General features: G+C 45.1%; 1 protein-coding gene across 2 annotated transcripts; it reads right to left on the bottom strand.

Moving 5' to 3' along the window:
• Nucleotides 1-58,082: 58,082 nt before the first annotated feature.
• On the bottom strand, nucleotides 58,083-124,904 carry ATF6B (activating transcription factor 6 beta). 2 transcript variants are annotated; one of them, XM_077483609.1, is made up of 17 exons: nucleotides 124,801-124,904; nucleotides 121,424-121,534; nucleotides 114,375-114,460; nucleotides 114,222-114,297; nucleotides 112,879-112,961; nucleotides 110,525-110,657; nucleotides 107,558-107,725; nucleotides 93,442-93,578; nucleotides 91,535-91,720; nucleotides 88,116-88,207; nucleotides 85,037-85,192; nucleotides 83,296-83,403; nucleotides 82,304-82,394; nucleotides 82,148-82,221; nucleotides 73,710-73,821; nucleotides 73,525-73,609; nucleotides 58,083-65,732 (listed from the first exon to the last, which is right to left on the bottom strand). In XM_077483609.1, the coding sequence occupies exons 2-17, from the start codon at nucleotides 121,497-121,499 to the stop codon at nucleotides 65,524-65,526; spliced, it is 1,872 nt and encodes a 623-aa protein (XP_077339735.1). In that variant the 5' UTR covers nucleotides 121,500-121,534; nucleotides 124,801-124,904; the 3' UTR covers nucleotides 58,083-65,523. The 2 variants fall into 2 exon arrangements, with proteins under 2 accessions (XP_077339735.1, XP_077339745.1); XM_077483619.1 differs by having other exon boundaries at nucleotides 93,442-93,575.
• Nucleotides 124,905-144,179: the final 19,275 nt, after the last annotated feature.

Here is a 144,179-nt window from a genome sequence, read left to right as displayed (position 1 = left end):
GTGCCAGAGATACATTCACTTGCCGCTGAACATGGCCATATAGCTCTGGGATGCCCTTCTCTGAGAAATACTTCCTTCCTGGGACCTTCCATTGTGGTGTTCCAATGGCCACAAATTTGCGAAAGGCCTCCGAGTCCACCAGTTTATATGGCAGTAGTTGGCGGGCTATGAGTTCTGACAAGCCAGCCGCCAACCGTTGGGCAAGAGGGTTATCCGGCGTCATCATTTTTTTACGCTCAAACATTAGGCCCACGGAAGCCTGCCTTTTTGCAGAAAAATGTGAGCTTGGCGTGATGGAAGGTGGAGTGGAGGACAATTGTGAGGAGAGAGGAGAAGGAGAAGTAGAAGACGAGGCTGGACGGTGAGAGCCTGCAGTGTGGCTTTGTGTGTTCCGTTGCTCCCACTGGGCTCGGTGATGGCTGCTCATGTGCCTTCTTAAGGCGGTCGTCCCTAGGTGAGTATTGGGCTTACCGCGACTAACGCGTTGACTGCAAAGATTGCAGATGGCAACGCTATTGTCAGCAGCGGACACGTTAAAAAAAGCCCACACTGCGGAGCCATGTGCCGGTGTCCTGGGAGCGCCAGATGTGACCGTACATGGTCGATGACTCGCTCCTGATACATTTGCAGTCTGCTTTGTCCCTGCTGTGCAATGTAAGTCATTGCTGCTTCTCCTCCCTATCTGCTGGTCCATATCTCCCTCTGAACTCCCCTCCTCTTCCTCTCTTGTGGGCACCCACGTGACATCACTAGACACGTCATCATCAACGTCACCTTCCCCACCGCTATAAGTAGAGTAGGCAGCAACACCGGGGACCAACCTCCTCCTTGGGCTGATCTGGGTACTGGCGTCAGACTGCTGAGTAGCGCTTGTTGCTACCTCCTCTTCCTGATCCAATACCAAGAGTGGCTGCGCATCAGAAATGTCCTCTTGATATGGATCGGAAAATAATTCCAGTGACTCAAGCGGAAGGTATGTGGTGGTGGTGGTGGTGGTCGTGTTGTTGGTGGTAGTGTCTTTGGGGGTGCACATAGCAGAGAGTGAAGAAGAGGGTGCAGATCGAGAGGATGAGGAGGGTGCAGAAGAGTAAGGCTGAGCGAGCCACTCAACCAAGTCTGGTGCATCCTTTAAAGTAATTGAACGCACCTTCTGCAACTTCCCACTTTGGCTCAAGCCTGTTGCTCCTGCCCTACCCCTACCACCCCTGCGGAAGGGCCTGCCTCTTCCTCTGCATGTCATTTTTTAAATGACCCTGTGACAAAACTCTTAGTCCCTATACCGCTGAAGGACTGCTGCAGTATAGGTGAGCGGTCAGCAGTGGTGCACGTCAACCCTATCTATTGTGGACCTATAGCGGTCCTTACAGAACAGCAGACTGTACCGCACTCAAGCCTATGTACCGTAGCACCCTATACCAAGTTACCAGTCCTTATAAGAACTTTTGTGGACCAAGCAGGTTGTGTATTAGTGTTTAGCAGACTGTACGTCAGTCCCTATACCGCTGAAGGACTGCTGCAGTATAGGGCAGCGGTCAGCAGTGGTGCACGTCAACCCTATCTATTGTGGACCGATAGCGGTCCTTACAGAACAGCAGACTGTACCGCACTCAAGCCTATGTACCGTAGCACCCTATACCAAGTTACCAGTCCTTATAAGAACTTTTGTGGACCAAGCAGGTTGTGTATTAGTGTTTAGCAGACTGTACGTCAGTCCCTATACCGCTGAAGGACTGCTGCAGTATAGGGCAGCGGTCAGCAGTGGTGCACGTCAACCCTATCTATTGTGGACCGATAGCGGTCCTTACAGAACAGCAGACTGTACCGCACTCAAGCCTATGTACCGTAGCACCCTATACCAAGTTACCAGTCCTTATAAGAACTTTTGTGGAACAAGCAGGTTGTGTGTTAGTGATTAGCAGACTGTACGTCAGTCCCTATACCGCTGAAGGACTGCTGCAGTATAGGTGAGCGGTCAGCAGTGGTGCACGTCAACCCTATCTATTGTGGACCGATAGCGGTCCTTACAGAACAGCAGACTGTACCGCACTCAAGCCTATGTACCGTAGCACCCTATACCAAGTTACCAGTCCTTATAAGAACTTTTGTGGACCAAGCAGGTTGTGTATTAGTGTTTAGCAGACTGTACGTCAGTCCCTATACCGCTGAAGGACTGCTGCAGTATAGGGCAGCGGTCAGCAGTGGTGCACGTCAACCCTATCTATTGTGGACCGATAGCGGTCCTTACAGAACAGCAGACTGTACCGCACTCAAGCCTATGTACCGTAGCACCCTATACCAAGTTACCAGTCCTTATAAGAACTTTTGTGGACCAAGCAGGTTGTGTATTAGTGTTTAGCAGACTGTACGTCAGTCCCTATACCGCTGAAGGACTGCTGCAGTATAGGGCAGCGGTCAGCAGTAGTGCACGGCAACCCTATGTATTGTGGACCGATAGCGGTCCTTACAGAACAGCAGACTGTAACGCACTCAGGCCTATGTACCGTAGCACCCTATACCAAGTTACCAGTCCTTATAAGAACTTTTGTGGACCAAGCAGGTTGTGTGTTAGTGATTAGCAGACTGTACGTCAGTCCCTATACCAATGAAGGACTGCTGCAGTATAGGGCAGCGGTCAGCAGTAGTGCACGGCAACCCTATGTATTGTGGACCGATAGCGGTCCTTACAGAACAGCAGACTGTAACGCACTCAGGCCTATGTACCGTAGCACCCTATACCAAGTTACCAGTCCTTATAAAAACTTTTGTGGACCAAGCAGGTTGTGTGTTAGTGTTTAGCAGACTGTGCGTCAGTCCCTATACCGCTGAAGGACTGCTGCAGTATAGGGCAGCGGTCAGCAGTAGTGCACGGCAACCCTATGTATTGTGGACCGATAGCGGTCCTTACAGAACAGCAGACTGTAACGCACTCAGGCCTATGTACCGTAGCACCCTATACCAAGTTACCAGTCCTTATAAGAACTTTTGTGGACCAAGCAGGTTGTGTGTTAGTGATTAGCAGACTGTACGTCAGTCCCTATACCAATGAAGGACTGCTGCAGTATAGGGCAGCGGTCAGCAGTAGTGCACGGCAACCCTATGTATTGTGGACCGATAGCGGTCCTTACAGAACAGCAGACTGTAACGCACTCAGGCCTATGTACCGTAGCACCCTATACCAAGTTACCAGTCCTTATAAGAACTTTTGTGGAACAAGCAGGTTGTGTGTTAGTGATTAGCAGACTGTACGTCAGTCCCTATACCAATGAAGGACTGCTGCAGTATAGGGCAGCGGTCAGCAGTAGTGCACGGCAACCCTATGTATTGTGGACCGATAGCGGTCCTTACAGAACAGCAGACTGTAACGCACTCAGGCCTATGTACCGTAGCACCCTATACCAAGTTACCAGTCCTTATAAGAACTTTTGTGGACCAAGCAGGTTGTGTGTTAGTGATTAGCAGACTGTACGTCAGTCCCTATACCAATGAAGGACTGCTGCAGTATAGGGCAGCGGTCAGCAGTAGTGCACGGCAACCCTATGTATTGTGGACCGATAGCGGTCCTTACAGAACAGCAGACTGTAACGCACTCAGGCCTATGTACCGTAGCACCCTATACCAAGTTACCAGTCCTTATAAGAACTTTTGTGGAACAAGCAGGTTGTGTGTTAGTGATTAGCAGACTGTACGTCAGTCCCTATACCAATGAAGGACTGCTGCAGTATAGGGCAGCGGTCAGCAGTAGTGCACGGCAACCCTATGTATTGTGGACCGATAGCGGTCCTTACAGAACAGCAGACTGTAACGCACTCAGGCCTATGTACCGTAGCACCCTATACCAAGTTACCAGTCCTTATAAGAACTTTTGTGGACCAAGCAGGTTGTGTGTTAGTGATTAGCAGACTGTACGTCAGTCCCTATACCAATGAAGGACTGCTGCAGTATAGGGCAGCGGTCAGCAGTAGTGCACGGCAACCCTATGTATTGTGGACCGATAGCGGTCCTTACAGAACAGCAGACTGTACTGCACTCAGGCCTATGTACCGTAGCACCCTATACCAAGTTACCAGTCCTTATAAAAACTTTTGTGGACCAAGCAGGTTGTGTGTTAGTGTTTAGCAGACTGTGCGTCAGTCCCTATACCGCTGAAGGACTGCTGCAGTATAGGGCAGCGGTCAGCAGTAGTGCACGGCAACCCTATGTATTGTGGACCGATAGCGGTCCTTACAGAACAGCAGACTGTAACGCACTCAGGCCTATGTACCGTAGCACCCTATACCAAGTTACCAGTCCTTATAAGAACTTTTGTGGACCAAGCAGGTTGTGTGTTAGTGATTAGCAGACTGTACGTCAGTCCCTATACCAATGAAGGACTGCTGCAGTATAGGGCAGCGGTCAGCAGTAGTGCACGGCAACCCTATGTATTGTGGACCGATAGCGGTCCTTACAGAACAGCAGACTGTACCGCACCCAAGCCTATGTACCGTAGCACCCTAGACAGACCAAGTTACCAGTCCTGATAAAGAGCTTTGTGGAACAAGTGAGTTGTGAATGATTAGCAGACTGCAGCAGAAGGGCAGCAGTCAAGTATAATATTCTTTCTATATTTGGAAGAAAGAATATTATACGTGTACAAGCCTATTACCGTACCACTGATACCAGTCCTGAAAAGAACCTTTGTGGAACTAATAGTAACAGCAAGTCTTTAAAATTATCCTCACTGCCTGACACACTGCTTCCTGCCTGTCCCTATACAAATTGGCAAAAAAGAGTAGGCTGGAACGATTAGCTGGAACAGCTCTTTTGTGGACCTGATAGTAACAGCTAATGATGATGATGATGATGATGATGAAGAAAGACTAATCTGGCTGAGCTGTCCCTAAAATAGCAGCATACAGCGCTCTGTCCCTTTATCTAAACTGACAAAAGAAACTCAGGCTGCTGACCTAACACCTATACCAGTCCTGAAAAGAACTTTTGTGTACCAAATAGCTAGCGTTTTCTCTGTCCCTACTCCACACAGGATCCTTTCCCTACAGTGACAGAAGAAAGAATGTAAAATGGCCACCGGATCGGGTGTATTTATAGGTTAGGGGGAATGTCCAAGTGTCCATGAGCTGTCATGTCTCAATTGGTTGTCCTGTAACACATGATAAACGTGTCACGAAAGGTTAAAGTTCTTGTATACATTAAACACGTAAGTCCGCCGGGGCGAACGACGGAAAAAGGCGTTCGAACCCGCGGACGGCGAAAGTCGGAAATTCGCCGCGAAACGACCGCCGGGCGAACCGTTCGGCCATCACTATGCACAAATATATTGCAAAATTCAAGACACGAGGCGCACTCCACGGGAGTCCCACTGGTACGTTTTTTGTTGTGTTTAACAGGCAATAGCGGGTGCCCGGCGGACATCGCGGCCGTTGGGCGCTCGCATTGGGTCCCGAGTGACGCGGCGGGGGGGCACACGCACGTGCCCCCCCAGACGTCCGGGAAGCCCAGGACATCATATGATGCCCGCACAAGATGGGAGATCCCTCCTGTGGACGTCATATGACTATATGTAGGATGTGAAGTGGTTAAGAACAAACCATGATTAAAAACACTTTGTACATAAATACATGATTAGTTATTTATAGCCGTGCATAATTGGTACAGGTGGTTCACAAAGAACAAGTAGACCCCACATGTGGGGAGCTGAGATGTACTGTATCTCACAAAAGTGAGTACACCCCTCACATTTTTGTAAATATTTTATTCTATCTTTTCATGTGACAACACTGAAGAAATTACACTTTGCTACAATGTAAAGTAGTGAGTGTGCAGCTTGTATAACAGTGTAAATTTTCTGTCCCCTCAAAATAACTCAACACACAGCCATTAATGTCTAAACCGCTGCCAACAAAAGTGAGTACATCCCTAAGTGAAAATGTCCAAATTGGGCCCAAAGTGTCAATATTTTGTGTGTCCACCATTATTTTACAGCACTGCCTTAAGAGCCCATTCACACACGGGCAACTCCTGATCCAACTTCAGGTCGCCCCAAGTCGCCTCAGGTCGCCTCAGGTCGGACAACATTTAAAAAGCAATGTAAGTGAATGAGAGCCGTCTTAATGCACACTACTGAAGTCACTCCGACTTCAGAAAAGGTTCCTGTACTACTTCTATCCGACTTGTAGGCGACTGGTACCCATTGATTTCAATGGAGATCGCCTCCAAGTCGGATCTCCGTTTATACGGAGGCGACTTTGACAGAATTATCAGCTCTCAAGAGGGAACTCCACGGCAAATTTCTGAAAAAAATTTGGCGTGGGTTCCCCCCTCCGAGAGCATACCAGACCCTTAGGTCTGGTATGGATTCCAAGGGGAACCCCCTACGCCGAAAAAACGGCGTGGGGGTCCCCCCCAGATCCACACCAGACCCTTATCCGAGCACGCTACCCGGCCGGCCAGGAAAGGGGGTGGGGACGAGCGGGCGGCCCCCCCCCCTCCTGAGCCGTACCAGGCCGCGTGCCCTCAACATGGGGGGGTGCCTTGGGGGAGGGGGGGCGTGCGGCCCCCCCACCCCAAAGCACCTTGTCCCCATGTCGATGAGGACAAGGGCCTCTTCCCGACAACCCTGGCCGTTGGTTGTCGGGGTCTGCGGGCGGGGGGCTTATCGGAATCCGGGAGCCCCCTTTAATAAGGGGGCCCCCGGATACCGGCCCCCCACCCTATGTGAATGAGTATGGGGTACAATGTACCCCTACCCATTCACCTGTGGAAAAAAAGTACAAAAAAAAAACACAACACAGGGAAAAAATATTTTATTGCACAGCTCCGGGGGTCTTCCGTCTTCGGGGGTCTTCTCGCCGGACTCCTCCGCTATCTTCTTGTAGCTCTTTCACTAGCGGAGGAGTCCGGCTTTCTTCCTCCCCGCCGCCGGCCTCTTCTCCCGACTTCGGGGGTCTTGTCCCCCTCTTCGGTTCTTCTGCCGGGCCACCGCGCCTTCTTATAGCTCTTTTACAGGCGGTGGCCCGGTCTTCTGTCGTCGCCGCCGCCGCCGCCTTCCGTTCTTCTTCTTCTTCTTCTCCAGGAGATGTTGACACGACGCTCTCTCCGGCCGGAATGCCAGAGCCGCCCTGCGCTGCCACTTATATAGGGACAATGGGGCGGTGTCACATGGGTTGATGTCACATGGGTTGGTCACATGGGTTGATGTCACATGGTAAGGGGCGGGGTCACCATGTGACATCAACCCATGTGACCAACCCATGTGACATCAACCCATGTGACACCGCCCCATTGTCCCTATATAAGTGGCAGCGCAGGGCGGCTCTGGCATTCCGGCCGGAGAGAGCGTCGTGTCAACATCTCCTGGAGAAGAAGAAGAAGAAGAACGGAAGGCGGCGGCGGCGGCGACGACAGAAGACCGGGCCACCGCCTGCAAAAGAGCTATAAGAAGGCGCGGTGGCCCGGCAGAAGAACCGAAGAGGGGGACAAGACCCCCGAAGTCGGGAGAAGAGGCCGGCGGCGGGGAGGAAGAAAGCCGGACTCCTCTGCTAGTAAAAGAGCTACAAGAAGATAGCGGAGGAGTCCGGCGAGAAGACCCCCGAAGACGGAAGACCCCCGGAGCTGTGCAATAAAATATTTTTTCCCTGTGTTGTGTTTTTTTTTTGTACTTTTTTTCCACAGGTGAATGGGTAGGGGTACATTGTACCCCATACTCATTCACATAGGGTGGGGGGCCGGTATCCGGGGGCCCCCTTATTAAAGGGGGCTCCCGGATTCCGATAAGCCCCCCGCCCGCAGACCCCGACAACCAACGGCCAGGGTTGTCGGGAAGAGGCCCTTGTCCTCATCGACATGGGGACAAGGTGCTTTGGGGTGGGGGGGCCGCACGCCCCCCCTCCCCCAAGGCACCCCCCCATGTTGAGGGCACGCGGCCTGGTACGGCTCAGGAGGGGGGGGGCGCCCGCTCGTCCCCACCCCCTTTCCTGGCCGGCCGGGTAGCGTGCTCGGATAAGGGTCTGGTGTGGATCTGGGGGGGACCCCCACGCCGTTTTTTCGGCGTAGGGGGTTCCCCTTGGAATCCATACCAGACCTAAGGGCCTGGTATGCTCTTGGAGGGGGAACCCACGCCAAATTTTTTTCAGAAATTTGCCGTGGAGTTCCCCCTTGAGCTCATTCTCTGCTTGGCCTCGGCAAAAGTCGCCTGGCCTGGGGCGACTTGTAAGTCGTCCCAAGTCGGGCTTGAAGTCATCACAAGTCGTTTTGAAGTCGTCCCAAGTCGCGCTGTGATCTTAACTCAAGTCGTGTCCAAGTTGCCTGACTCAAGTCGCCTACAAGTCGTGTTGCCCCTGTGTGAATGGGCTCTAACCCTCTTGGGCATGGAGTTCACCAGAGCTTCACAGGTTGAAACTGGAGTTCTCTTCCACTCCTCCATGACGACATCACAGAGCTGGTGGATGTTAGAGACCTTGCACTCCTCCACCTTCCATTTGAGGATCTCCCAGAGAGGTCATTAGGGTTTAGGTCTGGAGACATGCTTGGCCAGTCCATCACCTTTACCCTTAGCTTCTTTAGCAAGGCAGTGGTCGTCTTTGAGGTGTGTTTGGGGTCGTTATCATGTTGGAATACTGCCCTGCGGCCCAGTCTCAAAAGGGAGGGGATCATGCTCTCCTTCAGTATTTCACAGTACATGTTGGCATTCATGGTTCCCTCAATGAACTGTAGCTCCCCAGTGACGGCAGCACTCATGCAGCCCCAGACCATGACACTCCCACCACCATGCTTGACTGTAGGCAAGACATACTTGTACTCACCTGGTTGCCTCCACACACGCTTGACACCAACTGAACCAAATACGTTTATCTTGGTCTCAACAGACCACAGGACATGGTACCAGTAATCCATGCCCTTAGTCTGCTTGTCTTCAGCAAACTGTTTGTGGGCTTTCTTGTGCATCTTTTTAGAAGAGGCTTCCTTTTGGGACGACAGCCATGCAGACCAGTTTAATGCAGTGTGCAGCTAATGGTCTGAGTACTGACAGGCTGACCCCCCCCCCCCCACCCCATCAAACTCTGTAGTAATGCTGGCAGCACTCATACGTCTATTTCCCAAAGACAACCCCTGGATATGATGCCGACCAAGTGCACTCAACTTCTTTGGTCAACCATGGTGAGGCCTGTTCTGAGTGGAATCTGTCTTGTTAAACCGCTGTATGGTCTTGGCCAAGGTGCCGCAGCTCAGTTTCAGGGTCTTGCCAATCTTCTTATAGCCTAGGCCAGTGATGGCGAACCTTGGCACCCCAGATGTTTTGGAACTACATTTCCCATGATGCTTCAGTACACTGCAGAGTGCCAGAGCATCATGGGAAATGTAGTTCCAAAACATCTGGGGTGCCAAGGTTCGCCATCACTGGCCTAGGCCATCTTTATGTAGAGCAACAATTCTTTTTTTCAGATCCTCAGGGAGTTCTTTGCCATGAGGTGCCATGTTGAACTTACAGTGACTAGTATGGGAGAGTGAGAGCGATAACACCAAATTTAATGTCCCCATTCACACCTGAGACCTTGTAACACTAACAAGTCACATGACACCGGAGAGGGAAAATGGCTAATTGGGCTCAATTTGGACATTTTCACTTAGGGGTGTATTCACTTTTGTTGCCAGCGGTTTAGACATTAATGGCTGTGGGTTGAGTTATTTTGAGGGGACAGCAAATATACACTATTATACAAGCTGTACACTTACTACTTTACATTGTAGCAAAGTGTAATTTCTTCAGTGTTGTCACATGAAAAGATAGAATAAAATATTTACAAAAATGTGAAGGGTTTACTCACTTTTGTGAGTTACTGTATATCCTGACGTGATCCTCTACATGTTTCGCGGCTACAAACACTTCCTCAGGAGGAGTCGACCACAAACATCTACAAAAAAAAAATCATACAGTCTCATAGTTACATAATCACAAAAGTGTTGAACAAAGAATTAGAAAAACAAATTTAGTACAATAAATATAATGTTGATATTGGAGATTTACGTAGAGTCCTATGTTGTCTGTCTTTGTCCACAGAGTACTGTATATACCCATCACTAAAAGTATTGTATTTCTCAATTATAGCTATTGCACCATCAATTGTCTCCCATGTCCGCCGTGTGGGGACTACCCTTTTTGGGTGGCTTTGTGCTGTTTGGTGTTCCATCGGGCTCCCACTGGTAAGCTGTACTTGACTCTACATAAATCTCCAATATCAACAGTATATTTATTGTACTAAATTAGTTTTTCTAATTCTTTGTTCAACACTTTTGTGATTATGCAACTATGAGACTGTATTTATTTTGTAGATGTTTCTGGTTGACTCCTCCTGAGGAAGCGGTTGTAGCCGCGAAACATGTAGAGGATCACGTCAGGATATACAGTACATCTCAGCTCCCCGCATTACCTGTGGGGTACAACTTGTTATTTGTGAACCACCTGTACCAATTATGCACAGCTATAAACAGCTAATCATGTACTTATGTACAAAGAGTTTTTAATCATGTCTTGTTCTTAACAAATTGTTGTTTTATTCTTACTTTGGCCTAATCTTTGGGTACCTATATAGTTCTCAACTTCAATAGTGCATGATTGGAGTAGCCCAAAGCATCCCCAATATCCTACTACAAAGGATGATGGTACCGGTCTTTACTTCTAGATTAAACTAGACTGAGGCAATACTTTACATTTGACTATCTCCTATGATCACCAGCTCCATTTAGTGGCCGTGATATAGTATTTTAGGAAAATATGGCATTATGGCCATTAGATGGAGAAGACAATCACTGGAAATAACAAACAATAAGCAATAAAAAATATGGCAAACATTTGTGAAGCCCATGTAAATGTTTAAGGCACCCACACAGTGAATGTTTTAGACCCCTATAGTTTTTTTTTCTTCAGCTACTGTTGGGACACCTGTATTCTTCACACTCATTATACCTGGGGATATGATCACATACATTTTTAAGCATTCTTGCTGCCCACAATATGCTGATCCTGTAATCAGGGCCGTCTTTAAGGCAGGGCAAAAGGGGCAGCTGCCCTGGGCCCTGTTATTGTTGTGGGGCCCAAAGCAGCTGCTTCATACTTGCCAACTATCCTGGTTTAACCACTACAATACAGGGCACTTTCGCCCCCTTCCTTCCCAGCCCAATTTTCAGCTTTCATCGCTCTAGTGTTTTCAGTGACAATTGCGCAGTCATGCTACACTGTACCCAAATGAAATTTTTATCATTTTGTTCGCACAAATAGAGCTTTATTTTGGTGGTATTTATTCACGACTCCATTTTTTATTTTTTGCGATATAAGCGCAAAAAAAGCGGAAATTTGGAAAAAAAACAATATTTTCTTTTTTCTATTTTAAAAGAAATCCAATAAAATCAAATTTTGTCATAAATTTAAGCCAAAATGTATTCTGCTACATGTTTTTGGTAAAAAAAATTCCGTTAAGTGTATAATAATTGGTTTGTGTGATCATGGACATATGTACGCAAATGATCATGCACATATGTGTGCAGGTGATCACGTACATATGTGTGCAGATAATCATTGTGACATGTGAGTTTAGTGGGACATATGTGGGGGACATGTTTTTTTTATTAGGGACATGTGTATTTATTATTTGGGGACATGTATGTTTTGGGGACATGTGTGGGGACATTGTGTTTATACTGTGTGGTGTGTTGTGTGTTTACACTAGACTGGTGATCAGTGAGTAAAAAGCTGTAGAAAACAGCTCATACTCACTGATCATCAGCCGGCTGCAGCGATCTGCTCTCCTCTCCTCAGCGATGACTTCTGTGTGAGGAGAGGAGGAGCCGATTGCCTAGCAACCGGCTGTTTGTTTACATCACATGACGGCCGTGATTGGACACGGCTGTCATGTGATCAGGAGGGCCAATCACAGAGCCCTCCTGCCGATCTGAGATGCACTGTGTCTGGGTGACACGGGCGCATCGGGATCGCGCCGCTGTGCGGGCACGCGCGCGCGCGATCCCGCTCGTTCTGATGGACGTTCCTGAACGTCCTATCAGAAGTAGACGGCTCCCACCCGGCCGTATATGTGCATTGGCCGGGTGGGAAGTGCTTAAATTCCCTTGCCCTTTGAAGTTTTAGTCCTGTGCTGTGTCCCGATATCTCATTGTGAAGTGCTGGTAATAATGCTGCTCTGCCCTATTGTTGTGTACAGATGACTCACCTGCAGACCCTGTGTTTACATGCAAATAACTGGCATTCATAAGTAAATAGCTGCGGCCGGCAGTATTGATATGTAATAAAGGCAGCATTCATATGTAGATCATGCCCCCGATGCAGTGAGCAGTATTACTGTACAGTACTCTCTAGTAACCAATTAACAAGCATAAATCATTTGCTGTAACCTCTAGCAACTAATCAGTGAAATTTTTTGCCCACGGTCCAATCAATATTAAAGACGGCCCTGCCTGTAATGCTGATATACGTTGGTGTGCTGTGAGGGGCATAACACAGCAGACCTTTCTACTGCCTGTCACCTTATGCCTTGACATATGTTCAGTGGCTTTCTGACAAGTGCCTGGCTCTTCATCCTGGCTTTCCCAGTGAGTGACGGAGCAGAACATTTCTGGCCTCTGTCTGCATGTAAGCGTGACAATGTCCTTCCGTGTCGTGTTCACATCTGTTTTAACTCCCCGCTCAGGAAAACACTGTCACCCTCCCATGTTCTCGTGTCCCCAGGCAAAACTCTGCCAGGTCTGCTGCAAACCCCCTTGTCCTTGTGTCGCCACAGTGACCAACGTCCAAACCAGGATTAAAGGCTGCTGGTAATGAGGGCGACGAGGAATTTCCACTCAATGACATCTTGCTGTAAACTCTCAAGTGGGCAGGATGAGTGGTGAAGAACAATGCAGCTATAGCGTGACCATGTCCTTCCATGAGCCTTGGCTTCCAGTAAGGAGGCCTGTGCTTGTCAACTTATCCTTTCCCAACAACACCATAAAGGTGCCCTGCCGCAACCTAATTCTTCACTTCATTTTCCCACAATGCAAAGGGAGAAATGGATAGGCTGCTGTGGGCAACACAACCTGTCCAAGAGATTTTGATAAATGAGGCAAAGGGGGTCTTATTTAAAACAACATGAGTGCCTTAACCCTTTCCCTGCTGGGGACATTTTTGCACTCTTATAATATAATTTTTAGGCCTGAAGATTACTTAAACCCACCAAAACATTGTATATTTTCAGAAAGCAGACACCCCGGGGAATAAAATGGTGCTTATACTGCCAATTTGTATGTCACATGCAACAGTTTATTATCCCACAATTTCAGTAAAAAATACACAACCATTAAAGTGGTTCTAAAGGCTGAAGATGTTTTACCTTTATGCACTATTTGCATGAAGGAAATAAACCCTAAAAGTTCAGTGTGCAACTTCCCCCTTAGCCCCCCCCCCCCCCCACCCATACTCACCTTCTCCTGATCCAGTGATGTGCACAAGAGCAGAAGCTTTCCTAGGTCTCTGCCTCCTCATTGGCTGAGACACAGCAGTGGGAGCCATTTGCTCCCACTGCTGTCAATCAGAGCAAATCAGGAGGGAGCAGGGGTGGGGCTCAACCACGCTCTGGGTGTCTCATAGACACACACAGAAGTGACTCAGGAGCGAGCATGCATGAGTGCCCCAGAGCATGCAGCTTGCTATGGGAGCACTGAGCTGGGAGGAGGGGCCAGGAGCACCGGCGGGGGACTCAAGAAGTGGAGGATCAGGGCTGCTCTGTGCAAAACAATTACACAGAGCAGGTAAGTATGATGTGTTTTTAAAGATTCAGCTTTAAAAAATAAATAAATAAAATAACAAATGCTTTAATTTTAGAGTTACAAACTCAATATACAGTGCATCCAAAAAGTATGTTCAGCACTGGTGCAAGAATTTTTGACACCCTAGGCGAAACCTCATTTTGCCACTCCCCCCATTGGCTCCGCCCATGACTCCAACCCCTTTGCAATATGTGACCCACCTGACCATTACACACACACTGACCCACCTACCTGATCATTACACACACACTGACCCACCTACCTGACCATTACACATACACTGACCTACCGGACCATTACACACACACACTGACCCACTTACCTGACACACTACACTGACCCACCTACCTGACCATTACACATACACTGACCTACCTGACCATTACACACACACTGACCTACCTACCTGACACACACACTGATCTACCTATCTGACTCCTATTTCCTGCACTACTCACCCCCCCATCCCCCACACACAGCTCGCTGTAGATAGGGAGGATCCACCCTCCTCCTTACCTCTGCTTCATGGACCATCACATCCAGGTTCTCCTCAGCACTGGGCGGGCGATGTTGCTCTCTGGTGCCCCCGCTGGCCGGGAGGTCAGCTAACAGATGCTGTACCTCTCGATGCTCTGATCTCCACCAAGCCCCGCCCCTCCTCCACCGCACACACACACAGCGCCGCTCCAGAGGGACAGGCTGGAGCAAAGGAGTCCCGGAGTGGCGCTGTGAGCTTTTACTCTGAAGAGAGCGAAGGAACAGCGGGGCGCTCAGCAGGACACATCGCGGGGATTGGAGGCATGATACAGAGGCCGTGGCTGCGCCCTGAGGGGTAGTGCGCCCTAGGCGGCTGCCTACTCCGCCTAGTGGTAGCACCGGCCCTGGTTATGTTACAGCCTTATTCCAAAATGGATTAAATTCATAATTTAAAAAAGCACCTTTGGTACCAATTAGCCTCAAGTCTTTTTGAGTATGATGCTGCAAGCTTGGCACACCTGTTTTTGGAAAGTTTCTCCAATTTTTATTTGCAGGATTTCTTAAGCCCCATCAGGTTGGATGGGGAGCGTCGATGCACAGCCATTTTCAGATCTCTTCAGAGGTGTTTAATCGGGTTCAAGTCTGAGCTCTGGCTGGGCCACTCAAGGACATTCACAGAGTAGTCCCGTAGCCACTCCTTTGTTATCTTGGCTGTGTGCTTAGGGTTGTTGTCCTGTTGGAAGATGGACCTTCCCCCCAGTCTGAGGTCCAGAGCAGGTTTTCATCAAGGATGTCTCTGTACATTGCTGCATTTATCTTTCTCTCGCTCCTGACTAGTCTCCCAGTTCCTAATGCTGAAAAACATCCCCACAGCATGATGCTGCCACCACCATACTTCACTGTAGGGATTATACTGGCCAATCGATGAGCAGTGCCTGGTTTCCTCCAGTCATCAGACCAGAACATTTTGTTTCTCATGGTCTGAGAGTCATTCAGGTGCTTTTTGGCAAACTCCAGACGGGCTGTCATGTGCCTTTTACTGAGGAGTGGCTTTCATCTGGCCACTCTACCATAAAGGCTTGATTGGTGGAATGCTGGAGAGATGGTTGTTCTTCTGGAAGGTTCTCCTCTTTCCACAGAGAAATGGTGGAGATCTGTCAGAGTGACCATCAGGTTCTTGGTCACCTCCCTGACTAAGGCCCTTCTTCCCCGAAAACTCAGTTGGGCAGGGTGGCCCGCTCTAGGAAGAGTCCTGGTGGTTCCAAACTTCTTCCATTTTTGGATGATGGAGGTCACTGTGCTCATTGGGACCTTCAATGCTGCAGAAATGTTTCTGCACCCTTCCCCATATCTGTGCCTCCATACAATCCTGTCTTGGAGGTCTACAGACAATTCCTTGGACTTCATGGCCCACTTTGTGCTCAAGCACTGAACTGTGGGACTGTATATAGACAGGTGTGTGCCTTTCCAAATCATGTCCAATCAACTGAATTTACCACAGGTGGACTCCAATCAAGTTGTCCAAGGATGATCAGTGGAGACAGGAGGCACCTGAGCTCAATTTTGAGTGTCATGGCAAAGGCTGTGAATACTTATGTACATGTGATTTTTTTCTTTTTAATACATTTGCAAAAATTTCAAACAAACTTCTTTTACATTGTCATTATGGGGTATTGTTTGTAGAATTTTGAGGAAAATAATGATTTTAATCCATTTTGGTATGAGGCTGTAACATAACAAAATGTGGAAAAAGTGAAGTGCTGTGAATACTTTCCAGATGCACGGTATTGCCCAAGTATAAAAGATGAGGTCAATATGCACACACAGCACTTGAAAAATCCCAGGCGCCAGGTCGCCAAGTCGACTAGAAATTGTGTCCTGACACCGGGGCTTTTTTCAGCCCATTCACTTTTGCAGAGATTCACAATTTGTATCGCCTGACGCCCAGAACATGCAGTTCCAGGAGCTAGGCAGGTCGTTTTTCTCTACATTTAACCCTGCTGCGGGCAAGCAGCAGGGCTCATTTGACAGGTGGAAGCATTCGGGAGGCTCCGCTGCTGCCTGATTGCTTCCACGTGCGTGGTTAAAGTGCCCCACCACGGTAGAAGCCACCCTCTGTGTATGTGAAACTGTCAGCGGTGACCGGCATAGTGGACGCCGTAGGGTAGAGGTATCTTCAGGGCTCAAGTCCTGCGGGAACGCATGGGAACGGAGTTCCTGTACCTTTTCCACAACAAGAACTCAGTTCCTGTTAGAAGCCGTGTCCTGCAAGACTTTGAAAATCTGAGATGTATCTGAGATGTGTGGCAGGTGCTACACCAGCAGCTGCTGACACAGCTCGCAATAGTAAGTGCCACACACCAGACCATTCAGACATTGCCAGTAGGGGGCCCCATGACAGCTTCCGCTTCAATCTACCTGTCAATCACAGCTAGCTGACGGGTAGATCAGGTCACTGCTGCTAAGAGATTGTATTTAGTCAGACCTCTCGTGATGCGCACCTCCCCACCGGCCCCTCCCCCCCCCCCCCAGTGTCCTGCATACTTGCTCTGTGTGTCCCGCTGAATCCCCCCTCCTCTATCTTCAGTGCCATATGATGAGAGAACTCAGAGGAGGAGCACAGCTATTCTGCTCACAGGACATGCAGGGGGAGAGGTGAGCTGAGGGAGGAACATCAGTTTGGGGTGATAAGCTGAGCACAATACCTGGCAAAGTTTAATGCCAGGAGGGAAGTTTATGTGGAAATATGTGAAGGGTTGGAATAGCAGCGAGTGTGTGTTGGAGCCCTGCAGAGTTTGCAGCCCCCCAAGGTAACATACATCTCCTAAGCAGGAACACATCACTATCTCCCCAAGCATTCTGTCCAGATAATGTGCAGTTCATTTATGACCTTTCCAGTCCACCCTGTGTTATCCAAACTATTTTCAATGAAAAGTGTAAACTCCCCACATAAACACTCTATATACAAAATAAAATTCCCCAATAAAGATCAGAACATGATGTTTACATCTGCATGGAAGCACAATTGAATGAATGCTGATTATTCAGAGAATTACCGTATTTATGTTTATTGAGGATTGTTGTTTTTTTATGTACTAACAGTTAAGCTTCATACACACAATACGAAAATTGGATGAAAAATACCACTTTTGAAGCGTTCGTGCATATGAGCGTATCTTTTTTTTTTGGTGGGGAATGGATTTTGGGTGGGAGTTCCCACACTTTTTTTCCCCAGGACTTGACCCCTGGTCATCTTGTTCCTGACCCGCAAGCGACGTGTATAATGTATGCCGGTCCTGGGCCAGCAGATGGATAAGCAGAGCCTGGGACTAGCATAGCAGATGCTGCAGGGTAGAGTGGAAGGAGAGCAAACACACATATCCCAATATTGCCCCCGACCCAGAAGTGATGTGTAAGGCGTCACCTTTTTATTTTTATTTTTTTAGTTTATTTATTTTTTACTAGTACTACAGTATGTCAATGTTCTTAAATCACAAACATAATCTGTTCCTTTCCTTAGTGTCTTGGCAAATACATTTAGGAACAGCAGTGCCAGGCAATTAAGAGTTCTTCAGGATCTGATCGTTGAATTAAGAGTGTAACTAAGTAGCAAGCACTACACGCCTGGTTGTTTTGCAGAAATGTAGCTCCAAGGTAAGCCAACAAAACTGGAAGAAACACTGTTTGCACAGGTGCCTTACTATGGCAGCGGCAAGAATGACCACAGGTTTTCTTATGGAAGAACAAATCCAGTTAGGGTCCATCCACCACGAAGAGGGGTCTGCTGTCAAGCCGTGTGTTTAACACATCTGTGTTGTAAGGAAGCCCATTCGTTTAAAGCAGAAAGTAGCGCCAGAGCAAAACCAAATAAGAGTCCAAGATCATTTTAATTGTTGGTGAAAAAAAGCAAAAATCATATAAAAACAACCAATGCGTTTTGGGGGCAACACCACTCCCCCTTCACCAGGGCTCAACATATGATAAAACTTGGATGGACAGTGATTATTTTATCCAGTTTTGGTCCTCTTTTCTATATTTTTGTGGTTTCAGCTACTGCTGGGTGCCCATTGAGGAAAGTCTTTCTGTGTGGGAGCCACCTCGCCTGAGCTATTGAGCTTATTTGAAGTTTTCCTTCATCTGACTACGCTTTTAAGTCTAAACTATCCCATCATCTCTGAGTATATTGTTCTGGAATTAATTTTAATCGGCTGCCAAAGCACCACATTGAACCAAAAATTAGAGCTGCGCCAAGTTTGCTTAGCGCATCACAGCACAACACACAATAATGTGCTACCAAGAATGAAGCACTTCAGCACAGGTGCACCGGAATTGGTGCTTTGGGGGTGCCCTTCACAATGAAGTGCATAACCGCAGCAAAGCGTTGGGAATGGGCCCCAAGATTCTTCCTTTCCTCCTCTGGTACACACTCATTTTGAAAAGTACAGCCCAATACAAGAGAGTCCCGATTAGCCAGCGCTCTCCCTCTTCCAGGGTTTGGCTCTCATTCATCTCTCTTTAATGAACTCATTTCTCTCTCATGTCTTTCCAAACATCCTTCCCCACAAGAGAGGAATCTGTGTGATACAGCATAAGGAGACGAGGAGCCAGAACAATACTCTGCAACATCTGAAGAAAGATGAGGTTAAAGGAGCAATGCTCTGTGGGGCTCGTCTGCGAGGAGGGGTTAAAGAGGAGACTGTTAGCCTGGCCAGGAAAAAATGAGTGACGCTGCAGAAAATTTCTAACAAGGGTGGGAGTAGACAGAGCGATGCTCTGCAGGGCTTGGATGGTCATTAGGGGGGGGAAAAAAACGCAGTTAGGGATTAAAGGAAAATTACACTTCTAATCCCATTTTCCATCACGTCCTCTCCATGCTTTCTATAATCTCATTACTGTAGTGTGAGACTAAGCCCTTGTACACACGGTCGGACATTCCGATGGAAAATGTCAGATCGGACCGTGTTGTCGAATAATCCGACTGTGTGTGGGCTCCATCGGACTGTTTCCGTCAGAATATCCGATGGAAAAAGTTTTACAGCTGGGCTATAAAACTTTCCAACAACTTGATCCGATCGGACTTTGTCCGATTGTGTGTAGAGAATTCCGATCGGACAAAGTGCCACGCATGCTCAGATCAAATTCCTACACCAAAGCTATTGGCTAATAGCCTGAATGTAGTCCCATCGTAACGAAATAACGTCATCACATTACGTACGATCCGACAACTTTGTCCGACCGTGTGTATGCAACACCAGTTTCGGACAAAATCCAACGGATTTTGTTGTTGGAATGTCCGACCGTGTGTACAAGGGCAAAGAGTGCAATAGACCTGTAGACGATGGACAAACAGAAGGCAAGATCCCACTTTTTGGAGAAATATTTTTTGCCAGCTTTGAGTATAAAGGCGTGTTTGGGTCAACTGAGCATACCTGTTTGTACCTAGTGACCTCAAGATACATACAGCTGTGCAGTAACTGAACATCATCTGAAAATTCTCAGGTTACCGGGAAACCTTCATTTTGTGTCTCATGCAAAGACGATTGTGTGGTCTGTACAGGTAGAGTTGCCACCTAGCCAGCAAAAGTGTGACTCTGTGACAATGTTAATAATTGAAAAATACATACCAAGCCCTTTTTAAGATGTCTTCTGGTTGGTCTTGTGACATTTGGGATTCCCTTCCTCTTCTCTGGCCCTTGGTGGTCCTCTGTTGTTACAAAAAACAGTACTAAGGTGATGTCATTAGAACTTCACTGTTCTTGAATACACTATGAATGAAGGGTACTGTGGCCATTCCCCTTAGGAGTTGGAACCATGACCCTGCTTTCAGAGTATATTTTTAATAGTCATAAACTAAGTTTCGGGCTGAACCCTAAGCCCTTGTACACACGGTCGGAGAATCTGTCGGAATGAGTCTTATCGGACCGTGTCGTCAGATAATCCGACTGTGTGTGGTATGCATCGGACTGATTCCGTCCGAATCTCCGTCCGACCCAATTTTCCAACATGTTGGAAATATTTCCCGACCAACTGGGCCGATCGGACATACTCCGATCATGTGTAGAGCATTTTGATCGGACCAAGTGCCACGCATGCTCAGATCAAATTCCTACATCAAAGCTATTGGCTACTAGCCTGAATGTAGTCCCATCGTAACGAAATTACGTCATCACGTTCTGAAAGATCGGATTTTTCGCCAACTTGGCCCGACCGTGTGTATGCAACAGTTTCGGACACAATCCGTGGGACTAAATCCGACGGGCAAAATCCGACGGATTTGGTTGGCAAAATCTCCGACCGTGTGTACAGGGGCTTAGGCTCCATTCACACTTCTGAGACTTTTCATGCAACTTTGGACATCAATGTTGCATGACAAGTTGTTCCCCATGTTTTCCAATGATATGCATTCATATATGCATGACTTAAAGTTGCAGCAACTTCAAAGTAGTTCATGCACTACTTTGGTCTGACTTTCATGCAACTTGAGGGCCATAGAATTCAATGTTAACCCTCAAAAGTTGCATGAAAGTCATACCTGAATGTTATACAATGCAACTTGTGTGCAACAGTTGTCCATTATCACTGATCAAAGCCAAAGCCATATCCAAGTTGCACCCATACAAAGTTGCGTCAAAGTTGCACTCCAAAGTCGGTGCAACTTTGGGATCGTACAAGTGTGAATGAAGCCTTAGGTAGCAGTCACATTCTAGCAGACGGCTGGCTCAATCAGCTGTGGCCTGGAAATTCCCAGCCCTGCAGCTCCAAGTAACAAACAGATGTTGATGCTGGTGACATCACTGACCTAATATGATAATATTTGGTCAATGACATTGTCCAAATATGGCCATATTAAGTCAAAGATGTCACCAACAGCCCTACCCCACCTGCTATCATTTAACAGCTTCCCACAGCTGATATTTAACCTTGAAGACTGAGGACATCTTGTGGCAAAAATAAAGTACTGCAGCAGACAGCTGTGGTAGGCAGGTGAGCACTGCAGCCTCTGCTGCTATTTTTTTTTTGGGGGGGGGGGGGCAATTGCCTACAGGACAGTTTTGGAATAATAATAAAATTCCCTGAAATTGTGCTTTAAATTCCGCAATCCCCCTCCAAATTCCCAAATTTTCACCTTCCTTTTGCTCCTCCTTTCAGCTTTCTGGAGTGAAGAGAAATACCCAGTATTCCCAGGTATGGGGAGCATATCATTCTCTTACCTATCTCCTACACTGCAGTGCTGATAGGCCAATCACCAGGGCAGGGTCAGAGCCCTTAGCTCTGTTTAAACAGGAGTTTGAGCCAAGGTTTCAACATTTAAAATCCAGCAGCTACAAAAACTGTAGCTGCTGACAGCCACTCACCTGTCCAGGAGTCCAGCTTTGTCGTCACTCAAGCTAGTTCTTCACTGGTCTTCTGGTCCCCGGTGCCACCATATTAACTCTGGGCAGCCGGCTGTGACTTCTTGCGGCTTCACAGCTGGTTTCCCACTGCACATGTGCAGCTCACTTAGGGGTTGTTCTCCTGGCTCCCATGGGCAAAGGTAGGGTGCAAAGCAAAGGCTAGTATGAGTAGCTAGAGGAGAGGGGTTGGCAATTAAGTGAACCTTTTGCTCTACCCCAAATTAAAAAAATAAAATTTTCACTTTCAGGTCCACAATCGATTGCTTTAGTAACTGTCAATTGTGCACAGAATGAGTAAACCTGTATTGAGAAAATGTGGAGGTTCTTACCCATCCCCATGCTATTCAAAGCTAAAAAACAAAAAGTTTAGTCCATAGTTGTATTCATGGAAGAAAAAAAGGCGTCATCTATTTTAATTAATGCTCCATAATGATATTGTTGTGCGTCAGTCATCAATGGCAGTATTGTCATAAGCTGGGAAAGCTTAGCAATAAACGGTCTCTGGGATTTTAAAATGTGGTCTGCCATGCACAGTCCTCCGGTTCTGTAAACACAGAGCTGATGCGGCATTAATACAAGCCCATCATCTCCGGCACAAAGTCAGAAATACTAATCCATTCGCTTGCTAGAAGGGAAAATTAGCTAAGACTTGTATACAAATCTGGTCCAGGCATGCATGCCAAGGTTAAAACATATACAGCCAAATTCATTAAAGAGTGCAGGAGGGCAAAGTGCTGGTTCTAAGGGAGACACTGGTTTGGAATACAAATTCTAATGACTGTGTCCACTAAAAACCAGTACTGCAGCCAGTAAATCCAGAGCTAAAAGCACCTATAGGATCTTTAGATATCAAACCTTTTAGATGTATCAGATGCCGGTGTTCTGGCAGATAGTGTCCTGCCATCATATAGTGTCCGCCCCGTACTGCGCATGCAGAAGAAGCTTCGGAAAATCTCAGAAGATGAACGGCGCCTGCGCCGTGAGTGGAGGTGGTAGCCCCACCATCCAAGCGGACATAGGGTTGTGAAAATTAGAGGGCCCCTCGCGGGCGAGCTTCGCTATGCTTCGGGCTCGGCCCTGCTGCGCTCGGCTCTTTTATATTTCTACTCTATGTCCACTTGGATGGTGGGGATAGAACCTGGACTCACGACGCAGTCGCCGTTCATCCTCGGCTATTTTCGGAATCTGTGTGGGTGTGTACTGCGCATGCGCAGTATACAGCGGACACTATCCGGTGGGGGACCATATATGATAGGACACCGGCATCTCCATGTCACTCCATCAGAGCCGAATGGACATGATAGTGGTGTAGCTGCTGATTACTATGGGGGGCCATTACACTAAATGTTACATGATTGTGTCTGTGATACCGCATCAATTACGGAACTAAAGTCTGCAAAACATACCTCTCCTTCAATAGTCCGAGTTCCCTCACTGGCACGACAACATGCATAGAAGTTCAGTCAACCCAGCACACCGAAAAAGCCTGTGCTTGTAAGAACACTGGAAGAACCCTGGACACCCGAAACACATTGGCTACCACTTACCTGTCCTTGAGTCCATCGATGTCGGCACCGCAGCTGATGTTTGCATCAGCTGTCGGGTGCATGCCGCCTCCATTGCAAATAAGGGAATTCAGCAGTGAAGCCTTTCAGCTTCACGCCGGGAACCCTACTGTGCATGCGCGAGGCTCCGCTCCTCTCTCCTACTGGTCCAGCAGCCAGGGAAGAAGGATGGAGCCCGGGCGGTGATGTCAATACCCACGGCTGAGGCTCCCGGAAGTGGGAACAGGATACCTGTAAAAGACAGTTAGCCTGTCCCCCCCCCCCCCCTGAAAGGTGCCAGATGTGGCACTGGAGTGAAAGTTCCCCTTTTGGGTGGAACTTCGCTTTAAGCATTTGCAGATTTCTGTTTTAAAAGTGATAGCAAAGCACTTTAATGCATCAGAAACCTCATTATTTTAAAAACACAAAGCATGCCAACACTGAACATTTAGAAAGGAAATCTTAAGCCTTGTGATTTTGACAATTATTTTTTTGTTTTGTTTTTTTGTTTTGCCATGTGTGTCCTTTTTCCTGTATATTTCCAGTACTGTAGACACAAGAGAAAGTGAAAAGAAATCTCTCTAAAGTGAAGGAAATTCTTCTCTTATGCCCCGTACACGCGATCAGACTTTTCGCCAACAAAACCGTGGATTATTGTTTGAAGGATGTTGGCTCCAACTTGTCTTGAACACACACGGTCACACAAATGTTGGCCAACAATTATGAACGTGGGAACGTGGTGACGTACAAAACGCATGATGAGCCGAGAAAAAGGAAGTTCGATAGCCAGTGCGGCTCCTTCGGCTTGATTCCGAGCATCCATGAACTTTTGTGCATCGGACTTGTGTACACACGATTGGAAATTCCAACAACAAAGTTTTGTTGGCCGAAAAATTTGAGAGCCTGTTATCAAACATTTGTTGGCGGAAAGTCAGACAGCAAATGTTCGATGGAGCATACACACGGTCAGACTTTCCAACAACAAGCTTACATCCAACATTTCCTGTCGGAAAATCCGACCATGTGTACATGTGTACATAAGGGTGACCACCATATACAAGGACTATTTATAAAACAAAAATCCAACATAACCATCAGGAATAATCCCCATAATGTGTATTTCCTATGAATATCAGCTTAAACTAGTGACCATAATGAGGTATTTCTCCGATTGCGATATTTCAAGAAAATAGTGTATTAGGGCGTCTAGCTGGAGTACAAAATCTGGTGCAACTCCGCACAGAAACTTCCAGTTTTTTTTTTTTGTCAAAGCCTAATTAACCACTTGCCCACCATCATATGACGGAGGAACGGTGCGGCTCTTGTTATGGGAGGACGTTGCCCCAGAACGGCTGCTCTGACGTGCCTGCGGGGGTATGTAGCGCAGTGATCTCTGCAGCGCCGTGTTGCTAGGACACGGCGTGACCCCGATCTCTGTAAAGAGCCAATCACACAGTTCTTTAACCCCGTGATTGGCTGTGTCCAGTCACATGTCACTTCATAACGGAGTGTGTGACAAGGAGAGCCGATCAGCGCATCTCCTCGCAGGGAACACCCAGACATGTAATCAGGGCACTGATCATCAGTGCCCTGATTACAGTAAACCCCCCCAGTGCCACCAATCAGTGTCCATCAGTGCCACTAATCAGTGCCCATTACTGATGCTAGTCACTGCTGCCTTTCGGTGTCCATCAGTACTGCCCATCAATGCCTCCCATCAGTGGTGCTTATCTGTGCCCATTGGTACCACCTATCAGTGCCCACCTGTCAGTGCCCATCAGTGCCACCTATCAGTGCCTGCTCATCAGTACCAGCTAATCAGTGCCCATAAGTGCCACCTCATCAGTGCCCATCAGTGCCCACCAGTTCAGCCTCATCAACACCCATCAACGAAGAAGAAAAATTTACTGACAGAAACTAAGAATCTTTTTTTTTTTCCTATCAAAATTTTCGGTCTTTTTTTTCTTCTTTTTTTGTAGAAAATGAAAAACCCAGCAGCGAATATACCACCAAAAGAAAGCTCTATTTGTGTGAAGAAAATGATAAAAAATTCATATGGGTACAGTATTTCATGGCCACGCAATTGTCATTCAACGTGTGACAGAGCTGAATGCTGAAAAATTGGCTGGGGCAGGAAGGGGGTGAAATTGCCCAGTAGGCAAGTGGTTAAACAAGCTGAAGTTGGAAGCTGATTGGCTGCCAATCACAGCTGTACTAGATTGTGCACTCCCCAATTTTAGTAAATCAACCCCATTATGGGGGATTTACCACAACTGGTGCACACAGAATCTGGTGCAGCTGTGCATAGAAACCAATTGGCTTCTATCTTCAGCTTGTTCAAGTAGGCATTGACAACAAAAAAAACTGGAAGCTAATTGGTTACTATGCACAGCTGCACCTCATTCTGCGTGCATCAGTTTTATCAAATCTCCCCCATTATGGGAACAATTTGCACAGCAAATTTGTTAATAAATAGACCCCTGTAGACTCTAATTGTACATTCTCTTTTTGAGCTACCATCAGCTACATTATATTGCCAAAAGAATTGGGACGCCCTTCCAAATCACTGGATTCAGGTGTTCCAATCACCTCCATGGCCACAGGTGTATAAAATCAAGCATCTAGGCATGCAAACTGCTTCTACAAACATTTGTGAAAGAATGGGTTGCGCTTAGGAGCTCAGGGAATTCAAGCGTAGTCCTGTGATAGGTTGCCACCTGTGCAATAAGTCCATCCGTGACATTTTCTTGCTATTAAATATTCAACGGTCAACTGTTAGTGGCATTATCACAAACTGGAAGCAACAGGGAACAACAGCAACTCAGCCAAGTGGTGGGCCACATAAAATGACAGAGTGGTCAGCGCATGCTGAAGCTCACAGTGGGTAGAAGTCGCCAACTGTCTGCAGAGTCAATAGCTACAGACCTCCAAACTTTGTGTGGCCTTCAGATTAGCACAACAACAATGTGTAGAGATCTTCAAGGACATCACCAAGTGCAATGCAAAGAGTCAGATGCAGTTGTGTAAAGCAAGCCACCACTGGACTCTAGAGCAGTGTAGATGTGTTCTCTGGAGTGACAAATCACGCTTCTCTATCTGGCAATCTGATAGATGTGTCTGGGTTTGGTGGTTTCTAGGAGAATGGTACTTGCCTGACTGCATTGTGCAGAGTGTAAAGTTGGGTGGAGGGGGGATTATGGTGTGGAGTTGTTTTTCAGGGGTTGGACTTGGCCCCTTAGTTCCAGTGAAGGGAACTCTTAAGGCGTCAGCATACCAAGACATTTTGGACATTTTCATGCTCCCAACTTTGTGAAAACAGTTTGGGGATGGCCCCTTCTTATTCCTATTTCAACATGACTGTGCACCAGTGCACAAAGCAAGGTCCATAAAGACATATATGAGTGAGTTTGGGTTGGCCTCCACAGAGTCCTGACCTCAACCCAAAAGAGCACCTTTGGCATGAATTAGACTGGAGACTGCGAGCCAGGCCATCTCGTCCAACATCAGTGCCTGACCCCACAAGTACGCTTCTGGGAGAATTGTCAAACATTCTCATAGACACCCTCCTAAACCTTGTGGACGGCCTTCCCAGAAGAGTTGAAGTTGTTATAGCTGCAAAGGGTGGGCCAACTCAATATTGAACCCTACAGACTAAGCCCTTGTACACACGGTCGGACATTCCGACGGAAAATGTCTGATCGGGCCGCGTTGTCAGATAATCCGACCATGTGTGGGCTCCATCGGACTGTTTCCATCTGAATATCTGACCGACAAAGAGCCGGGCTATAAAAATTTCCGACAATGTGATCTGATCAGACTTTGTCCAATCGGACAAAGTGCCACGCATGCTCAGATCAAATTCCTAGACCAAAGCTATTGGCTACTAGCCTGAACGTAGTCCCGTCGTAACTAAATTACGTCATCACGTTACGAACGATCTGATTTTCCGACAACTTTGTCTGACCGTGTGCATGCAACACCAGTTTCGGACAAAATCCAACGGATTTTGCTGTCGGAATGTCCGACCGTGTGACCATTAAAGTTCATGTGTGTGTAAAGGCAGGTGTCCCAATACTTTTGGAAATATAGTGTAGTTCAAGGGTCCTCCTGATTTGATATGAGTTAAATGGATTGTTTAGGTGTGTCCTATTACATAGTTTATATAAATCTAAAGGAGATTGTATAATCACATTGTATTGTATATGCCTAGTTTTGAACAGCTGAATTGGGGACAAGCATCCCAATTGGAAGATTTCCCCCCTATTACTGTTCCGGTGGCAATATTTTGAATTATCCCTCCCTTTCATTGCTGGTGACAATATTTATCAGGACAAATAGAGAGCGTGAATCTTTTTAATGGGGACACATGGATTTATTTTTTTACATTTTGCGTATAGATATACTCTAAAATGAACTTTTCACTTTTATCGGATTCTGTAGTGTTAGTCTATGGCAAGGCATTAGAGGACCGTTATAGCTACAAAAGGGTTAATGATACAATGGCCTGCAGAGGCCTGGAAAGGGCAGAATGTTTGTAGGATTACACAGCACTCCTGGTTATAGGACCCATAATAGGGAATGACATGACGGCAGGGGAGAGGTTAATGATAACAGGTCAGGAGAAGTTCGGGGTGAGGTCAGCGGAAAGCCTGTGATGTCATACGGAGAAGCCAGCGCTCATGGCAACACAGTTGGCGTTTGGTAAACAGAGGAAATGGGGAAGGAGGGAGGGAAGGAGGAATGTGCGAGTGATGGGTGTTTATTGCATATTACATATAAACAGCACATAATCAGAATGTGGTGCCCGGTACTTCGCCCTGGCGCGTTGTAGCCTGTGAAGCCCCAGCACCACCGGCAGATCCTGTGCACGGCACAACTTGCAGCTTGCCAGATGGTGTGGGACTACACGTACCAGCATGGCTGGAGACACAACTTGCACTGAGGAAGCATGGAAGCCAACATTGCTGACCTCCCCTCCAGACAATACTTCATACTTACCCTTTAAATAATATGTTTTGCAAAACCAAGGGCTGCCCTAAATGAAGTGGGAATTTTAAGGTACGCTCCAGCCAGAACACAATTATGTAAACCGAAAAGCTATTTATCCATGTCATGATTTGGTTTTTGGGTTGTGTGGTTTGGAAGTAAAAAATGTTATAACCATTTTTTTGTACTTTTGTTTAGGTCCCTGCTAGATAGTTTGTTTCTTCTTCTCTTGTATATTTTTTTTTCTCTTGGTAACCTCTTTTGAATATGTGGTTATTTTATATAAATGTGCCCTTTTGGAACTCCATGTTTTATTATATTGGGGTGACATTTCAAGGACATGCAGGACCTGTTTTTTAAGCCTTAAAGGAGAAGTCCAGCCTGAGCTTGTTTTGCACTCCTGTGACCTGTTTTCAGCGGAGAGCGGTCTGAAGTCCACTCTCTGCTGACATCATGGATATGAGTCCAGGCACCGCATCATCTTGATAATGGGAATCTGGATCCACCAGGAGCCTGGACTGACAACCGGCTCAGCCTCTCAGCGAGCCGCTGAGAGCCTGAGACGGGCGTTCCACCCCTCTACAGCTCAGCATTTCAAAGAGCGAGGAGGGAGAAGAGCAGAGAATTATGACTGACGGTCTACAGCTCTCTACTCAGAACTGAGTGATCGGCGATATTCACTAGCTCAGTTCTCAGTGCAGAGTTGCCGGGGGACAGATCCAGCATCCACCAAGGTACGTATGATGGAGGAAAAAAAATGTAACCCATAATTCTCTTTTAAAGACCACTGAAAAATGACCACTCATTCACCTGCCCTTTCCTATTTCTAAGATAGTGGTAGTTTTTTTTTTTTTTTTTTTTTGTTTGTTATGAGGGTATTACCGTTTTTGACAGTTACCAGTTCTCAATTCTTGCCTAGAAAAGAATGATGAAAAACAAGCTCTGGACTGCCGCACTCTTCAGAAGACCACTTTCTTTTATTGGAAAATCACATCACAGCTCAACAAACACAGCGAACAAGGAAAAATTATTCATAGCTATGAATAAGCACTACAGCTAGTGCGAAACATCAGTAATTTTTGCTTGTTCGCTGTGTTTGTTGAGCTGTGATGTGATTTTCCAATAAAAGAAAGTGGTCTTCTGAAGAGTGCGGCAGTCCAGAGCTTGTTTTTCGTCTGTTGCTAGTGGTAATAGCCAGCATCTGTGGCTTCCCATCCGAAGAGACAGTTTACAGCCTGCATGTGTGCTCCTGGAGCGGTGAGATCCCTTCTCCTAGACAAGAATGATGTAGCTCGTTTCACCCCCTTAATGCCCAAAGCCTCCTGTGACATGTCACACAATCGATTCCATGCATGCACAGCAGGGAGCCAGTTGTGATGCCTCAGAAAGTCACAGCTGCCTCCCAAACCCAACATGGCAGAACCGGGGACCCACCGCAGTGTGAAGAATCAGATGCAGGAAGGCCGCACAGGACTCCATGCACTCGTAGGTGCCTGATTTTTAAAGGTCAGCAGCTATAAGTGTTTGCAGCTGCCCATTTATTTTTTGCAGGTAAAAATATTTTTAGTTTATTTTGCAGGAGCCTGGAAAGCATTGCACCCGCAATCAGCAGATCGCTGATGCCATCCAGGTCTCCTGCAGATCTGTCAGTGTAAGCTGTCTGCCCGTACATCATATGGGCAGGCAGTTTTACACTGACAGGAAGACTCAATGAACTACCAGAGTGCTCAACAGCACTGTTCTAGTTCATTGAGAACTACAAGCCAACATCTGCAAAGCAAAGGATGTTGGTAGTTGTAGTTCATTTATTCATGGAACTCTGTGAGCGAATGATGCAGCTGTGTGGGCGGGGCATAGTACATATCACAAGGGCATTGTTCTATATAAGGAGTTGCAGAGCAAGGAAAAGCTTTGAAACAGTTTTGTACAATAATATTGTGTGGGGGCTGTGTTTGCTGAAAGTGGACTAAAATTGCTGTAAGTGGGAAGAGATAGCTGGGGGAGGTCTGTAGGAGCAAGTTGTTTGGAAGTTCAGATCCTGGATCTAAAGAATCTAATGGTGACACCGCAGAGCATTAACACTTTGGAGAGGGGTTTGGACCTGGAGGAGGAAGGTACTGTAAGTAGGTTACAGTTAGAAGATTGGGTAGAGGGAAAAGTGTTAGGGAGGCTAGTTCTGAGTTGATACATCCCTGGTTGCATAATATGGGGGGTATCAGTTCAGGAGTAGCATTGCCGGAGTGGTATGTCTACTCTAGCATCCAGGGGAATGGGATGGATGGGAATAGACATTTAGGCAAAGAGGAAGATACTGATGTAGGAAACTCGATTAGAAGGACGGACAGGGTAATCTGTCCCCAAACCATTTGCAGTTTACCGAGTGCTCAGATTCGATTTATTGTGGATCAGGTGGACAGATTGCTGGGTGGGCTTGGGAAGACCCAGCTGTCATGGTACAAATGACAAAATTAGAAGATGAAGTGTCCTAAAAAAATAATTCAGACTTAGGTACCAAATTAGGGAAAAGTATCTCCAGGTAGTATTTTCAGAAATACCTCCTGTGCTATGAGCCACACAAGAGAGACAACGGGAGCTTAGGGAGTTGAACAAGTAGCTGTGGAACTGGTCTAAAGTGGAGGGTTTTGTGGTCCTGGAGAACTGGACTGACTATCAGTCAGTTACTGACTCTATTGCAGGGGTGGACTGCATTTAAATAGAAAAGGTGTAGTTCTGTTGCGGTAGAAAATGGTTAGAAGGTTGGGGAAGCTTTTAAACTAACATCTGGGTGTGAAGTACAGTGAATATAAAAAGTCTACACACCCCTATTAAAATGTCAGGTTTCTGTGTATGACAAAGATAATTAAGACAGAATAAATAAGACAATTTCTGAACTATTTCCACCTTTAATGTGACCTATAAACTGTACAACTCAGTTGAACAACAAAATATAATCTTTTAGGTGGAGAAAAATAAAAATGAATAACTTAAGTAATATGGTTGCATAAGTGTGCACACCCTTAAAGCGGAGGTCCACCCAAATAAAAAATAAAATAAAATAAAAACCAGCAGTTACACATACTGCAGCTGCTGGCTTTTAACAATAGGACACTTGTCCTGAAGTACAGTGATATCGGCACTGCAGCTGTTTCCATCAGCTGTCAGGTGCTGCTGCTGCCATTGCGGGTAAGGGTTCCCGGCAGTGTAGCCTTTCAGGTTCACGCCAGGAAAATTACTGCACATACGTGAGGCCCGCTCCCCTCTCCTACTGGCCCTGCGGCAGGGGAAGGAGGAGGGAGCCCCAGACATCAATAGCTGCGGCTGAGGCTCCCGGAAGTGGGAAAGGATACCTGTCGAAAGACTGGTATCCTGTAGTGGCAGGCTTTGCTTCCTTCCTCTCATCCCTATATAATAGACCGGCAGCCTTCGACCGAGACAGGGCTGAGAGATTCTTCCAATTGATTGACCTCCCTACATTGTCCTTGGCGGCACGAGATAATTTGAATGCTCCTATAAGGGAAATGGAGGTCGCCCAAGCCCTAAAGTCCCTTAAGCCTTCCAAGGCTCCGGGTCCGGACGGCTTCACCGGTCTATATTATAAGACATTTGCACCCCTGCTCACGCCCCATCTCACATCTTATTTCAACGCCTGGCGGGACGGCGCGAGACCTTCGCCGGACTCGCTGAAAGCCCATATCACTATGATACCTAAGTCGCCTGAGGAGGCCACGGACCCACAGTCCTTTCGTCCCATCTCCTTGTTGAATGTTGACCTGAAGGTACTGGGCAAGGTCCTAAGTGCGCGGGTCAACAGATATCTTCAGGCCCTCATTCACAGGGATCAGGTAGGCTTTGTACCCGGTCGCCAGGCGGGGGATAGTGTCCGCAAGGTGGTCCATCTCCTCCATATACTTAATCAGCGCAAAATTCCAGGACTCTTGCTTTCCCTAGACATATATAAAGCGTTCGATTCGCTCTCGTGGGATTACCTTTACTTTGTTCTAACCAAATGGGGATTTGGTCCACATTTCCTGCAATGGATCCAAGCCCTATATTCCGCATCGTCGGCATCAGTAAAATACGCAAGCTTCCTTTCGGACCCTTTCCCGATACTCCGGGGAACTAGACAGGGCTGCCCCCTGTCCCCGGCACTGTTTATCCTGGCCTTGGAGCCGCTGGCGGCGGCGATCAGGGCCAATAGTGATATCTCGGGAATTCCTTACGCGGGCACTCAATACAAAGTGAACCTGTTCGCGGACGACGCCCTCTTGACCATTTCAAACCCGCTCATCTCCCTGCCCAACCTGCAACTTGTATTAGATCAATTTTCAGCCTTCTCAGGTCTCCAAATTAACCACTCCAAAACCACAGCGCTGAATGTTAACCTCCCTTTGGAACTGGTACAGCGACTTCAAGACCATTTTCCTTATCGTTGGGCATCACACTCGATTGACTATTTAGGTGTCAAATTGACCCCAGCTTACTCCTCCCTATTCTCTGCCAATTATTATCCCCTGTTACGCATGGTGTCCACCCTTATGCAATCCTGGCAATTTCCCTCACTCTCCTGGGTGGGGAGGATCTCGGCGGCAAAGATGACGATACTTCCCAAAGTCCTTTATTATTTTCGCACTCTGCCTGTCCGGGTACCCGCTTTTTTCCTTCGACTCCTGCAGAATAGGATCCTCCAATTTATATGGGAGCGCAAACGCCCTAGGGTACCTAGAGCGACCCTTTATACCCACAGGCTCCGGGGAGGCCTGGGGGTCCCCAACATCTCTAAATACTACGTTGCAGCCCAGATCTCCCCATTGACCATGCTTCATGCAACCACGGATGTTCCTCTGTGGGTGCTCCTTGAGGTACCTGGTTCTGACCCGTGTTCACTTCAGGCACTCCTATGGCTCCCCAGGAATCTACGCCCTCCCTCTCTAAGCCCGATGCTGCTTCATGGTCTGCAGGTGTGGGACTCAGTTCGATCGGTTAACAATTTGATGTCCCCCTTCCTACCCCTACTCCCCATCACCCATAACCCTCTTTTCCTTCCCGGTCATGTGGAGCCCCAGGCATTCTCCTGGTGGTCTTCGCATGGCTACCCACAAGTTCAAAATTTTCTATCTTCACGTTCTTTCCCCTCCTGGGAGAGTATCAGGGAAGCGCAGGGGGCGCCGGTCACGGAGCATTATCACTTTATCCAATTAAAGCACTGGATTGGGGCATTGCGCCGCACGTCCACCTATCCCTTCCAAAAAACTTTTTTTGAACATACATGCCATCACTCCCCAGGGTTCCCGGGCCTCATCTCAGCCATTTATGCCTCCCTGAATGGTCACCCGCCATCAGCACCCCTCTCTTATATGACTCAATGGGAAAAGGACCTTCAGGCCCCAGTAGACCCTGAGGATTGGAACAGAGCCTGGCACACGGTCGCCAAATGCTCGTTCAACACAAATACCTTAGAGGCCGCATATAAAGTAATGTTCCGATGGTATTGGGTGCCTGCCCGCACGGCCCGGGCATTCCCTGGGAGTACTGACAGATGCTTCCGCAGCTGTGGTCAGCGAGGTGATGTCATGCACACCTGGTGGGCTTGCCCACGGTTGGTGGGGTTCTGGTCTAGGATCTTTGGTTTACTGCAGACACTCTTTCATCTAACGATTCGAAGGGACGCTAGGCTAGCTCTCCTACACTGCCCGGTTCCTGGCCTGCGTGGCCCTCAACAGAAGCTAGCTGCCTATCTATTTATAGCGGCCAAGCGGGCCATTGCCCAAGCCTGGAAGTCACAACGGGTAGATTTTCAAGGGGTTAAGACACGTATGACTGCTATGTTACTTCAAGAACGTATGTCCAGTATTGTCCATGACTCTCATGCTAAATTTCTGAAGATCTGGGAGCCGTGGATCTCTTATGAGTTCCCCACGCTCCAAGCGGCATGCCTGGGCTTGGTCTAAATTCCCCTGGCGGGGCGTCCGAGCCCGAGCTTTCCCCCCTTCCTTTTCTCCCCCCCCCCTTTTTTTTTTTTTCTTTTTCTCTCTTTCTTTTCTGTCTTCTCTTTCTCCCTACCCTTCTTTCTTCTGTTCTCTAGTTCTCTTCTCTCTCATTAGTAATCTCTCCCATTGCTAATTAAAAACTGCTACCTCCCATGGACGGGGGTGGCAGGAACAGGGCTTACTCGCAGAACATAATTAAGAGATGAGTTGTTTGACACTGAATAAGTCTAGATTCCATTTTTTACTCATCTCACTTTATTATCCTGAGTTTATTAGAAATATATTGTGATGGTTAGCCCTTTGGATTTATAATAGTGATTAGTGGCCCCTGCGAGGGCTCACAAGGAGATGATTATGCTCTTTTGTGGCACCGGAGAGGGGAGGAATCAGATGAGCGGAAGTTCCACTTTTGGGTGGAACTCCGCTTTAAACTAATACTTTGTTGAAGCACCTTTTGACTTTATTAAAGCATTTAGACTTTTGGGGTATGAGTCTATAAGCATGGCACATCCTGACTTAGCAATATTTGCCCACTCTTCTTTGCAAAAACACTCCAAATCTGTCATATTGCATCTCCTGTGCACAGCCCTCTTCAGGTCATCCCCCAGATTTTCAATCAGATTCAGGTCTGGGCTCTGGCTCGGCCATTCTAAAACTTTAATCTTTTTCTGGTGAAGCCATTCCTTTGTTGATTTGGATGTATGCTTTGGGTCATTGTCATGCTGAAAGAGGAAGTTCCTCTTCATGTTCAACTTTCTAGCAGAAGCCTGAAGGTTTTGTGCGATATTGACTGGTATTTGTAACGGTTCATATTTTCCTCTACCTTCACTGTGGGTATGGTGTTCTTTTGGTGATGTGCAGTTTTGTTTTTAAACATATCTTTTGGAATAATGGGCAAAAAGTTCAATCTTGGTTTCCTCAGACCATAACACATTTTCCCACATGCTTTTGGGAGACTTCAGATGTGCTTTTGCAAATTGAAGCTGGGCTTGGATGTTTTTCTTGGTAAGAAAAGACTTCCGTCTTGTCACTCTACCCTATAGCCAAGACATATGAAGAATATTGGAGATTGTTGTCATGTACCACACAGCCAGTACTTGCCAGATATTCCTGCAGCTCCTCTAATGTTGTTGTAGGGCTCTTGGCAGTCTCCTTGACCAGTTTTCTTCTCGTCTTTTTATCGATTTTGGAGGGACATCCAGTTCTTTGTAATGTCCCTGTTGTGCCATATTTTCTTCACTTGATGATGACTGTCTTCACTGTGTTCCATGGTATATCCAATGCCTTGGAAATTCTTTTGTACCCTCCTCCTGATACCTTTTAACAGTGAGATCCCTCTGATGCTTTGGAAGCTCTCTGCGGACCATGGCTTTTACTGTAGGATGCGACTAAGAAAATGTCAGGAAACACCTACTAGAACAGCTGAACTTTATTTGGGGTTAATCAGAGGCACTTTAAATGATGACAGGTGTCTACTGGCCCCTATTTAACATGAGTTTGAATGTGATTGTTTAATTCTGAACACTAAACTCCCCAGTTATAAGAGGGTGTGCACACTAATTTATGCAACCACATTATTTTTATTTTTTATTTTTACTTCCCCCTCTAAAAGATTTCTGTTTGTTTTTCAACTGAGTACAGTTTATAGGTCACATTAAAAGGTGGAAAAAGTTCTGAAATTATTTGTCTCATTTTTTTACATCACAGAAACCTGCCATTTTAACACGGGTGTGTAGACTTTTTTTATCCATTGTATATGCCATATGGAGGAAGGGTCTACAGGAAAACAGGATATAGTGGGAGAAGTAGGACACACACTAGAAGGTAGAGAAATTGCACCACCTTAGTCCAATACACAACGAAAAGTAGAATCAGGTTAAAGCTCAATAATGAGTAATAATAGAATATTAAAATATTAATAAAATATTAAAATGCATGTTTACGAATGCAAGAAGCCTGGCAAACAAAATAGATGAACTAGAACTTCCATTATTCGAGGAGCACTTTGTAGAAATATCGAAAACCTGGAAGAAAAAGTGGACGGGAATGCATGTACAGTATCTCACAAAAGTGAGTAAACCCCTCACGGTTTTGTAAATATTTTATAATATGTTTTTATGTGACAACACTGAAGAAATGAACAGCTTGTATAACAGTGTAAATTTGCTGCAAAAGTGAGCGCACCCCTAAGTGAAAATGTCCAAATTTGCTTGCAAACTGTCAATACTTTGTGTGGCCACCATTATTTTCTAGCACTGCCTTAACCCCCTTGGGCATGGAGTTCCCCAGAGCTTCACAGGTTGCCACTGTAGTCCTTTTCTACTCCTCCATGACAACATCACGGAGCTGGTGGATGTTAGAGACCTTGCGCTTCTCCAACTTCCGTTTGTGGATGCCCCACAGATGCTCAATAGGGTTTCGGTCTGGAGACATGCTTGGCTAGTCCATCATCTTTACCCTCAAATTCTTTAGTAAGGCAGTGGTCATCTTAGAGGTGTGTTTGGGGATGTTATGCTGGAATCCAGCCCTACGGCCCAGTCTCCGAAGGGAGGGGATCATGCTCAGCTTCAGTATGTCACAGTACATGTTGGCAATCATGGTTCCCTCAATGAACTGTAGCTCCCCAGTGCCAGCAGCACTCATGCAGACCCAGACCAGAACACTCCCACCACCATGTTTGACTATGGGCAAGACACACTTGTCTTTAGACTCCTCACCTGGTTGCCGCCACACACGCTTGACACCATCTGAACCAAATAAGTTTATCTTGGTCTCATCAGACCACATTACATAGTTCCAGTAATCCATGTCCTTAGTCTGCTTGTCTTCAGCAAACTGTTTGCGGGCTTCTAGTGCATCATCTTTAGAAGAGGCTTCCTTCTGGGACGACAGCTATGCAGACCAATTTGATACAGTGTGCAGCGTATGGTCTGAGCACTGACAGGCTGACCCCCCCCACCCCTTCAACCTTTGCAACAATGCTGGCAGCACTCATACGTCTATTTCCCAAAGACAACCTCTGGATATGATGCTGAGCATGTGCACTCAACTTCTTTGGTCGACCACGGCGAGGCATGTTCTGAGTGGAACATGTCTTGTTAAACCGCTGTATGGTCTTGGCCACCGTGCTGCAGCTCAGTTTCAGGGTCTTAGCAATCTTCTTATAGCTTAGGCCATTTTTATGTAGAGCAACAATTCTTTTTTTCAGATCCTCAGAGAGTTCTTTGCCATGAGGTGCCATGTTGAACTTCCAGTGACCAGTATGAGAGAGTGAGAGCGATAACACCATATTTAACACACCTGCTCCCTATTCACACCTGAGACCTTGTAACATTACCGAGTCACATGACACCGGGGAGGGAAAATTGGTCCAATTTAGACATTTTCAGTTAGAAATTTACTTTTTGTTGCCAGCGGTTTAGACATTAATGGCTGTGTGTTGAGTTATTTTGAGGGGACAGCAAATGTACACTGTTATACAAGCTGTACACTCACTACTTTACATTGTAGCAAAGTGTCATTTCTTCAGTGTTACATGAAAAGATATAATAAAATATTTACAAAAATGTGAGTGGAGTACTCACTTTTGTGAGATACTGTATGTTAGCAATAATCTGAAAGTTGATATCACTAACAAGAACTGTGATGGTGCAGAGTAATTATGGCTAGAGCTCTATAAAGGTGCAGCAAATAGTAATTTACTGGTGGCAGTATGTTATAGGCTCCCCTAACAAAGAGTCTCAGGCCCTTTCAAAGACTGAAATGTCTGGGAGGCAGCGGGATTTTATATTGGGTGATTTGAATTTGATTGGGAAATCAAACTGCACACTAGACAAAGGCTTACCTTTTCTTAAATGGATTGCGGGACAACTTCATGGATCAGATGGTGGAAGCCCCAGCAAGGAAGAATGCTCTGTTGGATCTATTAACTGCAAAAAACACCAAGCTCATTACAGATGTGCATGTTAGAGACAACTTGAGTAATAGTGATCATGGTGTAATCACATTTGCCATACATTATAGGAAAGAGAAGCAAATTGGTATGACAAGAAAATAAAAAAGTTCCTTGGTGCACAGCAGTCAATGGGACCAAATATCTGCAACAAAGAAAACACAAGGCAAGTGGGAGTGATTTAAACATGAAATAAACAAGTGCATTAGTCATTGTATTCCATTTGGTAACAAGCATAAAAGAACACAATTAAAACTGATGTGGCTAAATTCTGGTGTAAAAAACAAATGATAAAAAAGGACCTTCAAAATAAACAAAAGAAGCGACACCATTGTCATTCATAATTTACAAGGAATACATCAAACAATCCAAGGGAGCAATCAGGGTGGGTAAAACAGAATACAAGAAACACATTACTGCAGCAATTAAAAATAAATGTAAAAAAATGTTTGCTAATAAACAGTAAAAATGCCATGAAAGAACAGATAGGCCCCATAATAGACGAACACAGGCAGTTGATCATAAATGACAGAGAAAGGCCGGAAGTATTAAATCACTTATTTCTCTTCAGTTTTTACAGATGAAAAAAACGCATTTAATAGCCTTAACAGTAATACTACTGATGTTTCAGTGAGAGTACCTCTGTGGCTGACAAAAAAACAGATACAAAAGAGACTAGAGAAACCTAATTTGAACAAATCACCAAATGGGTTACATCCATAAGTCCTAAGAGAACTTAGCTCAGTTATAGCCAAGCCGTTATTTCACATTTTTAGACACCTTCCCTACTGGAATGGACCCAGTTGACAGCAAATACACTACTTGTTTAGAAAAATGGATTGAGATATATTCCAGGAAACTACAGACCAACCAGCCTAACTTCAATAGTATGTAAGGTTATTTGAGGGAATGGTAAGGGAGCCTATTCAGAAATGTATAAGTGAACACATTTATGTACCAGCCTAAAGACTAAAGCTGCAGACACAAAGTGAACAAATCACCTCCAAGTATATGTGTATAAGTGTTTCGCTAAGTAAAAAAATAAAAATCTGTATTATAAGCAATTAAATAAACACATAAATCATGTGAAACAGTGCATTAATGTAAATAATGTGAAACCTCACCACAAAGTTCAAATGCACATATTTATTTCAATCTGGGGACCAGACGGGTACTTGTGAATGTAGCCAGTTAGGATAACCTCTCAGTATGGTTTCACACGCAAAGATCAACAGCACGTATCCCTTTAGTCACAGGACCAAACACTGCAGGCTGATCAGAAGACCCAGCTACTCAGGAATGTGTCAAGCAGTTGGCCTCAAAGAAGACAGAAGAAACAGTGTTCACTGCAATAGATTTTGCCACGGACACCACCGTGACTTGGGCTTCTGGAGGGGCCTGGGGCCAGCCTCCTTCCCACCAACTATGGACCCAGGATTAAGGAGACGCCCTTCTTGGGGTTACAAAGGAACCTTTTCCCCCCAAGAGGGTCATATCACTTCCCTAGGTACCTGGCTGGCCGTGAATTATACCAGTTACCCTTTCCATGCAATTAGGGATGCATGGACTGTTTCTGGGACGCCTTGGCATACTGTGCACAGTGGAACTATTATTCTGGAATGATGTGTTAGGTGCAGGGGGTGAATTCCAGCACATGTGAGTTTAAGAAATTGTATTTTTTGCTACAGGTTTCTTGGTATCAGCTATTGTTTGCTGTATGGTAATTAGGGAGGTTTGGGCTGAAATTACTACATTCTGGTTTCAGAGTGGAGGAAGCTGTAGTTTGGCGGAGATACCCAGGAGGGGTGTCAGGCAGTCCATCAAACATTTATTGTTACAAACAAAAAATATTGCACCCACATGAAAACAAAGCAGAAATCGCTCCAGAGTACAGGGCATGAAGCAGAGCAGCACGGTCTGACTATATTCTTCTGTGTACTGCCAGTTTGTGACCAAACTTCTCCAGCCCACGAACATTCCAGGAACACTAGACACTCCTCAAAGTGTTTTGTCAATGCCGCTGCAATCAGGGGCACTGACAAAACACGCTGGACGGAGTCTAGTGACTGAAGGAGACTGCTTTTCAGAGAAGTGGCAAGGGCTACCACCAGTGTAAATGAGCCCTTATACACCAGGGTGGATTTTGTTCCTGGGGTAAACCAGGGAAAGTAGGCAATGGACTGTCTTATCAGTTATGCCGTGTACACATGACTGGACTTTGACGGACTCCATTCCATCGGACTTTTCTATGGACTTCCGTAGAATCAGACGCGTCTACATACAATCATACCAAAGTCCGACGGATTCGACCGTGATGACGTATGACCGGACTAGAATAAGGAAGTTCATAGCCAGTAGTCAAAAGCTGCCATAGCGACGGTTTTCATCCGTTGGACTAGCATACAGACGAACTGATTTTTCGACTGGACTCGAGTCCGTCAGAAAGATTTGAAACATGTTCTAAATCTAAAGTCTGTCTGATTTTTCGACAGCAAAGGTCCGATGAAGCCCACACACGGTCGAATTGTCCGACGGATTCGTTCAGTCGGACCTTTGATGTCGAAAAGTCCGGCCATATCAAAATAAGGAAGTCAGAGTCAGACACTTTACAACACAGCAACGGAACATTTTTACATTTTTTCACAAGCATCATGTAATGTAGGTCATACATTTAGATTGTATTTTATGTAAAGTTTGCTACAAAAAGCAGGTAGATATATTTGATAACAAAAGAAAAAATATATAGATGGGGCTGCACTCACCACATTCTAAAGACATCCAAACGATTATGGGACATAAATCCCTTAGGAAGGCTACTGGAAAAAGTAAAGCAAACTGAGCCCAGATGGATAAGTGCTGTAGGAAAAAAAGAGCGATTTGCATGGTAAATTTAACTAATGATCTTCAGTGGGCGAAGGCTGCACACGTGTGTAGTCGCTTAGAGGTGTAGGGTGCATGTGAGAAGACACTCAAACCATAAATGAGGTTACCACGAGCCATGCTTTAAGTGGAAAACTAGAACGACTGGTAATAATGAAGGGTGTAGACCGTCGGTGGTAGCCGACATTTTCCACAACATTAGAGATTTCTGTTATGGTCATTGAGAAGAGAAATGGTGCGTTCAAGATTTGCACAAATTAGTGGTATGAAGTGCTGAGCTCACTGTATAAAAGACTCATCATTATACAATACATAAGTCTTCCCATTAATCCACAACATAGTATAAGAATGCCTCCATCACCTCACAGCACAGTATACAAGTGTCAGTAACACCTCACAGTATACATGTGTCATTATCACATCACAATATACAAGTGTCATTATCATATTACAGCACAGTATACAAGTCTCTCCGTTATCTCTTACCATCACAACACAGCACATGAGTCCCACCACTACCTCATACTATACATGTCTTACCTCCAGGGCTGGACTGGGACAGAAATTTGGCCCTGGACTTTATCCAGACCGGCCCACTTACATCAGAGTGTCCCATCACCAGCCCCCTTATAACAGAGTGTCCCATCAGCACCCCTTACATCAGAGGGTCCCATTACCAGCCCCCTTACATCAGTGTCACATCAGCTCCCCCTTACATCAGAGTGTCCCATCAGCAACCCCTTACATCAGAGAGGCCCATCACCAGCCCCCTTACATCAGAGTGGCCCACTGAGCCATCGGCCCACCGGGAAACTCCCGCTAGTCCCAATGGCCAGTACATGCCTGCTTACCTCATTATGTGAATCTCTTCATCACCTCACAGCACAGTATATGACTGTCACCATCCCAACACAATATATAGCTCTGACCATCACATCACAGTATACAAGCCTCACCATCACCTCACAGCACCGTATATGAGTCTCTCCCATCACTGCACAGCACAGTATACAAGTCTCTCCCATCAGATCACAGCACAGTATACAAGTCTCTCCCATCACCTCACAGCACAGTATACGAATCTCTCCCATCACCTCACAGCACAGTATACGAATCTCTCCCATCACCTCACAGCACAGTATACAAATCTCTCCCATCACCTCACAGCACAGTATACAAGTCTCTCCCATCACCTCACAGCACAGTATACGAATCTCTCCCATCACCTCACAGCACAGTATACAAATCTCTCCCATCACCTCACAGCACAGTATACGAGTCTCTCCCATCACCTCACAGCACAGTATACGAGTCTCTCCCATCACCTCACAGCACAGTATACGAATCTCACCCATCACCTCACAGCACAGTATACGAATCTCTCCCATCACCTCACAGCACAGTATACAAGTCTCTCCCATCACCTCACAGCACAGTATACGAGTCTCTCCCATCACCTCACAGCACAGTATACAGTTAGGTCAAAATACAGTGCCTTGAAAAAGTTTTCACACCCCTTGAAATTTTCCAAATTTTGTCATGTTACAACTAAAAACGTAAATGTATTTTATTGGGATTTTATGTGATAGACCAACACAAAGTGGCACAGAATTGTGAAGTGGAAGGAAAATGATAAATGGTTTTAAACATTTTTTTTTACAAATAAATATCTGAAAAGTGTGGTGTGTATTTGTATTCAGCCTCCTTTACTCTGATACCCCTAACTAAAATCTAGTGCAACCAATTGCCTTTAGCAGTCGCCTAATTAGTAAATAGAGTCCGCCTGTGTGAAATTTACTCTCAATATAAATACAGCTGTTCTGTGAAGCCCTCAGAGGCTTCTTAGCCCCTGTACACACGGTCGGAGATTTCGACAACCAAATCCGTCGGATTTTGTCCGTCGGATCTTGTCCGAAACTGTTGCATACACACGGTCGGACTAATTTGTCGAAAAATCCAATCATTTAGAACGTGATGACGTAATTTCGTTACGATGGGACTACGTTCAGGCTAGTAGCCAATAGCTTTGATGTAGGAATTTGATCTAAGCATGCGTGGCACTTGGTCCGATCAAAATTCTCTACACATGATCGGAGTATGTCCGATCGAACCAGTTGGTCGGGAAATATTTCCAACAAGTTGGAAAATTGGGTCCGACAGATATTCCAACGGAATCAGTCCGATGCATACCACACACAGTCGGATTATCCGACAACACGGTCCGATAAGACACATTCCGACGGATTCTCCCACCGTGTGTACAAGGGCTTAGAGAACCTTAGTGAACAAAAAGCATCATGAAAGCCAAGGAACATGCCAGACAGGTCAGGGATAAAGTTGTGCAGAAGTTTAAAATAGGATTAGTTTATAAAAAAAATATCCCAAGCTTTGAACATCTCACAGAGCAATCCTTCATCTGAAAAATGGAAAGAGTTTGGCACAACTGAAAACCTACCAAGACATGGCCGTCCACCTAAACTGAGATGCCGGGGAAGGAGAACATTAATCAGACAAAGCAGCCAAGAGGCCCATGGTAACTCTGGAGGAGCTGCAGAGATCCACAGCTCAGGTGGGGGAATCTGTCCACAGGACAACTATTAGTTATGCACTCCACAAATCTGCCCTTTATGAAAGAGTGGCAAGAAGAAAGCCATTGTTGAAAGAAAGCCATAAGAAGTCCCGTTTGCAGTTTGCAAGAAGCCATGTGGAGGACACAGAAAATATGTGGAAGAAGGTGCTCTGGTCAGATGAGATCAAAATTTTACTTTTTGGCCTAAAAGCAAAAACGCTATGTGTGGCAGAAACTTTTACTGCATATGACCCTAAACACACCATCCCCACTGTGAAACATGGTGGTGGCAGCATCATGATGTGGGGATCCTTTTCTTCAGCAGGGACAGGGAAACTGGTCAGAGTTGATGGGAAGATGGATGGAGCCAAATACAGTGCCTTGCAAAAGTATTCACCCCCCTTGGAATTTTTCGTGTTACAGAACATGCCCACAACTTTGAAGATTTTTTTTTTATTGTGAAGCAAAAGTCAATATGCATAACTATTTACCCCCCTAAAGTCAATACTTTGTAGAGCCACATTTTGCAGCTATCACAGCTCCAAGTTGCTTTGGATAAGTCTCTATGAGCTATATATTACCACTGTGATTTTTGCCAATTCTTCTTTGTAAAACTGCTCCAGCTCCTTCAAGTTGGATGGTTTGCGCTTGTGAACAGCAATCTTTAAGTCTGACCACAGATTTTCTATTGGATTGAGGTCTGGGCTTTGACTAGGCCATTCCAACACATTTACATGTTTCCCCTCAAACCACTCAAGTGTTGATTTAGCAGTTTGTTTGGGGACATTGTCCTGCTGGAAGGTGAACCTCCGTCCTAGCCTCAAATCACACACAGAGTGGTACAGGTTTTGCTCAAGAATCTCCCTGTATTTAGCAACATCCAGCTTTCCCTCGACTCTGAACAGTTTCCCAGTCCTGACTGCTGAAAAATATCCCCACAGTATGATGCTGCCACCACCATGTTTCACTGTGGATGTGTCCTTTGGGTGATGTGATCAGGGCCGCTGATAGGGCAGTACAATCAGCCCTGTTGTACCGGGCCTGGCCAGCAGGGGGGGCCCGAGCAGCTTTTAAAGGTCTAGCTAAAAAAGAAAGCAAAAAAAAAAAAAGCTAAATAACTATATTAACCCGCACCCACTTGATTACTAAGGTATATAAGGAATATATATTCATTTCCTGGGCCCCATCAGGTTACCAGAGGGGCCCAGGAGGTGAAAGCAGAAGAGGGAAGTTTTTTTCCATTTTCGGGTGCAGGGATACAATTGCATGCTGTTCTCAGTATGCCTGCACAAACTAAAGTTCTTCCTGCTCACTGTATGCCTCTCTGGCGGATGGATATTACTTTTATACGGCTCCCTTTATTCAGTAAGTGCTGCAGCTTGAGGGACTTATCACTGAGGCGGCTGAGACAGACAGAGCAGCAGGAGTAATCTGGACAACGGCAGTGGTACACAGGCAAGCAGTCCCCTGCGCACACACACACACACACACACACACACACACACACACACATTGACAGGTCACACTATTGTATAATGTGCAGTCCCCAGGCTCTGTGTGCTCATGGTCATTATCATTATGATGATCAGGGCACATGACTGTGTGGTGCTGACTTTCCTGATATATGGCTGTACTGTGTGTTACAGACTATAACTCAGCACAGCCATAACAAAGTCAGCACCACACAGTCATGTTACACTGACAGAGCCATACATCATGAGCACATAGTGAGATGCTACTTTTACACATGTGATGGGGGGGAAGGGGCAGTAAAAACACACAGCCAAGCTGCATTTTTACCACCCCAAACCACTCCCCTTTGATAACCTTTCACCCAAGCTTTGCAATTAGGTCCTTTTTCATGCAGACCTGATTGAAAGCTCCATGTAGGTTTACAGGTATGAACTGACTTATGTGCATTTAGATCCACCTTCCTCCGTGTCCATTCAGGTAGGAAAAAAATAATAATTGGAAAATAATATCCTTTTCTATTTTTCCAGACCTAAATGTGACAGATCAGAGGTACCCTGATGTATATGGACACAAGTCGGTGGTGTATGAAGACACAAACTGAAAGGGCACAGATGTCAAAACACTGACATCTCTCCCATTCAGATGCAGTTATGAATGGTGGGGCGCTATAAATGTTACATGTTCCAGCTCCTGCCTCCAGACACCCCCCCCCCCCCACCCTGACAGCGTGCAGGCAGGGGCGGAACGAGTGGTGGGGTTGTGGGCGGGGCCAGGGTGGGGTCAAGGGGGCCCCGTCAGGTAGGCTGTATGGGGCCCCATGATTTCTAACAGCGGCCCTGGATGTGATGTATTGGGTTTGCGCCAGACATAGCGTTTTCTTTGATGGCCAAAAGGTTCAATTTTAGTCTATTCAGACCAGAGCCCCTTCCTCCATACATTTTGGGAGTCTCCCACATGCCTTTTCGCAAACTCAAAACGTGTCATTTTGTTTTTTGCTGAAAGTAATGGCTTTCTTTTGGCCACTCTGCAATAAAGCCCAATCCTATGTAGCGTACAGCTTATTGTCATCCTATGTACAGATACTCCAGTCTCTGCTGTGGAACTCTGCAGCTCCTCCAGGGTTACCTTAGGTCTCCTTGCTGCCTCTCTGATTGATGCCCTCCTTGTCTGGTCCGTGAGTTTTGGTGTGCGGCCGCCTCTTGGCAGGTTTGCTGTTGTGCCATGTTCTTTCCATTTGGTTATGATAGACTTGATGGAGCTCCTAGGGATCATAAAAGATTTGGATATTTTTTTTTTATAACCTAACCCTGACTTGTACTTCTCAACATTGCCCCTTACTTGTTTGGAGAGTTCCTTGGTTTTCCTGGCAGTGTTTGGTTAGTGGTGCCTCTTGCTTAGGTGTTGCAGCCTCTGGGGCCTTTCAAAAAGGTGTGTATATGTAATGACAGATCATGTGACACTTAAATATTGCAAGACACTGTACAGGGCAATCTTAAAAGAAAAGCTGTAAGAGTCTGCAAAAGACTTGAGACTGGGGCAGAGGTTCACCTTTCCGCAGGACAACGACCTAAAACATACAGAGCTACGAAGGAATAGTTTAGATCAAAGCACATTCATGTGTTAGAATGGCCCAGTCAAAGTCCAGATTAAATACAATTAAAAATCTGCAGTAAGACTTGATAATTGTTGTTCACAGACACTCTCCATCCAATCTGACAGAGCTTGAGCTACTTTGCAAAGAAGAATGGGCAAAAATGTCACTCCATGTGCAAAGCTGATAGAGACATCCCCAAAAAGACTTGCAGCTGTAATTGCAGTGAAAGGGGGTTCTACAAAGTATTGACTCAGGGGGGGCTCAATACAAATGCACGCCCCACTTTTCACATATTTATTTGTACAAAAAATTCTGAAAATCAATTATAATTTTCCTTCCACTTCACAATTATGTGCCACTTTGGTTTATCACATAAAATCCCAATAAAATACATTTTTGTTTTTGGTTGTAACATGACAAAATGTGGAAACTTTCAAGGGGTATGAATACTTTTTCAAGGCACTGTATATTTGGACACAGGCACAATTTCCATAGTTTTGGCTCTGTATGCCACCAGAATAAAATGAAAACAAAACAATCCAAATGCATTTGAAGCGCAGACTTTCTTGAATTCAGGGGGTTGAACATAAATATCAAGTACAAATTTTTTGAAACTGCAACCATTTTTATACACAGCCCCCCCTTTTGTAGGGGCTCAAATGTAATTGGACAAATTAACAACTCAAGCCCTGGATCATTTGGCTGCCTAAAGACCAGAGGACTTTTTAAAATTTGGCACTGGGCTGCATTAACTGGTAATTGCGCGGTCATGCAATGCTGTACCCAAACTAAATTTGCGTCCTTTTGTTCACACAAATAGAGCTTTCTTTTGATGGTATTTGATTGCCTCTGCCATTTTTATTTTTTGCGATATAACTGGAAAAATACAGAAAATTTTGAAAAAATAGGATTTTTTTTGTACTCACTGTAAAATCCTTTTCTCTGTAATTCACCAACCGACACAGCTCCTCTCTTAGCCATTGGTTTGTATACCTCACCTCTAGGAGAATACTAGGCAAAAAGTTGTAATACAAGACTCAGAACTCTCAGTTCGCCCAGGGGGCGGTCCCTTCGGTATCAATCCTCCTGTCTACCAGCAGACCTCACTATGTCAACAAGCAGTATAACGTAAAGATAAAAGGAGGGCGGGTGCTGTGTCGGTGAATTACAGAGAAAAGGATTTTACGGTGAGTACAAAAAAATCCTATTTTCTCTTATATTCACCGACCGACACAGCTCCTCTCTTAGCCATTGGGACGTCCCCAAGCAGTGCCAAACGAGGGGTGGGAAAACAGCATAAAACTTCATCCACCATGGCAAGTGGGAAACTAGTAAAACTTTACCCACAAAAAATAGTGCGTGGAAAAATCCACCTCAAAATCAGGGTACCCTCAACAGGAGTGACTACCCACAACTGCACAAAAAACCTGCAGAAGGTAATGCAACAATGCATTAACTTAAAGGTACTATGTATTTATCGAAAAAAACTGAAAAAAATTAAATTTAATTAAATTGCAACCATAAAGCTGCCTGCAAAACTTTGTGGCCAAAACAGGCATCAGCCGATGCACTGACATCTACTTTGTAGAACTTGGTAAACATGTGGACAGACGACCAGGTCACAAGCCTTACACACCTGAGCGACTGACGCTTGGTGTCGGAAGGCCCAAGACGTTCCGATTGCCCTTGTGGAGTGGGCCGTAACCGGAAAGAGGGGCACCTGCCCCATTAAGGCATAGGCTTGTACTACAATCTGTCTGATCCACCTAGAAATGGTGGCTGATGAGACCATCATGCCTTTCTTGGGGCCAGCTACCGAGACAAACAGCGCGTCTGACTTCCAAAAGGGAGCAATGGTAGACAAATACACTTTCAGAGCCTGAGCCACGTCCAGAGCGTGTTTCGGCCTAGGACAGAGATATGGTAACACAATGTCCTCATTAATGTGAAAAGCCGAGACCACCTTCGGTAGAAAGGACGGTTGCGAACGCAACACCCCTTATCCTAATGGATAACCAGATAAGGCGACTTGCAAGACAAGGCCGCCAGTTCCGAAACCCTCCTGGCCGATGTGATGGCCACTAGAAAGACCACTTTCTGGGAAAGAGTCAACAGGGGAAACTCCCCAATAGTTTCAAGCGGCGGTTTTTGAAGCGCCGATAACACCAGGTCCAATCCCCATGGGGGTAATGGTGGACGCACCGGAGGGACTACATGACGAACAAAGGTACTCACTAATGAGTGAGACTCCAGGGATCGATGAAAAGAGTCAGTCAAAGCTGAAATTTGCCCCTTAATAGTGCTTAACGCCAATTTCTGGTCTACTCCTTGCTGAAAAAACAGCAGGGTCCTGGATATGGAAAAAAAAAAAAAAAACACGGATGCCAACCTTCTCCTCACACATGGAGATGTAGGCCATCCAGGTACGATGATATATCTTCTGAGGAGAAGATTTCCATGCTTTCAACATAGTTGGGATCACTAAGTCCGACAGACCCCGGTTCCTCAACCCTTGGCTCTCGAAAGCCATGCTGTTAAAACCAGCGATGGTAAAGCCAGATAGAGAATCGGACCTTGAGACAGAAGGTCCTCTCGTAATGGCAGTCGTCAGGGTGCATCTGCCACCAGACGTACCAGGTCTGCGTACCAGGGACGCTGAGGCCAATCTGGGGCCACCAGTATTACTGGAATCCCCTCGGCTTCCACTCTGTGATCAGACGTAGTAACAACTTCAGTGGAAGAAAGGCATAGATCAGCTGGTACTGATCCCACAGAGCCATCAGCGCGTCTTATCCTGGACATGAACCTTGGCACTCTCCGATTGAGACGGGAGGCCAGAAGATCCACGTCTGGTGTACCCCACCTCAGGCACAGTAACCTGAATATCTCCAGATGCAACGCCCGTTCTCCTGGGTCCAGCATCTGGCGACTCAGATAGTCCGCCTGTCAGTTCTCCACTCCGGGAATGTAAATGGCCGATAAAACCGGTACATGTCGCTCTGCCCACCGAAGTATGTGAGTGACCTCCCGTGCCGCGGCTGAGCTTCTTGTCCCCCCCCTTGGTGATTGACATATGCCACTGCAGTGGCGTTGTCTGACTGGATCCTGATCGGACATCCTTGCAGTTTCATTGACCATGTGGAGAGGCACAGCCTGATCGCTCTCAGTTCGAGCAGATTGATTGGCAACTCGGATTCTTCCGTCGACGAGAGGCCCTGAGCCGACTGAACCCCCATCACTCCACCCCAGCCAAAAAGGCTGGCGTCCAGTGTGATCACTGTCCACTTTAGAAGTAGGAACGACTTTCCGGCCTGAAACACCAGGGACCTCAGCCACCAGATCAGTGATTCTCTGACTGACTGGCTCACCTGAATCTGACGATCCAGGGACAACTGAGATTTGTCCCATTTTGACAAGGTCTCCTTCTGCAGGACTCCAAGGAGGCCACCATGAGCACCAGGACTCGCATGCAAAAGCGAAGCGACGACCACCTGCGGTACATCAGCAGTTTTACTGCGGCTCTGAAAGTCTGCAGCTTGTCTGAAGGGAGAAAAAACGCTTGGTTCCATGGAGTCTAGCAGCAAGCCTAGGTACTCCAAACGCAGAGTCAGTACAATCACTGAGCAACGGTAGCAACGTCAAAACCGAAGCCAAAACCTTTCTAAAGACTCGGAGGGGGCTGATGCCAGACCAAAAGGGAGAGCCACAAACTGGTAGTGGGCTTCCCCGACTGCAAATCGCAGAAACTTCTGCCGCCACAAGCATATGGGTATGCGCAGGTACGCATCCTGGATGTCCAAGGACGCCAGGGAGTACCCTTGATAGAATGCAGCAACTACTGGGCGAACTGATTCCATTCTGAACCTCCACACTTTAACAAAGTGATAGAGGGCTTTTAGGTCCAAGATTGGACGTACCCCTTCCTTCTTGCGAACTACAAACATATTTGAGTAGAAACCCTGGAAACTTTCTGATTCCGGAACCGGTACAACCACCCTGCTACTCAGCAGGTCCCTTACTGCCCCTAAGAGGGCCTCCGGGCGAGCCGGGGATACGGGTATGCTGGAAGGGAAGAATCTGTTTGGTGACCAAGAGCACAACTCTATCTTGTAGTCTGAGGAAATCAGATCGCAGGTCCATTGGACGAAAACCGAGGGGACCACCGGGCTGCAAACCCCCAAAGGCGACCCCCCACCCGAGACATGGGTGGAGGGAACCTTTATGCGGTAGCACTTATACTCGCAAGCTTGTTAGGCTTGCGGTTCCAGGGATGTGTTTGTCTGTCTGTAGTCGTCCTGTCGGGCTGGGGGCGTTATACCGAAGCTCCAGGCAGACGGAAAAGCCATAAGTGAACGGAAAAAGAGGGCCCTTGCCTACGGCGTGGCTCCTTAGCCTTCTTGGCCTGTGGGAGTAATGCACTCTTACCACCAGTGGCATGTTTACTAATGCCATCCAAAGAGGCTCCAAAGAGCCGGTCGCCAAGGAAGGGAAGATCCGTCAGGGCTTTATTGGATGCCTGGTCAGCAGACCAGCATTTTAGTCAAAACAGGCGCCCTAGCACCACAGCTGACACTGAAGCCCTAAATACAGAGGGAGGTTATCCAGGGTTGCGTCACAAACATACTTAGGCCTTGCACTAGTTGGTCTGCTAGTTCCACGCAGACAGGAGAAGCCTGCTGCTCTCCCAATTTGCAGTGCAAAAGGTTTGCCCACTCAGTCAGTGTCTGCAACACAAGTGCGAATGCCAGTACTGGTCGAACAGCGGATCCCGCAACCGTAAACAAGGAACGAGCTACTGCCTCGGCCTTACTGTCCGTGGGATCCTTAAATGCAGGAGTCCCCACTACCGGGATCATGGTTACCTATTTAACCTGGATAATGGGGGTCCACGACCGGAGGAGCCGACCACTTCCTGAGAAGGCTTCCCTCAAAGGGGTAATGCACCGCCATGTATATGGGGACCGAAAAGGTCCGTTGCGTGTGACCCCATTCCCTGTAAGTGAACTTGTCAAAATAAGTCAGATACGGGAACACCTTAGGTGAACGTGCTGGCTTTTGGGACCCAAAAGGGACCGTTACATCAGCAGGGAGACCTGCTGGCTCCTGAATTTTCAGGGTATCACGCACAGCTGTGATAAGTGCTCCAACAAGAGCTTTTACGCACCCGGAACCGGACAGGGACTCATCCTCACTGTCCTGGTCAGCGTCATCTGACAAGACAGAAGAGGGGTCACGAGCCTCAGCAGGGCCCGAGTCTGCATCAGGGCTCTCCCCAGAGGAGGGGGGGGCAGGGTCCACCTTATTGCACCCATCTTCCCACGCACCGCCTCCATCTTAGCAACGAACGAATTGAGGACCGCCATCAGGGTGTCCATGGGCACAGCGCAGTCTGCAGGTGACCTGGTTGCAATTGCCTGGGTTTTTGGGGGAAGAAACACTAGTTTCTGAAGCCATGCTGACCCTACCCTGTCTGCCACCCAAAGGGGACTTAGGACAGTTACAGTCCCACCCTCCCTGCTGCCGCTGACTGAGGGGCTCATTCCCGCCGGACTCACCACCCTGAAGAGTTCTGCTCTGTCCACAAGTGGTGCCTGTAGTCCCTGAGTGCTCCCAAGTGCAGAGGAAACCAAAACTGTGTCGGTGGCAGCCACTGGAATGATCGGTAAACGATCTAGAAATATGCTTAGGATTCAATAAAATGGCCGCCCAGCATCCAGTACACAGACAGGAAACACAGGGAAAACGGCTGTGAGAGCATATGAGCTATGTTGCTGCTAGAGAACACTGACAACGTGTTCAGGCTTCCAGAAAATGGCCACCAGTGTCCTGAATAGGAAATCACTCTGAAAATGGCCACTGAAGTCCAGCAAGCCATGCTGCCCTGCCCACACCTAAAATGGCCGCCGGCCATGCCATGAGGTGAAAAATACGCAGCGCTGCCCCAGACCACAGCAGACCCTCAGAGGCACATCCAGATAACAGAAACACAGGACCCCCGCTATCCAGCCAGCCCCCCCATCCAGGTGAGAGCCCTCAGAGATCCCCTGTATGGGTACACACACACCGCTCAGCAGTCACATGCAGCATCCCCCCCCGGAGGGGGGAGGGAGGGAAGATAGGGACAGGGGAGGGAAGAGAGGGGGATGAGGGGGCCCCCGAATCAACCTCCCAGGGAATGCCCAGCTGCTCAGCCCCACCAAGGCAGGGCGAGCCGTACTTACCAGTCCTGAAGAGCTGGGAGACATTCCATGGCAGAACTACTCTCTGATCAGTACAGGGTAGACTGCTGGCCCGGCATACTGCGACACAGACATCAGTAGCCCGGTCATATGTATGCCCCGGAGCATAAAAGCTCACCGACCACCTCTGGAGCTGAGGTTTTGTCGTGGCTTGCCGAGCCGTAGCTGCGACCTGCACACACTCGATGGACGGACTGGGGAGACTACAAGGATAAGTGAACCAGCCTGTCACCCAGCCGGCTGTTGATAGAAGATCACAGGATCGCTCATCTTGAGCAAAAAGCAAAGCTTCTGCATAAAAAAAACAGGGACCTATGGGCCCGCAGGGTTCCAAGATCTTTCTCCTTCACTAGGCAAAATAAAACAGGTCTGCTGGCAGACAGGAGGGTTGATACCTAAGGGACCGCCCCCTGGGCTGAACTGAAAGTTCTGAGTGTTGTATTACAACTTTTTGCTTAGTATTCTCCTAGAGGTGAGGTATACAACCCATTGGCTAAGAGAGGAGCTGTGTCGGTCGGTGAATATAAGAGAAAAAAATATATTTTCTACTTTTTGTTATAAGAAAAATCCAATAAACTAAATTTTAGTCATACATTTAGGCCAAAATGTATTTAGCCATGTGTCTTTGGTAAAAAAAAAAAATGTCAATAAGCGTATATTTATTGGTTTGCGCAAAAGTTATAGCATCTACAAACTACGGTACATTTTCTGGAATTTACACAGCTTTTAGTTTATATGACTGCTTATCTAATTTCTAAGTTGCTAAAATGGCAGGGCAGTACAACCCCCCCCCCCCCCCCCCCGACAAAAAAATAATACATTGCTCACACATGCCATCATTATATGTGGAATTGCACCCCAAAATACATTTTGCTGCTTCTCCTGAGTACGAGGATACCACATGTGTGACTTTTTGGGAGCCTAGCCGTGTACGGGGCCCCAAAAACCAAGCACTGCCTTCAGGATTTCTAAGGGCGTAAATTTTTGATTTCACTCCGCACTACCTATCACGGTTTTGAAGGCCATAAAATGTCAAGATGGCACAAAACCCCCTCAAATGACCCCATTTTGGAAAGTAGACACCCAAAGCTATTTGTCGAGAGGCATGGCGAGTATTGTGCAGCTCTCATTTGTTTTTGAAAATTAAGACAGAAAAGAAAAAAAACATTTTTTTTCTTTTCAAATTTCAAAACTTCGTGACAAAAAACGAGGTCTGCAAAATACTCACTATACCTCTCAGCAAATAGCTTGGGGTGTCTACTTTCCAAAATGGGGTCATTTGGGGGAGTTTGTGCCATCTGGGCATTCCATGGCCTCTGAAACTGGATAGGCAGTGTGGAGTGAAATCAAAAAATTTACACCCTTATGCCTCGTACACACGATCAAACTATCCGGCGGAAAAGTCTGGCGGACTCGAGTCAATCCGCCCGTGTGTGGGCTCCGGCGGACTTTTTTTACCCAAAAGTCCAGCGGACTTAGAAAGTAGTTTTGACTCAAAAACTGTCCGCCGGACAATACGGCCGTGTGTGTGCTAGAGAGGGACAAGACCCCCGGGCGGCAGCGACGAAGAAGAAAGCCGGGCTCCTCCGCTAGTAAAAGAGCTAGCAAAAGAGCAGAAGATAGCGGACGAGTCCGGCGAGAAGACCCCCCAAGACAGAAGAAGACCCCCGGAGCTGTGCAATAAATTATTTTTAACCCTTGTGTGTTGTGTTTTATTTAATTTTTTTTCACAGGTGAATGGGTAGGGGTACATTGTACCCCATACTCATTCACATAGGGTGGGGGGCCGGTATTCCGATAAGCCCCCCGCCCGCAGAACCTGACAACCAATGGCCAGGGTTGTCGGGAAGAGGCCCTTGTCCTCATCAACATGGGGACAAGGTGCTTTGGGGTGGGGGGGCCAGCGACATGTCAATCTCGTCGCCAAAGGCGGCGACATTGACTTCCTTCGCTAGTCCCGGCTACCTGGAGCAGCGTTCAAAATGAACGGGCTTTGTGTGTGGGCAAGTCCGTTCATTTCAAAAGTACGGCGGATAGTCCGCTGGAAAAGTCCCGTGTGCGGGCAGGTCCGCTCGTTCGGAAATTTGGTGGACTTTCCGGCGGTTTGTCCGCCAGACTAAGTCCGCCAGATAATCTGATCGTGTGTATGCGGCATTAGAAAGCCTGAATGCGGTGCTTGGATTTTGGGGTCCCGTACGCGGCTAGGCTCCCAAAAAGTCTCACACGTGGTATCCCCGTACTCAGGAGAAGCAACAGCATGTATTTTGGGGTGTAATTTCAAATTTACCCATGGCATGTTTGAGCAATATATCATTTAGTGACAACTTTGTGCAAAAAAATAAAAATGTGTCTTTTTTTTCCCCCAAGCTTATGTCACACATCATATCATCAATATATTTTTTTTAAAGCAAAGGCCCTATAGATTAAAATGGTGGGTATTTCATTTTTTTTCCCCACACAGTATTTGCACAGCGATTTTTCAAACACATGTTTTTGTGTGGAAAAAACACACTTTAAATTTTAATGCACTAAAACACACTATATTGCCCAAATGTTTGATGAAATAAAAAAAGATGATCTTAGGCCGAGTACATGGATACCAAACACGACATGCTTTAAAATTGCGCAGAAACGTGCAGCGGCAACAAACTACATACATTTTTAAAAGCCTTTACAAGTTACCACTTTAGGTTTACAGAAGAGGTCTACTGCTAAAATTACTGCCCTCGATCTGACCTTCGCGTGATACCTCACATGCAGGGTGTAATTGCTGTTTACATATGACTCCATACCAACACTTGCGTTTGCCTTTGCGCGAGAGGGGGACAGTGGTGCTTTTTTTTAATAATTTATTTTGCTTTTTTATTTTATTTTTAAACTGTTCCTTTAATTTTAATTTTTTTATCATTTTTATTGTTATCTCAGGGAATGTAAATATTTTTTAATATTTTGTTGAGAATCCTTTACTGACAATGCCTGCCTGAAGTCTAGAACCCATGGACATTACCAAAGACTGGGCTTCCTCCTCTCTGATGCTTTGCCAGGCTCTAACTGCAGCTGTCTTCAGTTGTTCTTTGTGGGCCTTTCTGCCTTTAGTTTTGCCTTTTTTGCCAGTTGGGTTGCGATCAGGTGACTGACTAGGCCATTGCAGAATAGTCCACTTCTTTTCCTTCAACAGCTCCTGGGTTGCTTTTGCAGTGTGTTTTGGATCATTGTCCATCCGTACTGTGAACCGCCATCCAATCAACTTTGCTGCATTTGGCTGAATCTGGGCTGACCGTATAATTCTAAACACTGCAAAATTCATCCGGCTGCTTCTGTCACATCATCAATAAACATCAATGACCCAGTGGCACTGGAAGCCATGCATGCCCATGCCATCACACTGCAAGCTCCACCATGTGACTACAGAGAATGTTGTGTGCTTCGGATCATGAGCTGTTCAAAGCCTTCTCCACGCTTTTTCTATTCCTGCCATTCTGGTACAGATTAATCTTAGTTTCATCTGTCCAAAGAATGCATTTCCAGAACTGGTCTGGCTTATTTACATGTTATTTGGCAAAGTCTAATCTGGCTTTTCTATTCTTCAGGCTTATGAATAGTTGTGGTGAACCCTCTGTATTTGCTTTTATGAAGTCTTTTGATCGTAGACTTTGACAATGATACGCCCACCTCCTGGAGAGTGTCCTTCACGTGTCTGGATGTTGTGAATGGGCTTTTCTTTACCATAGAGAGGATCCTGCGATCATTCACCACTGTTGTCTTCTGTGGACGTCCAGGCCTTTTTATGTTGCCGAGCTTACCAGTGCGTTCGTCTTTCCTCAGAATGTACCAAACTGTTGATTTGGCCACTCCTAATGTTGCTGCTCTCTCCCTGATGGATTTGTTTTGTTTTTAAAGCCTTACAATGGCTGATTTCACTTGCATGGACATCTCCTTTGAATGCATGATATAGGTTCACAGCAATAGATTTCAAATGCAAATACCACACTTAGAATCAACTCCAGATTTTTTACCTGCTTCATTGATGAAGAAATAACGAAGGAGTAGACCATATCTGGCCATGAAACAGCTTTTGATTCAATTGTCCAATTACTTTTGGTGCCTTGAAAAAAAGGGGGGGGGGGTAGCTATTCTTAAGAGCTGCAATTCCTAAACACATTCTCTGGTTTGGATGTACATACCCTCAAATTAAACCCGAGAGTGTGCACTTTCAGCTTATATCCATTATACAACTATAGCTTGAATAAGTTTTAATAAATACCTGAAAAAAAAAATTGTGTCTGTGTCAAAATATATATAGACTTAAAAGGTATGAGTCTCTCCCATCATCTCACAACACAGCATGTCTCTCCCATCATCTCACAGCACAGTATAGGGTCTCACCATCAAAGCACAGCATACACAACTCTCCATTGCTTCACAGCACAATATACAAGTCTCTCCCATCACCTCACATGACAGTTATATGGGTCTCTCCCATCACCTTACATCACAGTATACGAGTCTCTCCCATCACCTCAGCACAGTATAGAGTCTCACCATCACTTCATGGCACAGTATAGAGTCTCTCCGTCAAACCACGGTATACACATCTCTCTCATCACCTCACAGTACAGTATACAAGTCTCTCCCATCACCTCACAGCACAGAATATGAGTATACAAGTCTCTCCGTTATCTCTTACCATCACAACACAGCACACTATACATGTCTTACCTCATTATCATAGAATTGTATATGAATCTCTTCATCACCTCACAGCACAGTATACAAGTCTCTCCCATCACCTCACAGCACAGTATACGAGTCTCTCCCATCACTTCACAGCACAGTATACAAATCTCTCCCATCCCCTCACAGCACAGTATACAAATCTCTCCCATCACCTCACAGCACAGAATACAAATCTCTCCCATCACCTTTACAGCACAGTTTACAAGTTTTGCCATCACCTCATGGCACAGTAAAGGGTCGCACCATCAAACCACAGTACACACATCTCGCCATCACTTCACAGCACAGTATATGAATCTCTCCATCGCCTCACAGCACAGCATAGAGTCTCACCATCAAATCACAGCACAGTGTACCACTCTTGCCGTCACCTCACAGTACACACCACACTTTTCGTCAGACATAATCTTTTGATCTTTGTCAAATAAATAAATGAGACCATTTTTTTTCTCTTTCTCAATATTTATTATAAAAATCAACTTAACAAAATACAAAGAAATGACAGCAACTAAAACAGAATCCTGTACCCTGTTATACTTTCTCTCACCCACACATACACAATTCTCACATTCATACAATAAACTAAAATAAAAAAAATCCCTAGAAAAGCACTTCAGTTCATATACCAATCTGCTGGTACATCTCATGTACAAATATACATAACCCTGTCAAAAAAAAGTATACAAACCATTTTGATTGCATGGAAAACAGTGGTGGTGAGAGGAAACCCGCAACTACCAATCAGGAATCAGATTGTAATGAAAACATGGAGGCTGCCTATTCCTGACCTCATCTTCTGAAAATGCTAGATGACTGGTTGTCACGCTGTCCCTCTGGCTTCAAGACGATCAATCATTGACCCTGAATATTATGCAAATAAGGACTTTTGAATTTATTTTGACTTACCAGATCTGCATACAAGTTCTGTGATTGGAGACTCAGGAAGTATGGAAGCCAGAAGGTAAGCATAACAGCCAGGCAACAATTTAGAAAAAAATAAAATAATTGTATCTGTAGCATTCTCTGACACTTTAAGTGATATTCCTTTCATAGAACATCTTAAGCCAGCCATACATGGACCGAAATTTAGCCAGTTCAGCAGGGACTGGACAAATTTTGGGCCACATATGGACACCTTGGTTGTACGCAAGTTGATCTACCATTCAATTTGTATACAACCAGCCTGTGGGGTTTTTGCCAATCAATCAGTGCCACCGGCTATAGCTGTCACCACTGATCATTGCATTTTGATGTCTGGAGGGCTCCCCAGCATCAGAACATAATAGCACAGCGGAAGAATTTCCCCGTCCACATCAAATATGTGAATGGGGGAATCATATGTTTTTTTTTCATTAAAAAAAAAAAATTTATGAGCTGCCTTATTCTCTAATGTTTCTTGGGGACAAAATCTGGGAAAATGCCCTTTTCACTTTGGAATTGGGAGCGTCTTGCCCCACTTAGGGCATTCCTTCTGTTGCATCCTTCATAAAATAAAATATACAAAAAGTTTAATAAGAAAAGCGGAGCCTTCATAAAAACTGTGCACAGGGCGGAATCCCCAAGAGATGCAGAAACCATTAGGAAACATTTTTGGACGGACTGTCTCTTTAACAATTAAAGAAGACTGGCTAATAAAATCTGCTTTCAGATTTATTGCTAGAGGTTACTGCACACCAACACTGTTTCCAATGAATACTAAAGAGGTTCTCCAGAAATTCTTTTTACCGACTCACAGTGAAGGGCTGTTCAGTGCTACACTGACTTCCATAGGAAAGCCGAGGACTGTACGAAATTTAGGCCTCGACCAAAAGCTAGGCATGTCAGGACAGACTAGCTGTTAAGGGAGCCGCTGCCTCTACCTATTCAATATTATTATATTATTATTATACATAATTTATTTAGTGCCAACAGCTTGTGCAGCACTTTACAATATAATGGGAGACAATACAGCAGCAATACAATTCAATACAAGATGGTTAGAAGGGTCCTGCTCCTGGGAGCTTACAATCTAATAGAGAGAAGTTTTCATTTTGGTAGTCCCTCCTCCGAAACTTCATTTATGTGAGAGTTATGTAAACTTTTTTTTTTTTTTAAATGTTCTAATAAAATTTGTTTGATAAAAGAAAAAAAAAAAGAAAAAAAACACGAATGATCTCAGATATGGCTCCACATTTTACACAGCCCTCTGTCCTGATGTCAATTAAAGTGGATTTCAATGCATTGTTTTTTAGGCTGTAGCAATCCTTATCTTTCAATTACTGCTCCGCAGCCATCATTCTTGCAAGACATTACATTTAATTACCAAGTTAGGTAACAGTTTCTATTGACTGTAATAGTGGTACTGAAATAAAAGAGCAGCCATCTGGACACCACAGCTAGGAGGGCACACTGAGAATGCACTCTTAAAGCAATAGTTTTCCCTACAGGTAAGCTTTTAATAAGTCATACCTGTAGGTACTTTGGAAACAGCATGGACTTGCACCATTAAGTAGATCTTCACATCAGCTCCAGTCAATGATGCCAATGGCACATGCACAGTACGTTTGGTATTCATGTCACACTGAGGCTGTAATCGCACTGTAACTGCAAGTGGACGGAGAGTTTTACTGCTCTGGCAACTCTCCACTGCCGGCTGCCATAGAGGGCAGTGTGGTGCGCGATTCAGTGCATCACGTGGCTCCCTTTTTGTACAAACTTTATGTGAAGTCTACAAAACGTACACTTCATTCATAGCGATGTACAGCCGCACAATGTGCTGCTGTGCATTGCCATGCAATCTGGCACAGTGCCTGCATTTTAGAGCAGCGCTAGGCTGCATTGCAGGGTGAATTGGAAAACAAAGGAAACAACTGTTTTCTGTGTGTCCTTGAGGTTACAGACCTTTTACAGTGCAGTAAAACATCTGTCACTGCAGTATGTGTGAATTCAGCCTGGGAGTGCTGTGACTGTAGAGCGCCATGCCGCGACGGTGACTCCTGTGCACATGCGTGGGAGAAACGTCAATGCAATTTGGCTATTCAAATGACCAGAGAGCGTGAAGCCAGAAGAAAGATCAGGTAAAGATGGAAGTGCTGGAAGGCTCTGTTTGAAAGCCAAGTCTGTCATAATGTGCCAATAAGCAGTGCACACTAGCACAACATGGCATAAACTTGCAGGGGGCCCATTTAATGGAAAAAATGTTTGCAGAGTTTAATACCACCTTGAATTACATCAGCAACCACCCCCCTCCCTCCACCAATACAAGCTGACTGACAGCACCAGCAGCACCTTATGTCACAAAGAGCAAATCTCCCAGCGTCAGGTGACTACATCCCGTTACCAATCAAAGCCTCTGCAATGACTCCTCCTAGGATCATGTGACCTGATTTTAGAAAACAATATCATACATTTATATCATTTTTATAAGTGAAGGTTTTTCATGCACATACCAGCGGTCCATAACCTGGCACCTTGACTTCCGCTTTAATACACAAGAAGTGTAAATCACTCAACAGCCCCTTCTGTAAATGGAAAGAATGGAGAGCCTCTTTACCATAGCACATTACACTACAGTTCCCTTTATGCCATCACAATAAGGCAATTGTTTTTTAATTTCCCTGTGTGATAGAATTTCCCTTTAGTGGAGCAACTTTTATTAAATATATAAACATACAGCCATATATATTCATATTTATATTCGCATGTATACATGTTCACATTTTATTTATATACACGCACCTTAATATAAATAAAACACACACATATATACAGAGTATAAATATTATATATAAGTAGATAAAGGTAAGGTAAGAGAAGGATGATGTCAAAAACAGACTTTACCTAAATAGGCTTAGAAGACGTCAGACATGTCTCACCGTAGTGGAGGCATAACGTTAGAGTTAATGGCTCCACGTAGACCGGCACATTAGGGACATACAACAAACTCAGGCTTTTTTTATGCACCATGGAAGCCTAGGTGCTGCATACAGTGGCCGATCGACAAGACATAGCACATGGACATATTCTACAAATGCAGAAAATCTGTGTATAAGGAATATGTCCGTACACTATACAGAGGTGTACGCAAGTACCGCAGTTTACCAGAGTACAGCCACTCAGGTCTATGGGTGGTGGCACACAACACCTGGGCTTCCCTGGTGTGTGATAAAGCCAGAATTGTATGTTGAGTGTCCCTAATGAGCCTGTGTACACGAGCCTTAGGTCCCTTTCATATGGAGCAGAACCCGCTCCAATCAGAAGGGGATCTGTGAGTAGAACAGCTGTGTGAAGGGGCCTTAAAAGGACAGAAGTTTACAGAAAGATAACAGAATTTCTACAATTCTATGTGCATACTAAAATGATAACTGGAAAGAGATAGTGGGGTTATATGGACAGAGCTATAATTTTTTCCCATAAAAAATAAAAAAATAAATACAAAAATGAAAATTTAAATATATAATAAATAGAATTCCGGGATGGGATCTTAAATTCCCATCCAGTGCCCATTTTCTTCCAGGTTAAATGATGCCTAGCGTCATTCAAATTGTTTCCTGTGAGTGCAGGGCATCGTGGACCCTCCCTGCACTTACAGTACAATGATAAAGAGAAGAGTGGTGACTTCATTATGGGAGATTTGGGATACCATTCCTAGGATCTTGCTAGAAGGACTATGAATGAGATTTCTCTCTCCAGTACAATAAGGTACATTTTTTTTTTTAGGTAATTTTTGTCCACTTTTATGCAGTGATTATACATGGGAGGAGGGAGGTCTGATCTAATAAGTAGAGCTTGCCTTTTGTGCAATATCCACTTGAAGGGCCGGTTCGAACTGCGTTCCTGTGCAATTCCTAAGTGATTTAGTGCAGCCCACTTTTTAATTGCACTGGATCGAACCAAAAGTAAAGCATGCACAAAACACACTGCACCAGATCGCACAGTACTGCTCTACCATGCGATCTAGTGCAGGCAAACGCACTTCGAATTGTGTTTGCGGTGCCGTTATGAATACATTGACACCCACATCAGATTGAACAGCCAGTGCGTTATGAACGTGTTGCATGAAACGTGCACGGAGCGTGGGTTTCCCACACTGCGTTTTGGTGTGAACGAGCTCTAAGTGGCGTAGCAGTATTGCAACATTGTTCACATCTTTCACAAAACAGGTAATTCTAGATGTCTTTCTCTGGACCTCAACTACTAAAGGATGATTTTTATTCACACAACATTTTCAGTTTAGTTGATTATACAACTATGTAATATAGGTGTCAATACTCAAGGAAACTTTGCTGGATTTACCTCCCACCTAAAGACACAGTGCCTGCTGCTAGTCATATACTTCCCCTGTTGGAGTTTCCTTCTTTAATGCTAGAGATCCCCCTTTAAAGCCTAACTGAACACAAAATTATAATATGTTGCAGCTTACCAGCCCTCAGATGTGGGGGCTGCGATCATATTATTTTCAGGCGTTTTGCCTTTATTTGTACCTGGCCGTGCAAACAGAATTGCACCATTCAGTCTGGGGCGGGTTTCTGACTATTACATTTTTCCACATTAAGCCTTGATTCACACTAAGAATCGCACAGGAACCGCACTGCATTCCAGTGCACAGAGTAATTGTTGTTAACACCCCTCAATGGGCAGAGGTCCTGGCACCCCCACCTGGTGGCCACCTGGCAGTACACAGTAGCAAGGATATTTCCCTCTGGATTTTATAGGATGCGGTCATTAGTCTAGTTTCCTCTACCCACACGGATTAGTGGTAACGAACATCATGGTCAGTATGTACTGTGTCTATGGACAAATAATGTTGTCTCTTCTGTTGTACATAACTGCTTATGCCAATCATGTACCCCTGAAGTGGAAAGCTAGAACATATTAATTTTGAAAACGCGTTAGATAAATCCTGTTTCCCTAATCTTAGGGTGGACAGGAATACATGGTTATCTAATGGTATTCATTTATATACTTATTGTAACCGCATCTACTGTTTTACATGTTGTATATTGAATAACATTTTAATGTGCTTTATGTGCATTAATGTTTTGATCTTCTATACAGTATGAAGTCTTTCATGCCCTAAAAAAATCCCATTAAGAGGTTCTTGTGTCCTAGCATTTTTGCATTCCTGTGCAATTCAAATGCGATTCAGTGTGGTGAGATTTGAGCACATTCATTTTGAATGAGCTCAAATTGTACTGCATCACACCAAAGATGTGCATGCACCTTTCTTGGAGCTGCACTGCAGCCAGATGGCATGGTACCATTTGATCAAGTGTAGGCAAACGCACTGCCTTTGTGACTTGCGTTTGGGGTGTCTTTAACTTTGTACTGACACCCGCAGAAGATTGCATGGGTAGTGCAACTGGAATGTGCTGCGGGGAAACATGCACAGATCACAGTGCTTCCCACACCACGATCCTTGTGAGCCTAGGCTTAAAGCGTATCTAAATGCAGAAACAAAAAATGTATATATTGCAGTGTACCAGTACTTAGATATAGTGGCTGCATTCATTTATTTTATTCTGGATTTTTTTTTTCTATTTTTACCTGGTGATCCTGCCAGTGACACCCTTCCTGTGATAGGAATGGCTATGCTCGTTCACTCAACTTTATCCATTAAAGGAAGCAATGGTAGTCAAACCTGGGAGAGGGCTACAAATATGTCTTTCTCTGCTCATAAGCATTACATTGGGCAGGGGTAATAGTTTTCAATAAATAGCTTGTTTGAAATATTAGTTTATTAAATAGGAAGTTACAAAAACATTGGATTTCTGGCAAGATTAACGGGTATTTTCTGTATATGCAGAAAGTCTTCTCTTTTTTCACCTAAAAAATTAAAACAAATGCAGCCACCATATCTACAGACTGGTAAACTGAAAAATGTAAAATTTTTGTTGGGATATCATTTAATACTGGGGTGTCCAAGCCTTCTACACACCGGATATCTGTTATGTAATAAGGGATTATACAAGATTACGCCTCGTATTATATCTACAGTCCAGTTTTTGACATCAAACGCTGCTACATACATTCACACAGGCAGTCTTACCTAATAAGGCAGCATAGAGAACTGTGTTAAAGGTTATAGCGTAAACCAACAATATTGAAAGCCAATTGGTTGCTATTGATTACTGTAGTTTGCCTTGATAAACAAGCCTTTTAAAACCACAAAGAGCAATGTGCTGTCTCCCAGACCAACCAATCAGAAGCTTTTATGGAATGGTGTAATGATAGGCTGGTTCTGGTAATGCAGCCCATAGAAGAGTCATTTTTTTTGTTCACAGTACTCAATTTCCCCATTCTGACACTCAATGTGGATGGAGGAATCCTCACTGCTGAGCTATTGTATTCTGGAGACATCCCCACCATCAAAATACACTGATCAGTGCTGCCGACTATACCCAGTGCCGCTGATCGAGCGGGGAAAATCCAACAAGCTGGTTGTACAGAAGACAATCTGTACAAGAAGCCTGCTCATACATCATGGAAATTTCAATCCATGTATGACCTGCTTAACAGACAGCACATCACTGCTCTTTGTAGCATCTCACTAAATAAGCATAATATATATATATTTTCTTATTTACACACTCACAACTGTCTAGTATTCCCTCAAATCCAATTTACAAAAGCAGCTTCCCGATACAGCTATGGCCTAGACGGAAAAAAAAAGCTGTATTATGTATTTTTGCTCCTGGCACCTTTCCGCTAGAAAAGCTATCCCAAAGCTAGTCTTGTAGATGTAAGAAAACCCAAGATAAAACCTCTCAATCACTCTCACACATGGCTAGATTCTCTTATATACATATAATTATATTTACATTTCCATGTTTCTGTATAAAAGTGTTAAGCGCTTGTGTTCTGCCCTTTTAAGCTTAATTCTCCCCCCCCCCCGCCCTTAAACTCAGTTCTGCCCATCATCCGGTGACGTTTGGTCCTGTAAATACAGTGAAAGGTTCCCACGTGAAGCCCCCTGCTGTGGAGGAGGACTGTGAGGTGTGCGCAGAGAAGGAGGGACTGTAGAGGACTTTATCTGGATTACCCTGGTGTCCATAACCTCACAGTCTATCTGCATCATCGTCTCATAGCCTTGGGAGTTGTTGTACACGCTGTCTGTATGGGCAGAAAAGGTAAAAAGACATTTCAGTTAGATAATAGCACAAGATATCACTTCCAAAAAACTTTTTTGTTTCCTATACCAACTAACCAGATCTTCCCTTGAGACCAATTGCACATGGCACTGAATTTCAAAGTGGATCCAGTACCCATGTAACTGCATTCAACACACTATCCACACAAGCCCAGATGAAAATATTAAGCAATACAAATGAATAGACCTATATACTTCAGATAACTTGACTTTTATGCACTGCAGCTCCTAGATCCCTGTTACCAAACCTGTAGCCCTTTGGTATCTGATGTATGGCCCATGGACCTCAGCAGATTGATCTCTACTATCCTCATGTAACATGTTCCCAGTTTTGTATTGTCTTTTGCAGCATATCCCCAACCAACAATGTATCCTGTCCACACTCTCTGACCCTTATTTCCTCTATTAGGTCTGCAGTCTGACAGTCCTCTTAAGCATTATATATACTGAACATTATGTGAGTCCCTTTGGTGATGTCAAGGCTGCTTTTGAGGTCCACTTGAGCTCCTAAGTTGAGAACCCCTGTTCTAGATTAATGCTTACGTGTATGATTTTTGTTCTGTAAAGTTGAATGAGTTTTGTAGTTTCTCTAAACCACCTTTTCAAAACTGAGGAAGTGGCTTGGAGGAGCTACAAAACATTATAGGACAAGTCCAGTTGAATGTGACTATTACAAGCTATAGCAAATTAAATTTGAACCTTCAAACAGCTTTTATGGTAAGTACAAATATTCTATTTTCAGCTGGTCCATTGAGGGATACAGGAAGTCTTAGCCCTTGTACACACGGTCGGAGATTCTGTCGGAATGCGTCTGATCGGAGTGTTTTGTCAGATATTCCGACTGTGTGTGGTCTGTGTCGAACTGTTTCCGTCGGAATATCCGTCGGACCAACTTTTCCAACTTTCCGGAAATATTTTCTGACAAAATGCTCCAATCGGACATACTCTGATCATGTGTAGAGAATTCCGATCATAGAAAGTGCCTCGCATGCTCAGATCAAATTCCTACACCAAAGCTATTGGCTACTAGCCTGAACATAGTCCAGTCGTAACGAAATAACGTCATCACGTTGGATTTTCCGACAACTTTGTCCGACCGTGTGTATGCAACAGTTTCGGACAAAATCAGACGGAATCTCCGACCATGAGTACAAAGGCTTTCACTTTAAGAGGGTCCAAAATCAGCCTAACCGTTGGTTATCACAGCAAACAAATGCCAATAGGCCCAAGAAAAAATGAAATGAGAAATAGAGACTGCCTATAGTACAAAGAACCATCTGAAGGATCTAATGCCAAAACCAACACCAGCTAAAGGCTCGAAATCCACCTGCAATGTGGAAAAGATGCAAACAGACGATCATATGGTAGCCTGGCAAATCTGAGAAACAGTTGCTGAGGACACAATTTTGATACTTCTGGGATGGCAAAAAAATGAGACTACGCCTTCATGAAAGAAGCTATAGCTGAGAGATAGACTCTTGCACACACACAGTACAAGCCATATTCAAAGGGAAATTTCCTTTGTTTAAAATGGAGTTGAACAAAGGGACAGAGAAACAGTTTCCTGGTTTAGGTGAAAAGCAGAAACAAAGTCCTAAGCCCCAACACTACCTTGTCCATAAGCAAAACCAGAAAAATGTCCTTGCAGGATAGGGCACCAGTTCAAACACGGAGGTGAGGGTTACAAGGGAAACCACTTTGTTGAAAAAGTAGAGAGAAATGTTTCTGGTGGCTTCAAGCGTCACACCATCTTGCCAGGGTGTTTTCAATTTCTATAGAGAAAGACTTGGAACAGCGAGAGAACCATGAATGTTTTTGGAGGTTCTAATGGCTCTAAAGAACTCAAGACTGGGAATAGTGGCGGTATAGAGGACCTAGCCATACCTGACAGAGCTAAGAAAGACTTTTAAGGTGGGATAGGCTATAGGAGCAAGAAGAAACAGGATTCCAAGCTACAGACCTCAACCAAATCAGTAGGTGTGTTGCAAAAAACTTTAGAGCCATTAGTAGAGTGTGAGCTGGGGTCATTTAGTACAGCAGGACTGTCCCCCCTCCCCTTTAGTGTAGAATCAAACATGTGATCGTGTGGTGGTAAAGGTCAGAGAATGAGGAGGCCTCAGGTATTCAGGAAACCCAAAGAAGTGGTAGCAGATGAGGGTTGGATGGCCAGAGGTGATCGCAATCACCGTAGATGAGGAGCAGGAATTGAACTACGTTCCATATGGCTCTTTGCAAAGTAGGAGCAGCAGCAGGGAGGTGCTTCCCTGATACTGTATGGTGGGGGAGAGAGCACATAGCACGCACAACATTTCAAGAGGTTCACTTTAATGCAGACTTTCAGAGACAGATTTATTTTCGATTTTCCCCTCCAGCACTGAATTCAGCCAACGGCAGCAAAAGAAAAAGCCTTTACTATGCTACAGGCTGCTTCACAGGACTAAGACTGCCATTGTGACAACAAACATTAGCCCAGTCACATACACCTCTATACTCCACAATGCCAGGAATTTCCTTTGGCTCCAGTGCTGAATAGAGTGAAGGTTAGAGTTACAATGCCTTGAAAAAGTATTCACACCCCTTGAAATTTTCCACATTTTGTCATGTTACAACCAAAAACGTAAATGTATTTTCTTGGGATTTTATGTGATAGACCAACACAAAGTGACACATAATTGTCAAGCGGAAGGAAAATGATAAATGGTTTTCAATTTTGTTTACAAATAAATATCTGAAAAGTGTGGCATGTATTCAGCCACCTTTACTCTGATACCCCTAATTAAAATCTAGTGGAACCAATTGCCTTAAAAAATCACCTAATTAGTAAATAGAGTCCACCAGTCTAATCTAATCTCAGTATAAATACAGCTCTTCTGCGAAGCCCTCAGAAGTTTGTTAGAGGACCTTAGTAAACAAACAGCATCATGAAGGCCAAGGAACACACCAGGCAGGTCAGGGATAATGTTATGGAGAAGTTTAAAGCAGGGTTAGGTTATAAGAAAATATCCCAAGCTTTGAACATCTCACGGAGCACTGTTCAATTGATCACCCAAAAATGGAAAGAGTATGGCACAACGGCAAACCTACCAAGACATGGCCGTCCACCTAAACTGACAGGCCGGGCAAGGAGAGCATTCATCAGAGAAGCAGCCAAGAGGCCCATGGTAACTCTGGAGGATCTGCAGAGATCCACAGCTCAGGTGGGAGAATCTGTCCACAGGACAACTATTAGTCGTGCTCTCCACAAATCTGGCCTTTATGGAAGAGTGACAAGAAGAAAGCCATTGTTGAAAGAAAGCCATAAGAAGTCCTGTTTGCAGTTTGCGAGAAGCCATGTGGGGGACACAGCAAACGGGAAGCAAAATGTAGAAGAAGGTGCTCTGGTCAGATGAGACCAAAATAGAACTTTGGCCTAAAAGGAAAATGTATATGGAGTAGTATATGTGGTGCAGAGGGTAATTTAGAGTAATTCACAGGATATAAACCCATTTATTCTGCAAAAGTGGTATTCAGATTCTGGAATGTTTCTAAATTATTATTGTTATACAGGATTTATACAGCGCCAACAGCATGTGCTGTGCTTTACAATCTAAAGGGAGACAGTACAGTTACAATACAATAAAATATAAAAGAGCTAAGAGGGCCCTGCTCATAAGAGCTTACATTCTAATATGAAACAACCTTTCTAAATAATAACAGTTTAGAATTGTGATAAATTATAAGTATAACCCAAACTTTTTTTTTTTTTACAGCACGCAAGGATTAAAATCCCTGTCACTTTATTTTGTGATGTCTCTGTCCTGTTAAAATGTTGGGCTTTTCTATCATACTCTCTCAGTAATAATAATGGTCACCAAGACAAAGAGACAGAGTGAAACTACAGAGTGGTGACACAGACAGCAATAAAAACTTGACAGGGGTTTTAATCAAATCACCATTTTACCTAAAACAAAAAAATAAAAATAAAACAAAAACATAAAATAAAAATACGATTAGAGGATATGCAAGTCAATTGTACTAATTCAAGAAGTAAGAAATTACAACTGCTTCAACCAGTGACATTGCTAAATGTTGTCGGAAGCAGTTTAACCACTTGCAGACCCCCTCACACACAATCGGCAGCCCATCACCACCATGGACTCGATCTCCACCAGCACCTGCTGATTAGACAGTACACAGGCAGAATGGTAATCTGCCTATGTAAACAAGGCAGATTGCCGTTCTATCAGAAGGCAAGGTATTGATCCTGTGTTCCTGCAGGAACATGGATAAATGCATTCCCATAGTCAAAGCACCTCCCCCACAGTGAGAAAGCACTGGCTAGGCACACAGTTAACCCTTTCATCGCCTCTGATTTTAAACCCTTCCCTGCCAGTGTCATTAGTATAGCGACAGTGCATATTTTTTTAGTACTGATCACTGTATATCACTGGCCCCCAAAAAGTTTCAGGTACTTGATTTGTCCACCGCACGATATTATCTATCTATCTATGTATATATATGTGTGTGTGTGTGCGTGTGTGTGTGTGTAGCGGTATGGTTACCACTTGGTTACTAGCAATCCGCCAATCACCCTGCTGCCAGATCCCCATCTATCGCTTGAGACAATGAGCAGTCATTTGCGTAGTTTCATTACGTTTATTGCGGGATACAACTTGGGTGAGATAAAGGAAGGTTTGTACTCATATTTGCAAAGAATTAATCTGTAAAGTGCTGACAAACTGCCCACGAAAAATTGCTTCCAATCAATATACGCTTGTTGGGATTATTTACCAAAAATATGTAGCAGATCACATATTGGCCTAAACTGAAGAAGAAATTTGGTCAGGTTTTTTTGTTTATAGCACAAAAAATAAAAACCTCAGAGGTGATCAAATGCTACCAGAAGAAATCTCTATTTGTGGGGAAAAAGGGGACATACATTCTTTTTGGGTACAGTTTCACACTACCAGACAATTGTCAGTTTCAAGTAATGCAGTGCCATATTGCAAAAAAAAATGGCCTGGTCATGAAGGGGGGTAAATCTTTTGTGGGTCAAGTGGTTAAAGGATCAGGCAAGACAAAAATTATATTTCAGTATTTGGTAGATGCTAGAGAGTTAGCCCACCTGACAGTCTGTCCTATTTCTTAAGGCTAGTTTACACTTGCTTCAAAACATGGCTTCGGACAGGCTTTGTTAAAGCGGAGGGCCGGTTATAAAAAAAAAAAAAAAAGTCAGCAGGTGCAAACACTGCAGCTGCTGACTTAATAAACACACTCACCTGTCCAGGGCGCCCGCGATGTCGGCCGCCCGAGGCCGACCCGTCCCTCGGCTCTCGGGTCCCGGCGCCGCCATCCCTTGTAAGGGAAACAGGCAGCGGAGCCTTATGGCTTCACTGCCCGTTTCCTACTGCGCATGCGCGAGTCCCGCAGCTACTGCGCATGCGCGAGTCCCGCAGCGCTTTCTGAATGGGACGCGCTGTGTTCTGGAACACACAGTTCCCAGAACACAGCGCGACTCATTACCCAGAAGACGCCGCGACGAAGACAGAAGACAGAAGATCTCCGCGGAGGAGGAAGAGGAAGATTAGGAGAAAGTGCCTAGCAACAGGCATTTCTGGTAAGTAAAAAAAAAAAATTTTTCTCATTTTTTTTTTTTTTTGATTTTTTTGTAATTTTTAACATTTTTTTGTTTTTCAGGGTGGCCCTCCCCTTTAAAGCTCTCTGAACCCCAGTCAAAGCTCCTGTCACTAAATAACATGGTTAGCTTACAGTCCTGATTACACCTTGATTTTGCTTATTGCTTCGATGAGGCTTTGTGGGGCTTCAAGTGAGCTTTGCTATAGACTTCTATAAGGGCTTTGAAGACGCTTTGAAGCACAACTAAAGCGACATGGGGTATAATTTTTTAAGAAAACCCAAAGCAATGGAATGCAAAACTAAGGTGTAAACAGAACTGTAAGTTAACATTTTATTTAGTAACCAGAGCTTTGGCAAGGCCAGTCCGAAGCCTTGTTTTGCAGCAAGTGTAAACTAGCCGTTAATGCGTGTTGAAGCCGAAGCAAGTGTAAATGAGCCCTTAGGGTCCTTTCCCACGCATGTTCTGTTTGTTTCATCTATTTTTTTTATATCCACTACCAATGCAAAAACAGACCGTTTTTCTGTTTACACCTGTTCCGTTTTTTTTACAGGACAAAAATAGGGCTTTGATCCATTTCAAAATGTGGATGTTGACAGAAGAGATGTAAATGGATGAGCATCCGTTTAAATTATTATTATCGATCTATATAGCGCAAACAGCGCTTTACAATGTATAGGGGGGACAACACAATTACAGTACAATACAAAAGGTACAGGAGGGCCCTGCTCGTAGACCTTACATTCTAAAGGGAGGGGGTGGTGGTACAAAAGGTAATAGCTGCAGAGAATGATTTGATGGGGGTGGCTCGGGGACAGTTAGGTGGGTGTGGGATAGGCTTTCCTGAATAAATGAGTTTTCAGGGAACTCTTAAAGGTGGACAGGGTAGGGGCTGAGCAGACAGACTGGGGCAGGGAGTTCCAGAAGATGGGAGAGGCTCTGGAGAAGTCTTGAAGGCGAGCATGAGAGGAGGTAACAAGGGAGCTAGAAAGCAGGAGGTCCTGGGAGGAGCGGAGGGGACGATTTGGGTGATATCTGCAGATGAGATTGGTGATGTAGATTGGGGTAAGGTTGTGGATGGCCTTGTATGTTGTGGTTAGCATTTTGAATTTTACACGGTGGGGTAGGGGAAGCCAGTGGAGGGATTGGCAGAGAGGGGCAGCAGTCACGTTTTTCATAGAGCTGCAATGATTTCCACTGATCCTCCAGTGTCACATTGGGCACCTTTCAGGGAGGAGCAGATACCTAATACAGGTATTTGCTCCCACTCTGGCAAAAGATCCCCGCAGAATCCGCAGTCATCTACGCCATGTCCGGCCCCACCCAGTATTTGTAGCTGCTTACACACACACACACACACACACACACACACACACACACACACACACACACACACGTATATATTTATTTATTTTAAGAGGGATCTCAACTTTAAGGCTGGGTTCACACTGCTGCAATGCGGGAACGCTGCAAATCCACTGCGGGTTCCCGCATCGCATGCCTCCCGGCGGCAGTTCACACTGCCCTATGCGAACTGCTGCGAGTGTCAGTGAAAAGTTAATGACACCTCCAAATCAGTTTGCATATCGCAGTGCGATCTGCAAACTCTGACAGGAATCGGATCGCATGGTGTGAACACCCATGCGATACGATTCTGCTGCGGACCAAAAAAAGGGCCCTGTACGAATTTGGGCCGGATGCGATGCAAATTGAGCCATACTATCTGTATGGCTGAAATCGCATCGCACAGAGATCGCATGTGATTTGCACTGCAGTGCGGTGCGAATCACATCCGATCATGGACATCGCAGCAGTGTGAACCCAGCCTAAAGCAGAACTAAACCCTCCTATCCTTTTCAGACAAGGAAGCTGCCAATTGCCATGGTGCTGCACAAGGGATCAGTTATGACACCAGCCATTTCATGTTTTAACAGTTTGGTTGAGAAAACAAGCAAACATGACAGTTCGCATTCCTGGCATGCTGGAAATGTAACTTTTTTGAAACTGCTAAATTGATGGGTTTAGTTCTGCTTTAACGGTCACAATATATAACTAGGAGATCTCGCTGTATGAAAGATGTAAGCCAGATGCTTCTTTGGCACAGCTGTATTTTTAACCCTTTTGTTACATCAGTCACTCACCATTTACAGGCAAGGCTGGCATCACTAGAGACATTTTTGGCCGAGACGTCTTATTATGACTTATAGCTGGCAGCAGAAGGTGATCCTGAAAAAACAAACCAAAAAAAAAAAAAATACAATAATAAATTATAAAGAGATGTCTGAGAAGGAAAACACCAAACTGTAGAGAAGACCAAAGTACTGACCCTCCGGAATGAGACCACGTAGAAGGTGTCTTCCCGTCTCTCAATGGCATCCATCAGAAAATTATCATTGTGCTCCTGAGGACCATACAGCTGCAGAGGAGTGTTCGCTATCCTGTGAGGGAGAACAGGGAACAAGAAGAAATATCTTGTGAGCTTACAGGAAGCACAATATTACAACAATCTGATCAAGATAACTGTTAAAATTTGCATGCAGACATCACAACCCTGAAATGGTAACTTATCTCAGAAAAAAAGTCAGTATATGTTCCAATATCCCTTGTATTCCCTGAAGTGCCAGTGACCTAATACATCTAGGGGAGCCGTGTATACAGATTTATCTACTTACCACTTCTGACTTATGATGGTAGGTCAGTGGTGCTTCATTTACTGTAAGCGAGGTTACTGGATACACTTACTTTCACATGAGAGGATTTATCAAATTTCAGCATCTTTTGCCGGGATATAAATTCACAGCAAGCGATCAGTTTCATTGCAAGAATTACATTTACACAAGCTTGTCAACCTGTTGTAGCATGTAGAAATTGCATCAAACCAAAATAGCTGACAGAAATCAGAAAAATCCTGAATTTATTCCAATAAATTATAATCACTTAATGTGGTACGAAATCTGATGTCCTTTTGAAACCTGGAAGAGCGCCATCTTAGGCTCAGTCAACTCATGCGACTCGAGAGTTCAAAGTCGCATGACAAGTGGCACTCCATTAACGGCAATGGAAACGTTCTTATAGGTCCAACTCAAGCCTCAGCAACTTAGAAAATAGTTCCTGCACTATTTTTGGGCGACTTCATCATGACTTGCATTGACTTCTGTTAATGAAGTCGCAACTAAGCCACAATGAAGTCACGCAGGAAAGTCGGCTGTCAGAGCCGCATAAATGTGAATCGGCCTGGGATGAAATACACAATTTACTTTGTCCCATGTTTCTTTTTTTTTTTCAAATTCTTTCTGTTTGTAGCACTCTGATGTTTAGGCAGGGTTGCTAGTAATTGATAATTGACCTTGGCAAATTGATAGGAGATCAATTGATTCCACCCTAATTCTGGAGTTGCTTCTGTCACTAGATGGCCGGGTATCTGGTGGCATCAGATAAGATAAAGACAATGCAAGGTCAGATTAGGAATAGATGGGGTGTCTCAGCCAATGGACAGGGATCTTCTTGGGTCCCTTGGCCTGCTGGGAGACCCTATTGATTTGGGTGAGGTCAGGTGATCTGGGTTCTGTGCCACCTGGATGGCTGTCTGGGTGGATGTGTGTCATGTTGTCCTGGGCTGCTAGGCGGGAGTTTGGGCCTATCCTGTGGACATCTGGCTACTAGACTGTCTGAGGGCCTATCCAGAAACAAGAGAGCAGTGCAGGGTTGAGACTGGCTTGCAGTCCAACCAGAAGTGACAGTTCTGCCAGCCAGAGAACCTGTTGTGGTCGGAGGTAGAGGGGAAGCTGTCGCCACTAAAGGACCAGACCATCTTGTTACCAGGGGCCACAGTGAGTAGCTGAAGCAAGTACCGGAGCAGTATTCTCACCAACCGGGGACGGTGAATTAGGAAACTTCAGCGGGTGTCAAGCCAGGGACCCAGCCAGCAGAGGCGACGCTTGCAGAGCAGCCTTGTGTGCCAAACCAAGGACTGAGCAGGCCAGTGGGGTGACGCTGGAGGAGTATCTGTGAGTGACAATCTAGAGACCCAGCAGGGATGCGGGGGTGACGCCTGAGGAAGATACTCTGTGAGAAGGTTGGAAGAGCTCAGGAGATCCAGTGGCAGTGGATCAGCAAGTCTAGTGAGAGAGACTGGGAGAAGAAGTGATTATAGAGGAAGTACAGAAGTTCGTTACAACTTGTGTTAGAAACGGTTATAAGACTGTTGCCATAGGAGACAGCAATCCTACACTTGCAGATGTGGTGTCCTGCTGGGTGCCTTTCCCTGCATAGTTGTCTACCTATAGAAGTCTTAAGCCGCGTACACACGGACGGACTGTCTGGCCAACTTAGTCCGTCAGACAATCCGACGGACAGTCTGTCATACTTTCGAATGAACGGACTTGACCACACACACCACTTTTTGAGCGGACTAATACGGCGTACTAAGTCCGCCATACTATCCGCCCTACTTTTGAAATGAACGGACTCGCCCACACACACGCGGAGGAAAGTCCGCTCATTTCGAGCGCGTCTCCAGATAGGCGGGGCCCGCGAAGGAGACGTCGCTGACCCCGCCGCCTGGTATGGACTTAAAGGGGAACCCCAACGCCGAAAAAAATCGGCGTGGGGGTCCCCCCCAAGTCCGCAACACACCCTTGTCCGAGCACGCTACCCGGCCGGCCAGGAAAGGGGGGCGAGCGAGCGCCCCCCCTCCTAAACCGTACCAGGCCGCGTGCCCTCAACATGGGGGGGTGCCTTGAGGAAGGGGGGGCCGCGCGGCCCCCCCACCCCAAAGCACCTTGTCCCCATGTTGATGAGGACAAGGGCCTCTTCCCGACAACCCTGGCCGTTGGTTGTCGGGGTCTGCGGGCGGGGGCTTATCGGAATCCGGGAGCCCCCTTTAATAAGGGGGCCCCCGGATACCGGCCCCCCACCCTATGTGAATGAGTATGGGGTACAATGTACCCCTACCCATTCACCTGTAAAATAAAAGTACCAAAAAAAACACAACACACGAGATAAAATACTTTATTGCACAGCTCCGGGGGTCTTCCGTCTTCGGGGATCTTCTCGCCGGACTCCTCCGCTATCTTCTTGTAGCTCTTTTGCTAGCGGAGGAGCCCGGCTTTCTTCCTCGCTGCCGGCCTCTTCTCCCGACTTCGGGGGTCTTGTCCCCCTCTTCGGTTCTTCTGCCGGGCCACCGCGCCTTCTTATAGCTCTTTTACAGGCGGTGGCCCGGTCTTCTGTCGCCGCCGCCGCCGCCTTCCGTTCTTCTTCTTCTCCAGGAGATGTTGCCTCGACGATCTCTCCGGCCGGAATGCCAGGGACGCACTGCGCGGCCACTTATATAGGGACAAGGGGCGGTGTCACATGGCTTTATGTCACATGGGTTGGTGTCACATGGTGACCCCGCCCCCTTACGATGTCATAGTCCCCATGTGACATCAACCCATGTGACCAACCCATGTGACCAACCCATGTGACATAAAGCCATGTGACACCGCCCCTTGTCCCTATATAAGTGGCCGCGCAGTGCGTCCCTGGCATTCCGGCCGGAGAGATCGTCGAGGCAACATCTCCTGGAGAAGAAGAAGAAGAAGAAGAAGAAGAACGGAAGGCGGCGGCGACAGAAGACCGGGCCACCGCCTGTAAAAGAGCTATAAGAAGGCGCGGTGGCCCGGCAGAAGAACCAAAGAGGGGGACAAGACCCCCGAAGTCGGGAGAAGAGGCCGGCGGCGAGGAAGAAAGCCGTACTCCTCCGCTAGCAAAAGAGCTACAAGAAGATAGCGGAGGAGTCCGGTGAGAAGACCCCCGGAGCTGTGCAATAAAGTATTTTATCTCGTGTGTTGTGTTTTTTTTGGTACTTTTATTTTACAGGTGAATGGGTAGGGGTACATTGTACCCCATACTCATTCACATAGGGTGGAGGGCCGGTATCCGGGGGCCCCCTTATTAAAGGGGGCTCCCGGATTCCGATAAGCCCCCCGCCCGCAGACCCCGACAACCAACGGCCAGGGTTGTCGGGAAGAGGCCCTTGTCCTCATCAACATGGGGACAAGGTGCTTTGGGGTGGGGGGGCCGCGCGGCCCCCCCTTCCCCAAGGCACCCCCCCATGTTGAGGGCACGCAGCCTGGTACGGCTCAGGAGGAGGGGCGCTCGCTCGCCCCCCTTTCCTGGCCGGCCGGGTAGCGTGCTCGGACAAGGGTCTGTTGTGGACTTGGGGGGAACCCCCACGCCGATTTTTTTTCGGCGTTGGGGTTCCCCTTTAAGTCCATATGAGGCGGCGGGGCCAGTGACGTCTCCTTCGCGGGCCCCGCCTACCTGGATACCCGCTCGAAATTAGCGGACTTTTCTCCAGGCGGGAAAAGTCCGCTCATTTCAAAAGTACGGCAAACTGGCATACACACGGGCGGATTGTCCGCCGAAATGCGAGTACGACGGACAGTATTTTGAACATTCCGAAATACTTAGTCTGCCGTACTGCACGCTGAAAAAGTCCGCTGAAGCCCACACACGAGCAGACTGTTCGCTGAAATGTGTTTCAGCGGACTAAGTAGGCCATACAGTCCGCCCGTGTGTACGCGGCATTAGAGTCTGCTAATTACCATTACAACTTCTAAAGGGTGTCCTGGCCCTAATCCTCTATCCCACAGTTCTGTTCAAGAAAAAAAAAATCTCTTTGCATTCAAGAAGTGTCTGGTGCAAATTAATCTACCTTACACTACACCCACCATGCCGTGTAACCCACTCTACACAGAAGGATGTCAGTTGTCCCTAACTCTGGAGGTTCTCATTAGACCAAAGGGCACCAGGACCTTGCTACATTTCTAAAAAGAAATAAAGCATCCATCAGAGCAGAACAGTAGAAAATAGGTGCAATATTTCACAAAAGACAAACAAGGACAGCATTGTATCATAATGAGAGGTACAGGAAATTCTAGACATCAGACACCATGAGAAGGTAAATTAAAGCTCTCTTCTAAGGCCAAGGAGATAACTGTAGAATATATTGCAGAACTCGCTCAGACTGATGCTCCAATTTTTTGAAAAAGTGATAAGAAAATAAGAAAACAGGGGAACTAAAAGACACTTGCAAGAGCCAGAAAGATGGGAATCTGATGAAAGGAAGGGAGGTGGGGGAACGAGGTGATGGAGCGCACATGTGCGTCAATGAGAAGGGCAGGAAGACTTCAATCCCCAGAGCAGTTTTCTTCAGAAAGGCCTTGCCATCATCTGAATATAAAACATGTTACAATATGACCGTGATTTAGTAAATTGCAGTCTCCTGTTTTTTCCTCCAGAGCATTAATGACTATTGAGCCACATAGCAATGGAGGGGGGGGGTTGTGGTCTTTCAAGCACAATGTAATACAAGCTTTGGCGGCATTAAGCATGTGACAAAGGACCGATTTCTTATATGTCTTAGGAGGAATTTGTGAGCAAAGGAGTAGGAAGAAAGCAGGATCCTCCAGTATTGGAAAATCCATAAATTGTTGAGATCTTTTGCATCTCTGATCAATACGGTTTTATTTTTCGGCTACTCATGGCATCTCCAGCAACAATCTGAAGCCCCCAAAAAGTATTTGCACAAAACCGACGGGGTATGATACCACCGCATTAGTAACTTATAATTGGTCTCCTGAATGCGCGTACATATGGAGGATTTAAGGGCAAGGTGTATGATAGTCTGACATTGGTCAGGCATGAAGGTCCTATCAAGATCCCTTTCCCATTTTTTAAGGCCAGGCATGATAAAATCTTCCTGGGGGGCGAGATTAATGTCAAGTACATCTTAGAAAGGGAACAGAGAAGGGGATAACTGTCCATGTAGAAAGATTCCAGTATTGTCAGATGATGTCAAAATGTTTGCACGGGGGGGGTTGCCAGAAGTCTAAACCGTACCATCCGTCTGGCTGTGTCAATGTGGAGACCGAAGGCTATACATCAGAGATCAAAAAATGAGAAGCTTGGAAAGTCCCATGTTTCTAAGTGCTCTCTAGCCCTAGTTATGAGATCCAACTTGCCCCCCTCCCCTCCAGCCATGGCTGATCCGACAACAACAATGAAGGAGATGGCTCATTTATAGCTGAAGCTATTTTTGGATGTGTGCACTTTACCAAGACAAGCAAAGGCAAGAGGAATGCAGAGCCTGACACAACCCCCTTCCTCTGCATTCCTCCTCCTGCTGCTTGTCTTGTTATAGTGCTTAGAGAGGAATTGAGCTTAAGCTATGAATGAGCCTTTTCCTTCATGGCTGTTGGATTGGGGTGACGGTGGGCAAGTCGGACCTCATAACCAGGGTTTCAAAGCACTTAGAAACATAGGAAAAAGTACTACATGTACTTTGTCCCATAGGGGACATACAGTATCTCACAAAAGTGAGTACACCCCTCACATTTTTTGTAAATATTTTATTATATCTTTTCATGTGACAACGCTGAAGAAATTACGCTTTGCTACAATGTAAAGTAGTGAGTGTAAAGCTTGTATAAATTTGCTGTCCTCTCAAAATAACTCAACACCCAGCAATTAATGTCTACACCGCTGGCAACAAAAGTGAGTAAATCCCTAAGTGGAAATGTCCAAATTAGCCATTTTCCCTCCATGGTGTCATGTCATGTGACATTAGTGTTACAAGGTCTCAGGTGTGAATGGGGAGCAGGTGTGTTAAATTTGGTGTTATTGCTCTCACTCTCTCATACTGGTCACTGGAAGTTCAATATGGCACCTCATGACAAAGAACTCTCTGAGGATCTGAAAAAAAGAATTGTCGCTCTACAAAAAGATGGCCTAGGCTATAAGAAGATTACCAAGACCCTGAAACTGAGCTGCAGCACGGTGGCCAAGGCCATACAGAGGTTTAACAGGACAGGTTCCAGTCAGAACAGACCTCGCAATGGTCAACCAAAGAAGTTGAGTGCATGTGCTCAGCGTCATATCCAGAGGTTGTCTTTAGGAAATAGACTGCAGAGGTTGAAGGGGTGGGGGGAAGAGGAATTAGAAGGAAGCCTCTTCTAAAGATGATGCACAAGAAAGCCTGCCGTTTGCTGAAGACAAGCAGACTAAGGACATGGATTACTGGAACCATCTCCTGTGGTCTGATGAGACAAAGATAAACTTATTTGGCTCAGATGGTGTCAAGCGTGTGTGGCGGCAACCAGATGAGGAGTACAAAGACAAGTGCGGTGGGTGGTGGTGGGAGTGTCATGGTCTGGGGCTGCATGAGTGCTGCCGGCACTGGGGAGCTACAGTTCATTGAGGGAACCATGAATGCCAACATGTACTGTCACATACTGAAGCAGAGCCTGATCCCCTCCCTTCGGAGACTGGGCCGCAGGGCAGTATTCCAACATGATAATGACCACAAACACACCTCCATGACGACCACTGCCTTGCTAAAGAATCTGAGGGTAAAGGTGATGGACTGGCCAAGCATGTCTCCAGACCTAAACCCTATTGAGCATATGTGGGGCATCCTTAAAACAGAAGGTGGAGGAGTGCAAAGTCTCTAACATCCACCAGCTCTGTGATGTCGTCATGGAGGAGTGGAAGAGAACTCCAGTGGCAACCTGTGAAGCTCTGGTGAACTTCATGCCCGAGACGGTTAAGGCAGTGCTGGAAAATAATGGAGACCATAAATAATATTGACACTTTGGGCCCAATTTGGACATTTTCACTTAGGGGTGTACTCACTTTTGTTGCCAGCGGTTTAGACATTAATGGCTGTGTGTTGAGTTATTTTGAGGGGACAGCAAATTTACACCGTTATACAAGCTGTACACTCACTACTTTAAATTGTAGCAAAGTGTCATTTCTACAGTGTTGTCACATGAAAAGATATAAAATATTTACAAAAATGTGAGGAGTGTACTCACTTTTGTGAGATACTGTAACTATTAAATAAAAGTATAATGAAAGATCTTCTTTAAAGAGGAAGTCTACAAATACATTCACTGCAGCGATTTAATATCTGTGAGCTTCCTCGCCAGCATCTCAGCTGCCCCCCCCTTTCCAGTTTCTTCCACATACAAGTTATTTGGCCAGCTTGCTTGTTTGGTGTGGGATGATGCAACCACCCGCACATGTGCAAGAGAGTTTTTCATCCCAGCACCAGGGTGTGCCGACAATGTACATTAATCTGTGAATGTGCAGCTCACTGCTGATTCAAAAAAAAAAATGGAAACATTCAGGTAAGTTTTCTTTATTCTAGAAGAGATATAGCACATCTCTTCCTCAATAAAGAGCTGACTGCTCATATTTTTGTTTTTTACTTTTTAACTTTAGTTCTGCTTTAACCTCTATTCACATCTACAGTTTCCACACTGTTGCACATGTGAGTAGATACGACACCAGACTAGCTAAGAGCCGACATGTTTAGTTCTGCTTTCAGGAAAGACTATTGCCTTTTCACTGCATATAATTAATAAATACACTATACAGCCAAAAGTATGTTGAGTTTTCCCAGTGAAGGGTACTATTAATGAACTGTATTCTGCTTCTTTAAGCATGTTCTGGACTGAAGACTGACAGCTCCGTGCAATCCAGTACAGCTTGATCAGCTCAGGCTTGTCACTCCCTCTCCCAGTGAGGATTCTAAGGGGAGGCTTAGATGACATATTCAGTTTCTTCTTGTAGCTATGTAAAAATACATACAAAATACAGTATTTTTTTTTGTAATGAACAATGGTTACATTGTGTTTTATTTTAGCTTGTAGTTCAGATAGGTAAGTAATATTCAAGACAGTATTAGAGAAATAAGAAGATGAAGAGCTGCAGACGAACCTGTGTGATTGGATTCTGGACATCTGAGCTGGGATCAGGTCTGATAAACCTACGTTGCTTCGTACCTGAGGATTCTGGGAAAGGAAAGGCAGAGTAGTCTCACAGCTATCAGCCACTTACAACTCCAACTTCCATGCTGTCCCCTCACCTACTTACCCTCTTTTTCCTTTGCTTTTTTAAAGTATGTTTTCCTGTCTTCCTTTCATTTTGATGTCGACGAATCCACAAGCTGAGCTCATCCGCTAATCTGATTCAGAGAGAAATAAAAATGATAATAGATATATATGAGATAGATAGATTTTATATATATATATATATATATATATATATATATATATATATATATATATATATATATATATATATATATATATATACACACATACACACACACACACACACACACATATATATACACACACACACGCGTACATTTAAGGCTGGGTACACACTTATGCAAATTGAATGCAGGTTTCCCCCGCATCCAACTTGCATGACAGGAGTGCTGGTTCACACACCTCCAGGGCGGCGGCGGTCCACATTTGGAAAGGGTCCTGTACATCTTTGGCTCTTATCAGGTGTGAATTCAGGCAAAAATTCTGAGCAGATTCGCCCCTGAATCAGTGAACAGGGATGCACCGGACCCCCTTTTTTGAGCCCTGATCGCAGCATGTGTGAACCAAACCTTAAAAAAAAAATATTTTCTTAAAGGCTAAACCCAATTGTGTAAAAAATGAAATCATCAATCCCCAGCATGGTTCTGGTGTTGTTCTCCAGATACTAACTACTCTGCAAGAACTTCACCTCTTCTGTGCTGAATGACACCCAGCATCAAGCAACATACTTCCCATTTACTTACATGACAGCAGCTATACATACAATACTCTTAAAATCGCACACACACTTCACTTGAGCCCCATCCAACAGCTATAAAGTTTACTTAACACCCCACCCTCCACACCAACCAGACATTGTACATAAATATACAGTGTGTGTATATATATATATATATATATATATATATATATATATATATATATACATACATACATACATACATACATACATACATACATACATACATACACACTCTTTCAGTTAATTACTACTAAACTATAGCTATTAGTTCCCAAGACAGGTCCACCTACCTGAGGGACTCCGTACGATTAAAGTGTCTGCAGTCTGATGCCAGGAAAAGCTGATCCAAGTCATGAACCATCAGATGCTCCACATTTGCCAGCGACCTGCTAGAGTTACTGGGAGACACAACATATCACAATTGATAAAACACAAATCACCACACCACAGGTATAAACTACACAACAAGTTATATCAAGAAAGAGCAACAGTGAAAGGCAAACAATATCATCTACCCTTAGGACTCGTCTCAAATCTTTTCATGGCATGCTTGCCATAAAAGGCTCATTCCCTTTTCTACGGAGAACAGAAAACAAAGAACACCTTGCATTGGGGTCTATAATCCTGTAGTCAACAACTCCATGGCCCAATTATAACACTAAACGGCCATGCTTTATCAGATCTGATGGCACTGTCCTACAAAATGTTATTTCATTTTCTATAGGTTAAAGCGGAGGTCCACCCTAAAGTGGACCTTCCGCTCATCGGAACCCTCCCCCCCTCCAGCGCCACAATTGGCACCTTTCAGGGGGGAGGGGGGTGCAGATACCTGTACAGTACAGGTATCTGCACCCACTTCCGGGATAGCTCTCTGCGGAAAGGGGCGTAGATTACGCCCCTTTCCGCAAGTGCCCCGCTGCCTGCTGGGAAACACACAGATCCCAGAGGCAGCGGGGACCATCCTTATTGCGCAGCGCGACTCGCGAATGCGCAGTAGGGAACCAGGAAATGAAGCCGAAAGGCTCCATTTCCTGATTCCCATACCCAAGATGGCGGCGGCAGCACCCGAGAGACGATCTAGAGATCGGCTTCGGGTGCCGACATTGCGGGCGCGCTGGACAGGTAAGTGTCACTATTTTAAAAGTCAGCAGCTGCAGTATTTGTAGCTGCTGGCTTTTAAAAAAAAAAAAAAAAACGCGGAGTCCCGGCGGACTCCCGCTTTAAGGGTGTTACTATACATATTACAGTGTTAATTTTTTATTAATCAATTTGTCCTTTTTATTATGAAACCCAAACGATGCTAAGGGTAGAAAGGGTGGCAAAGAGATTTGCAAATTAAATGATTTATACAAAAAAAAAAAAAAAAAAGGAAAATAATACTGCACATTTTTAAAAGGGAAAGAAACGAGACAATTATTGTGAAGTTAAATGGGTCAAGTTAAAGTAATACAACATTCTGTTTAATTTACGTTGTTCCTTCTATTTCTGTATGTGGATAATGGCACTGTAATTATCTTAATAAAATAAACCATCTAAATACCTTTTTCCTAATCGATATACAGCTGTCACATGAACCAGCTCCTTCCCAGCCTGTCTGCAGGGAAACATTAGCGGGAGGAGCTTCTAGTCCTCTGCTGCTGGTCATGTGTTCAAAATAAATTAAAGCAGCCTTTTGCATACATAGTAAAAATAAATAATATCAATACACCGTTTTAAATTGGCATAAAAATATACAGTATATTAGAAATTAAATCTTTTTTTGTGGAAAAAGCATGGCGTGGGTGGATTTCTGACAGTCACGGACCATGTCAGCCTCTCCAGCCTGTGTCTTAGAATAACAGGGATGCGAAGCCTCCATAAATCTACATGTAATATCCCATCCTCATTGTGTTTATCTGGTTAGTGGGCATGGAGGAGGCGAGAGGGAGTGGACTGTCATTTGAACACAACTTTGACACTTTAACTGTCCAAAACACATTTTTTTTAGTTTACAAATCACACACAATAGCAATATTTAACAAATGCAGCTACCTGTAAGTGCTCTTCGGTTTAGTCGGTCGGGACATGTAGAGTTTCGGTTGTGGCGGCTTTGATGGTTTGTCTTCAGTTTTGTAGGACAATAAGTGCCGAACATTGCTGGATATTTCTGGACTTTTCACAGACTCCTCCTGTACACTGTGTATGAGACTAACAGAGAAACGCAAACAGCATATTAATAATGCCTTCATACCTGAAAGAAGATACCGATCTGGAGTTAGAGAAAAAGCAACCATTCCAGATTTGTAAAAACTGCAAAAAATGTTCACTAAAAAAAGCATATGCAGTACATCTCTGCAATACATGCAATACTTTCTGTGTGTTATCACTTTAAAAACACTGCAAAGCACAGAAATGTAACTGTTGATCTGTCAGAAATCCAGTAACTTTCTGCAGTGAGTCAACAATGCTCCTGGACTTAAATCCCAACCAGCACTGTCAGCTTTCAGCTGGACTATAAAACACCCCTTACCCCCCACCCCTCTCTTTTCCTCTCCACATGTATACATTCCATTATTTCCAAGGAAAACAATGCTGCTCCCTTTGCGCCCAAGAGCCTGCTCACACACGGTTTTGTAGGCAATGGGCCCTTGGGAGATGTAGTACTGGGGGAGCCGTCTACATTAATAGGAAATCTAAAATCAGAAAACCACTCTGGATGCCCAAAAACTCATAAGTAGCAGCTGTCACAATGCTCTAATATAAAGCATACAGATATTCAGTCGTAAAAAAAGGCACCTAATAAATGCATATGATATAAAGTCTGTGCAATATATATGAAAAGTCAGTGTTTGAAGTAAATGATACCATAAAGTAAGCATAAAATAATTATAGGTCCCATACAAGAAGAAATATACAAAGAAGAAAAAAGGACAATCCCAAGGAACGGGACTTTCAAAGTGACTGAGAGGACCAAAATGAAATCCCGTTCCTTAGGGGGATTGTCCTTTTTTTCTTTTGTATAATTCAATTGGGATGTGGTGACTGACAACACTATTGCTTTCTGTGAATAGTGGGGTTTTTCTATATACAAGAAGAAAGAAAATAAAACAATCCCAAGTGACTGATAGTCGACCAAAATGTAAGGGTATATACCAGAAGACACAAACTTCAGACTCCACAGTAAATGTAAGGTGGGGGCTTACCAAACTATAATGACCCTCAGTGAAGAGAAGTCAGAAAAGCATACAGATCGTTGTTGACTTAGGTGCTTCCCACAAACAAGATGGCCACAGCAAGTTGGCATACACAGTGGCATGTATTCCGGATCCAACCTACATGTTTTGTCATAGGTGACGTCATCAGGGGTACTTCAACAACGATCTGTATTCCTGTATATATCATACATCTTGTAAGTGCAATATTTTTATTAAATCTTGCTGGTTTTAATTGATTCACACAATGGAGAGTGCCCTTTTCTTTTTATGAACAAATTGGCACACAGAGTTTCTATGTCTTATATATGGTGGGGAACAATGCGGATTACAGTGACTGAATCGGAGGTCTTTCGAACCATCAAAAAACTAAAATGCCTTTCGGATTGTTTGTGTTTTGTTTCTTTATGTTTGCTTATTGTATCATTTACTTCAAACACAGACTTAATTTATGTTGCACAGCATTTGTATCATATGCATTTATTATGCGCTGTTATTCATAGGAAAGCACCTCTCCTGCAACTGCACAAAATTTACAAACCTGGTAATGATATCACGGAGTAATAAAAGCTGTTTATCGCTACATGAAAAAAAAAGGAAAAAAAAAAGAATTCTGAGCCATGATCTGGAGGGTGAGGTTTGGGGTTAATTGGGCAATGCCTGAACATGTACTTCAATATCTCCAAAGAACACCATGTCACTCTGTGCTCGTGGATCCCTTTTCATGCAGCCATGTTGGAGCAATGCATGTTACACACATTTATGTGATCCAGTGCCATTTATTTTGAATGTCAACACAATAAATCTTCTTTGGTGTGTTAGGCAGCCCATTCAAATAAACCACTTCATTACTGGGCACTTTCCTGCCCAAGCCAATTTTCAGCTCTGTCACACTTAGGCCGCGTACACACGCGCGGACTGTTCGCCCAACTTTGTCCGTCCAACAGTTTCGGCAAACAGTCCGCTCAAACTTAGCATGGACGGACATGGCCACACACGACGGACGAACAGTTTGCTGAAACCGTGCGCGATGACGTGAACGGCACGTACGACGGGACGAAAAATACGACGTCCTATACACTGCAATGCAACCTTCCGACGTGGAAATCCTTTCTGAGCATGCGCGAGACTTAGTTGGCCGAACAAGCCTACACACGAGCGAACAGTCCGCTGAAACCTTGTTTCAGCGGACAGTTTTTCGGAATTTCCGTAAGACCTTGTTCGGCCAACTGTCCGCTGAAACTGTCCGCTGAAGCCCCACACACGAGCGGACTGTCCGCCCAAACACTGTTCAGCGGACAAGGTTGGGCGAACAGTCCGCGCGTGTGTACGCGGCCTAAGAATGACAATTGCATGGTCATGCAACACAGCACCCAAATTCATGTTTTATCGTTTTTTTGAGACAGATAGAGCTTTCTTCTGTTGGCATTTAATCAGGAATGCCGATAACAGGGAAGTTTGTTTACATGTGATCAGCTGTAACTGGACAAAACTGATCACACGGTAAGGGGCAGCTGTGATTGTCTATTTACCTTGATCTGTGATCAGCTGTGTCCAAAGAACACATCAATCACAGAGCGCACAGGAGGTGTGTTCCAGGAGGACATCCATGGATGCCCTTCCAGAACAAGAGAACCATGCTGTAGCCATCTTTCGGCTTTGGCCTGGTAATAAAGTGGTTAATGTGTGACATAACCCATGTATGCCAACACATCATAAGATTGTGAAGCCAGCTTGAAGGTTCTCACTTATCCAGGTATGGTATTGCTAGTAGCAGTTGGTCATATCCCACTAGGTTTGTTCCGTAACGGTCAAAATATTTCATCACTCATCTAAGTGCTGAAACATCTTCAGCATTACAAAAAAAGTAACCGTACAGCAGAGAGTATTATCATCATCAACAGTAGGTTCTGACTCACCTTGTTGGCCCAAAGTTAAAGGCAAGGAAGAGAAGTACGACCATCACACATACTACTTTCCTGTTCCCCGAGGAGCCGCGCAGTGTGGCGTTCTGCAGGCATATAAAGCACAAAATAAGATTTTTAAAAGGAAACTATTTACAGTTGTGCTCATAAGTGCACATACCCTGGCAGAATTTATGATTTCTTGGCCATTTTTCAGAGATATGAATGATAAACACAAAAACATTTTTCACTCATGGTTAGTGTTTGGCTGAAGCCATTTGTTATCAATCAACAGTGTTTACTCTTTTTAAAGTGGTTGTAAACCCTTACAAACCACTTTGACCTACAGGTAAGCCTAGATTAAGACTTACCTGTAGGTCCAAGAAATATCTCCCAAACCTATACGGTTTAAGAGATATTTGCCCGAAGACGGGCACCGCTGTCTACGGTGCATGCGCCGTAGACAGCGGCGCGCAGGCGCACTGAGCGTGGCATCGTCGATGACAAAGATGCCGCGCAATGCCGCGCGTCTCGGCTCCCGTGCGCATGCGCGGGAGTGACATCATCGCTGCTCCGGCAAAGCACAGCGCCGGAGCAGCAAAACCCACGGAGACCCACCAAGAAGATGGATGCTCGGAACTACAGGGGACAGCGGTGACTTTGCTGGCTCCTGTGTCAGGTAAGTGACACATAATGGGCTACTATGCGATGCACAGTAGTCCATTATGCTTTACCTTTGCAGGGAATGAAAGAGGAAGTAAACTCATCAGGGTTTACTTCCTCTTTAAATTATAATGGCAACAGAAATTACCCAAATGACCCTCATCAAAAGTTTACATACCCCAGTTCATAGCAAAAAGCCTCCAGTTGCATGAAGGGAAGATTCTGGACAGCTGCACTCAAAATCAAATGCCTTTATTAAAAAAAGGAGGTAATAATCCAAAAAGTACAAGCCACAGCAAACAACGGATCACGGGGGTTGACGCGTTTCACACTTTCAAAAGGCTTATTCATATTATTCAATGAGCTATGAATAAGCGCTTTTGAAAGTGTGAAAAGTGTGAAGATTCAGTTGTCCAGAATCTTCAGTTCATTCAGTTGCCTATGCTTAGCCAGTATCTGCTGTTCCTACTCTGAGGAGATTTACATTGTCTAGATGCCCTTCCTGGGGCGGCATCTCTTTTCCCCAAAAAGCCTTCAGTTCCTGTAAATTCTTGGGCTGTCTTTCATGAACTGCACATTTGAGATCTCCCCAGAGTGGCTCAATGATATTGAGGTCAGGAGACTGAGATAGCGACTCCAGAACCTTCACTTTATTCTGCTGTAGCCAATGACCGGTGGACTTGTCCTTGTGTTTTGGATCATTGTCATGTTGGAATGTCCAAGTACATCCCATGCGCAGCTTCCTGACTGATGAATGCAAATGTTCCTCCGGTATTTTTTATTTTTTTTATAACATACTGCATTCAACCTGTCAACAATTTTGACCAAATTTGCCTTTATAGCTCACACATTCACAAAATATATCAGCGATCCACCTCGGTACCTTTCATCATAGGCCTTGTTGACTCCTCTCTAAATGAAGCGTTTATAGCTGTGGCCAAAAAGCTAAATTTTAGTATCCTCACTCCAAATGACTTTGTGTCAGAAGCTTTGAGGCTCATCTCTGTGCTGTTTGGCATATTGTAAGTGGGATACTTTGTGGCATTTCACAGTAATGGCTTTTTTCTGGCGAATCGACCATGCAGCCCATCTTTCTTTAAGTGCCTCCTTATTGTGCATCTTGAAACAGCCACACCACATGTTTTCAGAGAGTCCTGTATTTCACCTGAAGTTATTTTTGGGTTTTTCTTTTCATCCTGAACAATTTTCCTGGCAGTTGTGACTGATATTTTAGTTGGTCTACCTGACCGTGGTTTGGTTTCAACTGAACCCCTCATTTTCCACTTCTTGATTAGTTTGAACACTGCTGATCGGCATTCTCAATTCCTTGGCTATCTTTTTATATCCCTCTCCTGTTTTATACAGTTCAACTACCTTTTCCTGCAGATCCTTTGACAATTCTTTTGCTTTCCCCATGACTCAGAATACAGAAATGTCAGTGCAGCACTGGATGAAAGATGCAAGGGTCTGTCAGGAGTCCAGAAACTCACTGACCTTTTATACACACACACACTAATTACAAGCAAACAAATCACAGGTGAGGATATTTACCTTTAATAGCCATTCAAACCCCTTTGTGTATAATTGTGTGCATGTTATCAGGCCAAAATCACCAGGGTATGCACTTTTGATCAGGGTCATTTGGGTAGTTTCTGTTGTCATTATGATTTAAAAAGAATAAACACAGTTGATTGATAATAAATGGCTTCAGCCAAACACTAACCATGAGTGAAAGAAATGTTTTTGTTTTATTCATATTCTCTGAAACATGGCCAAGAAATCATACATTGTGCGAGGGTATGTAAACTTATGAGCACAACTGCATAATGGTAAGTGAAATAATTACTTATGATATATGCATACTAGACTGGCAGCTTCTTAAAATTTTATGTGATCAGCTGCAATGTTAAAGTAAAAAAAATAAAAATAAAAATAATAATGATGAAAAGGTCAATACAGGCACTGTGGAGCAATGCATTGTCAGGAGATGCAGTGAAGTCATTCAAGTTAGGACTCAGCACTTTGCCTGCCCTCTGAGAGCTCTGGCTATAGATTAAAAAGGTGGTAGGCTGCTAAAAAACTGCAGGGAGGGGGAGCCAGCCAAGTCATTGCTGGAAGAGGGGGGAGGTATGGAAAGTGAGTAGAAGACAAAGCTGTTGAATCCCTGGCTGTGGAGGGAGCAGAGCTACTGATCCCTGCTAGAGGGAGGGAACAGAGCTGTTTCACTACTGTACTTGGAGATGTGAGCAGAGCTGCTGAATCACTGCTCAGAGGGGGAAGTGTAGGTACTAAATCACTGCCCAGAAAGGGGAGACTGAGCTGCTGAGTGACCGTTGGGAGTGGGGAGCTGAGCTGATTAAAAACTGCCCAACAACTGAACTTTCAATTTTTCCATCAGCTCATCCCTCACAGTTATTACCTTTTTGTACCACTTGTCCCATCCTATTAGATTGTAAGCTCTTATGAGCAGGGCCTTCTTAAATATAATGCATTTTAGTGTATTCTAACTGTACTGTCTCTATCTTTATATTGTAAAGTGTTTTGAAAACTGTTGGCACTGAAATAATAATAATAATAGCTTCTACTTTTTGTTATGTCTATGGGAGAACCCTTTTGAACTTATTATCTCATTGTAAAAGACTCTGTAGTAATAACTGAAGTCCTGAACCATGTGACCTAAGCTGCCTTGGCAGGGAGAGAAGGCTAAATTTTGAGTCATGGCAATAATAATGTGATTTTGTAACACTGGCAAAAATAATTTGTCAGAATACCTCTCTCATTAGATGCTGCACTGTCTCTCGTAGTTCTCGGTTCTCCCTGCGAGCGTTCTCCAGCTGTCTCTCCGTCTCCTGCAGTCTGGCCTCCAGCCCCTGAACATATTCCTTCTTCTTCCTCCGAGACTGGCACGCTGACTCTCTGTTCTTGATCATGCGCTGTTGTCTCTTTAGGAACTTAGGCTGGAGTGAATAATGGAATTACACTTATATTACTTTCAAATCTTGTCATAAACCTCAACCCCTGCAATATCAGTGGCCCATACACAGTAGAGCAGTCATGAGATGGTTACAAAAGTACTCTGGATGCAGTCTGTCCCTTCCCTAGGAACAAATGGTACATGACCAGAGCCTCAAGTCATTTATTCCAAGAGAAAGACTGCTAAGAACAGAGCTGATAGGGAGTGACAGAATGTGAAGGGAAATCCAAAATTTTTGTGTCATCGGTATAGCAACAGATGAGATACTTTTAATGGGGACAGCTGTTCTGATGACAAACCCCAATTTGGAGAGGTTTTCACTAGTTCTTTTTGTTTTACCCCTGGACAGGAAGTGATGCAAAATATCTACAATGAGACACAGACAGCAATAGAGTACCCAACAGGGGTTGTAACTATGATTGAATGAATGAATGAATGAATGACTTGTATGATTGCACCGATGGAAGAGAGGAAAGGTTCCTGGTGCTGCACATCCACAGAGTCCTATGGTGGTATGAGAGAGAGACGACCTCAGCCTGGGCTCCTGCCAGGCCACGCTCCCAATGCGCTTCGCTCTGCCCTCCAGAGCTTAGTCATGACTAAGCTCCGGGGCCGGAGCGAAACATATTGAAGACGTGGCCTGGCAGGAGCCCAGGAATGAGGTTGTCTCTCATACCACCATAGGACCTCGTGGATTTGCGGCACAAGGAATCTTTCCTCTCTTCCATCGTTGCAACCCTAGCTAGATCTTTCTCTAGTTAGGGATCTTTCCTCTCTTCCATCGGTGCAACCCTAGTTAGATCTTTCCATAGTTAGGGATCTTTCATCTCTTCCTTCAATTGACTACAGGAGCTGGGATTAGCTCCATCCCTTGCCGGCACTCTTGCAGCGGACACGGCATCACCCACATTACTCCCCAAAGTGATCGAAGCTGAGGAACACTCTAGTAAAGTATGGGTAATGTAATTGTTGTACTGATACTGGTGCCGATACTAAGCATGTGCACGAGTATCAGTAATTGCTCTGGTTCATAAGGGGTGAACAGGTGTGAAAGCCACAGTGGTTAAGGATCGTGGTCGCCGTGTCCTTAACAACCAATCACTCATTCAGCTGTCAGCAGGGTTCCCCCATTGACAACTGAAGTGTAAACAAAATAGTTGCGGGCAGTTATCGGTAATTTGTATCACTGAGTAGAGAAAAAAAAAAGTATCATCGGTAATTGCTGGAAAAAAAAGGTATTGGTGCATCCCTAGTTCTAACCATTCTCTATTCAATACCAAACAAAATATACTTTGTGCTTTAGATATACCTTAAAGCTGAATGCTGGCAAAATTTAGTTATTTACCATGCATTGTGGCTGTGTCCGCACTGCATGGGTTAACTGCTCATTTTGGTCTAGGGGGTTCAGAAAGCCGAGATATACTCACCTAATCCTCCCAGCGCAAGACTATGGAGGTGGCTATGGTTATCACCTAATCTGGACTACAAACATGTCTTTTTCTCTTCATCTCAATTACACAGTGGGTGGAGGGAGGAATAGTTTACAAAAGTTAACAGTTTCCAGTTCATCTCAGGACACTGTATTTCTGGGACGATCACCACATGATGGCAGGCAGCAAAGAAATGAAGAAGATGGCTTTGGAAAAAAAAAAATCCAGTTTGGTGTGAAATTTACGTTCATCATCTCCCCTCTCTAATACTTACGTCCACCTCAGTAGGGCTGCTTTTGCCAGTGCTCGGGGCAGGCACAATGGTCTTGGCTTCAGACTTAATAGGTGATGTTGTAGTTGCTCCATTTTGTACTGTCAGGAGCTGAGGCACCAACACAGACGGAGAGGCTGCTGAGGGAACCAGAGACACGATGTCAGCTTTATATATATATATATATATATATATATATATATATATATATATATCACACACACACACATAACAGATGATGACATTGGTCAATTGGTTGGGCTTAAAAGGGGATTCCCTGCCATTACATTCGCCAACAGAAATGTAGACTGGGAGAGCATGCATTCCCTTTCTGCCAGGAGGCAATGCTGCATTCAAGAGCAGCCAATTAAGAGTTTAGAGTTATTAGCCCTGTGTAAGCTCCAACCAGATTAAAAGTCAACGAACAAAAGGTAAGTATAAGCAGTGCAATTACATTAATAGTGCTTTGAATGGGTACAGGTTAACATTAGAGGGGTCATACACCGACAGACTTTAAAAAGTGTAACCCTATAGCATGTGTATCCACTTGTTCCCTAAACCTAACTAGCCTTAAAAATGTCCCCTCCCCCCTCCTAACACCAATGCTCACTAACCCGTGTACAAAAGATTGTATACTTACCTATTTTCTGCCCATTCCAGTTCATTCAGAATATCCCATGTCAGCCAGCAGCAGCTGTAGGGGAGAGGAGAGCGCACTCGACAATGGCTGGTAAAGCCTGAAGCAATGACATTACCCATAGGCTCCCATGGCCCATCCATTGTCGGCACTTCTTTCCCATTCAGACCTCTCCAATCTATTGACATTATCCCCTGTGTCAGCCAGCAGTGGCTGTAGGGGAGGAGCGTGCACTCGACAGTGGCTGGTAAAGCTTGAAGCAGTGACATTACCCATAGGCTCCCATGGCCCATAAACGGTCGGTGCTCCTTCCTCTCCCCTGTGTTACCCCCTCAAGTCCATTCACAATATCCCCTGTGTCAGTCAGTGGCAGCTGTAGGGGTGAGTAGAGAGCGCTCAACACCGAATGGTAAACCTGGAGTGGTGACGTTACCCACAGGCTCCCATGACCCATCCATTGTCAGCACTCCCTCCTCTGCCCTGCAGACCGCTCCAGTCTATTGACTGTATCCCATGTGTCAGCCAGCAGTGGCTGTATGGGAGAAGCGAGAACACTCAAAAAAGGGCTGGTAAAGTCTGGAATGGTGACGTTACCCGTAGGCTCCCATGACCCATCCATTGTCGGCGCTCCCTCCTCTTCCCTGCAGCTGCACTGGCTGACACAGAAGTTCCAGGTAATGTGATTAGACTGGAGCAGGCTGAAAATAGGTAAATATACACATTTTTTTTAGACAGGTTAGTTAGCATAGATGTTAGGAGGGAGGAGGGGACAGTTTTACGACTAATTTGTTTCAAGCTGGAATTCTACTTTAAGAATTCATAAGGAACTGATGGCATTACAGATCCAGAAGATGCATAGCCTTCGTGTCTTTTCCACATCACCATTGTGTTGACAATGAACAGGCCAGAGAGTGGCCCACCCAGAGGACGTGATGAATGTCTATTAAACAACGCACTCGTGATCGATTACTGAAGGAATGTGGAGTACAGAGTGGCCAAACAATTCTAATCAGCTATTAAATTAATAGGCAATGTAATAAACAGGAACATCTGTGTGTAAACAGCAGATTCCAAGCCAAGCCAGACTATTCCCTCAGCTTGCAAACATGGCAAGCGATTACACAGCGTGAGCCTGCGGAGCTCACAATCCTTTGTGGAATTAAGAGGCTGCACAGGGCGAGACGTTTGTAAAAATTACACAAAGCTAATGCTATTTATAGCTAATGGACAAGAAAAATTATTCAGTAGAGAACACGGTGCACCGACGGGGGGATTGGGACATGTTTTTATCATAGCGGCCACAGAACTTGGGGATAGGTCATAAGACAACAAAAGCAGTCAATGGTCAGGATGATACGAAAGCTGCAAGGATAAAATACGCAAGATTCCTAGTAAAGGATGGATGCCATCCATGGCAAGTGTACCACATGCCTAATATACAAAACAACCAAAAAAACGTGTGGGACTCAAGATACCAAGATCATAGATTGTGGTCTCATCGCTGATATACTCACCTAAGTACATTATCCGGGTCCCTCACCATTGCTGGGTTGGGGGCTGCTAAACCAAAGCTGTGATGGCACCCCAAGACCGCCATCCCCCAGAGATGAAATCATCCTCCTCTCTATCCAGAGAGGACATTGCCAGCAGTTAGCCAACAGGTAGTGTCCAAGTCATGCAGGCAGCGATGTGGACACCCAACGAAGGACCCTTCCAGGAGGTAAACAGAAGAGAAGTTCTTGTTACTTCATACGCGTCGCTCTTATTTTCGGATATGGTTTACAGAACACCCTTGTGCTCTGTATGCATGGACACTTTTATTTGTATCTTTATATTTTTTTATTTATAATCCAGATATTTGTATACTCTGTAACATTTCTTTATTTTTTGAAGATTTTCAAAAAAACGACAATTTAAAAATAAAAAAAAATAAAAAAACAGAAGAGAAGGCTTGGACCAGGAGAAGAGATTAGGTGGGGATATTATCAACATGTATAAAAAGAAATAAGTGGTCCATATATTGAACTTGGTGTAGTGTTATTCATTTTAAGGTCATCATGAAAAGGACAAGGGGGCACTCTTTACATCTAGAGGAAAAGAGATGTAACTTCCAAATGCAGAAAGGCTTATTCACAGTAAGAGCTGTGAAATGTGGAATAGATTCCCTTAGGAGCTGGTTCTGTCTGGCCAGCTCTGTAGATTGCTTTAAAAAAAAGGTCTGTACAGCTGTGGCCAAAAGTTTTGAGAATTACATAAATATTAATTTTCAAAGTCTGCTGCTTCAGTGTTTTTAGATCACTGATCATGATTTGTCAGATGTTATTATGGTATACTGAAGTATAATTACAAGCATTTTGTAAGTGTCAAAGGCTTTTATTGACAATTACTTTAAGTTTATGCAAAGAGTCAATATTTGTAGTGTTGATCCTTATTTTTCAAGACCTCTGCAAGCCTCCCTGGCATGTTGTCAATCAACTTCTGGGCCACATCCTGACTGATGACAGCCCATTCTTGCATAATCAATGCTTGGAGTTTGTCAGAATTTGTGTGGGTTTTTTTGTTCACCCACCTTTTGAGGATCAACCACAAGTTCTCAATGGGATTAAAGAGGAAGTAAACCCTGATGGGTTTACTTCCTCTTTTTTTCCCTGCAAAGGTAAAGCATAATGGACTACTATGCATCGCATAGTAGCTCATTATGTGTCACTTACCTGACACAGGAGCCAGCGAAGTCGCCGCTGTCCCCTGTAGTCCGCCGCATCCATGTTGCTTGTGGCGTCTCGCAGCTCCGACGAATCACAGCGGCGCAACCGCGATGACGTCACTCCCGCGCATGCGCACGGGAGTCGCGTCTCGCAGCTCCGCCGCTGCCATACGGCGAAACCGCGATGACGTCACTCCCGCGCATGCGCACGGGAGTCGACAAATTTGGCAAATCCATTCTTGGATTTGCCGCATTTAGTGCGCCTGCGCGCCGCTGTCTACGGCGCATGCGCCGTAGACAGCGGTGCCCATTTTCGGGCAAATATCTCCTAAACCATATAGGTTTAGGAGATATTGCTTGGACCTACAGGTAAGCCTTAATCTAGGCTTACCTATAGGTCCAAGTTGTTTGGAAGGGTTTACTTCCTCTTTAAGGCCTGGGGAGTTTCCTGACCAAGGACCCAAAATTTTGATGTTTTATTCCCCAAGCCACTTAGTTATCACTTTTGCCTTTTGGCAAGTTTCGCCATCGTGCTGGAAAAGGCATTGTTCATCACCAAACTGTTTTTGGATGGTTGGGAGAAGTTGCTCTCGGAGGATGTTTTTGTACCATTCCTTATTCATGGCTGTGTTCTTAGGCAAAATTGTGAATGAGCCCACTCCCTTGGCAGAGAAGCAGCCCCACATATGAATGGTCTCAGGATGCTTTACTGTTGGCATGACACTGGACTGATGGTAGCCCTCTCCTTTTCTTCTCTGGAAAAGGTTTTTTTCCGGATGCTCATACAACCAGAAAGGAGATTCATCAGAGAAAATGACTTTACCCCAGTCCTCAGCAGTCCAATCCTTGTACCTTTCGCAGAATATCAGTCTGTCTCTGATGTTTTTTCCTAGTGAGAAGTGCCTTCTTTGCTGCCCTTCCTGACACCAGGCCATCCTTCAAAAGTCTTCTCCTCACTGCGTGTGCGGATGTACTCACACCTGACTGCTGCCATTCCTGAACAAGCTCTACACTGATGGTGCCCCGATCCCGCAGCTGAATCAACTGTAGGAGACGGTCCTGGTGTTTGCTGGACTTTCTTGGGAGCCCTGAAGCCTTCTTCACAAATGCAGTGGAAATGTTTTTTTAATGGGATTAAAGGGTTACTAAACCCTTGTTTTTTGTTTTTTTTAAATAATAAACACGTCATACTTACCTCCACTGTGCAGTTGGTTTTGCACAGAGTGACCCCAATCCTCCTCCTCTGGGGTCCCTCAGGGGCGCCCCTGGCTCCTCCTCTTCTTGAGTGCCCCATCAGAGAAGCGCTCTCCTTCAGGACACCCGTGCGGGCGAGCTTACGATTCCTGCTGCTGCGTCTATTGACACAGACAGGACCGCCCCCACGTCATTGGATTTGATCGACAGCAGCGGGAGAAAATGGCTGCCCTATCAATCTATCCAATCAGGACACCAGACACTGGCCGAAACTGGTGTGCTCGTTCCCGTCACAAGAATTACGGGGCTCGGGTAAGTAAAAGGGGGGCTGCTGCATGACAGGAGGTTTTTCACCATAATGCATAAACTGCATTAAGGTGAAAAACCTTGAGAGTTTACGACCCCTTTAAGTTCATGTTCATGGCAAAGAGGGACTTTGCAATTAATTGAAATTCACCTGAGCACTCTTCATAACATTCTGGAGTATATGCAAATTGCCATCATAAAAACTGAGGCAGCAGACTATTCTTTTGTAAATGCCCATAATTTACCTGGATAATAATTTTTATAGGTAAAGTTGATACAGGGAATATCCAATTGCCTCTTGGGGGACCAGGAAGGAATTCTTCCCCCCCCCACTGGAACAAATTGGATCATGCTTTATTGTTTTTTCTTTGCCTTTCTCTGCATCAACTGTGGGTATACAGTTACAGTAGAATAGTGTACATCAGGGGTGCCCAACCAGTGGCCCGGGGGCCACATGTGGCCCGCAGAGCCCTCTGATGTGGCCCGCAACCTCCTGCTCTGGGATGGTGGTTTGGCAAGCCCAAATTGCAGGTTGCCTACCCGCCATGCCAGAGCATTAGTGTTGTGAATGAAGCCAGTGGTAAAGAAAGACAGCAGCTGCGGAGCAGAGCCGCATAAGCCAATACTTCCTGTATAGCACCGGCTCCTGTCATAGGTGAAGTGATACCAAATGCACTCTGCCTGGGACAGCAAGTTTATTACTAAAATCACAGTGTATATATGGACATATCTGTTCTGCAGTGGTTACTGGGCTGCTTTCAAACTGATCCACAGGTGTAGTGCAGTGAACCTGTGGCTTACCTGCACTGAGCCATAGACTTCTGGTTTTACCTGTGGGTTTGGTGCACTTTCAGAAAGTGCACCACACCTGCAGAAAATAATAGAATTCTATGGCAAAGTATAGCTAATCTGCAGGAAAGCCACAGGTGCGCTGCGTCCACTGAGTGGGTAGACCGCAGACCATCAGTGTAAAAGTAGCCTTGGGCTTCTTTAACATGATCTGTCTGACCCAATCGAAGTTCCATTCACCTCTATGGAGCAGCAGATGTAAACAGACTTGTGTCCGTTTACACCTGCCTGTTTCCAAGCTGATCGGCTAAAAAAATAGAAGTGGTTCTGTCCCTTTCCATTTGATCAGATGAGAGGGCCCATAGAGTAGGCTGTGTCTGTGTCCGCTTTGCATACGCAGAGTTGACGTGGACCTGTCATCTGCTCATTGTGGCCCACAACTGGTTATTAAGTCGCTTAAGTGGCCCTCACTCTTCAAAAGGTTGGGCACCCCTGGTGTACATGGAGGTTTTCCATCTGTGTGTGCAAATGGATGGACTTGTGTCTTTTTTTTCAACCAGACTAACCATGTAACCAGGGGCATCACAAGACCATGGCTCCAAGTAAGTAAAAAGGGCATGTAGCTATTTTTTTTATTTTAACTAAAGCGATCAGTTAGAAGAGTTGGGAGGGAGATATTTTGATCCTGGAGAAGAACTCTAAAAGTCCCACAGGGTACTCTCTATATATTTTGGTTGTTTGGAGAGAAAGCATATGCTGCCTGCAGCAACCAGTCAGGCCACAGCTTTCATTTTCCCAGCCAGTGGCATGTGAGGGGGTTCAGGTGAAGGAGTTATTTTGATTCGGTAGATTTAATATCTGTTTATGTTTGGCACCTCAGTCTTCTGAAACTGCTAGCAATTGCTGTCTGTCATGCAGATCCCTGGCTTTAGTACTTTTTAAAGACAAAAAAGGTATGCAGATCAGAAGTGTAGACCTTTTGTTTCAGTTCAATAATATATTATATTATAGGACATTATCCATAGTAGCCGACTCATTGTTCTTCATACAGGGTCTCTTTAAAATTGAAAGACCTATTGACCAATGTGCCAACTTAAAGAGGCAAAACTTGTTTTTTCATATGTCATATAGGGGAGATTTCCCTTCATGGATGGACTTGTGTCCATCCGTTCGGCGGCGCCGGCATTGTAACTGTGGGTGCCTGGCTGTGTCTTCACAGCCGGGCACCCAATGCGCATGTACCCATTGAAATTCCAATTTTTTAAATTTATTTTTTAGGCACATATATGTTTTTTTTTTTTTTGGGGGTGGAATGCCACAAGGTGAGAGGCTAGCACTACTGGGGGAGGATTCTGAAATCTTGAACAAGACACTGACTCTCTCTCTCTGAATCATTAGACTTTTTTGGATGCACTTTATTAATGGAGCACTTTATTATTGGACCATTTTCACTGAATTGATTTAATCTGAATGTTGTATGATGTGATGCACTTTAGTATTGGATTATTTTTATTGGACTTATTCATATGAATGTTTTTTGATAAGATACACTTTGGGAAGTATCTCTGTAACTTTGCCCACTAGTACTTCTGGTCATTTTTACGTAATTTGCGCTGCTTCACTACACATATACACAGTGATTATTGCTAGCATCTTTTAACTACAACTGCAAGTAAATCCCGCAGGCTGATTGTACCTAAGTTGATTGATCAACATGGTAAATTCAGCCTGCCCACACATGTTTTGAATCTTGGGAGATTCAAACCGTCTATGGCTAGCCTAATTCTGTGGAGGGCGGCGAGTCTGATCAGCAATGTCTTCAGCATTAAAAACTTTTGAAAATATCGCCTTCCTACATTATCCTCCTATCAAAGTGACTCCTTCCGCCTCCATTGCTACTGTGTTGGGGGATGCATGCGTTCAACCTGGAGTATTGAAGGCTGAAGATTTTGTTGAAAAACAAAATCAGACCTGGCTACAAAATTCAACTTCAGTTCGGGGATTTGTCCACTGAAGTACCTCTTTTTCACCACAAAATACCCCCAGACTTCTGTACTGAATGACAGCCAGCATCATCAGAGTAAAGACAGAGTACAGGGCATTGTGTGTAATGATTGAATACAGTGTACTGATGCAGAGAGTAAGACTCATATCATCATATGAGCGCCATTCCCTGCATGATCCTGGACCACCTATCGCCAGGGCAAGAATGAAGAAGACACAGCATGTCAGATGACCGGCCAGGAGACATTACAAAAAAGGTAAGTACAGACATGGAGTTTAAAATGGTTCTAAAGGCAGAACGTTTTTTATCTTAATGCATTCTATGCATTAAGATAAAAAACCTTCTGTATGCAGCAGCCCCCTAATACTTATCTGACCCCCATCTCGATCCAGTGAGGTTGCGTAAGAGTGACTAGGCTGTCTTGGACTCCTCCTGATTGGCTGAGACAAAGCATCGGGCGTCAATGGCACCAGCTGCTGTCAAAGTCAGTATGCCAATAAGGAGAGCGAAGAGGCCGAGTCGCAGCTCTGTGTCTGAACGGACACACAGAGCAGCAGCTCGGGTGCCCCCATAGCAAGCTACTTGCTGTGGGGGCACTCGGCAGAAGGGAGGGGCCAGGACACTGGCGAGGGGCTAGAGAAGAGAAGGATCTGGGCTGCTCTGTGCAAATCCACTGCAACAGAGCAGGTAAGTATGACACGTTTGTTATTTTTAACCACAATAAAAAAAAAAAAAACACGAGACTTTAACATCGCTTTAACTTCAAGTTTACTATCTGGACCAACCCATTAAAGGGGCAACTGTGCCTGTTGTAATTCACAATTATAACATATCACTGCACATTTATTACTAAATTTTTGTCTCTTTTAAAGTGCAACTAGACTCTCAATCATTAACTATTTTTCATCCTTATGCTGCTAGCAAAAGTAAAAAGATAGCATTAGGTTATTATCTTTCCTTGTATTAAACTTTCATTATTTCTGCAGTTGCTTCCTGGTTTCTGGCCTAGACCAAAACGATGTCATACATTCCTGGCAAGATAAGAAGTACAAGAACTTATTTTGAGTGACAGGCGTCCCCCGCAAGTCAGTTTGCGCGATTTCAACCGACATACCAAGATGTGAACGGAGCCTAAGTGACACTTTTGGGGACCAGTTTGTTGGGTGGTCTCTAAGCAGTTAATATTTAACATTTTGACTTCAAGCTAACACAGGTTCACTTCAGGCAGCCAAATAGATCAGTGGAAAAGTGAATGGAAGGTAATGAGATGCCATTAAAATGAACCTTTTGCTTTGCCCTGCTTGGACAAGCTCAGGTTTGCTTTAAGAACAATGATTAAGATGAGCAGCAGATATCCCCATGGGCAGCCAGGAGCCGCCTATCAGTGAAGTAAGCGTCTTGGTAGCAACACATAATAAATGTCCTGCCAACAATGAAATCATTGTATGGAGAGCACATTCATACATAGGGGCTTGTTTGTTAGTAGCTGGAATGTCCGGCAGGGGAGCAGAGGCCTTGCCTGATTCACACAGCTTTCTACTACATCTTCGCAGGACGCACAGGCTACCCAGGAGCAGCGCAGGGACTGCAGACAGCAGCAATAAACAACAAGTCAGTGATTGCTGGGAAGCACCCAGGACTCCTGGCCAGCCTACACCCTTCCTGTTCTAGCAATAAAGGGCCAGGAAATTCCACACAAGATACTTTAGACGCTAAATAAATATATATACAGTGCATCTGAAAAGTATTCACAGCGCTTATGTTACAGACTTATTCCAAAATAGATTAAATTTGTTATTTTCCCTCAAAATTCTACAAACAATACTCCATAATGATAATGTGAAAGAAGCTGGTTTTAAATCTTTGAAAGTTTATTAAAAATAAAAAAATAAAATCCCATGTACATAAGTAGTCACAGCCTTTGCTCAATACTTTGGTGAAGCACCTTTGGCACCAATTACAGCCTCGTCTCTTAGAGTATGATGCTACAATCTTGGCACACCTATTTTTGGGAAGCTTCTCCCATTCTTCTTTGCAGGACCTCTCAAGCTCCATCAGGTTGGATGGGGAGCGTGGATGCACAGTCATTTTCAGATCTCTCCAGAGATGTTCATTCTGGTTCAAGTCTGGGCTCTGGCTGGGCTACTCAAAAACATTCACAGAGCTGTCTCATAGCCACTCCTTTGTTATCTTGGCTGTGTACTTAGGGTCCTTGTCCTGTTGAAAGATGAACTTTTACCCCAGTCTGAGGTCCAGGGCACTCTGGAGCAGGTCTTCATCAAGGTTGTCTCTGACCATTGCTGCATTCATCTTTGCCCCGATCCTGACTAGTCTCCCAGTTCCTGCCGCTGAAAAACACCCCCACAGCATGGCGCTGCCACCACCATGTTTCACTGTAGGGATGGTATTGGCCAGGTGATGAGCGTTGCCTGGTTTCCTCCAGACATGATGCTTTCCTTTCAAGCCAAAGAGTTCAATCTTTCTTCATCAAACCAGAGAATTGTGTTTCTAATGGTCTGAGAGTCCTTCAGGTGCCTTTTGGCAAACTCCAGTTGGGCTATCATGTGCCTTTTACTTAGGAGTGGCTTCCATTTGGCCACTCCACCATGCAGGCCTGATTGGTGAAATGCTGCAGACATGGTTGTTTTTCTGAAAAGTTCTCATCTCTCCACAGAGAAATGCTGGAGCTCTGACAGAGTGACCATTGAGTTCCTGGTCACCTCCCTGACTAAGGCCCTTTTCCCCCCAATCTCTCAGTTTGGCCAGGCAGCCCACTCTAGGAAGTCCTGGTGGTTCCAAATGTCTTCCTTTTGCGGCTGATGGAGGCCACTGTGCTCATTGGGACCTTCAATGCTGCAGAGATGTTCAATTGAGTTCAAGTCTGGGCTCTGGCTGGGCCACTCAAGGACATTCACAGAGCTGTCTCATAGCCACTCCTTTGTTATCTTGGCTGTGTGCTTAGGGTCCTTGTCCTGTTGAAAGATTTTTTTTCTCTCTTTTTTTTGGAGCGCAAATCCCTCCCAATGCCATGTAAGTGTAGCCTGGAGGGGAGGTTACACGCACAGAGCCCCATCTGCCACCACACGGCAGAAATCGCCAAACTTTTTTATTCTTTTGTTGTGGTTAACAATAGCAGGCATGACCACCCACTGACTTGTACCGCATTTTGCCAGGGCACCCCTGAAGAACTCAGAAGGCACCCTGGTTGAAAATGCTGCAACAGACATCATTCTCATCACCATACCCGACGCAACTCTTTCAAAAACATATAGAGCAACAGCGACACCTGGTGGCCATTGTGAAAATGAGTCACAACACAGAAATTAAATAGCTAAAGTCCTGAACATATAGTAGTCTATACCATGGAAATAAACAATCCATACAACATTCATGCTCTTAATGGCCAGATAGGTAAAGGACAACCAATTGAAGGGGCAGGTTAAAACACAGTCCAACAAAGGCAAAACTCACAGGCTGTTCATTATAAAATGTAGAGGTGGCGGAAAATTACAGTGGTGTAAATGTGAAGATCCGGGATCTGAGTTCCAGGCATCTCATCACAACATATGAGATACAGTTAGGTAGTATGACCTTCCTCCATCTATGTGACCCACAACAAAAATTACAGGTGCCGCTCGAGGCTCCACAAGGTCCTCTTGCATGACAAACCATTAGGAGTGCTGATGAGGACAGAGCTCATCTTAGCACAAAACATTCAGGAGGGAAAGAAAGTGCTAAAAGTCACACATCACAACAAAACCCGTGAGGAGGCATATGAGGAGGCATATGGCAGCCTCAGCCCAGGCTCCAATCAAGCCATGTGGTGGGCGTCCCTCTGTCAGAACACAATACCTCAGTGGGGGAGATTGCTGTACTAACCTCGCATGATTAGTAAAGTGTCTTCGACTAGCCTGAATGAAAAAAAATGAATAGTGTGTACCTGGCTTTAGGGTCCTTTACACCCTATAAGGCTGGATGTAGATCTCGAGTCTAAGGGGGTTATTTACGAAAGGCAAATCCACTTTGCACTTGGAAGTGCACTTGGAAGTGCAGTCGCTGTAGATCTGAAATGAGGGGGAAGCTCTGCTGATTTTATCATCCAATCCTGTGCAAGCTAAAATGCTGTTTTTTTTATTATTTTTTATTTCTTTGCGTGTCCCCCTCGGATCTACAGTGACTGAACTTCCAAGTGCACTTGTAGGGCAAACTGGATTTGCCTTTCGTAAATAACCCCCTAAGTGTTGCTTTTGGGTATCTGCAGCCCTTACTCCTCTCTCCTTGTGTGCTAAGCAATAAAATTCTTATAAAACACACTTAAAGTGACTGACGCTCAATAATTATCAATCCCTTTTAGCCAAGGACTGGGGTAAATGTCAACCTGCCCAGCCACTAGGGGTCCCTCAAATTCCAGTGGGGATTTGGGGAGGGGGGGGGGCACAGTTTTTTTTGCATACTAGTCTCCATATTAAAAATTAATAGTTTATTAAAAGCGGTAGTAAACTGGCAAAAAGAGAAAACCCCCCCCAAAAAAAAAAAAAAAAAAAAGCTGCAACAATAGAATAATGTGCTACTTTGCATCACATATGAGGACAAGTGGTACCCCTAAAAAGAGTTTGAGGATTTATATATGTTTATGCATTGAGATCTCTATTATTAGCATTATATACGCTACCTTATCTATAGGGAGCCACATGTAGTCCAAGAACAATTATAGTCTTTTTTCTATCTTTTTGTGTGGCATTGTGTGAAAACTTTTTAATGTAGATTAATAAATTGTTACATTTTATGTGACGTGCCTTTAAAGTCCATTATTTCCTGTTCGTCAACTGTACTAATGACACGGCTGGGAAGGGGTTAATATCTTGGAGCAATCAAGGGGTTAGGTGTTTGCCTAACAAGGGTTAATGTGTGTAATATGTGCTGCTTATTACTAAATATTGGTTTGGACAGAAACAGATACCAGACCTGACGACAAAATCCTTATAAAAACCTTGTGGTTGACCCACGATTTTTACGCTCTTTCTTAAGAGGCAGTGTCCAGGGGTGCACACATGCTGCATCTGCGGCAGGAATTATATGTCCTGTCACTTTCAGCGGGCACTGCCACCTGCAACCCACAAGTGAATGAGGCCGATCTGCAAGCGATTGTGTTGTAATCAAGAGGTTACATTACAGTACCCCCATAGATTAGTTGCCCCATCACAGTGCCCCCATATTTCAGTTGCCCCATCACAGTGCCCTCAAAGATTAGTTGCCCCCATTAGAGTGATCCCATAGATTTTTTTGTCCCCATCAAAGTGGACCCATAGATTAGTTGCCCAGAGTGCCCCCATAGATTAGTTGACCCATCTCAGTGACCCATAGATTCTGGTGCGCAGTCATGTAGGAACAGGAATGGGCCATCCCCAAAAACAACCCCACACCATAATCCCCCCTCCACCAAATGATTTGGACCAGTGCACAAAGCAAGGTCCATAAAGACATGGATAAGCAAGTCTGGGGTGGAGGAACTTGATTGACCTGCACAGAGTCCTGACCTCAACCCGATAGAACACCTTTGGGATGAATTAGAGCAGAGACTGAGCCAGGCCTTCTTGTCCACATCAGTGCCTGACCTCACAAATGCGCTTCTAGAAGAATGGTCAAACACTCCCATAGACTCAACCTAAACCTTGTGGACAACCTTTCCAGAGTTGAAGCTGTTATAGCTGAAAAGGGTGGGCCAACTCAATATTGAACCCTACGGACTAAGACGCCATTAAAAAGTTCATGTGTGTGTAAAGGCAGGCGTCCCAATACTTTTGACAATATAGTGTAGCTCACTGTAACCGGATTAGGCTTTTATTTTGTAGAGCAGGTTACGCAATCAAGGCAGACATGCCATGGAAAGGATATCCCTTGACCCCACTATACTTATCTGCGCTTCCTCGGCGCTCCTTGCTTTTTTTGCAGATGGCAACACTGCCAGGCATTTCCAGGTATTGAGGAGCATGTGACTTGCTTTCATGTGATGGTGTCTGAGCCTAGCAGCCAATCGCTGGGCTCGAGCAATGCCATATGACAAAAAGAGGCAAGATGCTGCAAGGGAGCGCATGTAAGGTAAACATATGGGGATTGGGGGGAGGGGGGGGAGGGGCCCCTTTACAGAAACGCTGCATCCACCCCCCACTCTGACACTAGTTATCTGGACAGGTAAACACAAGAGTACTGTGTATGATGTTTTACCTGTCAAAAGATTTGTAATTCTGCCCAGAGTCTTGTAATACACACACCTTTCTAGTCAGATCACAATGCTGCTTACTGGGTTACCAAGGATGATTATTCTTTTTAGAAACTACAAGTTTTACCGGTCTGGCTGTGGGGTGTGGAAAATGAATACAAATCACTACACAATAGGCTATAAAATACCGTGTACTTGGGTGTGTTTGTTTTGCTCTTCTAAATGAGGTATAAGAAGCTGACAGCCAAAAAGAGAAAAGTGTACCTGTGAGAGTTGGTTTTGCTGGAGCGGAGCTGGTCACCGGGTGCAGGATGATGGCGTGGGGTGCAGAGCTTGAAGTAGGGGTTGGTTTGGTCCCCGGAGCAGGTCTGGGTTGTAATGCTGGTTTCTTGGACAGGAAACTGTTGGATTTCGGGAGACATCCAGCTGTAGCTGAGAGTTGGAGAACAACGGAGTAACATAAGTCAAAAGAACCTTCATGTAAGCTGCACAAACATTCACCAATCCATATATAATGCATCTCTTCCTCTTGGACACTACATAAGGATGCTAAGATGTCTGTTAGTTTTAGTTAAAAGCAGTGGCGGCTGGTGCTCCAGCTGGGAGAGGGGGCGTCAAAAAAAAAAAAAACACATGCTCCTCCTCCCCTCCTCCGTGGGTGGCGATGCAGCGCAGAGAGATCGATTCGCTCTCCCCGTACATCCTCCCCGCCCCAGTACCAGCCAATATGATTGTTTCTCCTCTCCGCCAGTCAGGTCTCGGGACCTGTTTCCCAATTGGCTGGGAGGAGAAGCAGGAAGGCAATACTGAATATTAATTTGCTATTGGCACACAACTGGGTGGGCTCAGGACGCAGTGCTCTGTGCCCCAAGCCCATCCTTTTTTTAAGCCAATTAGAGCCTCAGGCTCTAATCATGTGCTAAAAATAAAATAAAAACCCCCATTGGAGTCCATGCGTCCGGCACCCTGCATGTAGATTAAGGGCCGGACGCATGGATTAGGGGGGCGGCGCCCCTGCACCCCTAATGGAGTGGTCACCACTGGTTAAAAAGGTGAGGAAAGGTTACCAATTCTAGCAGGATTTTATTTTTGCCTGTGACAGAGGTTTTAATTATTGCCTACTCTATCCAAATAAAATAAAATAAATATGGCTTTACTGTAGATATTTATTAATGTGATCCTGATTTTTTAAAAGGTCAGACTTACTGTCTCATAAGGACTATCTAGAGATGTTAAAGTAGAACTATAGGCAAAACATTTTTTTCAATTTTTGGATAGAGTAAAGATGGGTTATAACCCCTGTAAGGTTTATTTTTGCCTTCCTTGTCCCATTGCAGAGATTTAACTTAACTTACTGTCCCATTGCCAAACAGGAAGTGAGAGAAAACACCTGCAAATTGAGGTGGTTGTAAAGGCAGAAGGTTTTTCCATCTTAAAGTGGTTATTAAGCCACTTTATAAAGTACACAACATAGACAACATACAGTTCCACACTTCAGGTCTTTGTTACAGATTTCCCTCTCTGTACTTCTAAGAATCGAGTACCCTACCACCAGAATCTGTCTTCCCTTTCCCTTCGCTCCCCCCCCCCCATTCTCACTGGAGGGGTTCTTTCCCCGGCAGCTAGGAGAGTCCCTCAGCTCCAGCAGTGCTGGTCCCTGACTGGTTTCACCAATGTCGCTCAATGGAGCATACTTATTGGGATGCTCCAGGCCTGGATCGGCCTCCCTGGCACTTCCCCCTCTACCCTTCCTGACTGTCACCCATCTACTCTTTCCTAGTGCCTGCACCTCTTTGTCCCCACCCGCCTCTGTGCTGGCCCTGCCAGCACCTGCTGCGTACGTTCCTGGCTCTCCTTTAGTATGGAGGGTCTTCTCAGTGCCAACAGTTTCTTCCCCAGATTCAGAACCTGGGCTTCCAGCAGTACTACAGCAGTATTCACCCTCGATCGGATGATCAAGGAACGCATACATGCCGCAAGATGTACATTGAGTCGCCTCTCCACACCCGCCGCGCATAGTACCTACTAATTGAATGGGGGTTGGGGATTATACCCTAACAACTAGCTTCCTGACACTAATACTCACCAATGCTCAACAAGACATTACACGGGCACTCACAGACCAACGTGCACTCGCAATACACAAGTACTAACGATCCACACACTATTCAGACAACACTCAGGTACTCACACTACACAGGTACTATGACCTCTGTTATAACCTCCTGTTTTAAACTTGTTTTTAACCCACCACTTAGTCCAGTTCCACCAACTCTGGTATTTAACTCACCACTTAGTCTAGTTCCAATTGGACAGAGTTCCAGCAAGCTCAGAGATAAGCAGGCTCAAAATGAGTTCTACAAAAATGTATATAGGCCTCAAGCATCTGTGACCAATTAACCATTCCCCTTAATTGTGTGTCGTTTATAAAGGTCAGCAGCAGAGGGGGGTGGGATTGGTAAGAACTGAGGCAGGGAGAGGACAGAGGAGAGGACAGAGGAGAGGAGAGGACAGAGGAGAGGACAGAGGAGACAAGAGAGCAGAGCTGTGGCTGATGGAGGCACATAAAGTGACCATGGTGTCAGGGCTCAGCAGCCATGATAAACTGTGGTCAGTTAACAGAGGGGAGGGTATAGTCAGGCAAGATCAGCCAGGTATTTCAGGTGTTACAGGGGGCCACATTACATAGCACAAGCACTGTGCTGTATAACATGCTTTAAAGGAGCAGGATCCATGTTTTTTCTTTAGGGTAACAAACACTTTAATGCCTTCTGTGTGCTTCAGCAGCTCCCCTCAGCCCCCCTAACACTTACCTGAGGTCCATCTAGATCCAGCGATGTTGAGAGACTCGGTTGTCCGGGACTCCCCTCCTCATTGGCAGAGACAGCAGCTTGGCGGTGCCATTGGCTCCAGCTGCTGTCAATCAAAGTCAGTGAGCCAATAAGAAGAGAAAGGGGGCGGGACTGGTTTGCGGCTCCGTGTCTGAATGGATACAGGGAGCTGTGGCTTGGCTCGGGTGCCCCCATAGCAAGCTGTTTGCTGTGGGGGCACTCAACAGGAGAGAAAGACCAGGAGAACCGAAGAGGGACTCAACAAGAGGAGGATCACTGCACAATCACTGCAAGTATAACATGTTTATTGCATGGAATCTGATTGCTGGAACAAAGTAGGCTTCATCAGTGCACATTCTCATTCCCAGTAGTACAACAACATAAACACACAGACCCTTACCTGTGGTTGGGGACACGGGGAGGAGAGTAATTTGCAATGTGCCGCAGGGGGTGGCAGGTGGCTCCAGGGTTGGACATGGGGGTGATGGTGGCAGCTCTACTTTTACAGAGGTCCCGACCCCTCCTAAGGATGGCTATGTAACAGAGACAAGCAACAGCGTTAACAATGAATAAGCTTCCAATATCAGGAAAGCAGAAGATAGGAGACTGCAGGACACTAGACAGGTATGAATGCAGATGTTCTATAAAATATATATGACGAGTTCTTCCAAGCACATTTACATGTTTCCTATGCCCTTGCCATAAACTCCCATGTAATTTATTGAAAAATATTTCAAATTAAGGCTCTAAAGCCTTAAACCTTTTGTCACCAGAGCCTCTCTGCTCTTTAAGGGTTTTCAGATTCCTGTGGGTTCTATGATCATGCGACTGCTGTGACTGGGTGTCAAATGATTATGAACTTTCCATTAGCCGCTAGTAACTGTGCCAGGTGCGGGAAGGGCACGTCGCGGCTGTGTTGGCAATGTAGTATGCAAATATGTGGCCCTGCTGTCTATGTCAATGGACATAGCAGTGGGACCCGTGAGCGCACGCGCATGGATGCCCCCATGGAAAGCGGCTTTCCGTGAGGGCACCCGATGAAGAGGAGGGGCCAGAAGCGATGCTGCGGCACCCTAGAAGAAGAGGATCAGGGCTGCTCTGTGCTAAACTCTTGCACAGAGCAGGTAAGTATAACATGTTTGTTATGTAAAAAAAAAAAAATGAAGCAAACCTTTACAATCACTTTAAAAGATATAGTGTGTGGTTTTCACTAGTAATAAAAAGTAATGATAATTACACAGTAAGGCTGCATGCACATTCACACGTGTGCGATTTGTCATGCAACTTTGGACATTAAAGTCGCATCCTATTCTTTTCAATGGCACCTGTTCAAATTGGTGCAACTTAAAGTCACAACGCCTTTGGCGCAACTTTTGATGCGACTCTGATCCAAAAAATTTTAAAGTTGGACCAAATCCGCACCAAAAGGCACTCCAAAGTCGCACTGGAAACTGTGCAACTTTGGAGATACATTAATGTGAATGGAGCCTAAAGTGACAACAACCAGCACCTAGGAGCTGATACGTTTCGCCACCATAGCTTGCTGTAACTGAGACCATCAGTATTAGAACACAAGTTCACTAATGACTGTGATCCACAAACAATTGTATGTGTTTAGAAGAAAGGTTAGTTTGACACAGGAACGGATCAGGGTCCGGGTGCATTACCAAAATGCTTATTAACTCTTTTGTGCATCAGTTTGCGTTTGCTAACGTGACCATAACTCTATAACAAATTTGACTTTCTAAATAATTTTTGGGTTATGCGGTTTTTATAAACTCCTCTTACATTAGATTGTAATGTAACTGCACTGTCTGCTTTCATTTTGTAAAGCGCTGTGAAAATATAGATAAATAAGATCTATATAAATCCTGTTTAATGATAAATTTGATGTCTATGTTTTTTATTATAGGCTGATAGACACAAAAGAGGCCCTGTCACTAATCCAAACATATTTTTATAGATAAATATAATTATTACAGTAGTGATTTGTGCATCCTATTTCTCCCTCTGTGCAACGATTTAAGAAATTAATTTCAGTTACTCCTTCTTCCCCAGCCTAGTACTAAATCACTTGTAATTGTCAGCTAAGGCCGTGTGCATAAAGCAAAAATAGACAACACTGGCCTACTACATTATCCTTAAAGCGATTGTAAAGTCTATTTTTTTTCTTCTATAAAAATAACAAACATGTTCTACTTACCTGCTCTGTTTCTCAGAGCAGCCTGGATCCTCCTCTTCTTGGGTCCCTCTTCTGTGATCCTGGCCCCTCCCTCCTGTTCAGTGCCCCCATAGCAAGCAGCTTGCTATGGGGCACCCCGAGCCGAGTCACAGCTCCCTGTGTCCATTCGGACATGGATCCCTGCCCCCTCTCTCTCCTTATTGGCTAGTTCACTATGATTGACAGCAGCGGCAGCCAATGGCACCACTGATGTGCCTCAGCCAATCAGGAGGGAGAATCTCGGACGGCGGAGGCACTTGTGGACATCACTGGACAGAAAAGGACCTCAGGCAAGTATTAGGGGGGCTTCTGCACACGGAAGGCTTTTTATCTTAATGCATATGAATATCGGCCCCGGATAAATCGGTTGACCCCCAGTAAGTATATCACCTTATTCACCATCTGCCTGGGCAAAACAAGCAGCTAACCCTTGCAGTGGGGAGGAGGACCATTGCATAGAGGTTTTTGCTTTGCCCTTTGTTTCAGCTTTAGATATACAGGGTTGATGTTTAGCAGGCCCGGGTTGTACTCACTGTGTATAGGCCCTCGCAGGAGGATGAGGAGTCACATGATGATGAAGAAAAGGGAGAAGCTGGCTCTGCCTTTACTAAGAGATCTAAAGAGACAAAAATCAGATAATGCCATGTCAATGCTCCCATCATTGTGGTCACATATTTGTATGTCAGTTGGAAACATTCTCATCCCTATATTCTGCCCTGACACAAATAGGTTCAAGTTGAAAAAGTAATATAAGGGCAGGAAGCTGATAAAAAGATAGGATTTGAAGATTTATACTAATTGTAATTAAAATTCCATTCAATTGTATTTTCATAATGTGTATGAAGAGAAACTATGTTTATTAAAAATATGTACTCTTATGTGTTGTACAGATTTGTACCCTGGTTTGCAGCCTACCAATGTTAAATTGTCACTACTGCAAATGCTGGATTTGTATGCTTTCCTAAAATTTTCTGAATACATTTTTTTCAGTGAATTCATAACTGGATTAAATGGTGTTTTTATTGCATGCCTGAAGCTTACACTTATCAATGTGAACTAAATGTGTGCCTTTTTTAATTAGCAAACTAGGGGTGGAGTTAAAGAACCCCTCTCAGGAATATAAGACATGGGAGCTGGAGATCATTCAACCCCGAAGACTAAAGACATCTTGTGGCAGAAACGAGGAACTGCAGGAGGGTGACAAAAAAAAAGGAAGTAAATATTGCAATGAGAGTCTCTTTGTATTTATTTAATTTAAAAGATGACCTAAAAAATAGCCCAGAGTTTGGCTGCAAAACAAAAGCAGTACAATGGGGAGTGATATCTGCACAACAAAGTTACATAAACCTCAGACTTTTAAATCTCTCTACAGTAGAAAGAGAGAACTGTTGGGACTTTGACTATCCAGTACCCAGGTCTCCATCCCCGATAATGTGGAATATAAAAGGAAAAAATTGGGACAAGGGGGAATTGGGACTTTGTATGTTTCATCGAAATTCCCACTTCCCCCTTGCCCCAATTTTTCCCTTTTATATTCCAAATCTCTCTACAGATTATGGATGTTACATGTATGCCTGTGAGCATCTCTTTCAAAAAGGGATTGATTTCCTAAAAACGGTAGAGCAAAATCAGGTGCAGTTCTGCATAAAAACGAATCAGCTTCCAAATTTTATTGCCAAAGCCTATATGAACAAGCTGAAGTTAGAAGCCGATTGGCTACCATGTACAGCTGCACCAGATTCAGAGTGCTCCAGTTTTAGTAATTCTCCCCCATAATGTTTGAGGTCATACATTCTGCCCTTTATTAAAACATGACCTTGTCTCACCATGATCCCCCCTAAGTGGAGTCTAAATGGTATTGCATAATTAATCTCACCTGACAGGTTCACACTGTGGTTCTCATCCTGAGAGGAGGACACAGAACATGACTCCACATCCATCTGGCTGTCATACTGAGGAGACAGAAGATGTGATATAGACAAGAAGAACAGGAAAACGGCTTTCAGAACATGGTAGAGCTGCTACATACCAAGTGCAGAGGGAAGGAATTAAATCCGGATGGAAAGAGCTCCCCATAGTCATCCGACACATCTCCATAACTGTATAGGCCTGTGTCTGTGGGGAAAAAAGAATTTACATATTATACAATAATCAGTTTATCACATATTTTACAATATGGGTAAAAAAAATGCATCTTCTACCACTTGCAGGTGATTTCTAGGATTGCTCATTACCAAATTTCCATCTGCAGAGTGACATTAACCACTTCCAGCTCTTAGGCCCCTTTCACACTGGGGCGGTTTTCAGGCGCTACAGCGCTAAAAATAGTGCCTGAAAAAAACGGCCCCTTTCACTCCAGTGTGAAAGCCGGAGGGCTTTCACACTGGAGAGGTGCATTAGCAGGACGGTCCTGCTAGCCGCATCTTTGGAGCGGTGTATTCACCGTTCCTAAACCGCTCCTACCCATTGAAATCAATGGGACAGCGAGGCTATACCGCACATACATAGTTACATAGTTAGTCAGGTTGAAAAAAAAAAGACACAAGTCCATCCAGTTCAACCACAAAAAAAAGAAAAAAAAAAAAGGAGGTGCACTGATATTTTTCAAGAGGAATTCCAGACAAAAGGTACATTTTTCCAGAGAATTGCTTAGACACATTTAACATTTTCGGTCCACGTTAATATTTTTCTTATTTTTTTTTTTTTTTGTAGAAATAAAAGTTATTTTCACTGTCATATTCCTAAATGATATAGATCTTCCTTATCTTCTTCCTCTAGACTCACACCCACCCCCAGTCTGTCCTCAGCACAGCATCAAAAGAAAGCAATTGATTATAGAAGACCTTTACACATATTATATATACCTTTTAGGGGTGTTGTTGGGGGGCACACAGTCTGTATTGTAAGGCTGACGGCCGCCATAGCTGTCCACATGTAGTCGCACACCGGGCACCTGTCCCTAACTGCAGGTAACTGCTTGCTGTGCCACTATATATAAACAATGACAGCTGCTGTCGCCTTGTTGAAACTTTATGCAGGCTGATAGTCGCCACTATTCACTTGCACCTGTAATTCCAGACGCAAGAAGCCACTGACTCTTGCTGCTGGAATCTGGTATATGCAGCTAAATGTGAAGCAGGCCTAAGAGGGGATTGAAAAAAAAATTTGCAAACGGGATAAGGTTCTACTTCAACCACTTGCCTACTGGGCACTTTTACCCCCTTCCTACCCAGGAAGTGTGTGCACTGTCACAATTTGAATGACAATTGCGCGGTCATGCAAAACTGTACCAAAATGACATTTTTATCATTTCTTTACACACAAATAGAGCTTTCTTTTGGTGTTCTTTAATCACTACTGGGTTTTTTATTTTTTGCTAAACAAGGGAAAAAAATACCGTTAATTTTGAAAAAAAAAATAAAAATTTTCATAGTTTGTTATAAAATAAAACAGGTAATTTTTCTCCTTCACTGATGTGCACTGATGAGGCTGCACTGAAGAGTACTGATAGGGGGCACTTATTGGCAGCACTGGCGGGCACCTTTGGGACTGTACTGATAATCAGTGCCCCGATTATCAGAGTGGACGTCCATTTAACACAAGCGGGTTATCGGCTCACTTTTCCCCTCTGCATGCTGTCAGCATGAGGAAAGAAAAGCCGATAACCAGCTTGTGTTTACATCCGTGATCAGCTGTCATTGGACACAGCTGATCACATGGTAATAAGCCGCTGAAATTGGCCCTTTAGCCCGATCTGTGATCAGCTGAGTCCAAAGTCATGGGCAGCGTGATCACAAGAGGACATCTATGTACACCCTCCCAGGAAAGTAAGCCCGCACTGTAGCCATCTTTTGGCTATAGCATGACCAAAAAAAAAAGATGATGATGTATGGGGTACTAAAAAGACAAACATATATACTAACCTCTTTGCTGCAGCTGTTCCCTGCCAGCTCTAAGACTGAGAACTGAGCGATCACATGACTGCTGATCACTCAGTTCTCGGTCTTCTCGAAGCGGAGAGCAGTGACTATCAATCACCGCTCCCCATTCTGGAGAGGGGCGGGTACAGCTGGCCTCAGCTCTCAGCTGCGAGCTGAGAACCAGAGCCAACTGTTAATTAACACAGCTGGGTGGGTACCGACAACATGGTCCAGAGACTGGAGCCACTCTGTGACGTCAGCTGACAGCGCTGTCGGATGATTCTGGCTTACAAGAAAAAAAGCTTTGGCCACACTTTTAAAGTTATTGTAAAGTCTATTCTTTTTATTTATTTATTTTTTAATGACAAACATGTTATACGTACCTGCTCTGTTGCAGTGGATTTGCACAGAGCAGCCCGGATCATCCTCTTCTCACGTCCCTCTTCGCTGCCCCTGGCCCCTTCCTCCTGACGAGTGCCCCCACAACAAACAGCTTGCTATTGGGGCACCTGAGCTGCAGCTCTGTGTGTCCATTCAGACACAGAACGGCCGCTCAGCCACGCCCCCCTGTCCCAATTGGCTAACTGGCTTTGATTGACAGCCACGGGAGCCAATGGCGCCACTGCTGCATCTCAGCCAATCAGGAGGGAGACCCCCGGACAGCCGAGGGACTTGTGGACATCGATGGATAGAGATGGGGCTCAGGTAATTATTAGGGGGGGTGCTGCTACACACAGAAGGCTTTTTTATCTTAATGCATTAAGATAAAAAAAACTTCTGCCTTTACACCTTCCAGAAAGCAGACAATCATTCTCTGAACATCAGGCTCCAGGACAGGTTTGTATGTAGGCAGTTGCTGTAAATTGTCTGACGCCGATCTTTGGACTGTTTTATAGGTGAGGCCCATCACTGAACTACGGAAATGACAGTTTTTATGGTCTTGGAACTTTTTCGATAACTGGCTTGGCTGACAGGAAATCCTTTTCTGTCATCATGTACATAGATAAAACTATTTAGAATTCTGCTGACCACCAATACTCACGGCACAAATAATAACCTGCTGATCAGCATACACAACTATGTTTATCCAGCAGGTATTATGGAAAATAAACCTGCAATAGTATAATGGGAGAGAGTGCAGAGAAAACCAGCAAGTCCTCCACAGTGGTGAGGAGGAAGTAATCATGTCATAAATCTAAAAACAACACAGGCTTAGTTCCTCATTCCTCATGCAGCGCACACATGGCCTGACCTAACAAGCTGCAGAAGGATGTAAAGAAAACTGAGCATGAAAAACAACAGAGGCTGCAATCGCTCACCCCTCCTCTTGAAAATGCTGCTTCCCTGGCAGCCCAACTGATTCCTTCGGTACAATACTTTAAGTCGGTGGTCCAGAACAATTATTATGGCTCTCGCTCTAACATTCAAAGACCCCAAATCTCTTCTTTACCATTAAAAGCAAAAAATTTCATCTTTCGCTTTCAGAAAAAAAATTGTTTACATCCACCCTGGACCGTAAGTGATATCATGATGCCACTCCAGTCCTCCAAGGCCATAGAGGCAATCAAAGCAAATCTACTTTTTGAGCGCTTCTGTGATCAGCCGGACGGCACCGTTGGATCGTTTCTCAGCCCCCCCACTGCTTCTGAAAGCATTTCAGCGGCTCATGAGCCACATGGAATGTTTTTAAGGGAAAGCCAGCCCCTGGCTGAAAAAAAAAACAATACCAGTGTTATGGCTAAGGATGAGCTCAGGTGTGTTTTCAAACAGCACGTGCAGAGCCCGCCAGGAAGTCGGCACTGCGAAGCGCTAATCACAAGCAGTGACCTGCAGCCGCGCATTGGGAAATGTCTCACTGCCTATGATTAGCGCTCCGCAGTGCCGACTTCCTGGCGGGCTCTCCACGTGCTGTTTGCTGTTCTGAGCTCATCCTTTGTTATGGTTGATGGCTTTAGTCATAATCCCGGTAAACCAATGTTTCTCAACTCCAGTCCTCAAGTACCCCCAACAGGTCATGTTTTCAGGATTTCACACACATGAAACAGCTGTGGTAATTACTAATGCCGCGTACACATGATCGATCGCGTGTGGGCTCCAGCGGACTTTTTCATCGTAAAAGTCAGGCGGACTTAGAAAGTAGTTTTGACTCAAAATTTGTCCGCCGGACTTGGCTTTCAGCGGACAATCTGTTCGTTGGTGTGCTAGTCCGGCGGACTAAGAATGATGCATGCTCTGAAGCAAGTACGAGAAGGAAGCTATTGGCTACTGAACTTCCTTTTTCTAGTCCCGTTGTACGTGCTGTACGTCGCGTTAGAAATCGCCGGACTTTGAGTGTCCGTGTGTGGCCAAGTCCATTCGTTATAAAGTCCGGCAGATTGTTTGCCGGACCAAGTCCACTGGACAATTCGATCGTGTGTATGTGGCATTAGGCTGTGAAACTGATCAAATCACCTGTGCAAAAGAATGGAAAGCCTGAAAACATGACCTGCTGAGGACTGGAATTGAGAAACATTGTGGTAAACCACTTGCAAACTGCAACATGTGTGTATATATATTTATATTATGGTCGGCAAGTGTTTAATGGCTCAAAGGAGAATGATACAAGTTATTCAGCACAGCAGCCAGACAAGAAGCATTTTCAAGAGGTCAAAAATGTCAGAAAAGAAGAGAACATATGGATGACCGCACTTGCTGAAAAACCACCTTCATTTGAAATTTTTTTACCAAAACAGGTAAAAACATCATAAAATACGCAACAGAAGTGTGAGGTAACTCATTTCGCACTGTGTTAGTGCTTACTCCCAACAATAGCAGACCCCATATCTCTAATGAGTAGAGATGAGCTTAGGCATCCTCAAAACGACTCCATCTAAACTAAAAGCTGGCCACAGATGGTGAGATTTTCTTGGTTGCAGGGAAGAAAATTGCTAATTTCCCCCATCGACACCACAGAGATATTGTATTCTCCCAGCAGGGGAGGGGGGGGGGGGGGCCATACCAGTGAAGAGAACACACAGTGATTATTGCTAGCAGCTATAGTCGCATGCCAAGGCTGGTTGCACCCAAGTTAAATTGGGTATAATCAGCCTCACCATACATGGGACAAGTCCCATCTGGTTCCTGCCAAACTGGCTAAGATTCAAACCTGGCTTCACACATAAGAAACACGCCATAAGCTCTGTAAAAGCATTGTAAAATTGCCGCAAAATCACGTGCGTTTTTGCATCATTATTGGCACCTTTTTCTTCTACTGGCAGAATACCAAAAGCATCATTTATGGCAGATATGTTTCAGCCACCCAAACTTCGGTGCATCTCTACCAAAAACCATACACTGTAATAGGAGGTCAAACCGAAACACTTTCAATTTGTAAGCAATCAGGCAGACCCTTATGCCGCGTACACACCATCGGAATTCCATCATAGCTTTTTCCAACGGAATTCAGCTCAAGCGGTCTTGCCTACACACGGTCACATCAAATTCCGATTGTTTATAACGCGGTGACGTACAACACGTACAACGTGACTAGAAAAAGTACGTTCAATAGCCAGTAGCCAATAGCTTCTGTCTCATAGTTGAATCTGAGCATGCGTGATTTTTGGCGTGTCGGAATTGCATACACACGATCGGAATTACCGATAGAAAGTTTTTCTGTCTGGAAAATTGAGAACATGCTATAAATTTTTGGCTGGCGGAAATTCGGACAGCTAAATTCCGATGGAACATACACACGGTCGCATTTTCCAATGAAAAACTCTCATCAGTCTTTTTCTGGCCGGAATTCTGATCGTGTGTACGCGGCATTTCACTACATAGTTGAAGGTTAATGTAAAAGAAATTGAATAAGAAAATTGCATAATGTATGGCTAGCTTTAGGGCTCTGAAATAAGACAAGTACACACTATAAAGGATATGTTTTGTTGACATTTCATGTCGAAGGATTAAAGTATTACTAAACCCACAACAGTAAAATCAGTCTGTATATGAAGTATAGCATGCTTGTTATACTCACTGTGGAACTTAAGGAGTTAATCCTCTGCATTGTGTAGAAAGTCTGTTGCATCCTGTATGCACAGATCCTCCCTCTCCTACAATGTTTATCTGGGAAAGGCCCATACAAACGATCAGACTTTTTGACAACAAACATGCAAATTAGCTGTTTTGGAGCAACATCCGACCGTGTGTGTGCTCCATCGGTCCAACTTTTTCGGTTTTCATCTGACTTTTGTTGGCTGTGCGAACGGACAAACTTTTTGACAACAAAAGTCCGATGGAGCAAAGTCCGATCGTGTGTACACAAAACCAGTACAAAGTACAAATACGCATGCTCAGAACCAATGCAAAGATCAGACAACAATACAGAAGATGACCAAGGGTGGCGCTGGAGTAATTGAACGTCGTCTTTTGAAGTGTTGTCAGTATGTTGAAACATCACTACGTTCGTGTTTTTTGCCCAAAAAGTCTGATCGTGTGTATGCAATACAAACTTACGCCCAACGCCCTTTGTACAAAAGTCCACGGAAAAGTTTGTACAAAGTCTGATCGTGTGTATGAGGTTTAACACAGACAGGGTAGCCAATCTGCACATGCTCAGTTGTGTCATTTATGCTGGAGAGAATATTTACTTGTTTTTAGAGCTAGCCAGGTCACATGATATTGACAGAGTTTTAATGTAAAAAGACGATTTATAAGCTGTGGGCACTGTTGGGGTGGGGGGGGGACACAGATGAACCGTTTTCATATTATTGGGTTTAGTAACACTTTAAAGCTGCTCCCACCTCCATTCTAACTCCCCTGTAGAAGGAAGCTGCTTATACTTGCCTATTCTCATGACATTCTCTTCCAATGACATGATGGGCTCCCAGCAGCCGGCTTCAGAGTAGAGAAGAGACAGTTGACAACAGATCCCCCATAGTAAGTCTATGAGTGACATCGCTGCCCAGGCATTGCAAGCATTTTCAGAGATCTCTCCTCTCCCCTAAAGCCAGCCGCTTGGAGCTGATCACATGACCAGACCGGAGCGCCGTGAGAATAGGTAAAAGTAAGCCTCTCTCCTCTACAGGGGAGTTAGTATAGGAGTTATAAAGGGGGAGGGAGCAGGTTTAAGATCAGACAGGTGTAGCCCGGACTTCCACTTTGAATGAATAATCTCACGTACCCCAATCCTCGCTGGTCAGCAGGTTATCCGCACAGAACTTGGTGTCCAGGTCGTTGAGCAGGATCTCCGTAGCCATTGTGAGAGTCTCTGGTGAACTCTGACCTCTGTCACCTGCAATAGGAAACAGCAGAATGAGGAGTAGCAGGATATGAAGAAGGGCACAGTAGAGGGATGGGGGGGGGGGACTAATGGAAACTCACAAGACAAAAATAAAAGCTGACACAGTTGATTCTCTGCAAGAAGCTTAATGTCTGCTTCCCATGTCCATCCTCAGGCTTCAAAACGAGTTGGGAATTAAGTGTGTTGCCGTGGTGACGGTGCACTTTATGAGCCCATTTCGGCCAGGTGTGGTATACGCTGTATGGCTGCAGATGTGCATGGGTGCCATTATCTCCTAATGACACCACCATGTGATTTTATTTAATTTTTTTGCAACACAATTTTAAAAAATCCTACCTGCTGTAAAAATAAAAGGGGTTGTGAAGCCTTTAAGGTTTTACAACCTTCTATGCTGCAGCTCCAATTCCCCTCCCCAGTTTTTCTTACATGAGCCTGATCCGATTCAGCGATGAGCCTGTGAGCAGCAGCTCCAGCCACTGTCTTCCTCCTCATTGGGCAGACTGATAGCAGCAGGAGCCATTGGCAAATCAAAAGCTGTGATGCGGGAGGGGCAGGGCTGAGTCCCGCCGGCTGTGTCAATAGATGCAGCAATGGGACTTTGGAGTGAGGGGTGCCCCCCATGGAAGGGGGGCACCTGATGAAGAGGAGGGGCTTGGATCACCGGCGGGGGACCCCAGAAGAGAATCTGAGCTGCTCTATGCAAAACTTTTACACAGAGTAGTAGAGCTACACGATTAATCGCCAAGAATCGTTATCGCAATTTTTTTCCCCGTTGCGATCTTGACAAAAGTTATTCACGATTCTTACTACGCAAAGGATTCTCTCTGCTCTTCTGAAGCCACAGCTGTCATAAGAAAGGAAGAAAAAAAACGGGCAGTCTGCCAAGAATCACAACATTCTTTAGCAGTGGAACTAAGTATAAACATTGTGAAAATGTGTCAATGTAATAGACTTCTGTGTAAATGAAGAACGTTTAACCACTTAAACAAACACTAAACCTTTTTCTGACATTTGTTGGTTTCAAGTTAAAGCGGAGGTCCACCCTAAAATGGACCTTCCGCTCATCGGAATCCTCCCCCCCCCTCCGGCGCCACAATTGGCACCTTTCAGGGGGGAGGGGGGTGCAGTTACCTGGATAATCCAGGTAACTGCACCCACCTCCGGGATAGCTCTCTGCGGAAAGGGGCGTAGATTACGCCCCTTTCCGCAAGTGCCCCGCTGCCTGCTGGGAAAACACACAGATCCCAGAGGCAGCGGGGACCGTCCTTATTGCGCAGCGCGGCTCGCACATGCGCAGTAGGGAACCGGGAAATGAAGCCGAAAGGCTCCATTTCCTGATTACCATACCCAAGATGGCGGCGGCAGCACCCGAGAAACGATCTACAGATCGGCTTCGGGTGCCGACATCGCGGGCGCGCTGGACAGGTAAGTGTCACTATTTTAAAAGTCAGCAGCTGCAGTATTTGTAGCTGCTGGCTTTTAAAAAAAAAAAAAAAACGCGGAGTCCCGGCGGACTCCCGCTTTAAAATCTTATTTTTTGTTGCTAGAAAATTACTTAGAACCCCCAAACATTATATATATATTTTTTTAATAGAGACCCTAGAGCAGGGATATGCAATTAGCGGACCTCCAGCTGTTGCAGAACTACAAGTCCCATGAGGCATAGCAAGACTCTGACAGCTACAAGCATGACACCCAGAGGCAGAGCATGATGGGACTTGTAGTTTTGCAACAGCTGGAGGTCCGCTAATTGCAGATCCCTGCCCTAGAGAATAAAATGGTGGTTGTTGCAATATTTTATGTCACACTATATTTGCGCAGCGATCTTTTAAATGCAATTTCTTTTGGAAAAATTTACTTTCATGAATTAAAAAAAACCTAAAAAACTAACCAGTAAAGTTAGCCCATTTTTCTTTTGTATCAAGTGAAAGATTTTATGTTGCGAAAATCGTGATCTTTTTATTCTAAGCAAAAAAATTGTGATTCTCATTTTGGCCATAATCGTGCAGGTAGATAAATATAACATGATTTTAAATTTTTTTTTTATATACGGGCTGCCAGGAACGCACAAAACAAAACGCACACTTGTGGACGCACCTATATAACGTGAACATACCCTTCAGGCCTGCTCTTAGCACTTGTGTTTCCCGCACCGCACACAAACACGTTGCACTGGTAAGACGCACACCTGGTGGCATCATTAATGGAACCCCAAATGTGTCTAGCAAACTGTGGATGTTTGCAGCCTCCACAACGCGTGGAATCGTGGTGTCATGTGGCTTTGTTTAAAAAAAAAAAAAAAAAAAAAATCGCATCTGCCGCACTTTTTTGACAGCGCATTGAAATGAAGGGATTGTTGGGATCATGCAATAAAAAAGGCCCGTGTTATGGTGCGAACCGCCCCCCCCCCCCCCGAGGGTTTAATCACGTCATACACCACATAATGTGCGCGTGCTGTGATGCACGGCGCTCTCTGCTTTTTTTTTTTTAATTCAGGTGTCACAAAATAACACTTCATTCAGTTGAATGCATCGCAGGACGTTCTGGCAGTGCATTGCGGAAAACGTAGAGAAGATGCATTTTTTTGTTTTCTTTATGCAACACACAAGTGGGGGCTCATTGCCCGTCTGCAACAGCTCTTGTCACCCCTCTGAGGAGCGATCCGTAGTGGATTGGCTTTTCAGAGGGCGTTAGAACAAGGAGATAACCTGACATTATTTATTTGATGTGTAAATACTGTCGCGGCGCAGCACGACGGGCTGTATCGTTTTGGCAGCAGCAATCAGTGGCGCCCCAACAGGTCATGTTTTCAGGATTTCCATCATTTTGCACAGGTGATTTGATCAGCTTCACAGCTTTAGTAATTACCACAGCCATTTCATCTGAGGGAAATCCTGAAAACATGACCTGTTGGGGCGCGTTGAGGAACCCTGGTGTAGAGCCATGAGCAGGCAGATGATGTCATCAGTCACAGCCAGGTAAGGGGTGATGACATCACAGAGCTGCTGCTTGTCAGGGAACACATGGGGCCAGTCTAGAATCTCCATGACAACACAGGACGAAGCCATGACAACACCCAGGATCTGCCCCTGCGCAGTGACCACACCGGGCCGGAAGCCCCCTAGGGCAGGATGCGCCCGCGCCCAGTTCTGGGGTCACCTGAGTGACGTCACTCCGCACACACAGCGGCGACGTCAACCGATACCGGAGGGTAATGGGAGATGGGAGGGGAGGGGTAAGCAAGCGCGTTTAATCACCGGAGAAGAAGAGCCGGGTCCTCCAGTGCCAGGAAGAGACTGCAGGCTCCGTCCTAGGTGTGACAACACTGTGCGAACCCCACAACCAATCAGACACAACTCCCTCAACGCCTCCGCCAATAGCGGGCGGGAATTGATGTCCCGCCCACTACATCCAGGATGCTAGTGTGTAAGGGGGAGGGCGTTGTAAGGGTCTCCTCCAATGAGCGGCGCCTGCGAGCTTGCTTGTCAGGAGAGTTCACCAATCAGCCGCGGTCAGGGGGTTTTCGCAATAGTAGGCGTATGATTGGGCACTAAGGGAGCGTCATCTTTCAATGCTTGGACCGCAATGCTTTGCGACTGGCGCATGCGCGGTGTTCCATCGGTGGATAGTTGTGGGAATTGTAGTTCATTCTTTTTTTTTGCCTGTGACAAAGCTCGGATGTAATTGAACTCAGATGTGTCTGTGTTACCCATAGCAACACGGCTCCCATGTGTCCGTTTTTAAGGACGTATGCAAAGATGTGTGGTTGGGAGGCTTCCTAAAGCTGGCCGTGTATGTTTCATATTATACTATGAGATCGCAATAAAGCATCTTTGTTTTCTAAAGCTGGCCATACACTATACAATCTGATTGTACAATGCTCCCTAGATCTATCATCCACAATCTAGTGCAAGTGCCTGCCTGGTGTCATACAAACTGAATGGAAGGTCTGCGTCTGATCTCATGTTACATATCCACTTCACCTCCGGAAGATTTACCCCCCTTCATGGCCAGGCCATTTTTTTGTGATACTGCACTGCGTTAATTTAAGCCCTGGTTCAAACTGTGTTCTGTTCTGTGATGTCATCACCCCTTACCTGGCTGTGACTGATGACATCATCTGCCTGTTCATGGCGCAGAGCCGAAGTTCTCCTCTCCTCCATGCAATATTCTGGGACATGTCACAGGTCCCAGAAGATTGCCCGGCCAATCATAACCCACAGTGCAACTCGCACATACGCAGTGTGCACCGGGCTATTAAGCTGCAAGCCGTCACAGCCTGTGCCCACACATGGAAACGACGGCGCTAGAGGGAGAGGAGCGAGGCTTCGGGCGGACTCATCGCTGGCCCGTTATATACAGGTGAGTGTCTGTTTATTAAAGCAGAGTTCCACCCAAAAATTGAACTTCCGCTTTAAGGGAGGTGACCCCTGACATGCTGCATTTGGCATGTCCTTTTTTTTTGGGGGGGGGGGAGTGGAAGGAAGATCACTTCATCCCCCTTCCCTCTCGTCAATCATCTGGGACACGTCACAGGTCCCAAATGATTGCCCAGCCAGTCACGGTGCACCATACGGCTCGCACATGCACATGTGAAGCCACAGCCGGGCAACCACAGTTATAATGCATCGCAGCATCGCAGAGAGGAGGGGGAGATGAGCGGGGCTTCATTGCCCCCACATCGCTGGACCCTGGGACAGGTAAGTGTTCGATTATTAAAAATCAGAGCTGCAGTATTTGTAGCTGCTGACTTTAAATTTTTTAAGTGGAACTCCGCTTTAAGGCTACTTTCACATTGTTTACTTTTTTTGCTGCTAGCAGGGGGCTTTTAACCCCCGCTAGCAGCCGAAGAAAGGGTTAAAAGTGCCCGATGTTACTGCGCTTCCAAAGAGGTTTTAATGCCTTCCCTACTGGCAGAAGGGCGATCTGCCTTGTTTACATAATCTGTCACATAAGTGCATTGAAAAAGTATTCATACCCCTTGAAATTGTTACAACCAAAAACGTAAATGTATTTTATTTGGATTTTATGTGATAGGCCAACACAAAGTGGCAAATTGGGAAGTGGAAGGAAAATGATAAATGGTTTCCCATATGTTTTACAAATGTATGAAAAGTGTGGGGTGCATTTGTATGGCGCCCCCCTGAGTCAATATTTGTAGAACCGCCTTTCACTGCAATTACAGCTGCAAGTCTTTTGGGGATGTCTCTACCAGCTTTGCACATCTAGAGAGTGACATTTTTGCCCATTCTTCTTTGCAAAATAGCTCAAACTAGTCAGATTGGATGGAGAGCGTCTGTGAACAGCAATTTTCAAGTCTTGCTACAGATTTTCTATTGGATTTATGTCTGGACTTTGACTGAGCCATTCTAACACATAAATATGATTTGATCTAAACCATTCCATTGTAGCTCTGGCTGTATGTTTCGGGTCGTTGTCCTGCTGGAAGGTGAACCTCCACCCCAGTCTCAAGTCTTTTGCAGACAACAGGTTTTATTCTAAGATTTCCCTGTATTTGGATCCATCCATCTTCCCATCAACTCTGACCAGCTTCCCTGTCCCTGCTGAAGAAAAGTATCCTCACAACACAACTCTGCCACCACCATGTTTCACAGTGGGGATGGTGTGTTCAGGGTAATGTGCAGTTTAAGCCCTTGTACACACGGTCAGACATTCCGATGGACAATGTCCAATCGGACCGTGTTGTCGGATAATCCGACTGTGTGTGGGCTCTATCGGACTGTTTCCGTCGGAGTATCCGACGGACCAAGTTTTCCAGCTGGGCTATAAAAATTTCCGACAACATGATCCGATCGGACTTTGTCCGATCATGTGTAGAGAATTCCGATCGTACAAAGTGCCACGCATGCACAGATCAAATTCCTAGACCAAAGCTATTGGCTACTAGCGTGAATGAAGTCCCATCCTAACGAAATTACATCATCACGTTAAGTACAATCTGATTTTCTGACAACTTTGTCCGAGGCTGTTCTTTTTATATGTTGCCTATGACCTGCCTGTGAACTGTGTCAGCCCCATCTGCCTCCAGTGCCATCTGCCTCCAGTGCCATCTGTCAGTGCCACGTGTCGTCAGTGCCACGTGTCGTCAGTGCCACGTGGGGTCACTTTGTGGGCATTTCCATTGTCCTGGTGCTCCAGGGCCTTCAAAACTGTAATAGGTGGTTGAGAAATGAAATGTGTAATTTATGCTCCTAGAACGCCTGATGGTGCTATTTCAATATTGGGCCTCTGTATGTGGTCAGGCTGTGTAAAAGTCTCACACATTTGGTATCGTTATACTCAGGAGGAGTAGTAGAACGTATTTTGGGGTGTCATTTTTGCTATGTACATGCTATGTGTTGGAAATATCTTATAAATGGACAACTTTGCGTAAAAAAAATGCGTTTTCATTTTTTTTCCAAATTTTCCTAAAACTTTTGGGAAAAAAAATTAACCATTCAAACGACTCATTATGCCTCATAGATTATACGTTGGGGTGTTAGCTTTCCAAAATGGGGTCACTTTGTGGGCATTTCCATTGTCCTGGTGCTCCAGGGCCTTCAAAAATGTAATAGGTGGTTGAGAAATGAAGTGTGTAATTTATGCTCCTAGAACGCCTGATGGTGCTATTTCAATATTGGGCCTCTGTATGTGGCCAGGCTGTGTAAAAGTCTCACACATTTGGTATCGTAATACTCAGAAGGAGTAGCAGAACGTATTTTGGGGTGTCATTTGTGGTATACACATGCCATGTGAGAGAAATAACCTATTACATTGAAAATTTTGTGAGAAAAAAAAAAAAAGAAAGAAAATCTTCATTTTGCAAAGAATTGTGGGAAAAAGATGACAACATCAAAAACCTCACCATGCATCTTAGTAAATACCTTGGAATGTCTACTTTCAAAAAAGGGGTCATTTGGAGGGTATTTGTACTTTCCTGACTTGTTCGGGTCGCAAGAAATGAGATAGACAACCAGTACATCAGGTGTGATCAATTTTTTATGATTCGCACCACAGCTTGTAGACTCTCTAACTTTCACAAAGACCAAATAATATCCACTAATTTGGGTTATTTTTACCAAAGATATGTAGCAGTATAAATTGTGGCCAAAATTTGTGAAAAAAAAATTATAATTTGCAAAATTTTATCACAGAAACAAAGAAATATGCGTTTTTTTTTCAAAATTTTCGGTCTTTTTTCATTTATAGCGCAAAAAATAAAAACCCCAGAGGTGATAAAATACCACCAAAAGAAAGCTCTATTTGTGGGGAAAAAAAGGACACAAAATTAATTTGGGTACAGTGTTGCATGACTGAGTAATTGTCATTCAAAGTGTGAGAGCACCGAAAGCTGAAAATTGGTCTGGTCAGGAAGGGTGTTTAAGTGCCCAGTAAGCAAGTGGTTAAGTGCCCAGATTATTTGTTTACGCAAGAAGTTCTTTCCCTTTGATATAAGAAGTAAGCATTAGTTACAATGTTTGAAGTTCTAAACTTGGCAGATTGTCCAGGATGTCTTCTTTTGACAGCTGAGTGAGCAGATAATCTCTCCACTTGTTATATGAAAGAATCGCCTACTCTCAGCAGAAGAGATGGGGGGTGAATCGAGATCGCGTTTTTTTAACGATTAATCATGCAACTCTATCTACCATGTAATGTTTTGCACTTGCCTAGATGTCACCTCATTGGGATTAGTTTATATTTCCTGACGCATCATGGCCGCACACACACTGGGTTGTGACTCCGCCTCCACAACCTGATAGGACTGGTTAGCTATAAGATTTGAAGAGGAGTCCACCGCTGCATTCTCCTTTTTTTCCTCACCTGAATGGGACATCACGTATTCGATCGGTTAGCAATGGAGCCCCTTACCGCACCACCCCAGCTAGGTTCGGCCTCTCCTACCTGGAAGCCCCTGACTGTACGGTCTCTAAATGAGCTATAACGCAGGGGGCCCCACTCTGGTGGTCTCAGGGGCAAAAAAAAAAAAAAACCTTAAAGAGGTTTTAATGTTTTGCAGCGGTCTCCTTCTACCTATTTTTGGTTCCAGCTACTACTCTCCTATTTACTTCCCCAGGCATACCTCTATCTTCTGTTTCATTTTCGTTTTTTCTTTTTTCTCTTTTCTTTTCCTTCTTTTCTTCCTCTGTGCATGCTGAGCCCTGTAGTTCTACAGTGGTATGCCTTTTCCATCATGGCGGCCGCATTTGGACGCTCGGCGCTCAGGAAGTGACATTTCCCCTGCACTCTGCATTTGCCAGCATCCAAGATGGCGCGGGCGGCCAGTGCGCATGCGCGGCGGTGACGTCACTCCTCCGGCGACGGCGGTCTATTTAAAAACTGCCTTTTTCATTTTTAAATGCTGCTTGTGTTTTCTACACCACCCGTCATCCTGGTTTCTGCACACAGCCTGCTGCCTTGCAAGACAAGTCCTCCTTGGTCTCTGGTAAGGTTTTTTCTATCATCTTTATGTTACTTACCTTTAATTTCTGTGTCAGCACCTTCTGCCTATACTCTGCATTAGCTCTTACACTGAAAACCTCTGGTCACAGGTGTACTCTATTCTTCCCTATGGAGACCGCTGCCTTAGTAGACCATCCAAGAACTACAAGGTAAGGGGACGTATGGATTGGTAAGTAATGAAGAAGAGGAGAAAAGAGAGCACTGCCATTAATACCTTTCATTTTGGTAGCTCTGGCAGGTCATCGGGGTCATCCCATTCTAAACGAAAGGAACGTTCCCCCTCAAGACACTCTCACTCTCGGCGTAGTCAGTCAAGGTCTTCCCATCACTGCAGAGAAGCGTCATCCTCGCACCGAGAGGAGCACCATACCCGTCCTGCGGTTAATACCTGCTGGGTCTGTGGAGCGCAAGCATTACCTAGTAAGCTTGTTTGCCAAATCTGTCTGGAGGAAGCAACTCGAGACAAAGAAGCTGACGCAATAGAAGCTTCCAATATAATAAGAGACTCGGTTAAAGAAACGATTTTGCAGGTGACAGCATATGATCCAATCAGGTCATCTAACTCAGCCTCAACTTCACACCCCTCAGGATCCAGATGACTCCCCAGAGGAAGAGGAACCCCTGACCCCTACAGTTTTCGACTTTGCATTGATAAATCCATTTGCGAAATCAGTTAAGGAGGCGATCGGTTGGGAAGAAGAGAGAGACGCCCCACCTAAGTTACGAAAATATTTCCCTAACCTAAAAAAAGACCCGGAGGTCTTTCCCTTTATTGAAGAGCTAGAGGAGCTCATAAAAGATGAATGGCAAAAACCAGAAAAAAAAATCCGGTTTGAATAACAGATTAGCAAAGCTCTATCCCCTAAAAGAGCCAGCAGTGAACCCCCTTATCTCCGCTCCTGTGGTAGACTCCTCACTGATGCGTTTAGCGTGCCATGTAACCCTACCAATAGAAGACGCCGTAACATTTAAGGATGTGATGGATCGCAAGATCGACCTTGACCTTAAGAAAGCCTATTCAGCAGCGGGGGGGGGGGGGGCCTGTAGGCCAGCAATTGCTCTAGCAGCGGTCGGTAGAGCCATCACCTCCTGGACGTCTGGCGTGGAAAAATTAATACTGGAAGCAGCAGACCAAGACAAGATTATTTCAGTGCTGCAGGAACTCAGCCTAGCGGGTGATTTTGTAGCAGAGGCCGCGGTGGACGTTATACGATATTCAGCAAGAGCGATGCTGGCCTCAGTAACTTCCAGGAGAGCGCTCTGGCTGAAACCTTGGGTTGCTGGCGCAACTTCCAAATCCAGTTGGTGCAAGATCCCTTACAACGGCACTAATCTTTTCGGTTCAAAGTTAGATTCCGCAATATCAAAGGTCACGGGGGAAAATCGGGTCTAATACTGTCAGACAGAAGATCCAAACAACAGAAAAATCTGCCCTTCAGACGACACTTGCCCAAGAGGTACCGGGGCGTAAGATCTTATAGACCCGGGAAAGATTTCAAACGGAATTGGCGAAGCACACAACCCTCTTTTGTGAGAGTCCAAAAATCAAAGACAACCATTCCGGGAGACCAACAAAAATCTTTTTGATGCCACGCATACCCAGCCCGCAATAGTAGGTGCGAGGCTGAGGCTATTTGCCCAAGTATGGATAGACAGAATAAAAGATCCCTGGATGATATCCACCATTCAGCAAGGTCACAGGTGGAAGTTCAAGCAAAAACCGCCAAAAAAAAAAACACTACAGGCCCACCAAATTACCATTTTAGCATCTGAAACTGAAGCTTTTAGTCAAATACATCATGGAGTTGCTCCAAAAGCAAGCAATCATAGAAGTTCCACAGGAGCAGAGAGGAGAAGGTTTTTACTCTCCCCTTTTCTTGGTGTTAAAGAAAACAGGAGACCTGAGGCTTGTGTTGGACTTAAAAAAGTTGAACCAAATGATTCTAGTCGAATCGTTCAGGATGGAGAGTCTCCAATCAATATTACTAACAGTAGGAGAAAAAGATTGGATGCTCTCGGTCGATTTGTCCGACGCTTATCTACACATTCCAGTGCATCAAACATTTCAAAAGTACCTGCGCTTTGCGATAGGCAGGCAACACTTTCAATTCAAAAGCCTCCCATTCGGGATATCGACGGCACCCAGGACCTTCACAAAGGTTTTACTTCCAGTTATAGCACTATTGAGAGAGAGAGGGGACTAAGAGTCCTACACTATCTCGACGATATTCTTCTTCTAGCAGACAATCGAGAAACACTTCTACGACATCGGTCAACTCCGATTTCCACACTCCAGCAATTCGGGTGGATAGTGAATTGGAGGAAGAGCAGCCTGGTCCCAGTACAGAAAATGGTCTTCCTAGGAGCCGAATTGGACACCAGATCCAACACATTAGGGCTTCCCCAGGAAAAACTTTATCCACTCATCCGCAAAGTAAAAAGGCTCCTGTCAGCAGACCACCTGTCTGCAAGAAAGTGCTTAAGCGTTCTGGGCTCAATGTCATTAACCTTTCTAATGGTTCAGTGGTCCCAATGGAATTCGAGGGTACTCCAGAATTCGTTCCTAAAACAATGGAACGGGGTATCAATGTCACAACAAATATCGATCACCCGGGCAGTCAAGGAATCTGTACGATGGTGGACTCAAACCAGCAATTTAGCACGCCGTCGTCCTATCGTTCATCCACTCCCAGAAATAGTAACGTCAGACGCCAGTCATCTTGGGTGGGGAGCGTATCATCTAGACCGGGAAGCACAGGGCTGCTGGCCCTTCTGTCCACAAGGGATAGTCTCAAACGTTCTGGAGCTCAGGGCCACATGGCAAGCACTCCTAACTTTCAGTCCCCTTCTTTCAGGGAAGAGTGTCCTCCTGCGCATGGACAATACAGTGGCTGTGAATTATGTCCACAGGCAAGGGGGCACCAGAAGCAAACTCCTAATGCAGGAAGTTCGACCTATAATCGAGTGGGCACAAGCCCACCTGACGGATTTGAAGGCAGTATACGTACCCGCGATTCACAACCAACTCGCGGACGACCTAAGTCAAATATTTATATCAAACAAGGAGTGGTCTCTCAGTCACAAGGCCTTTACTCTTCTGACACGCAAATGGGGCATTCCCGATATGGATCTGGCAGCAACTCCAGCGAACTGCAAATGTACTCGCTTCTTAGCAAGGACCGCCTAACCAGCAACAGGGATCAACTGTCTCCACCATCCTTGGGAATTTCGCCTAGGTTACATATTCCCTCCGGTGCCCCTGATAGCCAGGTTTCTCGCCAGACTGAGGAGTTCGTCTTCCACAGTAATAGCAGTGTTGCCCTTCTGGCCCAGAAGACCATGGTTTCCGACCATCCTGCAATTGAACACAGAGGAGCCTCTCCCACTTCCGCTGTTCCCAGACTTGCTCTCGCAAGGGCAATTCCTACACCCGTCACCAGAGCGATTACACCTGACGGCTTGGAAACTGAAAGGGAAAGGTTGTTAGATCAGGGTTGTTCATTAAGAGTAATATCTACCTTACAACAAGCAAGGAAGAAATCGACAAACAACATATATAATAAGATTTGGGAGAAATTTTCCGCAATAGCCCAACAGCAGTCCTGGAACCCCCTCTCTCCATCAGTCTCTCAGGTGTTAGAATTTCTACAACTAGGCCTAGAGAAAGGATTAAGGTCAAGCACCTTAAAAGTTCACGTCTCTGCCATATCCGCAATGACAGGAATCAAGTGGGCTTTAAATCCCCTCATCATTCAGTTTCAGAAGGCATGCCTAAAAATAAGGCCTCCCAGAAAACCAACTTTTCCGACCTGGGACCTGTCAATCGTTCTGGAAGCTTTAACAAAAGAACCTTTCTCGCCGGTGGGATCACTATCCCTATGGGACTTGACACTAAAACTATCATTTCTAGTTGCAATCACATCGGCCAAGAGGGTCTCTGAGCTGCAAGCTCTATTAATCAAAGAACCACAACTAGTTTTTTACCCAGACAGGGTCGTACTCAGACCTTCGGACCAGTTCGTGCCGAACGTAGCATCTAGCTTCCACTTTAATCCGGAGATCAATCTTCCTGTTTTTCTCAACACAGACGGAAATCCGCATCTTCTGGACGTGAAGTCTGCAATCTCTACCTATCTGGAAGTTACCGCTCCATTCAGAAAACCTCCTGGTCATTCCGCATGGCGCCAAAAAAGGTCAAGCGGCTTCTTCAAGGACAATAGCTTCATGGTTGATTAAAATTATCAAGAAAGCATATCTAGTTCAACATCTTCCAATACCGGAAAACCTGAAAGCGCATTCAATGAGGGCGATGGCGAACTCATGGGCAGCGTACTGTAGAGTATCACCAGAGACTATATGCAAGGCAGCAACTTGGACGTCAAAAACCACATTCATGTCACACTATAGAATAGACCCGGCTCAATTAACTACGGTTGAGTTCGGGAGATCAATTATTCAATCAAATTCATCCATACCTTGTACTTGAGTAAATTAAAACTTCTGAAAGGCACCCTCCCATGTAGCGAGTTATTTCCCAGTGTGTGTGCTGCCATGATGCGTCAGGAAAACTGAAAATTGTATACTCACCTTTCCGTAATTTTCCTTTCCTGACGCATCCCATGGCAGCACACAGGATCCCACCCCTCTAAGGTGATAGTTACTGAGAATGCAGCGGTGGACTCCTCTTCAAATCTTATAGCTAACCAGTCCTATCAGGTTGTGGAGGCGGAGTCACAACCCAGTGTGTGTGCTGCCATGGGATGCGTCAGGAAAGGAAAATTACGGAAAGGTGAGTATACAATTTTCAGTTTTTTGGTAATTTGAACGGTATTGGAGCCTGTTGGGTTTTTTTTTTTTTTTTTATGTATCACTGTATCTTCTATATGGTAAAGATGAAAAAAAAAACAAAAAACACATGCACCGAAAAGGCGCACCTCACCATCTGTCAAATGCTCTCTTCAGCAACCAAAGTAAGTGTGAACAATTGTACTTGTGACCGTTGTCATTGAGAAACAAAGTGAGGTGAAGTTCAAAATGTTAGAGTTGCCCCCAGAACAGGAGAGGAGGGTAAATCCTCCAATGGGGACACCTGCCTAACTTCCTGTTCCGTATCTAACTTCTTGTTCTGGGCAAACTTACCAGCTGTTGTGAGACTGGGCCAAAATCAAATGTCCTTAACCACTTCAGCCCCGGAAGGATTTACCCCCTTCCTGACCAGAGCATTTTTTGCCATTTGGCACTGCGTCGTAATCTTGTGCACAATGCAAAATTTTGTTTAGGTTTGTTTAATTGTCATTCATAAAATACATCATTTCGTTCTGTTATATTCGTCATGTTACGCTAATAAATTTTCGAATAATTCGTTATTTATGTAGAATGTTGATATTCGTTATACTGAATCTGGAATCATGTCAAATTCATTCGTTATATGCGCTATAATTTTGTTTGTATTTCTTGAAATTCGATATTTATGTATGTACATTCGGGATAATGATTCGTAGTTTGGAAAGTCGTTGCTTATTGAATCTATTAAACACACACAATGACAATATCTCTTGTCCTCGGCTCAAATACAATACAACACCCTTCTCACTCAGGTCTCAGGAATGCACTTTGCCAGTAATCCAACCTCCAGCACAAAATTAGTGAGCTGATTGACTGTAAGATTTACTTTGAGTTGACCTTTTGTTTGATCTTTAACAAATTACCGAATCATGTAGAATTCATTCGTTATATCCACTATAATTTCTTTCGTATTAGTTTAAATTAGTTTTCTTATTCGGATGCATCTGAATGTCCGAAAGATGCAAAATTCGTCCGAATTTCAATTTGTTACGAATTGCACAAGCCTACTGTGCCATTTTAGCTGACAATTGCGTAGTGGTGTGCTGTTGTACCCAAACAAAATTGACATCCTTCCCCCCCCCCCCCCCCCCACAAAAAGAGCTTTCTTTTGGTGGTTTTTGATCACCTCTTTACTTTTTGCTATAATAATAATTTAAAAAATTCCATAATTGTACATTCTACATATTTTTGGTAAAAAAAATAAAACAAAAACGCAATAAGAGTATATTGATTGGTTTGCACAAAATTTATAGCGTCTACAAAATAGGGGATAGATTTCTGGCATTTTTATTATTCTTTTTTTTTTTACTAGTAATGGTGGCGATCTGTGTTTTTATCGGGGCGGCAACATTATGTCGGACAGATTGGACACTATTTTGGGACCATTGACCTTTATACAGCGATCAGAGCTACAAATAGCCACTGATTACTGTATAAATGGCACTGGCAGGGAAGGGGTTAAATACTAGGGGGCGATCAAGGGGATAAGTGTGTTCACCGGATGTGTTCTAACTGTAGGGGGGATGGGCTTACTACAACATGACAGAGATCACTGCTCCCGATGACAGGGTCATGTTGCTAGGCAGAACAGGAAAATGCCTTGTTTACATAGGCATCTCCCCGTTCTGCCTCTCCTCAATCGCGGGCTGCCGGCAAACATCGGAGTTCGCAGGACCCACGACGGCATGCATGCGTCCGCTAGGCAACAAATTCAAAGGATACGTATGGGTACGCCCTTTTGCCTGCCCCGCCATTCTGCTGACGTAAATCGCCAGGAGGCGGTTGGCAAGTGGTTAAGCTATTTTCTCTTCTGGTCGAATGTTCTCCAAAAATTATGAGAAGTATTAAAGAGGAACTGCAGTCTGCTCACATAATTTGTAATAAAAACATCTTTGCCATTCTGAAGCTTCCCTCCAACCACTTTGCATATTATTTTATATATACTGTGGTTCTGTACTTGCCAAATATGCTCCAGAAATCTCCCTCCACTGAGTCTGACTACAATCATTTTAACTGTGGGCAGATGAAGCTGCTGCCTGTTCACTTCCTGGATTTACACAGACACACACCTCCAGCTCTACAGCTCTCACTGGGCCTCTTATGACTCACCCCTCCCTTCCTGGCAAACTCTCACAAGAGTGAGAGAGAGCTGTGCACAATGTCATAAGCCTAAGCTTTTTTTTTTACAGACAAGAAACAAGAAGTGGACTGTATAAGGAATTCACTGGCAGAAAAATTTTTGATGACTGATGTCCCGAACACGGCCGCCGGCGATCGGCTTTTTTTTTTTCTCCTCGCGCTGTCAGCGCGAGGAGGAATACTAGCCGATTACCGGCTCCGTTTTATCACATGATCAGCTGTCATTGGCTGACAGCTGATCACGTGATAAGGGGTCGGGATCGACCCCTTACACGGATCGGTGATCAGGCGAGTCTCACGGACTCGCCGATCACAGAGCGCGCCGCGCGCGCCCCTCAGGGGGCGCGCAGGCCGCTCGTAACCGGGACTACGTCAATAGACGTAGTCCCGAAAATGTGGGTCCGCGCTATTGCCGTCATTTTGCAATAGCGCGGATCCCAAGTGGTTAAAGATAAAGAAAGGTGAAGATAAAGAACATAGAACACATAGGGAAAATACTGCAGTATGGCCACTAGATGGAGCTGAAGATCATAGAAAATAAATACATCATAGACTGAATTGGTAAAATACTGCATTATGGCCATTAGATAGAGATGATGAGCCGTAATAAAACACCTCAGTAAAATGAGATACAATGTAACAATTCTAGAGACCTGTGGAGGGAAGTAGCAAATACATTTGCCGATTGCTACTTTAGGATACCTCCAGCGTTCTCCAGAAACATTACACTGTATCTCTTTTTTTTTTTTAAATTGTATTTATTTCCTATGATCCTGGGCTCTGTTTAGTGACCATAATGGAATAATATCCCAGTTCACTCTACGATGTATTTCAGGGGTGCACAACTTTTAAAGAGCGAGGGCCACGATGTCCTATGGGGTTTTACCACCACCCCAAACACCTGTCCTGAGCCCCCTATAAGGCTGCTTTCACACTGATGCGAGGCAGTTTACCCATGGATTAGCTGCACTTTGACATAGACTATTACTATTTAACCACCTCAGTACAGTGCAGTTACACCCCCTTCCTGACCAGACCAATTTTCAGCTTTCAGCGCTCTCACACTTTGAATGACAATTACTCAGTCATCCAACACAGTATCCATATGAAACTTGCGTCCTTTTTTCCACACAAATAGAGCTTTCTTTTAGTGGTATTTAATCACTAGTGGGTTTTTTATTTTTTGTGCTATAAATAAAATAAAACGTAAATTTTGTGAAAAAAATGCCTTTTTCTTCGTTTCTGTCATAAATTTTTGCTAATTAGTAATTTTTCTTCATAAATTTTGGCCAAAATGTATACTGCTACATATCTTTGGTAAAAATAACCCACATTAGTATATATTATTTGGTCTTTGTGAAAGTTATAGAGTCTACAATCTATGGTGCCAATCACTGAAAATTCATCACTTCTGATCAGGCCTTCAGTACATCAGGTGTACCTAATTTCTTGAGACTCTAACTAGTCAGGAAAGTACAAATACCCCCCAAATGACCCCTTTTTACAAAGTAGACATCCCGAGGTATTAAGTAAGTAGCATGGTGAGTTTTTTTAAGTTGTCATTTTTTCCCACAATTCTTTGCAAAATGAAGATTTTTTTTTTTTTTTTTTTTTTTTTTACTAAATTGTCATATTATCAGGTTATTTCTCACACACAGCATATGCATACAACAAATTACCCCCCAAAATACATTCTGCTACTCTTCCCGAGTACGCCGATACCACATGTGTGAGACTTTTACACAGCCTGGCCACATACAGAGCACCAACATTGATGTAGTACCTTCAGACGTTCTACGAGCAAAAATGACGCATCTCATTTCTCAACCACCTATTACACTTTTGAAGTCCCTGGAGTACCAGCACAATGGAATTTCCCATAAAATCACCCCATTTTGGAAAGCTAACACCCCAACGTATAATCTGTGAGGCATAATGAGTCTTTTGAATGGTTAATTTTTTTCCAGAAGTTTTTGGAATATGTGGAAAAAAATTAAAACGCATTTTTTTTTACACAAAATTGTCAATTTATAAGATATTTCTAACACATAGCATGTATATAGCAAAAATGACACCCCAAAATACATTCTGCTACTCTTCCCGAGTACAGCGATACCACGTGTGTGAGACTTTTACAAAGCCTGGCCACATACAGAGCACTAACATTGATGTAGTACCTTCAGACGTTCTATGAGCAAAAATTACGCATCTCATTTCTCAACCACCTATTACACTTTTGAAGGCCCTGGAGTACCAGCACAATGGAATTTCCCATAAAATGACCCCATTTTGGAAAGCAAACACCCCAACGTATAATCTGGGAAGCAGAATGAGTCTTTTGAACGGTTCATTTTTTTCCAGAGGTTTTTGGAATATGTGGAAAAAAATTAAAACGCATTTTTTTTTTACACAAAATTGTCAATTTATAAGATATTTCTAACACATAACATGTATATAGCAAAAATTACACCCCAAAATACATTCTGCTACTCCTCCCGAGTATGGCGATACCACATGTGTAGGACTTTTACACAGCCTGGCCACATAGAGAGGCCGAACATTGAAGTAGTACGTTCAGGCGTTCTAGGAGCATAAATGACACATCTTATTTCATTCCTACCCATCACACTTCTGAAGGTCCTGGACCACCAGGACAGTGAAATTACCCACAAAATGACCCCATTTTGGAAAGTAAACACCCCAACGTATATTCTATGAGACATGGGCTGCAAATAGGTACCCGGGTACTCTGATGGCCTGGTGAAAGGTACTCGGGTACTCTGATGGCCTGGTGACAGGTACTCGGGTACTCTGATGGCCTGGTGACAGGTACTCGGGTACTCTGATGGCCTGGTGACAGGTACTCGGGTACTCTGATGGCCTGGTGACAGGTACTCGGGTACTCTGATGGCCTGGTGACAGGTACTCGGGTACTCTGATGGCCTGGTGACAGGTACTCGGGTACTCTGATGGCCTAGTGACAGGTACTCGGGTACTCTGATGGCCTGGTGACAGGTACTCGGGTACTCTGATGGCCTGGTGACAGGTACTCGGGTACTCTGATGGCCTGGTGACAGGTACTCGGGTACTCTGATGGCCTGGTGACAGGTACTCTGATGGTTTGGTGACTGGTATTTGGGTACTCTGAAGGGCGGTGACAGGTACTCTGGTACACAGATGGACTGGAACAGGTACTCGGGTACTCAGATGGGCTGTGACAGGTACTCGGTACTCTAATGGACTGTGACAGGTACTCGGTACTCTAATGGACTGTGACAGGTACTCGGTGCTCTAATGGACTGTGACAGGTACTCGGTGCTCTAATGGACTGTGACAGGTACTCGGTACTCTAATGGACTGTGACAGGTACTCGGTACTCTAATGGACTGTGACAGGTACTCGGGTACCCTGATGGGCCGTGACAGGTACTCGGGTACCCTGATGGGCCGTGACAGGTACTCGGGTACCCTGATGGGCCGTGACAGGTACTCGGGTACACTGATGGGCCGTGACAGGTACTCGGGTACTCTGATGTGCCGTGACAAGTACTCGGATACTCTGGTGTGCCGTGACAGGTACTCGGGTACTCTGATGTGCCGTGACAGGTACTCGGGTACTCTGATGGGCCGGGACAGGTACTCGGGTACTCTGATGGGCCGGGACAGGTACTCGGGTACTCTGATGGGCCGGGACAGGTACTCGGGTACTCTGATGGGCCGGGACAGGTACTCGGGTACTCAGATGGGCTGGGACAGGTACTCGGGTACTCAGATGGGCTGGGACAGGTACTCGGGTACTCTGATGGGCTGGGACAGGTACTCGGGTACTCTGATGGGCTGGGACAGGTACTCGGGTACTCTGATGGGCTGGGACAGGTACTCGGGTACTCTGATGGGCCGGGACAGGTACTCGGGTACTCAGATGGGCTGGGACAGGTACTCGGGTACTCAGATGGGCTGGGACAGGTACTCGGGTACTCAGATGGGCTGGGACAGGTACTCGGGTACTCAGATGGGCTGGGACAGGTACTCGGGTACTCAGATGGGCTGGGACAGGTACTCGGGTACTCTGATGGGCTGGGACAGGTACTCGGGTACTCTGATGGGCCGGGACAGGTACTCGGGTACCCTGATGGGCCGGGACAGGTACTCGGGTACTCTGATGGGCTGGGACAGGTACTCGGGTACTCTGATGGACTGTGACAGGTACTCTGATGGACTGTGATTGACAGGTATTATGAGGGGTGGTGACAGGTCCTCTTTATTGGGGGGGGGGGAATCAGTGTGCTTGATGTGTACTGTAGGCGGTAACGAGATGTTACCGCAATCTCCTCCTCACACACGATCAGTGTGTGAGGAGGAGAACCCGGTAACATCCCGTTACCGCGGTTTGTTTACATTTTTAGTGATCGGCTGTGAAAGGATCACAGCCGATCACGTGGGTAAACAGCCAGCCAATGGCTGTTTACCAGTGTCGGTGACGAGCAGTGTTCCCGGGGAACACGCCGCCACCGACGTGCACGCGCAGCGCGCTCGCGATCGCGCGCATGCGCCGTGCACGTAGGGGGTGTGACCATCTGTGATCGGCCGTGACTTCATCACGGCCGATCACGTGGTAAACAGCCATAACGAATGGCTGTTCACCCCCTTCGGTGGCGAGCGGTGTCTCCGTGACACGCCGCCACCGAAGAAACAGGGATGCGCGCGCACGATCGCGCGCATCCCTGTTTAAACGGGAGGCCGTCATATGACGGCCTCCCGCCGCAATAGCTGCGCCGCCTGGCCGTTTTTTGACGGCCGGCGGTCAGCAACTGGTTAAAGAGATCAACTCCAGAGATAAAACTATAATTCTCCCGCTCTACAAGACTCTGGTCCATCCGCACCTGGAGTATACTGTCCAGTTCTGGGCACCAGTCCTCAGGAAGGATGTACTGGAAATGGAGCGAGTACAAAGACAGGCAACTAAGCTAATAAATGGTCTGGAGGACATTAGTTATGAGGAAAGGTTGCGAGCACTGAACTTATTCTCTCTGGAGAAGAGATACTTGAGAGGGGATATGATTTCAATATACAAATACCGTACTGGTGACCCCACAATAGGGAGGAAACTTTTTCACGGAAGGGAGTTTAACAAGACTTGTGGCCACTCAATAAAAATAGAAGAAAAGAGGTTTAACCACTTCAGCCCCGGAAGAATTTACCCCTTTCCTGACCAGAGCACTGTTTGCAATACAGCACTGCATCGATTTAACTGACAATTCCACGGTGGTGCGGCGCTGCACCCAAAAAAAACTGATGTCCTTTTTTCCCCAAAACTAGAGCTTTCTTTTGGTGGTATTTGATCACCTTTTTTTGTTTATAGCGCAAAAAAAAAAAAAAAAAAGCAACAATTTTGAAAAAAAAAGCAATATATTTTACTATAATAAATATCCCCAAAAAACTGTATAAAAAAAACAAATTTCTGTTTCTCAGTTTAGGCCGATATGTATTCTTCTACATATTTTTGGTATTAAAAAAAAAATAAATAAATAAAAAATTTTGCAATAAGCATATATTAATTGGTTTGTGCAAAAGTTATAGCCTCTACAAAAAAAAAAGGGAATACATTTATGGCATTTTTATTATAATTTTTTTTTTATTAGTAATGGCGGCGATCAGTGATTTTTATCATGACTGCGACATTGCGGTGGACACATCGGACATTTTTGACACTATTTTGGGATCAGTGACATTTATACAGCGATCAGTGCTATAAAAATGCACCGATTACTGTGTAAAAACGACACTGGCAGGGAAGAGGTTAAACACTAGGGGGCGATCAAGTGTGTCCTAGGGAGTGATTCTAACTGTGAAGGGGGATGGGCTCACTACAACATGACAGAGATCACTACTGACAGGGAAATGCCTTGTTTAGGCATCTCCCCGTTCTGCCACTCCGTGTCATGATTGCGGGCCCCCTTGTGGACAAGTTTGCAGGGCCTGCAGGCACACTCACGTAGTACGTGGCACGCACGTGCCCACTAAGCTGCGCCTTAAAGGGAACGTACAGGTATGCCCATTTGCCCAGCCTTGCCATTGTGCCGGCGTACATCGCCGCTCATTGGTCGGCAAGCAGTTAAGCTTAAGCTACATAGAGGGTTCTTTACTGTAAGAGCAGCAAGGATGTGGAATTCCCTTCCACATGCGGTGGTCTCAGCAGGGGATATTAATAGTTTCAAGAAACTATTAGATAAGCTCCTGAATGACCACAACATACAGGGATATACAACGTAATACTGACATATAATCACACACATAGGTTGGACTTGATGGACTTGTGTCTTTTTTCACCTACTATGTAACATCTTGTGGGTGTGGTGCAATTTCAGAAAGCGCACCAAATCCACAGGATATAATAGAAATCTATGGCTCTGTGCAGATAACCCACAGGAAAGCTGCAGGTGCAATGCGCTGCACCCATGGATCAGGGTGAAAGCAGCCTAATAACCCCTTTTTTTTATAAGTGTTTAATATGCCCACTGCCAAAGTACAGCGTATGTGATGTATAATACACTGACCTTTTCCTCTTCCAGCTTTTGCTGTCATCACTTTCCAGGCTGCTAGAAAGGTTCCAGAAGTGCACTTGTTATCACTCAGCCTGGGAGAGGAACCAGCTTTATACAGAAGGAATCAGCTCACGTGGCTCCTGCTCCCTCCGTGGCCGCCTGCTTCCTCTGCTGCTTGGGGATAAAAGGTCAGCAACCCTTCAATCGCATTCTGGGCTTGCTGATCCGCCATTGGTTTGCCATCAGAGGGCTCCACGGGTCTTCGTGTTTATTTCCTATTTCTCAGCTCCATCTAGTTGCCATAATGATGTAATTTCCCAATTCACTCTATAATATACAGTGGGGAAAATAATGATTTGATTCCCTGCAGATTTTGTACCTTTGCCCACTTACATAGACATGAAGGGTCTATAATTTGTATCATGTTTGCATCTTAAATGATAGAGACAGAATATCAACCAAAAATCCAGAAAAACACACAATACAAATGTTATAAATTGAATTGCAGTTCAGCGGGGGCAGCCTGTCCATTAAGGGCGCATGGGCGCCGCCCCCTCTATGACTAATGGATAGGTTCATATATTGCATGAATCTATCCATGGCCGCTGCCGGCACCTCCTATTCAGACATCTGGCCCCCTTTTCGGAC

The sequence above is a fragment of the Lithobates pipiens genome, unplaced genomic scaffold, assembly GCF_037356315.1.
Source record: "Lithobates pipiens isolate NorthernLeopardFrog02 unplaced genomic scaffold, aLitPip1_a1.2 Scaffold_1, whole genome shotgun sequence".
In the NCBI taxonomy this organism is placed as follows: domain Eukaryota; kingdom Metazoa; phylum Chordata; class Amphibia; order Anura; family Ranidae; genus Lithobates; species Lithobates pipiens.
This window is presented reverse-complemented; position numbering and strand designations above follow the sequence as displayed.

Excerpts from the sequence above, each read along its gene's own strand:
- ATF6B (XM_077483609.1), bottom strand. The coding sequence starts at position 121,499 with ATGGCTACGGAGATCCTGCTCAACGACCTGGACACCAAGTTCTGTGCG. Across the intron at positions 107,726-110,524 it reads CCCCGTGTCCCCAACCACAG|CTACAGCTGGATGTCTCCCG; the intron begins GTAAGGGTCTGT and ends TCCAACTCTCAG. Across the intron at positions 91,721-93,441 it reads GCAGCCCTACTGAGGTGGAC|CCTAAGTTCCTAAAGAGACA; the intron begins GTAAGTATTAGA and ends TATTCACTCCAG.